Source organism: Falco rusticolus, chromosome 8 (genome assembly GCF_015220075.1).
Source record: "Falco rusticolus isolate bFalRus1 chromosome 8, bFalRus1.pri, whole genome shotgun sequence".
Classification (NCBI taxonomy): Eukaryota; Metazoa; Chordata; class Aves; order Falconiformes; family Falconidae; genus Falco; species Falco rusticolus.
In genome coordinates this window covers 61089762-61216686 of record NC_051194.1, presented here as the reverse complement: position 1 = coordinate 61216686, position 126925 = coordinate 61089762, and the positions used below count along the sequence as shown (strand labels likewise).

The window sequence follows — 126925 nt, the reverse complement described above, 5'->3', positions numbered from 1 at the left end:
TGTCTTTTCACCTACTTTCCATAGCCTCCAAAAGTTATTTTTGAATGATCTGTTTGCTGCAGATATCCCGAAGAAGCCCAACCATCTACTCGTCTTTGAGAAAGCACCTTGCTGCAGCCTGGTCCTACCATTACTTGCAAATGAACCTAAAGCAGGCAGCTTCTCATCTTCAAGTTATTTTGGGGGGTGGGGGGGTGGGGTTTGTTTGTTTTCTTTTTTAACGGACGATGAAAGCAAAATTTGAGCTGCACAGCTCTGTAAAGCTTTTGATCTGCAGCTTTCCCAGTCCAGCGCCATGGTGACAAGCCAGCACAGGGAAGATCTACTGCACGATACTCAAGAAGCGTGCACTTTGCATTTCGGAGAGCGTGCCCTTCACGTGGCAAAGTGGCCGTCCCAAGCTACCAAGCGGGCATCTTGCTGCCTTTTAAGGCGGTCCTGCCACAATGCCTACAAGTCACTCTCCTTAGAAAAGGGGGATTTTATTTTCCCCTACTAAACCCTCTACCTGTTCATCATATGGATGCCCACCACCTGTACCTGCTGAATCCCCGCAGCATACTCCCATCTCCTAAAACCAGGGCTGTCTTGTCAACAGGATCCAGCACAACAGGGTTCTGACCCATGCTTGGGATATCCCGGTGCTACTGACACACTAATAAACCACAGCTTTTCTTCCTCTAATCCCCAGAGATGACTGGTCTTCTAATGTCCTTGCACCAAAGCAAACCCTGCTGAGAGAGCTGGAAGCAAGCCGCATGGCACCGCCAGCTTGGCAGCTGTGACCAGTCTCGCGGCCACCTCCACTGGACCTAGGCTAAGGAGTCCCACCATCTTCATCTTCTTCTACCTGTTTCCTTGAGATGGAGCAGCAAATCTTGTCTTTTTCTGCTATGTGACCCAGGTGATGGTGCCTCGGAGAGCACCCATGGCAGCTGGATGAACTGGAACAACGACTAGCCTTGTGATCACTCAGAAAGCAACTGGTGGCCAACACAGACATGCAAGACCCGGGGTTTAGCCACAAAGAGCCAAAAGCAAAGCCTGCGGCTTGCTTTCCTCTGGGCACGTTTAACATCAGCCGGAAAGGTCACATTCAGGTGTCAAACAAGTAAAATACAGGCAGAACCTCTTCCAAAGAGCTTGCAAAGAAACAAAGCAGAAGAGACATGGTCACCTTTGTGTGGTATGTGGATGGCTGCAAGATTCGCTCCCATCATCGCTGTACAGGCCTTTTCGTTTTCAAAATTAGCTGCCAGCTTCTCAAAGACAGCAGAATATATGATCCTCTTAAGGTGCTGATCCATCTTAAGGTGATGATTACTAGCAGGGCTGAGAGCTGCATCTCTTACCTAACATTCCCTGTAATGAAACCCTGTTTTGAGATGCTTTGATCTTGGTAAACTTTAATTATTTGGATTAAAATTTTCCATGCCGGCTATTTAACTTGGATTGCTTTTTTTTTTTTTTTTTTTTTTTTTAGTCAATACATCTTTGTACCTCTTTTCGTAAGACTTACATCAGCATCCTCACTATAGGAGACATTAAAACTGCTCGCTAGACGCACTACCTGCAGGAGCAGGGGTAAGTAGGTCTGGTGTTACCCACAAGAAACAGAGAGCTAGAGGTGTTACACAGTCAGATGTTTTTGACACCAGATGAAATTTCCATGGGAATGAGCAGAATTGCTTTTCCTACCTTGAGACTTATTTTTAGCATGGCAAGATGTAGCTCGTTAACATACACAAAAGGTATTTTACAATAAATTAGTATCGCTGCTCATTACCAAGTGTGGCATTTTGCACCCATCTGGAAGCAGGACGCGTTTCATTTTCCATGGAAGGGTGTTTCGAGAGTGTTACTGACCCTTCACATGTACTGCTAAAGGGAAGACCAGTGGCAGATCCTACACAGGGGTAGGGAATAAGGCAGGTACTGAATGCCCAAAGGTTGCTGCTAATTGCCTCTCCTTCCATTGCACAGAGAAACAGATCAGGCTCCGGATCCACCACCCCAAGGTGTCAGGAGAGGACCCAGTCAGCCGTGCTTGGCAAGCCCTGCTTGCTCCCCACCGTGTTCAGAGGACCAAGCTTTGGGGTTCCCTGCTGTTCACCACACAGCTAGTGGCCATGATCTAGCTCAGAGATCCCACCGAAAACATCGTGGGCAATTCCAACTTCAAGATTTACAGCTATTTGAGTTCCCTTTCCGTTTTTCCATTGTCTTTTCTCCAGCAGGAACTGGTTAGAGAGAGGATGAATGGACTGTGGGGAAGGAAAAAAAAAAGTGGGAAAAAATATGAAGTCATTAAAAACCTCTCTAATAGTGAGAATTTCAGGTTTGCTGAGGAGCACAACTATTCCTGTGTGCCACGAGCAAAGCCACTAAACTGCGTTATTTTCCCCTCAGCTAAAAGCCAGTTTAATAATATAGATTTCAACCATGTAAGCAATGAAAAATAATTGTTTCCCCTCAATTTTTTTCACGTAACACTGGCAAAAACGGCACATGCTTCTCCTATTACTTGAATTTACTTGTGCCAAAAGTGATTTCTGACCTTTGATACATACTCCAGAAACGGTGACTGAAACAGAAAGTGAGAATTCCCCACTGATTAAAAGCTTTTATAGTTTATGGCCACATAAGACCCCCTGCCTAGTACTTTCCTCCAGTTCCTTCTCGGTCTTTAGTAATTCCTGGCCAACGAGGAACACAACGTCTGGGAATTCCAACCACAGCTTTTCAAGGAAAAGAAATTAAAAGGACGAGGATTGCAACAACTATGGTGGCATAATAAATAAACACGGGGAGAAAAGAAAAAGAAGTTGAAAGGCCAGCCTAGCACTTACCCACAGATCCCAGCAGTAGTTCCAGGCAGGATTTATTCTAGTAATAAAAATATCTAGGGGATACAGGTACCCTAACACTACAGAAGCAGCAGCACTGGTAGAACCGAGTTGTATGGACACCGTGTCGCCTCCTCCCTGCCTGTCTGGATCGCTCTGGGCACGGAGCAGGTTCTGTGGGATCACAAATGGGTAATTTTCTTAGTAGAAGACTTGGGAACAGATGAAAGCTTTGGTCCACCATCCCCCAACATACCTGCCGGAGAAGTTGAGCTGGTACAGGGTGGAGAAATTAACTGTGCTAGATAAAGGAGTGGTATTATAATCTCCGTTTGCCTGGAGCAGTAAAGAAACCAAGAGAAGGGATAGCAACTCTGCAAGGGATACAGCTGCACGCCACTCCTTCTTCTCCTTCTTGGGGGTGAGCTGCGATACTTCGCTCTTACCTGTTGAATTCATGCCCGGGGATTTAGAAGCTGGAGGAAAACCATGGGGGGCGGCGGTGGTGGTGGTGGTATTTATTTATTTTCACCAACCCATTGTGCAGCATTCTTTATCGGTGATTTAATAGCTCTTCTGCCATTCAGAACTTCTGTGATTTCAACCAGAGGGAAAAATGTGATAGGATTTTGTGTGACTCATGGGTCTTGTGAAATACTTTAAAATGGCTCATCTTTCAGGCTTTTTAACCAGATTGAAGCAGAGTAAAAACTTGAATTCTATAAAATAGCCTGGACACTGAGCTTCCATAAAGTATACTTTGTGCTTTTTAAAGGCGATTTTCTTCTGAATTCACAAACTGTTCTGGAAAATTTGGCAAGTATCTACCCAATTAAGCCCACAAAGGTGTGTTTCTACATTCTTGGGTACATTCTTACATACCTGCACAGAGCTTCAGGCTTGCTTTCTTTTATTTTTCTTTAAAATCAAGGCCAAATTTTCAATCGGCAAAGTAGATCTGCGGATCTGGGTTTACTGAGCCAGTGAGAAATGCGACCTGAAGCTTGCATACAGGGTTACTCTGCGCTCAGCTCTGCTGCCACTCTCGGTTTCTGGGGCCAGATTCTCAGCTGGTGTCAATCTGCACAGGGCCACCAGAAATCCGATTGCCAGAAATTGCTCACTTTTATTTTTAGTGAGCAACTGCCATATGGATTTTCATTTCCACTTAGTTCCAATCTGCTTGTGCCCTTTCTCCCGCTCCCTAACCTCATTAGTGCTCAGTGCAGAATGGCGAGTAATTGCCAGGACCTCCTTGAGGAGAGGCAGGCTAAGCACAGCTGCGAGCTCCCTGTGCCTTCCTAGATGCGTTTTTGAGTCTCAGATATTCTACCTGTTGCAACAACGATGCTCTGTGCGTCGCAGGCACCAAGCCTGTCTGCTGTTCACTTCCTAAAACACCAGAGCCCACGACACCCTCTCAAGCCATGCCTCCTCTGCTTTGATCTTCCCATCCATCTCTCTGCTCACAGGAACACGAGTTTTGAGCTTTCAAGTTTTCAAACGCCTGCATTGTTCACTGCATCGCCAACCTCAGCCAAGGGCTCAGCCGCTTGCCCTTGGACAGAGAGGCTTTGTAAGGAGCAGACAGATAAAGAGGCGGCAAGAGAGGGTAGAGGCACATCCCTGGAAATTTGGCCTTCAGAGCAACTTTGAAAAAGAAAACCTGTGACCGACACACAGAGTAATAGGTTACAGGTGCCAAATGGCAGCATCTGAAAGCCTTGACCTTTCTTTCCCATGGTGGGGAGGATTGTTGTGCTGTCTTTCCGAGTAACTCCTCTACAAGGCTTACTAATAACAATTAGTAATAATAATAATGGTTACAGAACAAATTTGGGTTTCTGACTCTCATTCAGTAGGGAATGAAACATATCACAGCTGTCTCTTTTAGAAGTGCTGGGAAAACTTGTCATAGCTAAGAATGAAAGCATTAGGCAGATGTGACATTTAATATCTGAAATTGCATTGATACTCAAGATAATTAAAAAGAAAAAAAAAAAAGAAAAAAAAAGAAAAACGTTCAAGTGAGTACGAGAGGCCAGCTCCATCCCTAGCGCAGCAACGTGAACTGCAGCCCCCCCGACCTGGCAGTGGTCCCCGCACCACAGCATCCCTGCGGCAGGGAACACGAGCAGGCTTCACACAGGGCTCCTGGACAACTGCATCAAATGCTGCAAGTTTCTAGGCCAAACTAGACAGGATGACAAACCAAATGAAAAGAAAGCTTTCCAAACCAAATGATTATTATTTTTTTTAACCCTCCGACAGACTCTCATCTCTGCAATGTCTCACCATGTTTGCTTCAACCTTTCTGCGCCAAAGGGGCTGCAGCACAGCAGCAGCAAGCTGCAGGCGGATGGGCTTAGTTCTGGCAGAGTTGGATGGAGCAGGAAGGAAGTTAACAGGGAAAAAGTTTTATATTTCACTAGAAAGAGACCAGCATTACTCTATAAGACAACAGGATTTGACAGGATTTCTTGCGTTTTAAGCTTTGCATGCCTTTCTTAATAAAAGACTAAGCTCCCTTTCTCCTCCCAACACAGCGCATTGTGCCGCAGATCAAATCCTTGTGAAGAACTGCATGCACGCAGTGTAATCTGACATTATTCCAGTGCTACAGAGAACATCTTGAACATAATTGCACCACATGGAAGTTGACTTGCTATGAGAAAAAACACACAAAAAAGCTTTCACAACAAATCTGTAAACACATTTATGCTCCCAATAGCCATGATAAATCTAATTAAACAGCCAGGATTTGTGCTACAAACTGTCATTAAAGGAGTTAATGCAGTTTCTGTGGCAGGGAATATACCAGCTTTAAGCAAGAAATCCCAGTTCCTAGCTGCCTGAGGCTCACAGTTTTGTAGTCAAGCCTCACTTGAGAGGACAGGCAGCCAATTTAGGCCCAGCTCACTCTTATTCCATCCACGGTGGGACTGCATTGCCTCACCCTCACTCTGCCTAGTCCTGGCATTGCCTTCCCTCCGCCCCAGCTAGCTGCTTCAGGATGCTCTGATGCCTCTTCCAGCAAGGCTGCTAACAGGACCGAGGACATCAGAACCAGGTTTGCCTGGCTTTGTTACAAGCGCTGTTCCGTTGCAGGTATGATGCTGACACCTGCGATAACAAAAAGTACCAAAAGTCTGACAGGGTCCTGCCAAGCCACATGCCGTGCCTCATGCGATACCAGTAAGCCCAGCCGCAGGATGCAACACTACAGAGAGACAGTTGTAACAGCACAAGTCTCAAATGTGAAATAACTCATTTGCCAAGGTGTTGTTTGACTTCTCCATAGCTGTTAAAAAATGCGGTTAGTGCTAATAAGCACACTTCTAAAGCCAATTTAGCAGAAAGCCGTGTTCTAGCATGATGTTCTGCTCCCAATACACCAAAAGCATACAGCTACCACAGAAAGGGAATTAATTCAGCCTGGAACTGAAGATTTTCTTTCCTGCAGATGCCAGCAGAGAACAAAAGAGGAATGCTGCCTTAGCACTGGGAAGAGCATGGTGTATTGCACCATCAGGGAACAAGAAACTGCCTGAAGAACATCTACTTCTGGGAGCATCAATGCACAGCGAGGCTCACGCTGGCTACCTGGTAGCCACACTGCAAACAAATACTACTAAATCAATAAAGCACAGTATTTATAATACCATTGCTCTGCATCAAAATCACCAAACCAATTTAAAACTCATCAGTATTTTTCACAAGGGAGGAAATGCTCTTTATGAGCACTCCGAACAAAAGCAGGAGCGGCCGGTGCGGATGCCTGCTGGCAGCTGGCCCCAGCTGCAGCGCAGCAGTGGAAACCCCGAGCGGTGGGTTGCATCTCAGCGCTCGGCTCCTAACCGCCTGTGAGCCATCTAGCTAAGGCTTCAAAGCTCAACAGTTAATTATCCTTTGAATAAGAGGGAACAGGGTGAACCCAGCTGCGTGCCACCCTTCTGCTAGATGAGGCTGAGGAGCATTGCTCCCGTGCAGTCTCCCCGTTGCTATGTCCCCCAGCTGCTAGTTTCTACGCGTACGATAGGTAACCCCTCCACAACCCTCCGATTTTGGCTGCTACTCTTCAAAGGTTTGGAGCCTTCACTTTCAGGGGACGTAGCAATGGTCTCTCCCAAGGCTGCAGTGCTATGACTCACTGCAAAAGAAACTATTATGACACCCGGCTTGAATGCAAGCTAGGAAGTAAAACCAGCAATGGGAAACCTTTACAGAGGAATATATATATATATCTCTCCTCCATAACACTGGACAATGATTTTCAGCATTGAAAGTTTCAGTCACTTAAGAGATGTTTCAAAATTGTCTAATTCTCAGTAAGCAGCAGTACCCTGTCTTTCTCCAAAATTAACATTCTTCTAAAGGCATCCCATGGCCACACAAGACCAGTTTAGAGAACATGGGGCATTTCTGGCTGGAAGATGCTGTTGCCGATGGCAGGCAGGGTAGCCAGGAAGGGCAGGAGCAGAGTGCAGGATGTTTCTGAGCCTCTCCTGCCCTGATACCAGCGGGCACAGCTTTCCCCCATTCTTTGAACACAACACAGATGTTTTTATTCCTGTCCTTTTTGCATCCAGGTACCTGCAAAAGCTGGGATCTTCTCTCCCTACGTAAGGGCTACAGAGACATAGATACGAACAAAGAAAGAAATGGCCAAGTGTTAGCTGCATGGTTCTGATCTGATTATTACTTTTTTTCCTCCTGCTCTGATGAGGTATTTTGGGCACCCAAGCTGCCAGAGCCACACCTGCCTGGCTCAGGCATTAATTGTTTGCACAGCTGCTGGACACCTTGAGCAACAGTGATGAGGCTCCAGTGCTTTATGAGTATTTCAGGAGTGTCTGAGTTGTTTCTGACCTCCTTAGATGGCAGTCTGCTTGGCTTACGGAGCTGGCAGGATCCCCTGGTGTGTTTGGTACTTGTAACTTCTTTGAAGGCAGGGAATGGTATTTGCCAGCTTACCAGTTCTGCGGTGCGTCTCCACGCCGAGAAAGCTTGCTCAGAGCTAGGAATTGCCAAAGGTCCGAGTCAGCTGGCAACTAACACCTGCCTATGGATGTTTTCCTTTGGAAATACAGTTCTGGGAATTCACACTTGAGCTTTAATGACACAGAAAAGCTGATACTTCCAGAGCATGCTGCTTTTGAGATTAAAAGCTTAAAAAGGTTTTTTTTCAGGAGTTAAAGAAAATGTTCAGGTCAGAAGCTGACACTCTAGTTAATTTTAACCCTCTGACATCAAAACAGACAGACGGATGGATAAAACGTCCCTTTGCTTTATTATCTACATTATACAACTGGAAAGGCCAGAAGAGCGCCATGCAGTTAAAAAAGCTGGCATCTCCTGGAAACAGAATTTCGGCTTTTAACCTGGAGTCACTCTTGGGCCTCCACATCTCACACATTTTCTGCAGTAAACGTATACATAGCCCAGCAGGCCTAATCCTGAGGTAGGACCAGTCCAGCGTCCATGCACCAGTGCCTCAGAGGAGCTTGCTACCAATGCCACAACCTTTAGCAAATTGATAATCAGACCGAACATAGCTCCACACATCGAGGAAACAGGAGTATGATACAAGGCTGGTCATGAAAAGATCGCAGGCAGGACCAACCCAGCATCTACCCTAACTTTCAGAAGGTGTTCTCAATCCACAGGTCACTGTAATAAACAACACAGGACTGCAAAACTGGCTGTCTCCCTGTACAGCACACGTGTCCTTCCCCAATCTCAACTGAAATGACAGCTCTCGCTAAAGGCTTGCCCTGCTAACAGCGTGGACAGGGCTCTCCTGCTCTTTCACGCCCCGGAGACATGCCCTGCAGTCAGGAGCAGCAGGATTTTTGCACAGGCTTGGCAGTAGCCTTGGCATCAGAGGAACCCCACCGACTCTAGCAGGACACCGACAGTGAGGTGCAATGCTGTAAAGCCCCAGGACAAGTCCCATCGTAAGGGCATTTGGCAAGTACCTCTGTTGCATTTGGCACTGGATCAGAAAACTAAACCCTGCTAGTACCTTGAAGGGAATGCCTCTGTCCTCACCGTGCCACCCCTTTTCAGTTATCCTTTCTTATTCTGTCGAAATAGATGCCAGAGCTGGAAACAATTTGCGAGGAGGATGGAGCGGGGAAAAGTATTACTTTATACTTGTTTTGTTCTTTGACTCTCTTGAAGCTTTCTCTGGTCACTGCCAGAAACAGGAGCCTGGGCTTGTTCAACCTTTCATCTGAGTCAGTATAGCAAGTCTTTACCTTCACTTCCCAGCTGGCACAAAACGGGGGAAAAAAAGCATTTGTACTCTGCTGCAGACACCACCACGAAAATCCTGTTGTTGTCAGCGAGAGCCAACACGAATGCTGGGAAAGGCTGGAAGGACTGACTCTTTGTAAAGACCTATTTGAGGCACATCCTGCATTCCTCAAGTGCCTGCAGGAGCAGCCGTGACTAGCAGGGGCAAAATGACTGTACATCCTGGCTCTCCCTACCTAGACATTCACACGTGCACCAAGTATTTCTTGCTTATCGGTATTTAACAAAAGATAGCCCTTTAAGCAAATTTCCTTGCTTTAGGGAAAGACACTGGAAAGCTGCCTGTGGGTAATGCACAATGTAAATACATTAACCAAGCAAAGTCGCTGGCATATCTCTACCTAACCACCTAATAGGACTTAAGTCTCTCCCATGTTTATATTTAGATGGGAAAAACACAGCAGTCAAAAAATTCTTAAGTCTCTCCCATGTCTATATTTAGATAGGAAAAATGCAGCAGTCAAAAAATTCTGAGTTAACGAGGAAAAAAAGATAGTCATTAAGCAGCCTGGTTGGAGATGCATAGAAACTTTATAATGAAGGAGGACTGTGTCTGAAAGCAGGAAAAGCAGAAATTTAAAAATGCCAGGCGTGCTGGGAAGGGAGGGGATGCATTGCCAAGCCAGCATACTTTCCCGGGAACTGCACACCAGTGGACTTCAGTGGCGCAGGGTGAAGGTGTACAGCGGTGAGCAATGGCAGGCTGCAGAAAGAAATGGTCCACAAGGCAGAGCGGACAGGCTCTGAGAGAGCAAGGAGATTAGGTCGTTTGGACGTGCTTGGTGATGGGTATGCTAACAGCTGCCAGCCTGAGCTGGACCTGTCGGAGCACGCACACAGAAGAAAATAAGAAGCAGCAAGACACCCAAAAACTCTACAGGTTGAATGGCAGCAGAGAGCCACGGGCTACCTTTGTGTGGTACCCGAGAGCTGCAAGAGGGACTGACCTTCCCGGCCAGGATGGCTTAGGCTGCTGTCTTTCTCATCATTTACTTGGTTAAAGCCAACAACCACCATTTCAAGCGCAAGTGGGGCTGGCCGTGCTGAGGCTCTCCTGGGCACTGTGCCGGGCAGCGCCCGACTGCGCCCCGCTGGGCGAAGGCAACAGGTCCCTCCAATTCCTGTCCTCCACACCTGTGTCAGGGCAGCTATCCCCTCTCTTTAAAATTTCTGGGGAGAATTTTCTCATGTGAATCTTCACAACAAGGTTTCCATAAAACAACTGAAATTAATAACCAAAATTAACAAATTACTCAAGCTCAGAGCATCAGCATGACAGGCCACGTTTTGAGCCCATTTAATTCTGTTACTGCTTTGTGGACAGGCACGGTTTGGAAGAGGTGCTCAGCCAAACATGTACCTGGCTGAGCAAAAGTCCTCAATTTTCCCCAACCAGCGTAAAGGCACATCAGCAACTGCCACAATGTTCATGCAAAAGCACGATTACAAAGCAATCGGAAGGCATTATCAGAACCTTCTTAATACAAAACAGCCTCCTTTGATCTAAAAGAGCTTGACAGGCTCCTCTGATGATACAAAGATTAACCATGAAGGCAGCTGAGCACATCAGGGCTAAAATTTAATTTGAAGAAGTTAAAATAATTCTTTTCACATTTGTTCAACACTGCTAGCAATTCATTGTTCCAAGAGTGCTTCGTCAAATCCCAGGACAATTACTAGAGGCTACTGTATAAATGTAGTAACAAGCAACAACAGTTAATACGAACCTAAATCTGAAGGTGCAAGACACGCACTTATCTATAAACAAGACATTGCTCCCGTGGCCTCTTTCCGAAACCGTACTACCTCCTGTGGTCTCTCATAGCAGACCCGGGCGGCTGACTTCATCTCTTAGTTCTCCTTCCTTCCCAGGCTCTTAAGGTTTGTTTTTAAATCAAATACGGAATGATGTTTTTAAGTTCATGAGAGTGGGTAAGTCCTCTGTTTCTCCACAGGAGGGATGCAGCAACAAAACTGGTCCTGCGAGGTGATGACCCGCCTGTCTGCAAGCAGCGAGGGCTGCTCAGCTGCCAGTGAAGCCCTGGGTACGTGTCTGAGCCTATCAGCCAGGATGCCAACAGTACTGGTTGGCTTTTCTCATGTGGTTCTTTGCCAGCTAAAGATTGGCAATCCTAGCCCTCTCTATTTACCGCAGACCATCCGTAATCAAAAGAAAGCAGGAGATTTTGGTAACTGCTAAGCTAAACTGCATATAAACTAGCGGCCTAAGAGCCAAAAGTGGTAATTTGTGAGCCAGTGTGTACAACCACACACTGTATTCTAGCATCTCCATCCACCAGCCGAGTTGAACTTTCACGCACCCTTTCAGAGGGACTGTCCTTCCCCACCACGCTGGTGTAGATATGGGCTCACAGCAGTGTCCCCATCTGCCTGTCCTACATCCAGCCTCTCACAGGAAATAAATTTTATTCTACGGTTTTACTAGTAATCAAATAACCAATGTGGTTTTCCTTTTTGTTATCAAAGATGTTATTCCTTTTTGTTATCAAAGATGTTATTAAAGAGTACCATCTCCTTTCACGTTGCTTGCTCTACCATGGAGCCTCCTCACAATGTTGGGACCTTTCCCCATGGATAAAGCCATGTAAGGTATTAGTGCCTGCACAGCACCATAGGGCAATCTCACAGCTGCTGTCCAATGCTCCTTCAGATAAGTAACAAGGTTCCTTATGCATAAAAGTGGGGTTTAAGAGGCCCTTGAGTCTATAACACATTAATCAGAGCAAATTTAAGTTAATAAAGTAAGAGCTCGCAGTCAAAAAAAAATATACTGCCTCTCTCCTGCAGATTCAAAGCAAAGGAGGAATCCAGTCAGATTTATATCACTGCTTCCTTGCTATATAAATAGCAACAATTGGCATGCTAAAAATAAACCAGATAAATATTTAAGGCCCACTGCTACTTAACTTTCTGCTGTGCAAATCAGGAATAACGCCAGTGAGACCAATGAATTTACACCAGAATACTTTGCTGAAGTCAGAGGGAGGGGCTGCGCTCCCAGCAGTTGCAGACAAGTCCTCCTGTGAACACCTCACCATCCCATCCGCTGACTGAGGTTTCCTTCCTCGGGTCCCTTTGACAGGAATGGGAAAATGAGCGTAGGGTTAAATGCCAAGAAAGCTGTGTAGATTGGAAGCCATACAAGAAGGAAAAAGCTGCTTTACTCAGAGGGGTTTATCTAAAAACATTCGGATTGTACCCATCTCAGACACGCCTGACCCCAGCCAGTGACACGCAATGGGAAAATGTGTTATGCCACATAGATTTTTAAAAGCATGGACGGCTAGAGTAAGCACCTTGCATTTAGATTAAATAGCCAAAGGTTTAAGAAAAAAACCCAACAGCATAATGAAATGGTCCTTTGGCTTAATCCATAAGACAGGATACAGTTAACCTTTAAAAAAAACCTAATTTCTCTTGCTAACTTTGAAGCTTAGCCTGGAAAAGCACTGCAAAAGATATCTGCTACCTAGAGCAGTTTAGAAGAATAATCCTAGTAGAGAAGTATCTAGCTCAGTATCTATACATGTAAAATAAAATAGCGATTACCATAAAACCACTGTAAAAATAAGTAGCTATACTTCTCTTTTGTAGATCATTTTTCTCCCCCCAAAATAACTCCGTATTTTGCCCATGAAATACTTCAGACTAATGCACTCCTGAAAAAACAGCTGGAGATGAACAAAATAGTCTCAAATGGCTCTTTGTCTAATTTTAACTCCAATAGGCCATTTTACATCAGATACAAAGACAACATAATGTACCTGATAATAAACAGCATTATTTGTGAGGGCACTTACGGAACATGAATTATTTGTATTACTGGAATAAACATTCAACAGAATCCACCAAAACACGTGAAGCTATTTAAAGAGAGATACAGTGCTTCTCCATCCTGAATAAACCAAGGCAAAAACCCCCAAACCACCAAACCCTAACTGTGCTTAAGCACATATAGGTATTGTGTTACTCCGAGTACACGGGAAAACTAAAGACACAAAGGCTGCCTGTTTTGCTTTTTTTCTTTTTCTTGCTTTTCCAGGAAACCAAATATTAAATACCTGGCTTACAAACCTCCTCCAGCAGTTGATCCCGCTTCCTTTGACGCTTGCATCCTACAAATGACACAATCCAACACCCACGCGCAAGCTCTAAGAAAGCAAAAACACCACAGATTCAACAGACCCCCATCTGCACAGGGCTGGCCAAAGAAAGGTGAAGCACCCTATAACTCTGCAAACAAATCATACCCACTGCTGACGTAGAGCAAAGAGGAAAAAAACCCTGAATTTATCAGAGGAAGGATCCTTAGTCATCTGGAGCAGGTGTTGAGATTTTAATGGCACACCTGGAAATTGAAAGCCTCTATTAGCTCTGGTTAGAAAGTAAACAGTCGGCTGCAAGTGGGTCACAGGAATCACCTTGTGGGGTGGGAACTGGGACCCCGAGTGCCCAGTCCCCGGCTGGGACTCGCAGGTGCCACCAGGGAGAGGGACTGCCTCCAACAGCACTAGGGCCCAAGGCAGACAAGGCTTTGAGGAGCACGGAGGACCTCCCCATCAGTGCCTCACACAGCTGTAGCTTATTTCTGTGCCTGCACAGGCCCAATAAATCATCAGCAGTGAGTAGCTGGGGTCTTTGTGGAAGAAAAAGGATTCAGCAGCACACAGAGGATTTGGTATTACATGTGACATTGCAGTCAGCTTTTTAAGCAGCTAGCCAAGGGCGTTCTGGATGATGCTAAGGAGTGTTTCGGAGGTCAGGGCATACTGGGTTGACACAACCCAGAGCTCCAAAAGCTTGAGAGGAAAGCACATGCTGGGGACATGGCTCTGTGCTGCTCACTGGCCTTTTTCCCAACTACTAAAGTGGCAATTTGTCGAAAGCATGGAGATTGAGGGCCCTGTGTGCCGCATCCCAGGAATGCGGCCCATTCCCAGTACTGGCAGCATTGCTGCCTACCACCTCTTCCCTCAAGGTCTCCCAGCCAAAAGCTGGTCTCACTCAACTCTCCCCAGCTCGTAAGATGCAGAAAGAGCAGAGCTTCCACAAGCTGAGCCACACCTGTAAGCGACCTCCCCCTCTCCACCATTTCAAATTATATCTGCGAGTAAACAATTAAAAGCGCTGCCTTTAAGCTCAGAACCCAAGCCTTGGCCTAGCAATGCCACCATTTAGGAAGCTGAACAAATGGGAAGCAAGGAAAACTGCCGCATAATTACTCAGAGCCACCCTGGAAGGAGGGCTATAGCAAAAGCACCAAGTCTTTTATTAAGGATTTCTTACTGCAGTCGAACGCTGCCTAATAGCTGCTGTATCCTGCTTGAGCGAGTATGTTCTCCTCGGAAATCAAGCAAAGGTTTCTAATCGTTTTTGACAGAGTGAGGTCCCCTAAAGCTACATTTTCTGTCTGATTCATGCTGACTGACTGTAACCCTACGACAGTTATTGAAAGTTAATTAGCAGTGAAGTGCAAAGAGCTCTAGGAATGAAAATACAAGCGAGAACTGAACGTGGAGCGTCTACTTTCCCAGAAAAAATACTGTCAAGAAGGTTAGCATAACCAAAAAAATATTGCAAGTTGGAAATGTGAAAGGGGTTCCTCCAATAACATGGCTATGATTGTCCCTTACCGTTTAGACACACAACCAAGAAGTAACACATTTCTAAGGGTTTATTAGGGAAGCAGGTAAGCACAAAATCTGGCATTTCTTTCTCCATGACATTTGCTAGAGAAAGCAGCTGAAAAGTTATATAAAGACAACACCCAAATTACATAAAGACAAAGATATAAATCAATCGCTGCTTCCTTTGGAGACTGAAGTTTGTCAGATGTTGTACACGCTATCAAATCCCAACTATTTTTGCCCTTATTCTCCACTTCCTCAGTACTTGCAAGGAATAATCCACAGTTACACGCAAGCCCAGCCAGCGCTGAGCGGGTGTAGGAGGTGAGGCGCGGAGAGCCACAGCCCTGCACCACCCACTCCCCGCAGATGTAAGCGCCGAGACAAGGTGCGAGGCAGTGGGCAGCCCCCTTCAGGTGTTAAAAAAGCCCATCCTGGCACCCCCGGGAATTGGATCCAGCCCTAAACAATCAAAAATAAAACCAAAAGCAACCTTCATGCAGAGAAATGGCATCGTTTTAAGAACAAGGAAGGGAACGCATAGTAGCAAAGCAAGTAGGTTGGAAAGGCCAAATGTGGGGCTCGGTATAAAAATAGATGTTGGTGATGCTAGAATGCCTCGGCAGAATTGTGTTTATCAGTTTTCATAGAATAGGATAAGAGCTCTAGCCCTTTCCACCCCTGACTGCTGACGGTGACTCACAAGCAATCTGAAATGACTGCAATGAGCAAGCAGGGACTGAGCCGACTTGGACCTAGCTCGCGTCTTCATGGTGCTGACAGGGAAACGGCGCATACAGCTCCAGGCTTTTCTTGCGGCTGCCTAGGAAATACAGAAAAGCCGTAGACGTTCTCCTCCATCAAAACACCTAACAACACTTCCATGAGGGAATTGCCCTGGGTGGGCAGAGGGTCCGGTTGTCGCACACCGCTGGGCTGCAGGCACACTGCTGACCGGCCACAGCCTTTCCCTCGGGCCGGGTGGGGAAGGGGGACCGAGGAGCCGTGCGTAGTATGGCATAACCCCGGCCGGCAGCCAAGCCCCGCGCAGCCACTCGCTCACTCCCCCACAGCGCGATGGGGGAAAGGGTTGGAGGCGTAAAAGTGAGAAAACTCGTGGGTTGAGATAAAGACAGTGTAATAGGTAAAGCAAAAGCCGCGTGCGCAAGCGAAGGAAAACAAGGAATGCATTCACCGCTTCCCAAGGCAGGCAGGGGTTCAGCCATCCCAGGAGAGCTGGGCTCCAGCGCACAGAATGGTCACTTGGGAAGGCACACACAATAACGCTGAAAGTATCCCCTTCCTTCTTCTTCCCTCAGCTTTATATACTCAGCACGATGTTCTACCAGCTCGGCTCGGCTGTCCTCCCCCTGCCTCCCCGTGCCCCTCCAGCTGGCAGGGCCCAAGGAACTGAAAAGTCCTTGGCTTAATATAAATACTACCCAGGAACAACTAAAGCCATCAGCGTGCTATCAACACTGTTCTCACACCAAACCCAAAACACAGCAGTGCACCAGCTACTAAGAAGAAAATTAACTCTGCTAAGAGGAAAATTAACGCTATCCCAGGCGAGACCAGGGCAGTGGGCATGGAGGCAAGCCACAGCGCCTCGCCTCCGCGGGGCGGCTGCCTGGGCAGAGGCCGGGCAGCACCACAGCCTGTCCGGCAGTTTGGGACCAATTTGTACCCGACCCACGCGGGCAGCGGGCCCGCCGCTCAGCCAGGCAGGGCCACCGCCGCCGGAACGGTTCCGCTGCGCTGCTACATGCGTATTTCTTTTTCTTTCCAGCGCACACGCTGAACTCGGCGGAAGCCCCGAGGCACAGGGCAGAGATGCCACAGGCGGGCTGTAGGGCAGCAGGAGAGCGCCGCGGCAGCCCCCCCAGAGGCCCTGCCCGGAGCCGGGCTCCCGCGCCCCGCGGCCCCGAGCGGTGGGCAGGCTGGGCCGGGCCGGGTCGCACCGCCCCTTCCCTTCCCTTCCCTGCCCCTTCCCCTTGCCGCAGCCCGCCCTCCCGGAGCCGGCGGCCGCCCCATGAGCCCGCCGCGGCCGCCCGGCCGCTGGCAGCGCCCCCGAGCCCCACTGGGGCTGGGGCTGCTCCTCCTGGCGCTGGCCGGGGCGGCACCGCCTGCAGGTACTGGCCTTCCCCTCCCGCCCCCGGCGGTCCCTTTCCCCTGCCCGGAGGGGTCACAGGCGGGGGTCGGGGGGGTCGCTCCTCACACACATACCCCGCGCCCGCGGGGACAGGCGCGGGGGACACGCTGGCTGCCCTGCGTTCCCCTCAGGCGCCACCGCTGCCGGTACCGCGCGGCCCCGGCCTCTGCCGCGGCCCAAAATGGCGCTGCCCTGAGGAGAGGCCGGGGCCGCCGGCTGCCAGCGGCCAGGCGCGCCCCTGAGGCGCTTTGCTCCTTTTCTGTTTGCCGTTTTCTTCGGCTTGTCCCGGCTCCGTTCAGTTCCCGTGAGAATATTCATTCAGGGGCGGGAGAGCGGCGCGGAGCAAGGGGCCCGCTGCCGTCCCCTCGGCAGGGCCGCGGGCATGGGGCGCCGGCTCTCGCCTGTGTGCCTCCCGCGGGCTTCTTCACGGCTTGGCTCAGGAGAAGTGGGTGCGGAATAGGTTTTGTTTGTTTGCTTGTTTTGTTTTGTTTTTTTAACGAGAGCAGGGAAGACCCTGGAGGTTTTTCTCAGTTGGCAGCAGCGATGCATTAACTCAATAAACTGCCCCCAGCCCCCGTGCCTTCCCTTGGCGTTCCCAAGCCTTGGGCATCTGCTGCCTTCCACAGCAGGTGCCGGTTCTCCGCTGCTCCGAATTGAAAACTTGGGAACTGCCCGCTCTGTGTGTCCTCCCAGCAGCCAAAATCATCCTCCATCTCACAGTTCAGAAGCACTTTTCCTTTTGGGACATGTTTCATTCTATGGAGCTGATCTCGTGTTTGAAGGGAATTATTTTTTCTGAAGAAAATACCTTGGGGGTGGCAGGGAAGAAATATTTGCTGGCGTTGGCTATGGAGGACATCACTTCTAACGTGGTGGGATGGGTTATCCGATGGGACAAAATCATAACACACCCTGTGGGGATGCTGTGGGCTCCTCGGCTGCGTTTTGGTTCTGCCAGGGTATTGCTGTTTTCTGTCACCAGATTATCTTGGTCCTAGCCCTGGGTAGTGCCCAGCCTCACCTGCTGGCTGCGTCAGTTGGCAGCACTTCAGAGGCAAAAGAATCCTTTTGCAACTTCATCTGATGGCTTTTATGGAAGTGCCTTGTCAAGAGGTACCGCCAGCCCTTGTCAGAAGGGTTGTGTGCCCTTTTGCCGTGGATGAAAATTAATCAGATGGCTGATTTTTCACAATAAATATGCCCAGGTTCTAAGTTTAAACCAATTTACTTTAGCGGGATCATCTGTGGGCACTTTAATTCTAGAATGACACAATAAACTTACATAAGAACATCCACACAGGTATTTTTCATTGGCTTAATTAAATTGGTTAGAAAATAATTTAGCCTAAGTTCAGATTCCTTGTAGAGAGACAGGGCAGGTTTTTACCTGCAAACAGTATCTCCTTGTCCAGATTAAGACTGTTTTGCACATACTTATTGTGCTGCTCCGAGTGTATGACAGTGTTTTAGCAGTTATTACTGAGCTTGGCTTAGACCTACATTTTCTATTCAGTGAGCCAGATGATTCCCTCTGTTCAGATCTGTAATTATTTCCTTTATTCTTCTCTTTAATTATGCTCCTGGAACGCTGCTGTAATGCACTGTAGGGTATATTTTACACATGTATATAGATCAGGATGTATGTTATTCTTCAAAGTTTGCTCCATAAATCTTTTAGGTGCATTTCTGCTCAAAAGTGCAACCTGATTCTGAAGATCGTAGGGGCTTGCTGACATTTCAGGAGAGTTAGACCAGTTAGCATCCCTAATTAAATGACTTAATGGCAAGCTATCTGTGCATTTGCCTTACTACAGTCATGGCTGGACTATGGCAGGAAAATTTGTTTTTAAAAAGAAAGTTGTGTTCTTTAACATTAGAAATGCTTCCGAGGGAGAGGAGTATGATTTCTGCAATCAGCAGCTGTGTCATGTGCTAAATGACTATTTTAATATGTAAGCCTGTTTACCTGCTCAGACTCCCACATTGTTGCATTCACCACCGGTATAAGCATTGACTCCAGTGGAGTTAACACCCACTCATGCCAGCAGTGAATTTGGCCCAAAGGCTCTATTCCAGTGCCATCAAAATACTGATACCGAAGCCAATCTTCTATGGATTACATTTTTTAAAAAAATATCACCCTAGATAGTTCATTTATTTTTCCAAAGGTGTTTGCAATTTCCTCTGGGCCCTAAATTACTTGATTTGAATTTATCTGATTCAAATGTAATTTTTTTTTTTTTTTAAATTAAGGAAGTAATTTGGATTTTCATCTAAATCATACTGAACACGCTACCCTGCAGCATAGCTTTTACATTTGGTTATCTGCAAGCTGCTTGTGATTCCCTCGGCATATACAACAATGGAAAGGAACAAAATTATACATTTGTATTTGATGCATATGTAAAATTAACTTTTCTGCTCTCTCCCAGGTAGAAATTGTAGCTTTTTGCAGGAAATGGATGTCATCCAGAATCAGGATGAAAACTGCTACTGCTATATGCAAAACAGAACCATTCACTTGCAGTACGTTTGGTCAACTCTTCAGGTAAGAGGCTGTTTGGGGGGATCATTCAGCTATGCAACACATTTCACGTGAACTTTTGCCAGCAAAGTGAATGATCAGTTAGCGAGATCAAAGTGGTGTGTCCGTGTCATTAGTAGTTGGAACGGTGTATAGGTAGGACCATGATAAAAATGCAGCATTGTGATCCTCCACTTTGGATACAGTGGGTTTTGGTCTTTTTATTAGAAGGATGTCAACCAGGCTAACAGTATGATGCCACACAAACATTAGCACAGACTTGCGTATTATTTTGTCACACGCCTTTTCTATTGATAGACCACTGTTAACCTTGTTAACTGCATTATCACCAAACGCCTTTAGAAAGCTTCTAAATTTGAGGATAAAATGCAGTTCTGTGACTCACTCACTGTAGCACACCAGGCCACAGTATAGGAACCCAAGGTGTATTAGATTGTGACTAATGAAAAAACAGCAGCAGCAGTGTGTTTCTGTTTTTCTGAGTAACAGAGTCATCTTGCAAGAAACATGTTTAGAGATTAGCTCGAAACAATATAAAAATCTCTTTATGGTGGAAGCAATAACAGCTAAAGGAAAAACAGACTCTGTGTGGTTCCTTTTTTTTTTTTCCTGGGAAGCATGTCTCCAGACAAAGGAAGGAAACCATTCCACTTCATTTCTGTTGGAGGAATTTGCTCTCAGCTATAAGGCAGAAGAACATCTGTCTGTTCCCAGGACTATTTTCCTCAGGAACATGCTGTGGATGTTTTTATGAACGGTAGCAGACTTCAGGTGGTCAAAGCCTCCAGCAGTCACACACACTTTCCTGGAGTAAATGTTTAATAGCAGGAAGTTCCGATTTTTCCCACAACAAATTGCTTGCTAACATGTTGCCTCTTCTCCCAGTAGAAGCCTGGTTTATTACCTGTTGCATCACTTTTTTGTAGATGGGTCTTTGTTGTCTAGCAGGCCCTGACTGAGAGCTCACAATGAATCACAATCTTTAGGAAGGTGATCCCATCTCAGAAGATGGATGAGATCTTTTACCAGGGTGGTGGCGGAGGGTGCTAGGAACTAGCAAGAAACCCCAAAATACCCAACAGGAACATGCTTGTATTTAAATTTCTGGTTATGATACTCCTCATTTTCCTTATCGCTCTTCTGTCCCTAACATGAAGACTGCATTATTAACCACAAGAAAAGAAAGTCCTATTTCTTACGGTTCAGGGGGGGAATGGGGAAGCGTATGAGCATCCATAAAAGAAACTGTAGTCAAATATTACTGGTAATGTTTACAAATACTGCTGGTGTGTGGGCATGTGTTATGGTAAAACCAAACTCACCAAGCTTTTGGATGGGTTTGAGGCCCTTCCATAGAATGTTGCTGGCATTGAATTCTCTGGATTACCTTGCAAGGCCTAAACAATTAATCTTTGCATAATATAAATAACTAATGTTAAACAATTATGAATTGCACTAGCATTTTATTCTCAAGCTCTCTATACTGATTGATTTTCGTTGTCTCATACATGGCTTATATGCTGCATAGTTCAGAAAACCAAAATAAAGCCGTGAATCTGAGCTGCTTCTCTGTGTATTCTTGTTTGGTTTTAGGTGAAAGTTAACAGCAGAGAAGTGTTCACCTTTGAGCCTATTTCAGAAAAAAGCAACTGTCGTAATTCAGAAACTGTTTTTGAGTTTGCTGCATGTGCTGTTCAAATCTTCTGGAAACCGGAGACATCCACGGAAACTTCCATACGCATAAAACAATATGGAGAGGATATTTGTTTTAAAATACAGCCCTTCAAAACCAAACCGTACACTGTGCGTGTGGAACGAGAAAGTAAGTAGCGAGTCTTTCAGTTCAGATTAGATAGTTCAGTCTGCCAGTGTTACTGAATGTACCATCTCTTCTGTAAGAAGCTTGCGACTTTTCTATTGATATTTTATATAATCAGAATTTCAGGTTTAATTAGTCTAAAGTCCATTTCTGTTTTTCCCCCCTTTTTTTAGTGCTAGATGGAAGGCTCTTGTTTTTGTTTATAGCTGGAATTTTTCTGTTCCATTTTGCAAACAGCCTGAGCAGGTGAGTGCTAGCTGCTGTTTTTTGACCTTCTTTCCCAAAGCCTGTGTGAATCTTTGGTCTGTTTTCTAAGCTAAAGAGGTGGTTCTTTGGGAAACTGAAATAAGGAAACTGAGCATATATTTAAAACCTCTTCATACCATTTGTGTTTGGACAGATTGTGACATACGTTGGAGTGCTGCACTCTTATTAATCACTTAGCTGTGTTAGGGTCCTTGTATCCAAGCTTCCTGCACGGGGCAACACCAAGACAATACTCAGTGTCGATTCAGAAAAACTTTTTCTCTGTTGTGTAAACCAGTGAGTGAGGTTAGCTGAATGCTAAATAATGCTGCGTGTGTGGTCAGTGGTGCCTTCCTGCATGGAGGACTGCTTCAGATGAGGCCACGTGGGGCCTCGTCTGCCTCCACCTTTGTGCCAGCCTTGCCCCATCATTCTTTTGATGCACGTTTTGCATAGCATGTAAGGGAGGGTACTTAATTGTTGTAGCAAAACATGTGGCCCATGACTTCAAAGCAAAGTGAGTCACAAATTAATTGTCAGGAGACACCTTGAAAACAAGCAGAGAGCAGTAGGTTTAATAGAGTTAACTCTGAAAGTCAGACTTCATAAATGCATAAGCTTGGAAAAAAATTTGTGGGTTTGTGGAGGGTTTTTTTGCATTTTAAATTCAAAAAAATAAAACTTTTCTTGCCGTACAGAACTATATCGGTACATGGAAGAAAATGAAATTACTAGAAACTAGAAGGTCAGTGAAATCAGAAATAGTGTGAGCTTTAAAAAACTCAACACTATTTCCTAGCCTGTAACAACTCCAGTGACCTTAAGTATCCGTTGGGAATTTTTTCTTACACAAGTTTAGTATCTGAAGTGGGTCTGTTGACCATGTAACTGCAGTTCTTAACTTACAGCTGCATTAAGTACTTTTTGAAGATCACTGCTGTTTTTACAAATGTTGGCATCTTAACCAATTACAAATCATACTTCTCACTGTATTCTCTCTTTTCTTACAGGAGTACCAAGTTCTTTTACCTTTCTGGAATAATACTGGGTGTTCTTGCTCTGCTAGTCTTTGTCCTGTTGACACTTAAAAGGTTTATTCCAAGGGTAAATCTGCACTTACTAGACAAAATAATAATCAACATCATAATATAGGAAGTTGAGAGTACAGAGCCAGATTCTGACCTTGCTGTGTTTTTGTGGCCAGGTAACTGCACTGAAATGACTGCAGCTTTGCTTGTGTCAAGTAAATATAAATAGGTCAGAATCTAAATTCTAGTTAGCTTGCTCCTGAGTTTAAACCCAACAGGAGATTGCTGATGTACAAGAGGGTTTATTCTGAAAGATATATTATTTTCATGGGACCAGAGCTAAGCTTACTTTTGAAACTATGAATCAATCTAAATCAAAATGTAGTTTTAGTAGCAACTGGGACAGATTCTCTTCTGTTCACCAGAGACGATTAATTGCAAGGCAGATGTGAATTTTTCCTGTACTTTTACAAAGTCTGTGCATTCCCACAATATTGCTGAGATACGTTAATTGGGAATACACTGCAATAAGCTTATACCATGGCATAGGAACACGATACACAAATACAGAGGTACAGTTGCGCCACTTAAAATTGGTATTGCTGAGTTGTAGCATGCAGAGCACTCTGCAGTGGAAGTCTTAACACAAATCGTAAGCCCTGTAGGTCTACCAAATACCACATCCAATTTTGTTTGGGAGTTCCCTTGCCCACAATGGTCCCGATTCTGACTTGAAATTTTTCGATAATTTTAAAGTTTTGTTAAAATGTGGGTTTTTTTAAATTTCCAGCGCAGTACCTTCTGGATCTTAATGGGTGGCTGCTGGATGTTCTCCCTCTATTTTATTTACTGCTTCAAAGAGAATACGCAGTGGTTGTGGTCTGAACACAGAAACTACTTGCTGGGTAAGAAAATTATCAAAAAATGTGCTGCAGATTTTGCCGAAATTTAGTGGCTAGATGGATACTTGCCCATAAAAACCAAAATCAAGTGACTTATTTATGGAGTACTTTTTTCTCCTAAGCCATGGATGTTGGGAGTATTCCAAAGGTTCCTGATCCACTCAAATGAGCATTTACTCACCGTGTATCGTTAAATAAGGAATTTATGATAGAGTGGGCCAGCAGCAGCTTTAAGAGCAGATTTTGGCTGGATTATTTGTTCATCGATTCGCCATTACCTACTTTCCCTGTAACAGCAAAAGGGCAGCTACGCTGGTTTGTATTTTGCTGGATCTGGATGCCTAAATTGCTAAGTGGCTGTGCCTGCAGGGGCTGACAGACCTATCGATCCAGCACCTGCCTCAGCATTCTTGCAATCTTGCATTGGGAGAATTCACGTGCAGCTCACAGCATTAGCTAAAGGCTGTTTGTAGATCACCTTGTGAACTCTCTGCACACTTTTGAAACATAAAGCACATACAACAGTGCAGCTATCTATAAGACAAGACACAGAAGGCTATGCTACTCAGCAGTTGCAAGCTTTGTGAAGCAGACTAATGCAATTTGTATGGGTGGTTTGCATATTTTTCTCCATGTCCTTCTTTTCTGTTTCTACAGGGTATTTTCTGGCTGTTGGAATTACCAGCTTTGCTGCTTGCTATCAGCATGGACCGCTTACCACTGAACTGAGCATCACCTTATTCACGTGGATGCTACAATTAACAGCCTTTGTGTTGATTTATTGTGGTGTCACCATACCTCAAGTTGCATATGCAGTAATAGCAGTCAGCCTCTGTTCAAAAGGCCTGCATTACCCGCTCGGTGCTGCTAGGCACATAGGCAGGTGTGTATGTATTTATGAATGTCCGAGTCCCTGTGTCACAAGGAAATCCTGGGGGCTAATAAGGAGAAAACCCTTACGCTTCAATAACTATTTATGAATTTCTAGTTCTAATTCATATTTTTACTAGATGTAAAGCTGCAATAGAAAAGGTTTAAAGCCCTGAGACACCAGAATGTAAATATTTTCCATTCGGCAGTGTTAAACACAAGTTTTGTTGTATGGAGAACAGAGAAATATGACTGTGCTCTTTAGTACAAATGTAGCACCTTCTAGTCTGCAGCAAATGGTAACCAAAACATTTGTTTGGTTGATTGATTAGACGGTAGCAATGCTGCCTTGGCTGCATGTGCGGTGAGACGATCTGTGGGTTAACTCGTACTGAATCTTACAGGATAAACCAGTGCGCTATCACCGAGAAGCAGATGTTAAAAAGTGATAGCCTGTGTCGGTTAGATAGTGTAGACTTCAGAGATTAAAAATCCGTGTCCAAAAAAATAATGGTTTCCATTGAGTCTAGCTTTCCAAGGTGATTGTCCTAGATGTACATGTCTACCTTTAATTCATGGCAACAGTCTGTTACTGCTGCGGAGACAGTCCCCCGTACTCCGGAGCCCCATTTATATTGTGGCATTTGGAACGGGAACTGCTTGCAATATGTAGACCTTAGTTTGCTAAGTACTTTGCTTAGCAACATGGGAACAACATGTTTGCTCATCCTTGAGTTTGAAGCATGTTTTATCACAAATAAAACTCTCAGATGAAGATTTTAAGAAGTCCTGCCAATTTACATCTGTTTTTTACCTTCAGTGATGGCATCCAGATTAAGAAGTCTTTAGTGCGGAGTCTTCCGTACCTGTGGACTTCTGCTGAACTGCAGAACGCCAGGAAGAGGCAAAGGCTAGAACTGGCATAAGCAAAAGAATAAAAACCAAATAATTTTTTCGTCTTAGCCTTTTAGACATTTATTAGTTTTTAAGAACGTGCCGTTGTGCTCTTGTGCTCTTTTTAGATGTTGAATTGTGGACTGCGTTAAAGCTTTTTTATATTAGGTAGAATTTATCGTATGTTACAGTCTGATTTTTGCCTGCAGCTGATGAGCACCAGCTGTTTCAAAGGCAACATATAGGACCAATACTGACCTGATGTGAGCAGGCTCAGCTCACTCTGAAATCAGTAAGATTTGGCTACGAGTTCACAGAAGTCAGAACATACCTGTTTTACCCTGAAACACTGTTGTTTGTTCTCCATGTGGACCTCCTCCCCACCCCCCCACCATGAACTCATGCTTCTATAAAGCCAAAATACAGGTCTACAAATCTCTCTTGTGGGAATAACAGGGTTGGGTTTTTTTCTGTTTCAAAACACTAAGCAGTAGCACCCAACTGTGAGGCCACGATGCCAGGTACACAGTGGAGAGCATCAGATGTATCAAAATAATTAAGAATCTTGCGTTACTTGTTTTTAAGCTCAGTAGATTCCACTGAGCCAGCAAGACCTTTGCCATTTGAGCTGAACGAGGGCTACAGTTCATTCTTGCTTTGCGGGGAAGTAAGGAGTAAAGTTGAACGCTGCTGGTTGCAGCAGGTGTTTTTATGTAGAGCTGAAAGTTTTATGGGCATCCAGCCCTTGCTTATCTTAACTCATCACAACATTTAAATTGAAAGCAGTCGACAGAAGGGAACAGAACATGGCACACTTTCTAATTGATATCTAATTATATTATACATCGCTATGCAGCAGCTAAAAAAACATCAGATTGTAAACATTTTGGCCTCAGACTACTCAGTTTTGTAATTTAAAGCAAGATTTAAGAGAAGCGATCTAGTAAACAACATGAACAACTCATAACAGACTTGGAGCATTGCTTATCTTTGATGTTACATATGCAGACTGGGTTTTGATTCAGCCCATGTCTGCACAGACACATTTTGCATATTGCACCTAAAAATGGCTGAGCAAGCAGCCATCTATTTAATTCTGTGAGATTTTAGTCCATGCGTACACAACAAGGACGTGATCAAAAGCTCATTAGATACCATTCTGTGGAATTCTACAACTTTGGTGAAGACCTGAGGTAAACAGGCTAGTAAACATTAGATTTCTCCTCCTATAAAATGTTGGTGCAAGAATGTAGCTTGTCTTAAAAGGATAAAGGTGGTTAAAGCATGTTAATAGCAGGTAGTAGAGAAAAGGACAGACAATAATTATGTGCCAGAAGACTTCAGAAATACTAATTGTTTTCATTTCATTTCCAGAAAAATGAAGAATCGCTTTAAATCAAAAAAGTTAGTGTTTAAATGGCTTACTGAAGAGGAGTATCGAGAACAAGGTGAAACAGAAACGATCAGAGCTCTGGAGGAGCTCCGCTCATTCTGCAGGAACCCCGACTTCCCCTCGTGGTTAGCTGTATCCAAACTCCAGTCCCCACAAAGGTAAGAATTTCTGGCTTCTCTAAAACAGGGAACGCACTGCACAGATGCTGCTGCACAGCGGACCCAAATGCTACTTCAGGCACTGTTCCAGGTGCGTTTATCTTGCATGCAGTCAGACATGCCGGGAGCTTTATCTTCTTGAGCAATCCCACTAAAGACCACGGCCACACCTCTCAAGGATATTACTTGCTGGTGGTATTAAACCCCCCGACCATAAATTACTCTGAGAGTTTGCAGATGTTCACGGGTAATTTGTGGTAATGGCAGCTTTCCTTAAACTTACAGGTTTCCTACAGTGCCTCTGTAAGTTCCTACACAGCCACCCAGGTGGCTGTCTAACCAGTGAAATGCTCCTTCCTTCAGTTTGAAGAGCAGTACACTTTTGCATTGTGCAAAATTGGGGCAGGTTGAAGATACATGCTCAAATTTACCTGTATGAAGCTCTCCAACTGCAAACCCGCACAGCCAAGGCATCCTGTTACTTGAAGTATCAACCAATATCTAAGACTAAGAATACAAAGAAACCGATGCCTGCACCTAGGAAGTATAGCAGAAGAGCTACTTCAGATAGAGCTTAAGAGACAAACTTAAGACAAATACGGGTTGGAAAGGCTTAGGTTAAGTACAGCCAGAAAATCTTGCAGAATATAAAATTAATAATAGCAGCGTATTTCCATCAAAACCCAAACTGCAAGATAGCAGAAGCAGAGTTTCACATATTAGCCAGCCACAAAGACTTGGCCTTTGCCACAGAACCAAGTGTCATAATTTCAAAGGGGCCCCAGTCCGCTTGGAATTTAATCAATAAAAAGTTAAAACTAGTTTCAGAACCTTCATCTTCCTTGGACGGGCACACACAGACAGCCTCTCTGCCAGGTTTTATAGATTTCCTGTTGAACCACCTTATTTTCTAAGCTACTTTCATTCTGTAACATGATTGAAAGATATAAAAAGTGAAAACTCACTGCAGTATTGTAGAACAAAATACTGCCAAATGCACAAAACAAACAGCTGAGACACGTATTTTCTAGCCATCACTTAGTTAATACAGTTCTTATAAACTGTTCACTACAAAAATACAATAACGGAAAGGACAACCAAGGGGGGTCTGATTTACAGTCGAGTACCCCTCCAAGCTTCCATTAAGAATCAGAAGACAGTTCAACACAAGGCAAACCTGTAAAACAGCCAGCCCAGTGCTGTTCTCCATTTAGACTAACAGTGCTTCCAAGAAGAACGAGGTGACAACATTCATCTCACAGAAATGTTAAGTCTAAAATGTAAATTATTGATCAGTTTACCAGAACTCCAGAATGTAGCTGCACTTCCTTTTTCCTGCATTTCTCTGATGCTGTCGACACTTACCCAGGTGTCAGAACCGCCGTCTGTTTCCACATGCTTGCCAGAAACCTCCAGCTCCCTTCTCTCTCTTCAACGTAGCCGTCCACTGAAAGTTAAGGTTTGTGGCGGACTGAAATGCAGGGGCAGCGCTCGTTCATGCTTTGTTCTGCCAGACCTCCAGTTTGGCATTGCCTTGGAGCAGCTGCAGAACTCCTGCAGCTCCAGGTTCACCAAAAGCAGGAATTCGTTGGCAAGACTTAAGCTCAGCTTGCCCGGGGCGCGCATGCAGTATGAAAAGCAAGGTGATAGATAGCACAGCAGTGTAGGAATGTGAAGTTCTCACCATGTTTCCTTTCATAGCAAAGTCAACTTACCTGAATTCTTACAGCCTTTGTCTCAGATATGCTGCAACAGCTTTAATTTATTTTCAGAAGCTGAAATACCACCTATCCAACTGTACCAATGCTTACTCTGGATTACCCCACGAGTACTGACAAGATGTGAAAACCAAGTTAGATCTTGCTTAGTCACAAGACCTCGCAGATGGCCTCCAGAAGAGCAAGTTACTTATATAGAAAAGACTGAAGACTGAAAAGATGAGGCAGGAAAACAAACGTTTAGGGTCACTGCCATCTGTTGTGATTTACTCTGCTGTTCAGGACTCCCTAGCTCATGCCGCAGCTTCCCCTCATTCGCACTGCCGGGGGACACGTCCTTACAACATCCCTGCTTAATTGGCAGCATCCCCTGCATTTACAGCGGGTTTTTTTTTTTCGTTTCTCAGCTGATCACTTCTCCCTTTAAAAATCTTAACAGGTTTGCAGGTTTTGTTCTGGGATCTCCCCATATCTCACCTGCAGAGGCAAAGGCCCACGATGAGGAATACGGCATTGGGAGCTTGTTCCTGGAAGAGCAGCTCTTTGAGACAAGGGCAGAATCTCAGCAAGATGATCCAGCCAATTCCATCCATGAAGGAGATGAGGAGGATGAAGATGAAAGGCATCAACAGATTGCATTTCCATATGCTACTGAGGTGCTCTGAGCTTTGGGAAATAACCAAGAAGGGAGGGAAAACACATTCGTCCTGGAAAGGAAGGATGCAGACCAAGAACTCATGCTTGGTGCTTTCTGGTGGTTGCTGGGGGACAAACAAGGATTTTTGAAAAAAACATTTCCCGAATCACACAGAAGGAAACCACAGGGGCTGTTCAAGTGAAGAGGACTCTCACGCTACTGATACTTTAACTGGGGAAGTAAGCCTTGCTTATTTCCAAAGCAAGTACTGGCAGCAGCCTGTCCCACCGGGATGCTTGGGTTTTCCAAGGATATGACCTCCAGAAAATAGAGGATCTGTTTAGGTCCTTTTCATTGTCAGGTCCTCTGTACTGAGCACTAGAGCGAGGAGAAGCCATTATTAATACTCTGTTGAGTACCCTATGTGTCAACAATTTTAGTAATGCTGCTAGCGTGCCGATTAACTACTGTTAGTGAGACGTTCCAGTGCTAAGGATCAATAGAGAGTCAACACAGGTGAACGAGATTTGTTTGCTCCTCTGACTAGGCTTGCTGTCTGTTAGCTTCATTTGCCTCTCCACATTTATTTTAAGCTCCTTTTACTCTTCAGAACCCTGCCTGACTTTTTCACCCTCTACTTGTGTATCGGTTTTGGTCTTTGCTCTAGTTGTACTGCTCTGTGTTCCTTCCGTGTCCTTGTTTCTTCACATACTCACTTTTCTTCCCTGTTCTACGGGTCTGTCTGCTGAACCTTTCTTCAGTCCTCTGCTGCTCCATCTCCGATAGCTGCAGATGACTGAGGAGAGGATTTCCATTCCTAACTGTATTTTTACTAATGCTTTCAGTTTCACTGAAAGTTTCACAAAGTCTCCTTGCCTCGGACGGGTGCTGCTGGCCCTTCTGGCCCTTTCAAGGCCCAGAAAAGACAAAGGCCGAGTGAGGCTGTTTCAGCTGCCTGGAGGAGCTGCTGTCAGCAGGGCCGGAGCGGTGCTGGGCCCACATAACTGGGAATACAGACAACCCCCATACAGCTCCGCTATCCTCGGAGTACTCAGTAGTTTGCTCCTTCAGTAAAATGTGAGTGGAGAGTAATTCTTGGCAAAACAAGGAGGGAGGGATACCTGGCTCCTGCCTCCCTTTCGTCGGCCCTCTGTGGGACCTGCCACAGGAGGTGTGTGTGGAGGAACAGGAAAGAACAGGGAGAGAAATTGAGACAGATGTCTTTTCAGCTTCTGTGTGATACAGTCGTAGTAGTAGGCTGGGGAGGAGATCACGTCCCCTCAGTTCATCCACCTGCAGAGGTAATTTCCTTCTTTAGTTCTTTAAACTCTCCTGATATTCTTCTGTCCTCACCTTGCTGCTTTCCTTTACTGTCTTCCAACTGCAGAAAACAAAAGACCATTAATTCTGTCACCGTCTGATCTTACAAACGCAGCAGGAATTGCCGGTGGTGGGAAGCAGTTAGCTCCCCAGGAGGGCCCATCAGACCGGGAAACATTTGCTTTAAAAAGGGTCTCTTTTCTTTGCAACACGCCTGGAGAAGCAGCATGGCTGCGGTGGTGAGAAACCACGACAGCGCACGTGTTGTCCATCATGGACAAAGGAGAAAAGCTGTTTCCTACCAGCGCTAAGAAGTGCTGCCATACTACATTCCAAGGGTGCCTCTGTATGGAACAGGACTCAGAGCTGGTGCTTCAAAGCCTTACTTACACAGTCCTTCCTCCTTTATATCGCTTCGACTGCTTCATTTGGAAAGGGACTCTTCCGTTTCACAGCGAATTGACGCTTAACACCCTTTTGTGCCATAAATTTGTAAGAACGTATGCAGGATCTATAGCATGTTTAGCAGAGAGAAGCCCTGTCAAGGAGGTGATCCAAAATACACTCCAAACGTTAAGTCCGCAACGTTCCAGAACAGAGCAGGAGAGCTCTGCTCAGGAAAGCCACCACAGCATTCCCACATTCCCAGTTAAATTCCCACCCACACTCTGGAGGACACGCTTGGCTTAGGGGGTCTGTCGCTAGCAAGCAGCTAGAAGCATTAGCTGTTGCGAAAATGGAGGGAAGCCTCATTATCTTTGATGGTTTGGGAGGAGGATGGACACCTCTGCCCCCCCAACGATGATCTTTGTAGATCAGAGATTTATTATACCTTTGTCTATATCACCATCCTGAAAATGAAGTACTTAAAATGATTACGGATTAGTCAAAAAAGGATGCTTGAAGAGATGTCTTTAATACTAAATGGGTTTTGCATGTTCTAAACTAGACGTTTTTTCCAGTGTACTTTGTCGAACACTAAGAACGCTAAGAATTCCCATCATGTGACTTGAGGCCAAGGGGGAGAATCAGGTTTGTCCTAGCTTAAACCCACCGTTTTTCTGGATTTCCTCTCTTTACTGAGGTAGCGGTGATTATTCTTCCGTCAGTACATAATATGTATGTATATGCAATAGCCCAGATAATACATTAAGACAATATTTTACCTGGAAGAGCCCCCCAAAACCAGGCAGTTAGATTTTTCAGACACTGTCCCTTTTTCTAAATTATTTAGAACCCAGCTACAGCTACTCCAGCAAGGGGAAGGGGGAGGAAATTAATAATCAGCCCATGTTTGGAGTTGTGAAGTCCATCGTTTGTCAGGAATGGGTAAGTGCTATCCAAAGTAGAGCAGCACACCACTAAGTACATCCAAGACAGAAGTGCAGCAACATGAGAAAGGTGATGACCACTCCAGCGGGCAGCTGGTGCTGGCCTTAAAAAATCCTCCTAAGTCTGTTCTGACATTGGAAGCATTTCATAAACAAACCCCACCAAACCCAACTGCTGCCATTTGAGCACGCTGCCAACAGCGAGGCCGCTTGCGCAGCGCTGCTGTGGTGCGGGAGATTACACAGGTTTACTGAAACACACACCTTAAGTACTGCCCAGCGTTAAGCCAGAAAACCTGGGCACAGCATCTAGATGTTAAACCGTTGCCTTAACTGTTAGAAACCCTTTCTTCCTTAAGGAAGGATGAGTTACATTGATCTTCTGTTTCACGGTGTTTTTATAAAAAAGTCAGAATTTCATATTTATTTTGTATTCACACTGTACAGCATACTCAATATACTGTCTTGTACTTTACAGATTTTTTTAAAATAAAAGTATTTTTTCAGCTATGTGGTTCTCCCTTATGCATTTACTCTCTTCAGAGCAGCAGGACCTATGACAAGGAGGAGCCAAGGAAATGGTGTGTGTTCACATCCCAAGGTTTTCCCCCTTGTTGCAGATTTAAGAAACGGTAACCGTGCATTAGCTGCGGTTGCTCCAAAACTGGAGTGTCCCCTCCACCCTGATCCATCTCCCTGAAGGAACCTGCTGCTCCCACTCTCCACTCACGACAGATCCAAACCACCACAAAGCCAAATTCCTAAGGGGACAGGTGAGGCCTGGCAGTTACATCCGAACAGCACCACAAAACCCTCTCCCTGTCGTCGCTTTTGTATGCATACAAGTTAAAGGGATCAAACGGTAAAAATGTAGCTGTCCTACACCTAAGAGAACGGTAAATTCCAGACAAACGTGCTGCTGTATAGGGCAGGTGCAGTAGTGCAAACGTATTTTGTTAATCAAATGGATATCGGAAGTATTTCCACAGGAGCCGACGTGGCATGCGCTTGGCAGCCTCCACCTCAGAGCTGCTGGGTGACAAATGTAACCCGGTTTTGGCCTCCGCTCACCACGTCCCGCACACTTGCCTACCGGCCTGTTTATGATGCACGCTGGCCTGCATCCCCCTCACCCCACAGAAAGGAATGTGCGCCTACAGCCACAATGTATCACGAAAGGGATTTTAACGCCGTGCAAGAGTAGCTCCCAGGCTCTAGGTTCACCACCCTCCAGTGAACCTAGCAAAAGGTCATCATCGCGGAATTATTGTCAGTTCAGGTGATTATGTTCACTGCTGGCACTGTTAATACCAGCAAATGTAATAAGAGCTCAGATCGATACTATTAAATACATTACGGATATTTTATATTTCTTACCACAGTTTTTACAGTTTCACAAATATCAAAACCCAGGTGTACACGTCCAATTCGCAACACAGAATGACTATACATTTCCAAAAAGAGCAGGCATCTCAAACACACAACTCTGAAGTGTAAACACAGTGTACAAGCTCTTCACCTCACAATCCAGGCGCTATGCAGCAGCAGCCGAGGTAACGCCGTCCGGCGTGAGCTCCACAGATGGGTGGTTTGCCTCGAGATGGGTTTTAGCCTCCTTCCTTCCCGTCACCTGTTCAGCCTTCGGTTTTCCCCCAAGTTATACAAACATACAATAAATACATCTCTGATTTTAAAGGACACTTAGACGAGTCATGAGGATTTACGTGAGTACAGTACATTTAAGTTCAAGTGCAAAAAAAGTAACTAGTGGCTAGTCATCGATGTTTCTCGTTATTGTCTATGGTGTTGGTCCCAGGCACCACCGGAACATGGGTTGCTCTAAAAGCACAGCTAAAGCACAGCCACCCCTTCAGTCAAGCTAGCTGGATGCCAAAGCGGGTTAACCTGCGCGCCCCCTGTCCTCCTCAGCTGCTGCCACCCCCTCTCCCCCAAGCCCGCGCTCCTCTGGGGCTTGCCCCTGGGTCGCCGTACCGTCCCACCGCGCGCCTTCCCCGCGGAAGGCCCGACGCATCGCACACCTCTGCCTTTGAGGAGGGCCAAGCGATACTCGGTCCCGTAGAAGCTGAGCGCTCCGGATCTCCCAGGAACAAGCTGTTCATGTAAGCAAACGCGCCAAAACGCTGTCCTGACTGAACCCCCCCGAGTCCTCCCTGAGCCCCAGGATTTCCCTCCAGCAGCAATCGTCACTGTGCACCAGCACGCGAGCTGGCTGCAGTTAATATTGAAAAGCGTAACAAAACGTAACACAGGGTCTTCCAGTGTCTTGGCATTGGGCAAAGTAATTTCCTAAACGTGCTGCAATTTAGTTATGTTTGCTTCCTCCTGAGAAACTCTCACTCTGCTTGATTTCTGCATCGACGACTTTGCCCCCATAAACCTAATCACTAAGATTTTTAGGCAATTCCTCCGTACCCCCACCTTCCCTAGGCACTTAAAGCTTACTGTTTTCTTAATAAATAACCACAGTAACTACACTGCATTAAATAAACCATTGTATAGATGACGAAATAATAACAAAAAAAAAAAAAAGCGTGTCCACCGAAACCCTTGATCAGTCTCAGGCTGTGCAACCCTGACCAAAGATTCTCATCTCAGTACAGCATCAAACCTAAATTACCCGAACGCACACAACCTACGCCCAACTGGAGGGCTGCAAGCGCAGAGGTTAACTTCTTCAGAAGCCTTCCTCCCACTTTTCCATTTCACTAAAATGCCAGTTCAAAAATCTTTGCTTGGCAGAAGTAGACCTTTATCTCAAACAAGATAACGTTAGCTTCAAAAACATATTCTTTGAATACGTGTGCAGTTCACTTACTCCATCACCGTAATATGAAGATACGCTTCCTAAAGCTACTCTCTGAGAAATCTTTACAGTTTTCATGCTGTTCCTATGTTTATTGGGTCTGATATTTTCTAACAGACTATGCAGGGAAACTCAGGTTTCTCTCCTAAAAAGTCTTTTCTTTTTGTCTTGGGAACAAATTCAAAGAAAATTACCCAATGAAGCCAGACACTCTGTGCCTCAACAAGCGAGGAGTGAACTCCCTTCTACAGACTGCAGAGGAATCTCATAGCACTTGCCTCAGCTTTAGCAAAGTAGCCAAGAATTCTTCCTACCGCTAGATCTGGCCACATCAATTCCCTCAAGAATCCCGAACTTTTGGCTTCCCTGCTCATGTGGCTCTGTGTAGTCATATGAATACTCTTTATATAGTTAAAAGCTTGCACTGCATCACATTATGATCGTTAAGATGAAGGAAGTCCTACTTTTGAGCTCCTACTCCAGCGTTTCCCAGGTGAGAAGCAGAATTCCATGCACTGGATTTGATAAGATGAGCGCATCTCAGGGCCCTGCAGCAGCAGGCTGAGCATCATGATCTGACACAACGCGGCCACCATCTACTTGGGAATCTGATGTTGCTGTAGGTGTTGGTGCTGAACAATTTCTGGACTGCCCAGAATCTGTCGGATTTTGGGGTTGTCTTGCTGAGCTGGCTGATGAAGCACTGCAATTCTCATTGATTTTCTAAAAAGAGGGGAAAGGATTGCATGCAAAAAGTAAGAACAAACACTCACGACACTGTCCCCAGTGGTACACCCCCAGATGCATTCAGGCACTTCTGGAAATCCACAAAGCACTTACTTTGAATGCCCGCAACATAACAAATCAAACTTAAAGAAGCAAAGCAAAAGTAGTACATGTAAATCCAGATGACACTAATAGCAAGCAGACAGTAGCTTACCTTCCATCTCTTTTCCTAACTGCACTTTCCCAAGAAGCATGCAAAAAACAAACTTTTTGTGTTTCAAGGGAAAAAAAAAACACGATTAACTAGACTTCAAAGTGTTCAGACAAGATCAGTCTTTTGACCAAACAACTCTATAACATTTTTATCATGCTCCTTAAATACAGCTTTCTTCCATAGTTCGTCCCCCGCGCCCCCGTCCCCCCAAAACACTGCTCAGCCTTTCTGAATGACAGAACTTTGGCAGTACTGATGGGTGAGTCCACCAGTCTGCTCACACTAAGGATCACAGGAGCACATGTAAACACCGTTACACTCCCCCTGGTTCAGCCAGCCAGCCTTCACACCGGCACATTTCAGGTCAGGAGGTGGCACACCATCTAGGACTAGCTGGTTCGCACTGAAGAACAGGGACTACGGCAAGTAGGTCCCTTTGCTTGAAGGAGTACAAGCAAGCAGTAGCTAATTCTTAATGAAAGAAGAAGGTGTAATTTTTGTCACTAATTTCATTTTCTGTGCATTGACCCTCCTTCCCAATGATCAGTTTTCCTTTTCAGGAGGCTATTTAACAAATTTAATAAGAGAGCTGGGCAGCCTTTTTCCAATTTCAGTGCTTTAGCATCACCAACATAAAATAAATGACTGAGCACAAAACCTGAGATGTGTTGGAGCAGGTTTGTCCTTTCAGGGCACTGAAACAGGAATGAGAGCTTTTGGAGAATACAGATGATGAAGAAAATACTGCAATGGGGCACATCAAATTTTGGCACATCAACAAGAACTACTTTCAAATCAGCACCTTAGTTTTACTTTTAGTCTTAGGAAGGAAAGAATGATGAAGAGATCACGTGCCACAGAGAACAGGCACAAAAGCCTTTCTGGCCTCTTCACAGTTCTCAGTGAAGCAGCTGGGTGGTGTCCAGCAGTGTCGGACAACCCCCCCCCCCAGACACCCCACAAGTGCAGAACACTTTTCTTGCCATGTTCATTGCGTGCGGCTGCTTTTCTCCGATTTACCGGGGCAGCTTACACTAACCAAGGCCCTGAGGACATCTGCCAACGGGAAACAGAGCGGTTTGTCTGGACAAATTACTTCGATGTCAGAGACCCTGTGATATCCTCAGTGTCACTATAAAAGACATGTGCTTTGACTCGGGGAAGTTCAAAAGCAAACAAAACCCAACCAACCTAAAGACGATATGCCAGTCATATATTTTCAAGAATAAAGACAAGGAAGAAAGGCAGGAGATTGCTGTCCAGGTGAAATTCCTACGCTGCTCTGCTGATTCACACTCATATCCCAAGTCACCCATTTCTAAAGACAGCAGTTGTGGAAAAAGCATTTTTGTGTTTACTCCTGCTGGGTGAATAAGAAGGAACCTCACCCACTCCTCCCAGGCAGGTAAACACAGTGGTTTCAGCACTAAATACGCTGTTCTAACACTTGCATTCACAGCGTTTCCCTGCTTTGCTTAAGCACTGCGCTTCAGCTCCGTTCTGAAAGGCACGTCACGAGACGATAGTTACTAGATCCAAGCCCACCCAACCACCGATGAAGCTATTAGAAGGTATTTTGGGAGGAGGCTGGGCAGAGGGGAAATGGTGTAAAGTAAGCACCAGCAATCAGATATTTTAAATCACAGAATGGTTCCAATCTGGTGTAACTCCAGATTAAAAAAAAAAAAAAAAAAAAGATTGACTTAATTTGAACAGTTGTCTGGAACACCTATTTCTGCAACCATGCAGACACTTGACAGCATCACCCAAGGAAGCAAAACTAAGTAAGTGTCATTTTACACTCTGTTAAGCTGTTGTACATCTTCATGTTCAATTATCACCTTGTAAATTTTGCAAAATGCATAACCTGCGTGTTCCAACTAACATGAAAACAAGTGTAAACTTAAAGAAATTCAGAGGTATCCAAGCCTGTAAAACAGAGTCTCCTTCTATACCTCTCCCTCTCCTCCCATCTTCAGGGAGGTAATACTTGCAAAAATAGTTATTCCTGCTGTACTACACATAGAAGACAACTCTAATTCATGCAGTATTTTCAACTATTGTGTCACAACTCCAAATTTATTACAAGCTGACAGAGAATACCTGCCAGGTACTAACAGATTTAAACAGCTATAAAGGCTTTAAAACATCTAACAAATATATAAGAACTTCCTGTACATTAGAAGATTACCTGCAAAGGCTGATTCTCGGGAGCTGGATTGGTTTTGGATAGTTTAACCATCTCTTTTATCTGGTAGACAGCGTAAGCTAAGGTGACCCAAGGAGACGAGCTGATGCCCCAGGCAGGCTTGTTCACATCCTCTTGCTCTTCTTGGTGTTTAGTTTTCTTTAGAGGGAGTCTGGGCTCAGTCCGAGGCATGATATCTTCTGATTGCTGTTGTACCAGGTCAATAGTTGCTATGGGAACGGGACTGGAAGGCACTGGGATCCTTTCCGCCAGCATTGTCTTTTCTGAAGTTTAAAACAAAGTAATCACTGATAAAGCCAATGAGCTTAAAAAAAAAAATAAATAAGTGAGGCGGACAATGAACACCAAGTGTTTCTTGCTTTTGTCATATGGTTACCAGTGTACTGAGAGCAGAACAGTGGCACCAACAGCCAGGAGCAAGACACGCCGCAACCCAGTTAGGGAAAGGCGACATGGATGCTGCCTTAGAAGCAAGGCTGTTCTGCAGCTGCAGTGAGGCATTTTAGATGGCTGCATAAACAGGAGCAGCTAATGAGTATGAAACCATCCATTGGTTCCCAGCTAGCTCTTACAAATTTGCATTTTCATGTTACACGGAAGAAGTACTTTTCACGTTCTGTGCAAACTGAAAACCTTTTAGACTTGTAGCAAACTCTCTGTACAAAGCCTGCACCTTACAACGCCCTCACACTCGTAACTAAACAAAACAGGAACCATTCGGTGAAGTCCCACGGCCCACATCATCAGGACAGCTGTTTTTCTGACCTTAACATTTCTAAACCTACTGATCTAACTTCAAAAAGCTGTCCTACATCTTCACTTTTTTTACTTAAGAAACAAACCATCCCTCCGTTAGTTACTACGGAGTTACGCAGTTAGTGAGAAAAGAACAAGGTCAGTGACACGCTGGAGGAGACAAAATATCTGTCGCAGGTTTTCAGGTAAAGGAAGAAATCCTCCCAAAGGACCTCTCCATCTAAGGCCTTCCGATTATCTGAAATAGTCTTCACAGCTGTCCTGAAATATCCATAAAATGGCTGTCATGACCCAACACAATGTGCCTCTCACAATCTTCAAGAGCCAGAGTATTTATATATAAAAAGTAATTAAACAGATTGTTAGAAACTATTGGATAATTTAAGTAATGGCTGTACGTTCTCTATGAGCCTGCACCTAAGACATTCTGTAAATTCTGAGAACATATTTTTTTCTGAGTAGAAGTATTTTACCAATTAGAAAAAAAGATCTTTTTTTTCAAAATTATAAAATCGTATTTTGTTTCCAGACTCTTAGCACTGGTTATTTTAAGCTATGGCTGGGTGTTCCCTAGCAGTAAAGAAACGAAGAGACTAATCCTGTGCACACTTGACCACATGCTTAGTTTTTACTCATCCAACCGGCCGGGTTGAAAGCAACCTAATTACTGCCACGCTTAAAATCAAGATACACACTGTTAAGATGGGTAACGTGTATTAAATGAAAAACAAAGACTGAAACAAACCAAATAGATTAAGGCCGCTAACAACAAACTATTATTTTGTAGGTTCACGTGTAATTAACCAAAAGTTGATGACAAACTTAAGCAGCAAATATCCTCTTCAACTTTCCACGTTTTGCCATTATCATTTGAACAGAGGTGAGGAAAATTCTAGCAAAATAAATATTTGAACGCTTCAGTACAGGCAACTTGATAACTAGTCAAGGACATTTCATTGAATATTCCAGGTAAAGAAAACTAACCCTCATTTCATACTCCAAGCTCACACTGGAAAGTAACAGTTGGGTAAAAAGCAGCTCAAAAATTCCTGACTTTTCAGAATTTGACAGAGTTTTATTGTCTTTGTCAGAACTAGGTTCATGCTGAGGTTTTGCACTATTTCATTTCTGGTTAGCCTTTACATTAATAACGGGGGAGATGAAGAAGTTCAAGTTCCACCTGGGGGGAGATTTCTCAGGTGCCAGAACAGAACCGAGGCAGCTGTAAAAGTGTGTGCCCTCTGAAGCCAACTCCACAATTCCTGGCAGAATATGAGAGCATCCAGTGGGTCAAGGTGACCTTAAAGAACTGATGCAACTGAAATGACTCACTGAAGCTGTTAAGGATTCCCAGAACTGAGAGGACATACAGGTAGTAAAGTATGTCACGATTTCCTCTAATCAACATCCAACAACTCGATGCTGCCCTCCTCACAGCAGCAGCATGCCACTCCAGTATCTATCATCGCTCAGAAAAAAACTTCCCACTTGAAAACAAGTGCTTTGCTTTGTCAAAATCTGAGTAAAGACACCAAACACACCATATTAAAGCTGCAGGAAGCAGCTTCAGAGAGATCTTTTTTCACTAGCTCGAGTTTTGTAGCGTCTCAGTGACATGAGTATTTACCTTCTTCTTCACCAGGAACTAACAGCCACTGGATCAGTGCAAATAGAAGAAGAATCACTAAACAAGCCATTCCTATTCCTCTGAATGTGGCAGCAGGACCTGTAATGAGATTTTTTAAATTTTTTAATTGAGAATCTACTTACTTAATGAGTCAGCATTATGCACTCCTTGGGTATGATTGCCCCATGCAGACGCTTATTAGGTTTGTTTCATTACATTTTCCTCCCCCAACGGTTCTTCAATAGGCTTTGCAAAGGATTTTTAACCAAGTAATGAGATTATCGTTCGTTCATCAAAAGGCTGCATAGTATCAACCTATTCTCTCATAATGGATTCATTCATCTTACTTACAGATCAGGCTGAAGATCTGCTCACACAATACTAAAAATATCTAGGCACAACATATTTAATCAATCTGTGATGCTGACAGGACAAAGCCATAAGCAACCTGCTCTGACTTCAGTGCTGATCTTGCTGTGATCAGCAGCCCGGACTGGAGATCTCCCAAGCTCCCTCCCAGCCTCAGCAGTTCTACGATTCCATGACTTATACAAAGTGCACTACTCTTCAGAACGTAACAATACCTTAAGCATAAACAAGTTCAAAGCTGGTAGTTCAATAAAACCAGAACTTCGATAAATGCAACAAAAATCTTCAATACCATTTTTGCTTACCGAAGTAATTGACCAAAACCCCTCCAACCATCGCCCCGCATCCTCTGCCCAGACCCAAGTGGAGACCCTGCAGGATTCCCTGGGCTGACGTTCTCAGCTCCGGAGGCACTGCTGCACTCAGGTACGAAATACAAGCCGCCCATATAGCCGCATGCGTGACACCTAGAGAGAGGAGACATCGTGAGGAGTACAGGGTCCACAGAGCACACAAAGGCAACATCAGAGCAACCGCGCTCGTCAGCTGGAGAAAAACAGCAAAATCCCTTCGCTGACAAACCTCTGTGAGGTACAAACCAGCTTTTGGTAATGGGATAACTGGCAGCCCAGCCACAGGGAGACATGACGACTCCGTCCCCGCAGCGTCCGTCAATGGCTCTTTCTCCCTGTAAGGTGACCTCCCTTCTCTCGAGACGCAGTCCCCAGGAAGCCTGAATAAAGTGCCTTAGAAGTCTCTCTCCCAGATTCCTCATCCCTTCAAGAGCACCCGGGGCCCTTCAAAATGCAGTCCTGATGCCGTAAGCTGGAGCCAGTTCAAGCATCGATGCCTCCCGGCAGTCCCCGTGCTGCCACGCCGGTGGTGCCAAGGTCAGAAATGCAGAGGGTATCAGAGATACCCACGCTATTTCAGAGCCAAGAGTGATTCCCCCCCGGCCCTTCTCCCTCCACGCCAAACCCGCCCCCAAGCAAACTCCTCCTGAACTCCACACCAACACACTGCATTTAGGCTGAATGGTGGGAAGAGCACGTCAGCTCCTCAGGGCAGGCCAGAGCTGCCAGTTTTCACGCCCACCGTGGGAGGCAGAGGCAGCGTGCCCTCTCTCCTGCCATGCCTGCATCCTGCGCATCCCACCCGCCCCGGGGACCACGCGTGGCCGAGGCCCTCGCTGCTGTCACGGCCACCTATCCACCGCAGCCCCAGCTCCCCTGCGGAGCCTTAGGACGGCTCTTCCTGGCATGTGCCTTGTCGATTCAGGGTCACGAGTGGTTTTTCCTGCCGCCCAAGAAGGGTGGCTAGGGGGAGAGGCAGCGGGTGACCACCCGCACGCAGAACCAGCTGCAGGAGGAGCCCTCCGAGCACCTGCCCAGTGGGGTTTTTTTGTGGAGTGGGGAAGAACCGGACAGGAAAAGGCAAGGTTGTGGAGGAGCTGGAAAACAAAACAGTTTTCGTAGCTCAGCGCACATTAAATAAGCCTAAACTATTTTGCCACCCTCGGATTGAGTGGGAATGTATTTTTCTTATTTGAGTGGTATTAAAAATAGTCATCGCAGCTCACCAGTGCCTAAGCTCTACTGCCTCGGTTTTTAAAAAACGTTGGCACAGCTGATGATTCAGTCAACATGTTTCTGTCCTCTGTGCTTGACTTATTAAGGAACAGTTGGACACTCAGTACTTGCTGAGGCATTTAGGCTGAAGACTCATGCAAGCAAGAAAATGCATGATTTTGTAAATACTCACAGAATAACGTGGGTTTTGCTGAAGTGTAAAATGATAAATAGCACTGTATGAAATTGATACAGCTCAGTTACAGACATGTTAGATGTCCACCAGGCTGTACAGTTCCATTTCAGTCCAAATCTAAATAAAAATTTCTCAAGCCTCGGGTTTAAAGGCCAACTTTATACATTATATATATACATATATATATACACACACATATTATATATAAACATACATATACACTATATCCATATAGCTGGTTTTGGTACTAGTATGTCACCTTGTTGAAAAATAGGAATTTTACATTAGGATGGGCATAGTTTCCCTTACCATTTACAGTTTGAGGCTTTAAAACTCACATATTTTTCATACAAAATGCTCAGAATTTTAAAACTCGCTGAATGACTACATTTTCTTTAATGCATACCCATGTATGCATTGAAAATAGCAACCAAGAACTGTCCCAATAGCATACCAAAGCTAATCTGATATAGATGACGTGTTTTTGTTTTACAAAGGATATCAATTAATGTAAAACATTCTGGTTTATAAGCTATTAAATATTAAGTCAAGTTTTAAAGCCAGGCAAATCAAAAACACATCATAAATTATTTGAACCGTGAAGCACAATACCACTGTATTTGTTCAAAAACAAAAGGCCATAACTTAACAAACAGGTTCTTGGATGTTTTCACCTTTACTAAGCAATCCAGCAAGGACACAGTGTTCCCAGCTCCTCTGCAAACAAATCCATACCTTTAAACCAGCTTATTTCACTTGCCATTAAAGGCAGCAGATTTTTTATTTTATTATTTTTTAGTATGTGTACATTACTATATGTGATTTATTATTTATACAACAGTGACTATTTGGAACAGTTTTTATAACATTTATATGTTGTCTGGTCTGGATTACTGCTAACCACAAGTTGCTCACAATATATATATATTGTGACATTATTTGCTAAAACCACTAGCCACCATTTCACCATCTGGACTAGAGTTCCCACAACCGTTAACAACCCTAGTGTTATGCTTAGAATAATAATGTTTAGCAAACTTAGGTTAATTTACATATACACCAAGAGCTGAAGATTTGGGGAGCCAAATTTGATTCAGGAGAGATATATCCTAATCACTGCCTGTTAGACACCCAAGCTTTTTGCTCTCTAGGCATAACTGCGTTGCTGAAGCATCGGCAGGAGTCACTTCTTAGGGCAGTACTTGTTTTGGAGTTTGCTGGACAACTGCCCAGTAAAAATAGCTAATTTTATAGAATATATTATATAATATATAATAAAGGTGATCAGTATTGTTTTGTCATTTGGAAAATTTACGCAAACTGGTGTTTCCAGAGCTGTTAGCTGTTACTAGCTAACACAGCTGCTACCGGAGCATGTAGATCAGCGCATCGGTACGGTAAGTTGCAGCTAACCTACCTACCAAAACTTCATCTGCTAAGTGCAAAATCAACAAGACTGCCTGCGTGTTCGTGGGCTGACGGCATGTACACACACAGTAGATGTGTTTGCCTATGAGAACGCCTTGAAATTTTCAGTTATTAAAGATTCAGCCTAAACTCGTATTTTCATACATTGCATGTGCCAGTCAAGACAGCATATGGATTCAAAACTCTCAATTAAGAGGCGAGTTTAAATCTCCTCATTTACTCCTTTGAGACTGCAGTGCACTTGAAGAGTCCTCCCCATCCCAGTTACAGGCAGCAACTGAAACTCAGCATGGTTCTTATTACAATTAATAGATGCAGTTTGCAGAGTCACCTTCCAGAAATTTCCCCATGCCCTTCAGCACAACACATGGGCATCATCCTTCTTCTACTGCGGAAACATACTAAAAAGAAAAATAAATTCCTTACAAAAGTCAGCTGAAATTGTTGTTAAAACTCCTTCAGCTGACGGAACTGGAATTTAAATAGAATTTGACAGCTTCCTGGGAAAAGAGTAATGTACAATTATAAGCAGGACTTCACCAAGGGATTTAAAAGACCTATCAACCTGATGCAGTTGCGTGACCCACACTGTACCCAGATGTTCTGCACAATCTAACCTTTTTTTTTTTTTGGTTGTTTTCAAATACTTCTAATCCTTACATATGCAAAGCTGCTACAACTCTTTACCTCCCTCTGTCAAGAAACTCACTGAACAAAAATAAGGGCTTCCACCTCACCAGATTTCATTAAGGTGTCACCTCTTATCCCTACCGACAGGTTGGGTAGATACATAAAAAAGAAAGCAGAGCCCAAAGAAACAGGATTTGATAACCGCTGCAAAAGAAGTAATGAATCCAGAAGAGATTAAAACTGGTAAGAGCAAGGAGGGGAAAAGAATAAAAGGGAGGAGAGTCAATACTTCTAAAAAGATAAACTTGATCTCCCATTCAGGCACACTGAATGAGATTGCTGGGATGTAACAAATGTCATGGCAGTAATTAGCCACACGTACAGTGTACCTCTGGACTTCACAGGCACTCATCAACGACGTTCCATGCAGGCTGAAAAGTGCATGTAGGACACAAAGAGGGCAGGGGGGTGGGGGAGTTGTATTTGTTTTGGTTTTAACCTTCTCGTTTGCTGACTATAATAACTGCAAACAGCATGATTAACCGAGGTGTACATGATTCAGCAGTGGCTAGATATAGATAAAGTCTGGTAGATAAATTTAAGGGGAAGTATTAGTTTGAAGGTCCTTAGTTTCTTCTTTAAACCTCAAATACGCAAGATTGTACCACACAAAAAAAACCAGCACAACAGCTCCCTCGCAGTCCTGCTGTAAAGGCAAACCTACGTATTATGCAATTCATACCGAAATTTCAGCAGAATAAAAACCAAGATTCAAAGTAAAAGAAACTTCTTTCTCAGCCGTGACTACAGCACGCTTCCAGGCACAAACTCATGGCTGTATTACTGAGACACACGTTTGGGCTTTCCCCGGCATTTTGAACCGGGGTATCTTTAAAACAGGATTACCTACAAGGCAACACCCAAAGCTCTGTATTCATCGTTTGTCCCCCCCCGACATTTAAGCAGGCAGGACACTTACACGTTCTCCAGGTTCTTTGTAACATTTTCATGTTTTAACACTTGGTATGAATGATGAAGTATCAGTTCAATAGTTGTGGTTCAGGGTTTTTTTAATAACAAATTCAGAAGCATGCTGTTGTGGCAGCTTTAATACAATAAACTTCTTTTGTCAGCAGGCAGGCAAGGGGCCAGGACACAAACAGATCCCTTTCTACACGTATGTGGAGATCAACACAGTGATCTCCAATGCCATTTTGTAACTCAAGTTAAAATCTACCTTACAAAGATTTCTGTAAGTATAGTAGAAAAAGTTAATGCAAATTCAAATTATGCTGCACATGGAAGAATAAAATGCATAAGTACAATCTGTGGAAAGTTTTCTACATAGTATTGTATAAATCCAAAATACTGGCTTTAACTAAGATGGCACAACTATTTTTAAAGGCAGGAAAACATTTTTGACATTTAAATTAACCTTTCTCTTGCATGCTTAAAAACCCAAATACTTCAGTATTCTTCAAATACTGAAGAAACAGAAAGTAAAACAGTTGAGATTTTTCGTGGTTTTGAGAAGTGGTACCCACTACAAAGACATAAGAAAAATGTAAAATTTAAATTAGAATAATTTAACATTGCAATGAAGGTCTTACAGACTTCGACAACAGGACTCAAAACAGGGCTCAAATTACTTTTCCAGACCACCTCTGTCCTTCTAATTAAATTAAAGGAGCTTTATTAGTGCAAAGCCACTGAAAGAAATTCTTCTCTAGCTGTTATGAAAAAATAGTTCTGTAGTCTAAAAGTATTGATTGAAGAATACCACTGTGAAACTACAAAATACTTTAACAGCAACAGAATGACCCGGACTATGGGTTTTGGTGGGGTTTTTTTGTTGTTGTTGTTGTTGGGGTTTTGGTTTTGGGGTTTTTTTTTGTTGTTGGGTTTTTTTGGTTTTGTTTTGTTTTGTTTTTTTATGGCATCCTTTCAAGAACTACAACCTTTTGCATTCAATGAAGTTCAGGTTTACCACCAAACAGGATTTGCAGCAGGTGTGTACCCAGCTCATGCTTCTGTTTCTTTGTTTAGTTAAAGGGTGTGTTGGTCTCACACAGTTCTGTTTGAGTAAACACAGAACTGTGCACAACCAAATGCAAACCCACCCTTTTAACATCAAATATTTCCCAAGATCAAGAGTTATGCTTTATTAACTGGGGATATTTGTGGTCAAAAAAAAAATAGAGAAATACCAGATTTTTATTTAATCATCATTCACTTGAAAACAAGACAAATGTGAGCACCCGAACCTACACTGAAAGGCGTTACTGCGCTGTCTTACCTTGAAGTACCTCCATTGGAAGAACAGTCCAGGCGTTTTCCAGATACGAGATATAAATGTACCGAGCTGTATTACAGGCAAGACCAATATAAAGCACTCTAGAGGAAGCAAGGAAAAGAGAAGTCAGAGTAGTTTGCACTCTCCTTTTTTTGCTATGTTTTAATATAGCTGTACTGCTTCAGGAATCATTTGCACGTGTACAGTTTGCCAGTCTAAAGCATCTGCTCAACACAAAACACATTCTTTAAGGCCTACACCCAAGCATAAACTCTCCTCTTGGCCACTCTAAACACATATTCAAATTGAGGCTGAAGTTAGGACAGTCTTCAAAATCCTTACGGAAAAAAATTTCAAACAGACAGCAGATTCACTGAGCTTTTAGGCAAGCTCTGCAGTTCCATGCCACACTCCACACAGGACTGTACATCAGAGAGAGCATTTCTAAGCACATCCAACACCCCTTCCAAACAATCTTCTTTTCTGGCCATTCAGAGATTCATTCTGCCATTTTAATGTAAGCCTGCTGCGGGATTGTATTAGACAAATCAATTTTACCCCAATTAATATACATTTATAGTCCCAGTATCTGCAAACTGCTCAGGACTACTGTAAAAACACATCCCACAGAAGCAATACGGTTTATAAAAATATGCCTCAGGATAAAAACTTAACCATCCTGTTGAAAAGCAACAGATGCTGCATCTCAGAACGAAGGGGGAAAAAAAGCTCTTTTAACAGTTTTTAAACAATGAAGCACAAAGACTAATTGTGCAGTGCATTTCCCATTGCATGTTTACCCTGATGACTTTTCCCTTCCAGTTTTCATTTCAGCTGAGCTTACCTCTGGGATGCTTATTCATCCAGCTATCTTTCTCTTATTTTTAGATGGATCTTAGGAAACAAAGACTTAATTCAAAAGATGTTTTTAGCTTGAGAAGATATACTATTGCAAATTTAAAGATTTTTTTAGGGGCAAGGATAATTTCTTGTCCAAACATGGCTTCTCGGTTGACCCCTGGTTTAGCACAAATGAAATAAATTCCATTGATAATTAAGGTGTAAGCATAAACACTGTGAAATGGCTCGTTATTCTTTGTGCTGCTTTTTTAGTTAGTTGAATAAATACAAAAGCAGCCCAGGATTTAATAAATGGTACATAGCCATTCTGGAAAAATCTAGAGTGAGATGCAATCATAAAAATGAGGCATCTTGTTAACACGCAAGGTCTCCAAATATACGTGTTGACAGCTAAAAAGCCAGAACCATAATTTTCATCATGTCAGTGGTATTAAAAAACCCTCAAAAATATAAAGACAGGTCTGTGCATTTCACAACAACATGTATTTACAGAAGACAATATATTTCACTTTGAACAAGTCGGGTAAGCTTGCAGGAAGTCCCCCCTGCCCCCCCAGTCACACATCAGACCAAGCTGCGCTGCTTCCAGATACATGTGAGGTCCACGAGTAGCTGGTTTAAGCTGCCTTAGGCAACACAAGCCCACTGAAGAAAACATGGGAAGCCACGACATGTTCATTATTATAAAATAAAGAGAACAAACTTGTTCTTTGTGCCATGGCTCATAAATTTCATCTCTCCCTTTAATTAATGCCTTCTGTTCCAAACAAGTAACTTCATTCCTTTCACAGGCACAACTTAATGTAATTCTTGTGCCCTCAAACGCTTCAGAAATGTGATTTTCAGTAATGTGATATGAAAATACGTATTTGCCACAAAAGGCTGCAAAGGTCTGCAGCATCCTTTCTTCATTCCCCTACCAGTAAGGCTCAGGGTGACACACGCTCCTGGGGATACAAAGCAATCACCTCACTAGATACTTGGGTTTTCCCCATCAGCAATGCAGATGCGCCCAGCTCTGTTCAGGACCAGTGCTTGCCAGCTTAATTTCACTTCTGTCTAGCAAAAACTCAGCCTGTGCAGCCACAATTTCCATCCCACCCCAGCTGTTCCCTGTGATGGCCAGACCAGAGATGGGAAGGGGTGTCCTCCTGCTTCGTAGTTTTTCCATCATCACTAACAGACTCAGCTACCTGTGCTTTTCCACTGTGTTACACTTGCACAAAGTTTTGGATTCAGAGTTTAAGAGCAGCAACTTAGTCAGGTTCTACCTTTAAATTTCTTAGAATACGTACAGAGTTTTAGGTAAATTACAGTTTGTGAAGATTTCTGAAATTATGGTTTTAGAGGGTTACATCACACAAGAACTCTTGTGTATTTAGAGAATATTCTCAAAAAAGTATTTATAATAATCACTTAGGCTCTTTATCAGACCTAAATGGAAAATGTAAACAGATGTTCCTATATGCAGTATGCACAGAGACACCATATTCAACTTACAGGTTGAACATTTAAAGTACTGAATATATATTTACTTTAAGGAGACTAAGCTGTTTACAGCTGTGACTACCAGTCTCTGCTTCCTATAAAAACTCACATGCTGGAATTGTGGTCAGACAACACACTCAAGCTTAACCTCAAGTGGGAGGTTATTTTCAGAGAGTAACATCATCTTCCTAAACTCGCGGGCAGTTATGAGCGCTTCTACACGGGATACCATTCAACAATGGTGTCTAAACATTTGAGGGCCAGTGTTGCACGCTTCTCCGTTGCAGTAACCTCTCAAAGAACTTGTGGCCTTCACCACGCTTTCCGATGACTTTGTTTTTTTACCTCTTTATTTCACTTTTAAATGAAAATCTGCTCTGTCATCTCTCAGGAGGCGGCTGGAGGAGGCAAGGCAAAAAATACCCCTCTAACATCTGCAGTACTCCCTCCCCTCCCAAAGCTGTACAATCACAGAGCAGCTTTCTAGCGGAACAGATTGCTGCCATTGCACCAGATTAATCCAGTGACCTGGTAATATACAGCGTTAGAAACGCTAGCAGCATGTATAACACACGCACACGTGCAGTGCCTGTCTGTATGAACACTATAGCTAACGAAGTCAGAAATCACACATTTTAATCAGCACGTTAGGTATGATCATGCTTAAAATGCTTGGGCAATAATTTGAGTATTACTCAAAAAAACCCCAACCCAAACTACCAAAACCATGAAAACAGAATAGGTTTCAGAATGTTGTTAAGAGTCCTATATGTCAACACATATGGGGGTAAAAACAGAAAGCTTTACAAGACTAGAAGAGTTAAACTGAACTTCTATCGAACAAGGGTGTAAAGCCTATTTTCTTGTAGTTCTACAAAGGACAGTCAATAGCATTTTCTCCTGCTGTGACAGTGCATGCAACTCTGGTACTCATTACTGTCTTCAAAGAATTAGGACAGGAAGGAAAGATTGAATGATAACATTCAAATAAATACTGCAGAAAGACTGTCTACATCTAAGAGTCCAACAACCCAGAAGAAAGGAATTTCGAGCTATTAAAAAAATATATATATCTATCTATATATAAACCACTGATGCCAAATGCTTCTGGCTCAGATGGTTCCAAGAAGAATATATAGTTGGAGGCCTCTGGTTCTTATCAATGGGAGAATGAGTATTTGGAATATAAGGCAGCAGACACATACAGAACTATTAAAGAATATGAGCTATGAACTCCTACACATTCCTCTTAAAAAAAAAAAAAAGTTTGCCTCCTCTTGCACAAACCATGCATTATAAAAAGTTCAAAAACTCCTAGAAGAAAGGCAACCAGACGGAGCCATCTCAAACTGTGATAACTAAATACAACTCAGCATTAGATAATATTAACATATGACTAATGTGCATTTCCCAGGTATAGGTATAAAGAATGTTGTTTCATCACAAACAGGAGCTAGTGTTTATAAACAACTTAATCCTTATCCAGTCTTGGCTTCATAGGCTTCAGTGCAAAGAAGAAAAAAAAAAAAAAAGATAAAGAGTTAATCCTGTACATCATCTTTCTTTTTACTGGCCAGTGCTCTTCTATTTCACCTTACTCACAAACGTACCATTCTTTTGGGTTTTTTTCTTTCTCTACTTGAAATCTCAGCCTGAATTTTGTACCATAACAATATACATTGAAAAAGTATACCCAAGCTATCTTTAGCTACCAAGATTGTGATCTCTTCTCACACTCCTCCGTCATCATATCCTTCCTCCGATCTTCACATGCGAGGTGTCATATTTTCTCAATCTAATTATTGTCAAATTCAGAGATTAAAAATCTGACTCAAAGCAAAGAGACCTTCCTCAGGCCAAAGAAAGAAAACCCACATCTTTTAAGTAATGCCTCAAATTACCACACTAAGCACCTCAAACATTTTTGTTAGAGGTCAAATGAATCAAAAAATTAATCCCAATAAAACCAAAACAAATAAAACAGAGAACAGAACTACAGAAGAGAATACATGAAAAGAAGAGTGCAGACAGCTTAAAAAACACATCTCAATGACACTACAACTATAAACATGGCATTTGGAAAGGACTTAATGGTAACAGCACACAGAGTTGTTGCACAGAGTACCTGAGTAAATAGAAAAAAAAATAATCCCACCTTTATGACTTCATTAACTCAGATTTCCCCCTACCTTTCCTCCCTGAGCTTTTTTTAAAGAGTAGTGAAGGGATCTGGAATATATGGAAATTAAGTCAATTGTGAATTTCGTGGAAAACAATGTTCACTGACATGCTGGATGTTGTCACTTTCACTTACCCAAGGCAAAAACTACGGGAGATGCCCTGCACAGCCATCTCACTTCAGTACCTAACACAGGCAGTCGCAACGAAAGGAAGAGAGCAAGGAACTGAACCGGTAAGCGACACTACAGGGCTGCAACCCCATTCTGCCAACACCCAGAGCCTGATGACAAGGGCATGTGCACAGGAGGTGCTCACCTCACTGCTTCATCTCATCCTCCACCCCTCTCCGCATGCAAGTGACACCCTTCCAGGCTACTGTGGGGGCAAAAAACTGCCCCACAAGGAGAAGCGGGCTAAAGCAGGAGGTTTCCAGCACACTGCTACTCACAGGGGAAAAAAAAAAAAAAAAAAAAAAAAAAAAGTAAAATTAATGGAATTTTATGTTGAAACAATCCTTGACTGGGTGGCGATTTGTAAAGATCCCCAACAGAGCTCTGCATCAGTGAACTAGGATGTCTTCTGGAACTGTCTGCAAAAGGTCACAGTGCCAGGCATAATGCACGCACTAACATGCAACTCAAATACAAAGGAAGCATTTCAGAGCACTTTCAACTCCTAAATTTGTAATAAAAAAACCTCCATCAGGCAAGCTACATAACCGAGCAGGACTTGGACTTTTAAAACGAAAGGGATTAGCTTGAATTTCGCTTTGTAAAAACACAAGGCCAAGCCTGAAATTCAACACCTTTTGTGTAGCGCTCTGCTGATCGCTAACACCTTACCTGATATGGCCAACCAGTTCAATCAGTTTGTGGCTGAAGAAGTAGGCAGTCAGCTCTGACACGTGACTGAGCACAGAACAAACTCCAAAGAGAGTGGTGGTGCCATTCAGGTCTTCCAAGTGCCAGTAAAGAAAGGTGAACACAAAGCCATATCCAAAGCCCATGAACCACGCCACAAAGAGCACCGAGCCGTACTGGATGCTACACAGCAGTTTTATTAGGTCCCAAAAACTGAAAGACTGGCTCATGCTGGTAGGAGTGTTATCAGAGGATTCATTGGAGGCGCTTCTGTCCACCTGTGAGATTTCTACTTCTTTTCTCTTATTTTCGTCTTGCTTGAAGTGCGCATAATGAAATCGAAACTGCGTGGCCACAATTAACGCCATTGTCATCAGAACACCAAAAACAATGAAGACTATCCTGTAGTTCTTGTACTCGGGAGCTTTACATCCTTGACCTTCAATGCCAACTTCTGTATGGGTATAGTCAATGCCAATTCCCACGGAGAGCATGGCCAGCCCCCAGCCCAGAGACCCCCACATACGCTGCAATCCATACCGGTCCCGGTGCTTGCCAAGGTACTGCAGGGTGACGGTGTCCACAATAGTAACAGAAGAAGCACTGAAAAATTCTCCTATTATGACGACCAGCAGAATGAGTAGAAAGATGGCTTCTACTTCTTGTTGATCATAAACGAGCACAGCTTGGTCAGAAGGCGTTGGCTTTGTGGTGATGGCAGCTGGGGTGGTACTCGGAGTCACGTTCCCTGGTGAGACTGGGCTAGTGGTGGTGTTTTTCAAAATAAAATGGGTGCTGTTTTCCAAAACAAACCCTACATCATTGCTCTGCGTAGGTAACAGGACCGTTATATCAGGATTAGCTGTCCCCGTCGCTTCCAAAGTGACTGGACTGGAAGTGAGCAGGCCCCTCTTCCCACGAAGTTTCGGGGACGCAGTGCTCACTGCGGTCAGCGGAGAAGACATCGAGGCGTTTTGCGTAACTGTTGTTAAAAGGCTGCTTGCATTGGTGGGATGTGCTGGGGGAAGGCCCTTTGGTACGCATCTTAAGGTGGCTGGTCTAACAAATCCGATCCCCAGGTTAAATAAAACCCAGCATAAAAGCGAAAACAGGAGGACAATCTTCCCTTTCTTAAAGCGGTCTGCCACCACTCCCCAGAAGGGAGCACTGCAAAACTCAATAAAGTACCTGATGCCCACCAGAAGTCCACTCTGACTGGGTGACATACCCAGCTGCTTGTAATACACAGGCAGCAAGGGGTAAAGCGAGCCATACGCAGAGTAGAAGAAAAAATAAAAAACCTTTGAGATCAGAAGATCATTGTTTATTTTGACGCAGTGCTTTTCTAACCAGTCCAGCTCTTCATCTGGGACAGTGGTCGTCTCCGTTGAAGGGGATTCATTATGGGGTGGCAAGTCTTGATCCTTGGAAATGCCATTGAAAGGATCAGCAAGAACGTACTTTCTCTTCTGTTCTTCTTCATCATCGGTTAAAATGGCAACCTTATCATCAGCTGCCATGGTTTACCACAAGCATCCAGTATCTGGTGCACTCTCAAGGAAGTAGGGCTACCCTGCAAACAAATAAAACGTAACACGGTTAAGGCACCACATGGGAACAGACCTGCAATGCCAGTTATCAAGGACAAAGACGGCTTTTTCGTAAGTGACATGCCTGAGCAATAAATGCAGGATCAGGGTGGGGAAGGCCGTTTGTCTAGACTAGTGGTACATGGCAGCATCAATAAAAATGTGTTTTATGACCAATTCTGTGAAGTTCTCCCAACAGCAGCTTTAATACTGTGCAATAAAACATCTCTCATGTTTAGGATAGAGAATAATTTATATATTCAAAGTTACTAAGGCAATTAAGTACTAGCATTTGCAAAACTCTTCTTTCAAGTTGTCTTTTCTCCCCCAAGGCTAACTGCTTTATTTCCAGTATTCCTTACGATACACCAAAGGATAGCCACGGTTTCATAATTAAATAATGCAGCCACATATATATCCGGGTTTTTTTAATTATCAAAACAAATTACTATCCGAAGCCTCCTCATGGCCTTCAAAAGGTTCATCAACCTCCTCTCAAAACGCATTTTTCTAAGCACTCCACAACCACAGCAGAAACTGGTGGGAGACATGACCTTCTAAGCTGGATGGAAAGGGAGGTGGGAATGAGGATGGGGCTTTAAGATTCAAACAAGGGACCCTCGAAATTAGGACAACAACCTCAAAGGCATCACAGACCTGGGAGCAAAGAAACACAGGGACAAGAAACAGGTACAGGCCCTAAAATGATCTCCTGAAGTCAAATTCTGAAACTGAAGAAAGGTGGATTGGGAGATAACTGTACTGCAGCTGCCCACACTTGGCTTTTCTAGAAGTAAAAAGACTGCAAAACTGACAAGCAACACTTAAAAATAAACTCACTGCTACTTGGACTTCGATTTGGCCAACCAGCTTTCATGTTTGAAAACAACAAAACCATTCTAATAAGCTAGGCTTGCTAACAGCAGCTTTCATTTCAAGGGATGGAAAAAAGCTCTGCCAGCAAGTTGTCAGCTCAAATCATTATACTGGGCAACTATTTTTACTATATTAATACCTGTAGATTTAACCTAGGAATATTAGCTCACGTTCATTATGAGAAAGTTGAACATTTAGTATCTTTTGGTTTTGTCATCCCTTTGCTGTTCGGATTAGCGTTACTATCGCACAGGAACCTTTTTAAGGACCAATGTTTGCAAAGACCATTTTATTCCAGAAGAACCTGAAATTTCTCCAAGAGCACTCAATGTATCATCAGGAATATCTCTTCTAAGAATTTTAAGTATTTTTTTGCAGGTCTACACTTTATTCCCACTAGAAGAGCTCCAGTGAAATCACAGTCCTTCAAAACTCAACTGAATGCACAACACTGTCCCCTTAAAATCAGTCATGCGTTGATCTATCCAGTGCCTTTAAATTAATTAATTATCATTCAGAATTTATTTAAATACTGACGACGGATTTGCAAACTGATGCAAGGCAAATAACAGAAAAGAGACTCTAACATTCACAAGTATGTTAAATTAATTGTTTCTTACTGATCCAACGTACAAGTAACAGCTGACAGAGCAAGCCATGGATACTTCTAAAAACCAGTCCATTAAAATAATCTAAACCTTACACAGTTCAGCAATAGACACATCTAAAAATACTGTCATTAAAACCCCAAACATTCATGAGGTCTGTGTGTGCTTTTCGATTTTAAATGTCATTTCTATGGGATACTATCTATGAGGATCTCTGGTTTCGCTTCGGGAGAAGCTGTTGCATAAAAATCTTGGAACCTCAAATATTCATGTATTCAAGGTCAGAAGTTAATCAAAATGATGCCAGCACATACACACAGACTTCTTTTTTCTCCAGTTTCTTCAACACAATCCAGTCCTTAAAAAAAGAGGAAAAAAAGTATTTAAAGTGTCAAAAGATTATAAAATGTCCTAATGAAGTTGTGAGAACAGTCAAATGTGAAAACACATTTGCTTGCTCTTACCTGCTAGCATCAAAAGCCACGTGAACCAAAACCCAACAGCTGCCGAGTTAGCTCCTGCAATTTTCTGTTCAGCCAGCCACTTCCACCTGAGTTAGAAGGGCTGTGGGTTTTTTCTCATACAGTTGCTCATTTTTGGCTTCTATAGCCGTAAAACAAGTTCTTCTAATAAGTAAATCAGATCAGTCACCATCTATGCTTCTGCTTTCGTTAAGCCTCGCCTTCTTTGACAACAAAGACTCCAGAGCTTGTGCAGGGCCCCGCTTATGGCCAGGGGATGTAACTGAGGTTTCAGTGTTGTTGCCATGTCCTACCCAAACTGGTACATGCTCACCTATTTACAGCAACTTGCTTACTTGCTGTATCAGAGCTTCACAGCATTTAGTTTTGAAGAATAAATTTCCTCCCCTGACCCCATGATGTGACAAAGCAGAACTCACATTTTAACCCTGTGGACATTAGGACAACTCCTTTGCAAGGATGAACTGAAATTACCCTGATTTAAACAACACGGCCATACCCTCTACCCCTATATATAGACTCTGAACCATGTGATTTCATACAAATTATACCAAAGGCTTTTGCAGCAATTACTGTTGGATCTTTTTAAATTCAGTTTCTCTTTTCTGTGGGAAACTACGGAACAGGACTTTCTATGGAAAGGGACTTCAGTTTTGTATGTTGTATGAATAGTGGGTATATTAAAAATCGTTACACTGCTAATCTTTCAGCACTTCAGTTGCTGCATCTTCTTCCTCCCTCCGTAACAAGTATCTGCCTCAGCATCCATCTTCTTTCTAACCCACTGTGTGCAAGGATTAATCCAAATGACCCACTCCTGGTATTTTTGACTAGAGTATCTTGGATTAGAACGCTATGAAAAGTGTATTTCACAATAATTTCAGTAAACATTTTCCCATCCTGAGAGTGCTTCACTGAATTTCATTAATAACGCAGAATATACCCTTGAGAAATACAACGGCATCAAGAATGGTAGGAGCCATATGGCATTTTTTAATGTTTTGATCAGTAGTTTGTTTAGCATCAGGATTTTGAAAGTGATTTTATTTAGAGATTTTTAAAATTCTAAAAATAAATGACTGAAAATGAAAAAACTAAGTGGCATTGTTTCTGAAAAATCTACAAAAAACTACTTAATCTACAGGGCTTTCCTCTTATTGACAAAAAACCCCCATGCCAGTCAGGGATTGAACGCACAGCAAATCAAACAGATGGAAAACCAACATACTTTTAAGTGAGAAGGGGCTAATTATCTACTGGTTATTTTAACCACAGCCTTCAAATACTACATCTTCACTTTGGAAAAACACTTTTGTTCATCCCCAAGACAGTAGGAGGATAGAAGACAGAGCTACTGGCAAGTTTAAAATTAACAACAGAGAATAGCAGCAAGGAAGAAAGGTTCAGAGAGTAAACAGAACGGATTTCCCTGCCCATGGCAAGGAGGAGTTGGAACCAGATGAGCTTTAAGGTCCTTTCCAACCCAAACCACGCTATGGTTCTATGATTTCAGCTTGAATAGAAAAGCTAACTCATTTGACACAGAGCAGAGCACGAGGTTTTGGTAGAGGTCTGCTGAATGTCATCAGTTCAGCCAGGACAAGCGAGGTCAGCGGTGCTGCAGAGTGGTAACCCCTCTGAAAAGCAGGACCAACGGTTTTGAAGGTTTCTTCCCCAGACTTCGGTAAATACACAGACCTATGACAAAGCCCTAACAAGCAAACTGGAAGATGCTTCCGCAGAGACCCTGAGAAAGCCCCGCAAGGGAAGAGGCACAGCGAGCGGAGCGCGCAGCCCATGTACGTCACAAGAAAGCACCTTGGTCCTCCGGCCGAGAAACAAGCTTCTGCCTTCCCACACGTTTATGTTTCCAAACCGCTACAGAACTTAGAACAGGGAACCCAGCCTTTGTTCCCTCACCACCCCATTACCCCTGACATGGCTACAACGGAAAAAGACCATTAAAATCTGAAGCGCTGGCATCCCCGCCAGCCCAGCGCCCCGTCCCAGGCGCAGAGCCCCCGGCTCACAGCTGCGCAGGAAGCCTGCGGCTGGCTGGCGCTCGCAGGCTGCGGATCATTCTGCAACATCACTCGTGCTCCCAGCCCGCTTCTGCACAAGTGCATGCGCTTCCTTTCAGACACAAAGAGTGTACTTGTTAACCACAGGACTATCCTTCCTTCAAGCTTTGCACAGATCAGGCTGAACAGCCTGGAGAAGAGAAGACTCCAGAAAGACCTTATTGCAGCCTTTCAATACTTAATAAACTGAAAGAGGGTAGACGTAGATTAGATACGAGGAAGAAATTATTTTCTGTGAGGATAGTGAGGCACTGGAACTGGTTGCCCAGAGCAGCCCTGGCTGCCTCGTCCCTGGAAGGGTTCAAGGTGGGACGGGGCTGGAAGCAACCTGCTCTGGTGGAAAGGGGCCCTGCCCAGGGCAGGCAGGTGGAACTAGCTGATCTCTAAGGTCCCTTGCAACCCAAACTGTGCTATGGTTCTGTGATTATTTTTTTTTTAAAGAAAGTACTGGAGTCTATTACTTTTTCTAAGTTCCCTGCTACAATTGCTACTGCCTCGTTTATATCTATCCCTCCAGCAAGCCAAAACCCACTTCCAAACCCTCACACCTCCAACACGTCTTTCATCCAGGCATCTTCTGCAAACAGCTACAGCAACTTTCCTGCAGACTTGCACTTTTGAAGAAACACCTGAGGAACAGAGGAAAAAACATTTGTCCCAAGGAATTTAGTGATGACAACACAATGGTCTTTTTAATGACTGTAACAAGGCTCTTTGGCAGGTAGGTGGAAAGAGGCAAATATGGGTACTTGACATTTACTTAAGTATCTTCTTGGCATTCTTGCCTTTTTTATTTCTTAAATCGATCCTCATTTACTCTGGCTCTCCTAATAATTGAGAGGATTTCAAGATCAGAAAGGATAAAAAGCTAATCTATTCAAGACTGCCTGGCATTACAGGAAGTTTCCTGTAAAACAAAGGAAAATGGTAATAAGAAAAGTAATAACATAGTATATACTAAAAACTCAGCTCTCCCCTTAAGAGTCACTCTTCCCAAAACCTTGGTGAAACCCTCCAAAATACCTTGAAACACCTGCTTTGCCCTTAGCTCAGTCCAGGGGAAAAAAAAAGCCAATCAACAGATCAGACTAGGGTAGCAAATCCCTAAACCTCTCAGGAAAAAAAAAACAGCACAAGGCACTAAAACTTTGTTTGCAGACCAACGTAAAGTTAGATTTGGGGTGAAGGATACTGCTGTTGATACTGCTGTTTTTAAATAAAGTTTAATTCAGCAGAAGTATTGCATTCACTAGGCTTTGAGAATTAAAGTATAATTAAGACAAGCAAAGCCTCAGAATTAGGGTTTGAACATGTACTCAATGTAAACAAAACCAAACCCAGGACAGTTCATCAGAAGACTGTGTGAATGATCAAGAGTAGCTTAACCCATTAAATACCTAGCAACATCCCTGTAGAAGATCTGTTTTTACACAGCCTCAGAAAACACACTAAGAGCAGAATCTCAAAATAGGAATCATTAGTCTCTCAAGCAACACGCAGCTCTAAGAACAGAGCAGACTAGCTTGCTGTTGCGTTCTGTGGGTAAATCAAAGCCAGCCAACGTGGCATCCCATCTTATTACCCCTTTCAGACTTCCACTGACTGGCAAACTGACTTTGTAGCAAACGTGAAATTCCACACAAAGTTTTCATGTGAACATTTTTAAATCCACTGATAGAAAACACGCTTCTCGAATAAACCTTTTTTTTTTTTTTTAAAAAAGAAGTCACTAATTGTTGTTTGATTCAGAACAGGCCTATGCTAGAGAAGTCGACTTTATTAAAAACTATCCATCTTCCAAAGAAAGCTGCCCCCGCTCATCCCCCAGCTGGTGAAACTGCTACACGGAGCGCATCCATCATATTGCTCACGCAAGCCATCTCCTCCTCAGCCCCCCTTGTCTCATTGATCTAAACTGCAAAACCTTAGGATCAAAGGCTTTCTGCTACAGTGTCTGTGCAGCGTCTCTCAGAATTAAGCCCTGCATCCAGCAGGCCTACATGGCACTGCTGTAATAAACATGAATAATAGACCATGTTTTCCATTTCCAAGCAAGCTTCACCCCTAAGGAACAGCCTGGTGCTGTCGCCTGCTCCGTGCCCGAAAGGAGGGGAATGTTATGCAAACAACCTACATCATGACAGAGCAGCACATGGATTCCACGCATCACCTTCCCAACCCACCCCCCCAAGACAGGCCACCCCCAGGCAGAGCCCTTGGGGGGCTGCGTCTCCTGCCAAGCCCCACAGACCAACCCGCGCAGGCTGACCCCCTGCCCCACACCACCGTCCCCTGCTCTCCAAAGGTAAGCGGTCCTCCTGTGAGGCCCCAGCGTGGCCACCAGACTCAGAATTTGTAAAATCAGAGGGAAAAACTTCCTACATTTAGCGAATTAACTTGGTGCTGGGAAATATATTTGTTCCAAGTCTGAAGCGAGACATTACTGCTGTAGTATTAACCACCATAATTGGGGTTTCCATGAAGTGAAACCACCTTAAGTAAAATTGCTTTATTTTGTGTTGCTGACACTCACTTTGTTAATGTGTCGGTCTATGGGTTTTCCTACTTCGTTCAATATGCGTACAAAACCCCATATACTTTGACATGTTTAGTCGATTAGATTGAGAGAAGGCGGCATGTCTGAATTTATGTCAAGATCAGGTTTATAATAGGTTTAATGCATTTTATGATAGGTCTGAAGTTGCTAAGTTGATACAGTAGTGCTAGTATTAACATTAAAGAAGACAAGAATGCTATCAGACCCTCATCTGTTAAGAAAAACCATCAAACTCAACATCTTAGGACTCCAGCTTTCCAATTATGTTTTCCGCTTAATATCTGAAGATGTCCTAGCAGACTCTTTTAATTGATTTATTTTTAGGCAGTAATCAGACTTGCAGTTTTGTCATATTTTTTTAATTTACCAACTACCCATCTGCCCCGCCGAGGTTTACACTTCATTAACGAGGGTAAATACCAGGCGTGCCTTCCAGTGCAGACGGGGCAGCGTTCCCTTTCCATACAGAGGGCTGCAATGGCCAGCCTCGGGGACCCACCGCCACCGCACCCTGTCACCGGCTCCTGCTCGCCCACATAAACTCAGGCCCATCGTGCCGTAGCTGAGGATTAAGATGAATGTTAGGTTGCCTTGAAGTTGTGCCATAGCACTGGATACTTTAGGGAGCAACTGCAGCTTCCCCACATCATCAGCTTTTGCCCTCGTATTCTCACGCTGCCTGTTTCGAGTATTTTTTTGTAAATCTGCTTAGGTTTTCTACTGGGTTTATGGCTGCTCTCACAAACACCATCCTTAGAAAGAGGACTGTTTGCTCTTCCCCCGTTCCCCAGCGGGTCTTTGGAGCACACAAACAATACAATAAACGTCGCCTTTGTCCACTATTTATGTCCAGGGAAAACAAACACAACCAATAACCAGGCTAGAAAGCCAGCATTTCACAGTCGTTTCCCTTGGATGTTACTAAAAGACAGCGGGCAACTAGACCCTATATATCTTAGCAATGCAATAACATTTTGGGCCAGTTTTTACTGAAATTCTTCAGCGTTACGTTCACACTGCTGCGCTCCTCTCCCCTCAGGTTCAGCACTCGCTCAGCACGGCATCCTTCATCAGCACGACATGTAAAAAGACCCTGATGCAAAAACCTGAGCTGCTGACCAAGGGCGGGTTTTAACCTCCACCCAAGCTCGGCCCTAACCGGCACCCTGACACCTCGGACGCTCTCCAGCCCGCACCTGTTCCCGCACCGGTTTCAGCCACCGGAGGGACACCGACCCCCCCGCCCGAGCCCACCGTGCTGCAGGGCTCAAAGCGGGGCCGCGCTGACACCCCGCCTGGCCGCTGTGCAGCAGCTCCGGCGGGACGCGGGGGGCTCCGGGGGTCCCGCGGGGGGAGGCTGGGGCACTCGGCCCTGGGGTGGCGGTTACCCCTCAACCACAAGGCCGAGCTGCAGGAGAGGAGCGCCGGCATCCTAACGAGGCCACCGCCTGGCCGCGGTGAACGCCAGGGGAGCGCGGCAACGGCGGAGCGACCACTGGCGGCCCCAGCAGCGAGCCCCCCCAGGGGGAAGGCGGGACGGGGCAGCCGCTGAGGGGGGGAGGAAAGGCGGGGGCGACGGCCCAGCGGCGGCTCCTCGGGGGCTGCGGGGACCAGGCCCGGCGCGCCGGGTGGGGAGGCAGCGCGCCGGGCCAGAGGGACCGGGGAGCGCGGGGGAAACGGCCTCGCCGGCCCGCAGCGGCGGGTGCGCCACAGCCGGGCCCGGCGGCCGCCTCCGCCCGGCGGCACCCCCGCGGCACCCCCGGCTCGGCCCCGGCGCCCCGCGGAGCGCGGGCAGGGGGAGGCGGCGGCGCCCAGCCGGGCGGCCTGCCGCGGGCCTGGCTGCCGGCCCGGCCCCCCGCGCACCGCGGGGCCGCGCTGACTCACCTCGCCCGGGGGCGGCTCCGGGGGGGCGCTCAGCCGGGAGCATCGCAGCCCCCTCCCGCCGCCGCCTCCTGCCGCCGCGGCTGCTGCGGGCGGCGGCTCCGCGCACCCTCCCCCCCCCCCCCGCCCCGGCCGTGCCGCGCCGCGCCGGGCCGCGGCGCTGCGGGGAGGGACGGAGCCGCCCCCCGCCGCGGGGGGAGGGGGCGCGCACCCTCCCGGCGCCGCCTCCGCGCCCCTCGGGGTCTGCGGGCCGGCCTGGCGCGGCGGGGGTGCCGTGTCACTTACGGGAGGCTGCGGCGGGTAGCGCGGGGCCGGCCGGACCGCTCCGCTGATACGCCGTGCCCGGGGAGCGCTGGGCGACCCCCGCACAGGCCAGGGAGCTCCGCGATCCCGGCGCTGCCTGCTCCCCACAAGTTCCAAACGCCTATTACAGCGTAAGGAATTAATTACCTGTAGTGCCTCCCGCAGCCGCTGGCATCATCCCTTCGGTAACACTGTTTCTAGAATTATATACAAATAAAATTACGTAAATGCTTAAAACAACAACAACAACGTAAATTTCTCCCCCCTGCAGGAATGAGGCAGAAGACGGCAGGGAGGGGAAGCGCCCCAGCGGCAGCTGGGCTGTGCCGGCTGCCAAAGGGCTAAGCTACAGGAGGGCCGCGGTGGGGACAGCGAGCGGAAGGCCGGCCTGAGGCTTGGGGTGCCCAGCAGCCCCGGGCCGAGCCGCAGGTGGGGGAGGGGTGTCCCAGGATTAAGCTCAGGCGATGGGGTTCAGCGCCTGGGCTGGGCCAGTGCGAGCAGAGGCGATGGAGCCAGTAAACCACCACAGGCCAGCCCTCCCACCATACGGCCCGGGTGGTGTCTGCCCGGGAAAGCATCCCTCTTCCAGGAAAAAAAAAAATGCAGTATTTTGCCCAAGGGAAGAAAATGAGATAAAACTAGCGGTTTGCACGAGTGAGGCTGACGGAGAGGAACTGGGGCGCCGTGGGTGCTGGGCCCTCCCCGCAGTGATGACAGGACAGCAGCCCCCAGGGGAGGCAGTGCTTGCTCCAGGTCCTTCCCCAGCCGGGCTGCCACCCTTGTCCGGGGATATGAAGGCCATTGAGGACGCCACCCCACTAAAAACTTGCCTACCCCAGCAGGAAAGCAAGCCAGGAAGGAGGCAGGAGCCAAAAGCTGAATTTTGTAGGGGAGATGACCTGGGGCAGGAGAAGGCTTGTCCATCATCTGTCTCTGGAAGGATATTCAACACTCTTCATCTGTGAGAGGCTCCCCCGTGGCTAATTAAGCACAGAGAGAAACCACATCTGAGGCGGCCAGGAGTGCAGGCCTCCTTGTAATCTTGCCGAATTCAGAGACGGGCAACTATTGGCTCATATGGTGGGAGGTTTGTTACAAAATATTACTGTAATAAACCAGATGTCAGCTCCAACCAAAATTATTTAATCTTGATGGAGACTTTTTGGCAAATTGCTACACATGCTTTTAGGGAGAACATGCATTTCACTTCATTTCCAATCATTGTTTGTGAACTGAAAGGCAAAGGCTGGTCTTTGTATTTGCAGACTACATTTACCGGAGCCATAAAAGCACAGTCCTTCCCTAAACTCTGATAACTCAACATAGCCCACTGCACGCCAAGCATGCCCTGCAGCTTTGCCTGTACTACCTTGGCGCTGTGTTTTTGAGGATTCACACTCTGATCACTCCCCTTCTTTCTGCTTGCTTCTGAGGTGCCACAAGGACATTTCCTAAAAAACAATGCTCTCTGAATAGAGGAATTAAGACAAAATGTGTAACGCTTCTTTGCAGGCTGTTGCATAACCTGGTACGTGAACAAGAAGTTACAGTGGAGGACCAGAGTATAGAATATGACTAATATAGAGTCATTTACAACATTTTCTTTATGTATTTTTTAAAAATACATATATATTTTATACAGATATATTCTTTTATATATATATATATATATATATATATATGGTTTCTTACTGGTTTAAAAACCCAACCCAGTACCAACTGAGTGTGGTCACACAGCTCAGACTGGGGCCTGCTGCCTCCGCTCGGTAAGCACCGTGAGGCGAGCATCGCAAGAAGCCTTAGCCTCGTGTAGTAGTACTGCAACCTGACAAGCTGCTCCAGCACGGGCAGAACTGAACATAATAGGTCTCTGCGTGGTGGTTTCTTTCAGTGAGGCTCCGTGTAAAGATCTGGATTACAGCCTGTTAGAAATTATTACACTTGCTCAGAGAGTTGTTTCTCTGTTCTTTCAGCTATGAAAATGAGGATTAGCAAAAATGGAGAAACTGCTGCACTGCATACAAACTGTCCTCATGTACTTTTATCACAAAAGGCTATATATTTCTAGCCAAAACAGTGTTCAGAGAAAAGGAAGTGTAGTTGTAAGCTACTTAAAAGTACAAAGTTTTCTATTAAAAAAGTTGCTACTGTAAAACATTACAGAAAATAAAAAGCGGAGTCAGGTGTAAACTCCATCTAAATTAATGGAAAGATCTGTTTTTTCCAAGACCTCTGGTTCAAGCTCTGAATCACTGTAAAATGTGATATGCAAAGGTGATATACCAAACAACAATCTTCTTCTCTTAGATAATAGATAATGTAACACTAATAAATACGTACCTGACTACTGGATAGTAGAATATTCAGAAATAAGACTTGATAATATAAATATACTTCATACACATACATGGCATATAATAAACTGTAATATAAACCCGCACCTGGGTTAAACTTATCCATTAAATGGAAAGAATGCCTGTGGATTTCTGTGGGCTTTTGGTTCAATGCATATGGTACTTTATAAAGATTTTAATTGTGTCCCCTACACCACTTAACCACATATCGTGGTGAGAATACTTGCCAAAAATAGTTACAAATGCCTCAGTGCTTAAAAAAAAAAAAAAGGTCTAAATTGAAAAATAAAACCAAAGCAGTTTTATCTTTTAAAAGTAAAATAAACAAAATTACACGCAAATACCTGCTGCAACTGTACATTGATAACCGTAGTAGATTTTGCTTGAAAAGGACTCAGTAGTGTCAGTTGACTCGGTGACTTGTTCCTTAGCTTAGAGGAAAAATAAAGCAAATATAGCATAACACACAAAACTTTAACGGAAAAGATCTGGTAGATGATATATATGGTATATGCATCTTGTGCTTATGATATTTTCCAGGAATGGCAAAGGGAAAGTACCTGAGCCTCATCTTATGGAAATGGTTTCTATGAGCTTAAATTTTAATGTATAGAAAAACATCTTGGTTTCTTTCATAAGCTAGAGCTGTGCAAGCTGTACTTTGAAATCAAGATTTTCTGGTTGACACAAAGTATTCTGCTGTCCTTCGGTGGCTCTTAACACTGAGCCAAAAAAAAAAAAAAAAAAAAAAAAGAGAGTGAGAAAATCATTTACATTAGATTACAAAGATTAAGTTGAAAGTGAAATTTGTGCTGCTAAGACTTGCTCTAGAGTACAACGAAGACAACAGAAAAGCTTTCATTTCTATCAGACCTTTAATATATTGTGCATAACATGAACAAAACTACTTTTCCAGTCAGTTCTTTGCTAGGAGTGACACTGCATCAAGGCAACTATAGCGTTAGTTTGTTCCTCTTTAGGAAGCTCTTCATAACACAACAGTTCATATATATTCCAGTGTAAATATGGAAAGAAGTTAAATCATTACAAAGAACAAAGTGGCTTTTCCCTATTGTTTCAAAGACTAAAAGCAACTATAATAGCAGTAAGAGAAAAAATCCCTACAGAGGAACTGAGCAATAGTCACCCAGTGAATCAGCAAATCATACACAGCTGCAAGCAATGCTGATGGTAACTGAGGACAACATATTCACAGCCGGTAGGACAAGGAGCTCCCATTGCAGTGGTCTGTCTGGTTTGGCAGGGAAGTAGGGGATTCTCTTCCTCTGACTTTTAATCTAACGCTTTTAGAAGTATTGTATGCATTAGCAAAGAGAAGACAAAGCAATGCACAAACCCAAATACTAGTTACAGAAACTGTATTTACTGCCTGTGTATATATATGTACTTTTTCCTACTGGATAGCCACCCCCCCCAAGGATATTTGTGGTTTATGGTATCAGCTTATACAGTAATCAACCTTCCCTCACCCCAAGAACCTTTGAACCCACTGGCAGGTATCAAATGTGATGTGTGGTGACAGTCTCACAAATATTAAATTTCTGCAAGGTTGTGTGAATGTCAGTGGCTGGCAAAGAAAAGAAAGGCAAGACAGCGTCCCCCGGGGGAGGAAAGCCCATGGCACGAACTCCACAGCAGGCTCCCATTTGTCCAGTGAATCACTGTTCATGCCCCTGCAGCAGTGAAGTTACCCTGTGAAGAACTGGGGGTCAGGAAAGGGAATGGAGGAGGGAACTGGAAGGAAAGGAGAAGGGACAGCTGAGGCTTTTCAAGTGGTGGAAACAAGGCAGCAGATTGTAAAAGTGTAATACACAAAGCCACACGAAATCAAGCTTCGTTAGTTTTGCTGTCTGCAGGGCAAATTGGTTACGTTGGGCTGCTGCTAACGTTGATGCCATTGCATATGTGCAAAAACACGATGACCTTGACCCCGTCATAAACTCCACTGCTACAGACTGGAGAGTGTGCAAAGCCCCGCTGACTCTGTAGTGCGGGCAGGAATTAGAAGTAATTTATACAATTTAGCCACTGAACCTGCAATGAATTCTGCATCGGCCTGTCGTCACAGAGGGAGGGAAGCTTAACGGGCTGGAGCTTTGAGATGGATCTGCTTAGACCTTCTCTTATAGTGGGGTCCGCCAAAAAGACCAAACTTCTAACACTTAAACAAACAGCCCCCACATGCACACACATTTTATTCTAAATAAACCCTGGAAATGTTAAAATAAAAATACAAAATGAGTAGGACAAGTAGAATAGTTAAAAATATAACATATACACCTACCACCCCTGCCCACTATGTCCTGGCAGGATGGGTCCTTGCTTCCATGCTTGGCTTCAATAACACAAACGTATGCCTTCTGCACTGTATTCTGAGTATACTAAATAACTATTGAACCTAACATGTTTTTAATAACTGCAGGTATATGACTGAGGGACGGGAAACTGAGCAGTTCCTCTCTGATCCCTAGGAAGCTCCTATCTCTTCTGAAAGCAAGGGCTGAGCAAATCCTGGCATTCAAGCAAGACATTATTTTCTATCATTGTCCTTTACATCCACCAAAAAAACCTGCAAACAGGGTCAGATATCCCTGTTTCCCTAATTACAGGTCAATGACTTAAGTCAATAGGAATTTGAGTTCTCAGCTTTTGACTAAGTTAAGTTTCTGAGAATAGCTTTTAAAGGACATACAATACTACTACACAGCAAAATATTCCCTAACCAAACACATTTTAACTGAGGTTCATTATTGTACATATTGAAAGATTATTGAAGAAAATTACTTCTGATTTTACACAACATGATATATTCTTCTTTAATCCGAGGACTAGCTCTCACCATTTATATGGCTAAAAAATTTGGTGATAGCTCAAAGCAGTTTTTAACTCGTTTTTTTTTAATCAGATATAAGCACAGTCATATCAGCCTATCTCCCTGATTTAATTCAGGTCATCTACAATGTAGCTTTGTAAACCTAAACCAAGACTAAGACAGGCATTTTATTTAGTACATGCAAATGTGGTTTTTGATGAAAACTACCTGACAGAAGCAGTGAAATAATCGTTTGTACTGAGGGACACATTGCACCACATTCAGACTAAGGCTAGCTGCTGACTTCAGAGGCCTGACGTCTAACTCTCTCTACCGCTGAATTTGCCTCATTATAAATAGGAGCAGTAAATGTCACTTTTCATACAGAAGGGAGTCACAGTGCCTAGCCAAGCTATCTAACCTCTTTCCCCAGAAAGCAGACTGATCTTTTTTATTTTGTATTTCATTTCAGGACCTCCAGCATAACTGATGTGTTAATCTGTTTTAACTTCTTGGTGAATATGAAAACATCCAAGTGATACTGGTAGCTGAATTCAGTATCAAGCTGGATTTCGCACAGTCCTCCCCTCCCCCAGGTGTGAAAACAATGAGCAATTTACTGATACCCTTCTCAGATTCTCGAGGTGATACTCCTCACTGTAAAGAACAAAGGACCTTAGTACTTAAGTGTCAGTAGGAGGGCTGCTATAGACTTCAGTTACATCGAGATTCAAAGTAGTATCTCTGATCAAAAACGATGATGAATTAAATAGAAACTTTCTAGACAGAAGCACTCATCTATTTCAAATGTGTTTAAGATGGGTAAAGTATGTTGTTGGTCATGCCATGGAATAGTAATAGCAGCTTTAATGTTCTCTCATAATAATAGATAATAAATTAATGTTTCCATTTTTGTATTAAAATTTCTGGCTGCAAATAAAAATCCTTAGTACCGTATATGAAGTGTTTTAGATGTTTTCTTTTCAGGGCTATTAGTACAACATGAAAGAAAGACCTCATGTAATGGCACCGATTGTTTCAGAAATATTGTACACAGCTATTCACCTGTTTCCTACAATATCCCGACAATCACAATGTATTTAAGATGGGACTTAACGTACTGTAGTATTCTCATTTGAAGGCTTCAGAACCTCTGTTTATTTCAGAGACTGAAACTGAAGATAAAAATAAGACAAACAAAATCTCAGAAGCTATTAATAGTTCCATACTTACCGAGATCATTAAAAAATTCATTGGATTCCTCCCCAACAATGTTTCTCTTCCAAACCTGGAAACTAAATTGTTGACAGTGAACAAAAACAACATATGTTTAGTTTTCAACAGAATGTTAATTTAGGTTTGAAGAACCTGATTTCTGCAGTGTGTATTGGTCTAAACTTCTATTAAAACCAATGACAGTCAGAGATTCATTTCAAGCAAAGACCAGGTCCTACATTAGCGGTATGACATTGTAATTGGCAAAGACTGAGAATTTATAACTTGTGTCAAGCTAGTTGTCGTGATACAGCTACTGTTTCAGGAAGCAGCTTCTCTTCAGAACAGAAACACAAAGAAAGTTTGTCCTTTCTGTTTAATGTCTTATTTTACCTACAGTCACCAAATCATCTTTTTCACAGTCTAACACAGGGGCCCTCAAACTTTTTAACCAGGGGGCCGGCGCGGCTGCAGTGGCAGGCAGTCATCTGCGGCTGCTTGGTTTCCCCCCCCCAACCCCCGGGGGGTGTGTGTCTGTAAATACTGGGGGCTGGATTGAGGACCCTGGGGGGCCGTATCCGGCCCGCGGGCCGTAGTTTGAGGACCCCTGGTCTAACAGATAGTTGGAAGATGAGAAAATGGACCTCAGCTGTATGTATATGGCTGGAGGAGTAATAACACCCCTAGGTATCAGGTTTCCATGCAGGACAACTGCTTCCAACGTCTGTTTGGAAGCATCAGCAGGATCTAAATGACCTTACAAAGGGAGTACTCAAACGGAAAGAAAGGGATATTAGACTGTTTCCCAGTTTTAATTTTTTTCACCGCCTTGTTGGACAAGGACAAGGTTTCAACCATATGCTGACACTTTGCTAAAGTTAAGGCGTTCTGGAGGCGAAGTGGGAAAAGGGAGCAAACTTGATGAATGCTACCAATTCAGAGTACACGAGTACTGCCAGAAGAATTACAGTGTAGAAGGTGCACATTCTAATTTAGTGGCTCTACAGTGTCTAAAAAGAGTAATTGCCTCTTGTGTTTCAGCTTCACAGTAAGGAACAGCAAGGTGCCGCCTTCTCACGTCACTGAACTGTGAGCTCCCAGAGACGGGGCTGGACGTCATTCTGTGCTTGGCACTGTGACCGAAAGCACCACCTGATTCCACCTGGCTGTTCCTCACTGCTGCACAAGGAGCACAGGTTCCTCTGCTGTGGTTAATAAAGCATTTCACACTGAGTACTTGCACTGTCGGAGACAGCTGAAATCTCAATCCACATCTACGTTTTTCAGCTAACCTTTTACAGTATTTCCATTCTCTTTGTCTCTTACAGATTGTGATCTATTTATAACAGCTCAGCTATTTCTAAACCTCAAGCAGACAGAAAATTGATGTGTCATTGTAAGGATATGCCTTTGAAATGGTTGGATGGGAAAAGAAAAAAAAAAACAACACAGGAAGGTGACAAAAAGTCTTTGTCTATGTAACAGTATTAACATTTCTTACCTTTTTTCTATGCCACTTCTCACAACTTCCTAAATCAGCACATCAACTGTGAATTCTAACTACCTATGCTTTTTGAAGTAATTTACTAATTCCTTTTCTTCTTTCTCCTCTCTTCTGCCTGTTCTATTAATGGTTGAGAAAAGGTCTGCTGCCTGCAGGGTTGGACAGTTCTATCTGCTTTTAGGATGTACAACCTAGCTCCCTGAGGATTTCTTATATTGCTACAGTGTGTTGTTAACTGTTTATTACCAGAAGGTTCAAAACTGTCAAAGTACTTACGGGGGGGTGGGGTGGGGAAGAAAGATTGTAAGTGCAAAACCAATTGCAAAGTAAGAAAGAATTCTATTTTAGCATAATATATGGATTTTTTTTTTTCACACAGAGACATTCAGACATAGATCCCATATGAATTATAGGAAAAAAATCAATATGGTCTCCTCATTTTGAAAAGAATATATTAGAGTTGGAAAAGGTTCAGAGAAGGATGCTCAAAAGTTTGGAATGACTTCTCTGCCTGGAACAGCTGAGTAGCCTAGTATTCACCAGTCAGGAAAAGAGGCAACTTAGCAGGGATAGAGCAGATTTAGTAAGTCATGAATTGGAGAAAGAAGTTTGATTTACCCTTTCTTCTCCTGCATGGATTAAGGAACATCAAACGAAGCTAGTAGGAGACATGTCCAAAGCTTGCAAAGATATTGCAGATGCTAAAAGTTTGTCAGGTTCCAGGGGAGGCTGGACAAATGCATGGAAGAGAAATCCCCAGGTTCCTAGACAGAAAAAAAAAAAAAAAAAAGCAGCAATCCAACTCAGGAGCCCCCTGAGCTGAAAACAGAGTGTGAGCCATGTTTGCCTCGTTCATCCTGTTCTTACTTTTCCCCATGCAGCCCTTCAAGGCCATTTTTGGGAGATGGTATCCTGGGCTAGACAGTCCTTCAGTGTGACTCAGCATGGTTGCTTTTATGTCTTTTTGTTTCTAAGAGCTGTGATCTTCTGGGAAACAATTAAAAGAGATTAGAGCAACAATAAATCAATAGTCCTCACACATTTTGTACCACTGTTTGTTTTCCCTTCAGTTATTAAAAATATCATGCTTTCTTATAATTAAATGTTTCAAGCACTAGATCTGTTTTTGCAGATCACCTCTGGGCCACTGATGGTTTCATGGACCCTTGAGTTCCCTAGGCCACCATGTAATCAATTCTACTAACCCTCATGCTTCATCTTAGAGCTTATAGATATCCTGAGTTAGGAGGGCATTTTTCTTATTCTGCACAGCCATTCTAATGTACTTAAAACAGCAGCATTTCCTCTTCATGCAGGTCCATCAGTATGCAAGTGTGACAGAAGGAGAAGCCAGAGCAAGCTATCAGCAGCTGGGGGCACCTTCTTGACATCAGTCATATCTAAGTCAGAAAAGCGGCAGTCAGATGTTCCTTGTGTCTTCCATAACCTTGGCCACTGACAGCAGCAACAGCGGGAAATGTTAAGCAAAGCCTCAGGTCTCAGTTTTTTCTTTCTTTGTAGCACGCGTGCTGAATAATACCACTATGAAGTGTGCAAATACCATCAGCTCTGAACTGTAAGATTTTTTGTTATTCAGGTTGTAATGGAATAAAAAAGTTAAATACCCTGAACACTATGGAGGACAATTGCGAATCAGCCCTCCTGATGCCTATAAACCCTTCGGACAGCACCCTCAGAATTAAGACTTCTAATCTTGAAAATTCTCTGGTAAAGTGGGTTATTTATAATCTCCACTGGCAAAAATTAAAACGTATATGGACATAAGTGTACATGACACACTGGTCGCCTGTCTACCTTGTGTATCTCTATATTTAAGTCAATGCAGTGTCACTAAAACAGAAACCAGTAATTGGTTTACAAAACCTGTCTTGAGAGTACCCACCTTCACCTTTATTAGCTAGACAAAATGGGTAAACCTTTGGACTGAGCTGGGTGGGGGTGATCTGGCAAGAGCAGTGGCTGAACAAATATATGTGGTTTATACACAAAAGGCTCAAAAGGAGGAAATGGATATGGGAAGGGTGGCTACTAATTAACTCAGGCCTATCTGGGAAACGGAGACAGAAAGTGAACTGAACTACCATTTCAACCCTGTGGGGCTGAACTCTCATTTAGCTATTTACTGAGCTGAACCACTTTAAAAATATGACTGAGCTCTGTTTTTTTTTATGACATAGCTAAATACTGCCCACATTCTACATGTCAGATAGGTGTGAAAGAATAACACGGATCTACAAACAGTTCCCCTTCCTGGACAAGAAAGCTGAAGGTTACACAGTGTGGGTCACTGAAATCTTTGGCAAAAAGTTTCCAAGTATTTAAGACAAAGTGATGTCTTCCAGGGTGGATGTTTTCCTTCACCACCTAGAAATAACTACACATATTCCTGAGAGGTCTGCCTCTGGTTGTGACTATGCAGTGACAAAGTCACAATTCGTTGTTGCAGTCATTTTGTAGTGACTAATTATATTACCTACAAGCATTATGACTGTTTGAGTAACTAATAGAAGCAGATGAACAACTGTGAAACAGGGAGTTGACTGCTTGTACAAATACCCTACAACCTCCTGAAACTGCGTACTGGATGACCTGACAGAATATTGGGCTTTTTCCTTCTGTAAATACTAGGGATTTTTTTACTTAAAAAGTGGAGAAGGTGGGAAATTCTTAGACAGGTGGGTAATTTCCTCAGAAGAAAAGACAATTGAAATATTCCTGAGGAAAGAAGTGTGGCTAAGTGAGCGCATTTTAATATGGCATGGATTTGTTTGTCCTGTGCTAAAAAAAAATATAAATCCTCGCTTCCTTCTGTAGAGCTGGGTAACAGCTGATCAATGGCAGCATTACAGGCTTGCGTGTGAAGCAGTGGTTAGATTATTTGTTTAGAAAGAAAAAGCATGCATCCCTTCTAACATATGTAGAAGATATCCTGATTGGATATCTATTTATAACAGTTTACAGAACAGCTTTTCTTTTCTTTCCTAAAGAAGTGGAAAATATATTCCGTGTGTTGATTTCTAAAGCAACACAGAAATTCCAGTCACGTGGTATCTGAATCCTCTTCCTCTGGATCCCATAATCCTGGGTCATTGTGCTATGTGTATTTTCTAGTATGTGCACTGCAAACATACATATAAACTACACTTACACTTTAGCTCAATAATAGGATCTATCTTCTATGCAATGACAAGATGCTATTTGTTATCAACAGCGTATAGCATCTTACTATTTCATCTCTAAAGTTAATGTTGGTATTACAACAAGATGGTAAAAGTTAGTTACTTTACAGTAACTTTAAAGAACTAAAGCAGAACAGTGAAAAAGCTACAAACTTATTTCTCAAGGTCTGCCTCTTCTGACTACTTGGACTACGTTGAAAACCGTATGTTGCTATTGTAATTAAGATGTCAGCCAGCTGTACCTGCAAAATTCAGCTCTTACTAGGAAGTAACTAGTCGATGGTGAATTTTCCAAAAGGCTTAAAAATCTACAGGGATGCAAGTGGTGGTACAGCAAAAGGAATGCACAGGCCAAATGTGTTTCATGATTCTCCTACTCAGTCATGGGGAAAAAAAAGGTTTCCACTAACACTTCAGATTGAAAATGATTTTTTTTTTTAACATAACGTCTCTGCTTTCTTACAAAATTTGTAAACTATTATAAACCAAACAAAAGATGTTTCTACTTGGTGCTGTCCAGAACTTTCTCATCTTTAATTTTTTTTAGGCTACAAATGTCAATAAAATCACTTTTCAAAGTATTTTAAATTTATGAAACAACGTCCCAGGCTAATTCTACATGGTGCTATGTCTCCTAGGCAGAAGCACACCCTTTAATTCAAGCAACAGATTTGTGTGCTTTAATATCTTGGCAGGTCCCAGATTGAAACCCTGCTGTTAAGCCCTGCAGCTAACCATACAATAAAGCACCTTCTCACTCCTAGAGCCTGAAGAAGTGCTCTTAGCAACAGTTCTACAAGGTAGTGCCTGCATTTTTCTTGGCAGACAGAGGTGTGTCAAAGTATGACTAAATCACACTGAGTTGCATGTTATTTCTGAAATAATTATATATTCCCATATACTATGCTTAGCTGCATGAACCTCTGTGCCAGCTTGTTCTCGCAGAAACAGAGAGTGAGCAAGAGAGGAGGGACTGTCCAGCTCCAGACAGGAGAACCAGTGGCACCATGAAATCCACAGGGCAGACAGATGACTGAGGTTACAGAGAGGAAGTAAAGATACTAGAGACCATGTATTTCCTTGAGATCAACTAAGATCTTTATTGTGCCCTGCCACAGCTGCCACTGCCTTACTTCGCTGAGTACTATGTCCCTGGGAACGGATATCCACTGAATGAGGGCTCTAGGAACCAAGTACTTTGACCCTGTCACTTCCATTGAATGTTTGTTTATGAACCAGGATGATCACATTTCTCAAAAAAACCCCAACAAACCAAACAAATGCTTTCCCTTCTGACTTGCTACACATCTTTTCCACTAGGTTAATCATTATACACAGAGCTGGTAAATTGAGTTGTATTGAAGCTAGCATTTGCTCATAATTGCCCTATATTGGAGGCTGGTAATTTACACTTAGAGAATATATCTGCAGCAATGAGTGATATATGCCTATTTTTTAATGGCTTAAAGGCCTCTATTTATTCTGCTGACCTAATTTTTCCCCTCATTTTTAAATTCTCTAATCTGCTTTGCTGTCCTTTGCATCATTTCTGGCATTAAATGAGATATCTTTCCCCAGGCAATGTTCTTCAAAGGCATTATTTTATGAACAGTTTCAGTTGTACGCCAGAATTAAATACAATAGAAAGAAATTGTGAAAAATATTCTTAATATTGACTTTTAAAATCAAATGCAGACCTTTTCAAGCGAAAATTAATAGCTGTGGGAGGTGTCAGATGAGTAATGTGGAAAGGTTTGAATACACACACATCCATTTAATAAGATACTGACTGTCACGCTGTCAGCCAAACTGCCCTGCTGAAGAGCCTCACTTTAATTTAGAGCAACAAATTCTTAAAATAAACAGCTGAGGTGTTCTCTGCACTCATCAAATCCCTGGACTGTCAGAAAGCTACTAATTACCATCAAATGCTTTTGTGCTTAATTCACTGTGATTTTGACTGGAACAAAATGAGGTAACAAGGCATTCACTATGACCCCTGAGAAGGAAAGATTTGGTACCAGATGGTTTGAGTCAAAGCATGTGACATTCCAGCTGAACTACAGAAAAAACAGGGAAGCCAACAGGAATCTTACATACAAGACTGAGCTCCTAAAGTAGATTTTTAATGATTCTAAATGTTTGGGGGTTTTTTGGTTTTTTGTTTTGTTTTGTTTTTTGTTGTTTTTTTTTTTTTTTAAAAAACTGCTTCTTGAAAAGTATCATTCCACCACAATAGAACATACAGGGAAAATTTCAGGCTAACAGTAGTTGGCAAGGTAAGCATATAATCTGCATTTAAAACCTGATGTACATTCATTGATATAAAAGGTAAGAAAAGCACTACCTTTAAAGTTAACTGAACCAATGCTAAATGCGAGACAGAATTACAAGCGGGCCAATAGCGCTTCAAAACGCTACTGACAAAGGAGTTCCTGCAATGTTTTACAGTAAATCAGTCAAGTGACATGAACTTACTATTTGGAATATTGTTCCTCCTCAAGGTGGGTATGTAATTCCAGTAGATGATAATTATGAGTTACATACAATTCAGTGGAAGTTTATAAGGATATATTTAAAGTATTAAGCAACATTCAGAAATAAGACTTTTAAAACATCTGGATAATTAGTTTCATTAAGGTTACATCTCCATTGATACTGCTTTAGCTTTCGCTAACATAAGTCCATCAGCTGATCTTTCTGTGTCACATGCAAATGTGTTAATTAGCCTTATTCATAACTTCCTTTGTTTCTGAGCTGATCAGTGTAAGGAATTATGCCTACATTTTTCATTCCAACGCTAGGGTAAAATCTGCAGAGCTACTGGAGACAGGCTTGCGCAGGGGAAGGGAGGCACTGAAGTCAGTAAGCCTAGTTCCCTACTGCACTGTATCTGTGCAGTGCTGGTCTGTGAAATGGGTCCAGCAAACTGCTATTTCTGGGCTGGAAGGTAAGTTGCCTTGTGACAGGATTTCGCACTCCAGCGTGCACTCCTTTTCCATGAAGAAAGTTACTTCACAGGGCTAAAATCATTCAAATAACAGGTTGAAGGTTTCTGCTCACTAGGAGAAAATTACATGCCCCATGCAGTATTTTTAAAAAACCTCCTATACCTTAAGAGTCATGTTTCATTAATTGGCTGTTATTGCATCTCTTTGAATCATTACAGACCACATCCTGGTACAAGATTCTGCATCAGTAATGTATGTATACACGGGAAGTCTGGTGTTGGTGAAAAATGTAGTCAAAATAAATTTATGGGTAGTAAAATTGTTTTGGATGAGAAGAATGCATGCAACTAACTCAAAGTTAAGCCAGGTTTGATTAGTACTACATATTGTAAAACCTGTATTCCAGATAGCTAAGTCAAACCAAGTCAGAACCTGAAAGCTGTTCTGCACCCTTGGTTCTTGGAGTCTACCAGAGAGATTTCTTAAGAAACAGCAGTACCACTTTGTGCTCTATACCACTAGTCTTACAAGTTCTATTTTCCTGTACTTTTTGACTGCTATTTTCATGTAATACAAGCAAAGCACCTCAAATAACATCCTGTTAACATAAATAAACTTGAATTTAATTTCTTATAGAAGCACAAATTTAGAGTAAATCTTGAATTAACTGATATTCTGGGACAGTGCTATTTCAAGAGGTCCAATAGGAATGGTATTTTGAAATACAGACCCACACTGTGTGAAAACCACATGCCTTTTTCTCTTCCTACATACAAGCAGCTCTGACTCTCACAGAATCAAGCACATACACTGTGCACAGAACAAGAGACATGATGACACAACGGGATGCAATACAAGCATCATTTGCTAAGCAGACTCCTGAAGTCTTGCAGGCAAGCTTCCGAGTGAGCGCTGGCTGCCACTGTACCATCACTTGCACTACCAGGGAAAAAGAAACTCAGTTTCATTCTTTCCAGACCTGGGAAACTCAACCTTAGAGAACTAATTAGACACCCAAAGACACCCTCAGCAGTTAGATAACCTTGGGGGATTTTTCTGGTCCACCAGAAGTTAACCATCTTACCAACAGAAAATTCACTTTCCTGGCCCCATTCCCACACACACTCCCTACAGCTATTTCCACCCACGCTACAGCTCTTTTTAACTGTGTTTAAAAAGCTGAGAGAGAAATGTGCTGCTGCTGCTGCTAGTGCTCCTCCTCCTCAGGTGGGCGGGTTGGTAGCTGGTCAGTTTTCTGCAGCATTTCTCATTGCTGGATGCGTGGGAGGCTGAGAGCAGGAAGAGAAGGAAGCGGTCCTCTTAGGAAGGGAGGCATATTAAAGCAAGTGGGAAGCAAATAGCCCCTTCCCACCTGCACATGTGCAATTATATGCAAATTAAAACCTAACACAATAGATCTGCAAGCCGAGCTTTCCAAGCTGTGGTCCTAAAAGGTATCGAACAGCTTGGGTCTCAAAGCCCAATTCAGGGGTGACCTGATCTCTAGGAAGACAGCATTTTTCACCCACAAAGAACAGACCCGTGGGGAGGGAAGAGGGCGTTCCTTACAGTTACCGTTTTATATGTAGGTGGAGGGTGGTTTGAGGGGAGGAGTGACAGATTGCTTGTGGCAGCAGGGAAGAAAAATGTAGGAGGGTGTTTGCCCAGGGTCCTGTCTAACCTAGGGGGTACTGGCAGGGCGGATGCAGTGCAGGTGGTATGTCTAAGCCAGGGTGGTGGGAGGGGGGGAACCCACTGGTGGATGAACCTCGCTTGGAGCCGCTCTCCCAGCCCCATCGACACGACAGTGTCTGCAGCAGCACCCTGCCACCCCCACACTTTCCCTGGTGCCCTGTGAGGCCAAAAGAAAATGGAAACTACTTCACTCGCACAGTTTCATGATTTGCTTTCATTCTTTTCCAAACACTTACAGCTCCCCACTGATAAAGATGCAAATTAACTGGTAAAAAGAAAAAAAGGGAAAGAGGAAAAAAGGTTGGGTTCCCCCTCCCGCCCCTTTCTTGTTACAGGAGAAATTCACTACTGCTTGCCATTAGTTGTGCCCTCATCCCAAATCTATGACTTCAGATGTTATATGGATGCATTATCTGAAAAATCTCTGACCAAAAGCCCTGAGGAAGGCAGTCTGTTCTCCTAGGATGACTCATGTTACAGATAAAAGTGAAAATTTGCTTCTCTGTATTGCATATGTGTTTCCTGTGTTTCAGAACTTCCCTGGGCTGGCCTATCATTAAAAAGCGGAGAAACAGATAATTTCCTCTTAGTCTACTTCTACTCTCACTGACGTCAATGGAAGACACTCCAGATCTGAGTCTTTAGTACTAGGTGTCCATGCTGGTGCAAGGAAATTTGGACCCGTGTCATCTGTGGAGGTGTTTTAGTGTTTTCAACTGAGACTGGACTGAGAAAAAACAATTTGAGGATTCCTTGTCAGTACAGTAATAACCAGTTAGCAGGGATGAACTGGAAATTTTCCCATTCTGTTCTTCAGGCCTTCACAGACTCATTTTTCCTTAGCCTCATACGCTGTAAGGGATGCACTTACTACCCACACGTAGAGAAATCAGATGCCAGCTGTTAGATCGGCAGAGGAAAAGATTAAATTTACAGCAAGCCTGGATGCAGCAGCACAGGACACGATGAAGTACTTGTACCATTTATTATCTGGTCTTGATGAACTACACTGGGAGCTCTCAGAGGCAAGTAAGTGAAAGACAAATTAATGATTAATTAGGGGTATATAGGTGGCATACGGAACATAGCTGAGCTGTTCTTGGAATCCTTCTTGGGAGAAAGAGCTCCCACATCCTGAAGTTATATGTTTTTCTGGAAAAGAAACCAAAAAAACCCAGGAACAAAACCCGAAAACATCTGCTCAACTCTAAAGTCCTCCTACAGTCTGCAATTTGTTTTCTCTTTCCAAACCTGCTGAACACACTGCCAGGAAATTTCTCCAAGGGGAGGAATTACAACCTGCCTATCCTTCTCGCTATTGCACTTGCAGTCCCTGAGTTCCTGGCCTGGTTACTAGGAGTGCTGCTCACCCCTAGTATACCCAGTCTCCTGCAGCCCTCTTTCCTAATAGTAGTATCATCCATAAACTCCCAGGTTAAAGGTCATCCCATTCCTGCTTATTCTCATGTGACTCTATTATTTTCACTCTTTTTCCTATTTCTGATTGTTTATTTACTGCCTTTTATTTACTTATTAGAAAACATTTTCATTTTGATATTCCACTCTGCAAAAAGAAAAAAAAAAAAATGGTGTGCTGGAGAACTACTAAACCCCAGGATGAGATCTGAGTTACTTTTTGGACTGGCCTGCAGTCAGTGAATGGCTGGCTGTGAGCAAATTGCAGTTCTCTAACACCTACCACTCCCCTACCCCAAAAACCCCTATAGGTAAATTCAAGTAATCACCAGCATGTTTCAAAAGTAAGAAGAACATTAGGCTCAAGGAAGATGGCTCTTCTTCTTGAAACCAATTTTGAAAAAAAGGGAAAGAATTTAAAGAAAACATGAGGCATAAATTCAGTGTCAATACCATGGAAAGAAATCAGTAGCTGTCGCAAGACAATGCTTGCTGTTACTTCATTGCTTACTAAAGAGTAGGTTCCACCCTTGTTCTAAATCAGACATACAGCTGGAAGACAACAAAAAAGGGGTCTACACCATTATTTACACTGAATCTAGGGGTGGAACAGATTAACAGCAGCATAAGATGAATCAGATCACTGACTTCTATTTTGGACTCCAGAAACCGACATCCTATGTAATCATGTCCTGATCACAGCCTTGCCCATGTGAAGGTAGAATTTATTAAGAGATTTCCAGGGGTTTCAACCAGCCTCCACCTGTTCTAACCCAAGGTTAGCTTCCACACGCTGATTTCTTCATTTCCACAATGACACTGACAAAAAGATTATCCTATAGAAAGGCTCTGTTCTTGTTTGTCTGTGAAATGTGCAGACTTTCAGACATAGGATATGAAGTACAGAAATGTTACCTGCTTATCAAACTACCCGTAATTTGCTTATGCCTAGATGAGAGATGCAGAGTTATCTCATCCTCAAAAATAATTTTTTAAATATAAACCTGAGTAAAGGTTCAGATTTGGCAACGGTGATAGTTTGGTGTCGTCTAGACTTGTTTAGATCTAATTGCATGGTACTTGCTGTAAAACAGCATATAGGGCTGTATTTATTCAAGATGACACCAACAGGCTGCATCTTTGATGATCACATAATCTGTAGGTAAAAGCTGCAATAGTCTGGATTGCCTAATGAATTCTGCAATTAATTCGCAGTAGGCAGTCTCCTGCCTGCAAGAGCACCTCATGTCCTGTTTTTTTGTTCACGGTCTACAGAACTGAAAACTGAGGCTGCATAATACAGAAATGTTCTGTGTCTTTCTTTGTGCCTATTTAGTTTGATTAAATTTTTGACAACCAAATTTAATATATTACTGTAACGGAAATGCCAATACAGATGACACTGCTTTAAGCAGGGGCTGAATCATTTCTTGAAATGAAGAGCAAGGTTGCCCTCTGGGGACTACTAGAGAAGTGCTTCTGAGAGCTGGGATTTTGTTTTTGGGTGGGTTTTTTTGTTTGTTTTTGGATTTTTTTTTTTGTTCCAGCAAAATAATTTTGCTACAGTGTTTTAAGATTATTATTTTTTTTAATATGAATGTGAATTGGCATAACCAGTGCTACGAATCTGCTGCATTGAGAGAGGATGAAGCTGTATTTCTACCTGATGTGCTGTATTGTTGTTTACCTCGTGGTTCACCATGCTTTTCAGTCTCAGTCTCATGCAGGTGTGTGTCAGCCTAAAAAAATCCGTGGAATGGTCTTAGTAACTGAAATAAAAGTGAATTTAGTACTATCAACTCCTAGCGCGATGACCATAAATTCTCAAACACCTTGATCTTCTAGTTAAAAAAAAAAAAAAAAAAGGGGGGGGGGCTGTTTTCCCCACTGTAATTTCTGAGCCTGTTTATGCTGAGCACACGCTGCGTTTGAGCTCACAGCTGCCTGTCACTACTGCCAGGGCAGGAACCATACTAGCTGCTTAATCCCTGTTATTTATCTTCTGGGATAACCAGTTTTTGGTGGGATGTTACACTCGGCCAGCCCGCCGAGCATGTGTCAGCAGCCGAGGGCAGCGCAGGTGCGGCTGCAAGTGTAAAGGCTCAGGAGGAGAAACCGCGGGGGGGGGGGGGAGAGAAATTAAAAAACTGGTTTTGCTGCTGAAAACAGTCCGTCAAAACGCAGTTTCAGCCCACAAAGTTCAGCCCCGAAGGCAACGTGGCAAGGCCTGCTCTCCCCGCCTCGGCAGCCGCCCCCGCGGGCGTTACCGCTGCGGTGAGGGCAGCTCCCCTCAGCCTGCCGGCCCAGCCGCGGGCGGGGAGCGGCCCGGGGCAAGGGGAGCCCTTCGCGCAGCCACCCGGCAAGGGGGCCGCAGCCCTGCGTACGCACCCCGTGCCCGCCCGGCTGACCTTCTGCCTCAGTCGCTACGTTGACTGGAAACGGGCTGCTCGGGGGACGGAGGGCGGCCGCCCCTCAGGGAGAGCGGGAGGCGGTGGCAACCCCTCGATCCGCCCATGCAGCCGGGTCAGGGTGAAGGAAGCGGAGCCCAGCCCGCCGGCCGCTCCCCTGCGCATGCGCTTTATGCCACCCCCGGCGGTCGTACCGGTTACCCGATGACGGCGATCGACCGCGCCGGCTGCCGCCATGGCAGCCCGGGTGCTGAGGCCGCTGCCCAGGTAACGGGGAAGCGGTGGGGGCCGCCCTGAGGAGCGGCCGGGCCTCCCCCGCGGTCCCCGCCGCTGAGAGGATTTCGGTGGCGCCGGCCGCGGCGGGCGGCGGGGAAGCGATCCTCGGGAAAGGCCGGTGGTGCTGGGGATCGGAACCCACTGAGCTGGTGTAAAAATGTCATTTAGGCCTAGATTTGCCAGGCCCAGATTAACTTTCCCGTTCTAAAACGAGCGTGTACTTAAAAATTAGTTCAGGACGCCAGGACGTTAGCATGTGACATGTTACTTGGCTGTGTTTTGTGCTCTTAGGTAGCCGAAAGGTAAAGTTGCTCGTTAATTCTGATGCAAGCCAGGCAGCTGAAGCCCAGCAAATGCCCTTGTCTTCCTCAATAGAGTACAGTGACAAATAATTAATAACAGCCTCATTACTTAAATTGAGTAACATGTTCCCAAAGTGACCCGGCATCGTTGTCTCCTGTCAGCATTGGAAGCCTGAGCCTTGTCCAAGCTTCTGCATAAACCCTGCGTGAACGTATAAGAAGCTTTGGAAATTTACAAGATTTTGACAAGACCTTTTTTTTTTTTAAAAAAAAAAATGCTAGTGTTTAAATGGGAAAACATCTTTAAAAGACATACTGCTAAGCATCAACAATTCCCCAAATGCTTTGTCTTATTATTTCCAGGTTCTCCTAACCTGGAATTGAACACATCGAAACATTAGTATCTGTTATCCATTTCCTAGTAAGCACAGAAGTTTCCAACTGTTTTGATACTCCAATTGTACTCTAATTTATTGTTTTTAAAAACAAGAATGTAAAACAATTGTGTTTAGAATTTTTTCTGATAAAGCTTTGCTTTACTCAGCAGCCATATGTTTGGGGATTGTGTAGCTGGTGTATGCAATCTTTTTAATATTTCTTTTTCAGACTGAAGCCATTCAACAGACTACAACTAATATTGCAACATTTGGTAAGAACAGCATCTTACTTGACTGAGTTGGAAACTTCTAGGACTCTGAACTCCCCTGAGATGGACAAGCACATGCAACTTCTAATGTGCCTGCTCATGTGGTTCTGAATGCCATCATTTATTGCTCAGGCATAACGTTGCCCACATCTTTAAGCACTTTATTACAAGTTTCTATTATACTGTAAATTAAAGCTTAATTATTTTGGCCTTACCTGCTTTTATAGTTATTTTCTATATTAGCTTCCACATATTTCTTAAATAGCATTCAACTGTGAAGTTGAAATCAATTGTGAAAATAGTTTAAGGATTTGTTTTCTACTGTTAAAAGTTACAGACAAAGCCATGTGTAAATTTGTATTTGGAGCGTCAAAGGCCTGTAGGAACACATGGAATTGTCATTGTTACAATTGTTGCAAGTATTTTCAGAATGTCAGTTTCAAGGAGCCATGGTTTTGTGTATTACTGGTTGGGTTTGGTTTTTTTCTTTGTTTGTTTGTTTTTTTTTTAACAAAAAATATTGTTAAAGAGTGTGTGGCTCAGAAACTTGTCTGAGGATTATTACTCTGAAGGACTCAAACATAAATTGGTTTCAAAAGAACTGTTTGTTAGGGAAATGAAAGTATAACTTTAAGTTCCCACTTGAAGTGGGAAAGCCTTAGCATGCAATTCAAGAGGCATGTTTTATGATCTTAAGTGGTGTGGTTTGAGAATGTATTTCCATAAACAGTCTTGTATGTTACTCCAAGTATCTAACTGATGACATTTGCTTTATGTATTTGTTTTTGCATGTACAGAAAATGTCTAATCAAATGGATTCGACAGCTGAAGTCTTGTTGGAAAAGAGAGGAGGTGCAGGAATAATAACTTTGAACAGACCCAAGGCTCTCAATGCAGTAAATCTTTCTATGATCCGACAAATTTACCCACAAATAAAGGTTAGTAGCTCTGCTTCAACCCCTCCACTATAGAAACATTATCCAAAACAGATTTTAAAATTCAGTCTGACACTTCCTAGTGTACTGATTTAAAGAATGAAAGTCTGTGCGAGTGCATTGGCCAATGAGCTCAGATTGATAGGATGGGGAAGAACAGACAGTTTCAAGCAAGTTAGAAAGAGGAGAAACAAGCTGTCAGGCGAAGTTAAATATAGCATCTGGGTAGATAGACACCCATCTTAAAACCAGAAGTGAATTAAATGCAGGCAGTGCTCAGCATTTATATGTTCCTTTTGGCAACACCCAGCCAGTCAGTCAGCATGCATGAATTCCAGGGTATTCGATGGTGTTGCCTCTTGGTTGGGTACATGTTTTGTGGGGAGGCTGCGTGGCTGAAATAAAAGATATGAGCCATTAGGAAGAAAGATGCTGTCAGCATCATTCCTTAAAGAAAAGCTTCATGGATTTACAGGCACTGTTTCTATAAGCTAGTGAAGTACTGTGACATTTTAAGCATGCAAGTAATCTTTTTTAATTTAAAGATATTATCACATGCACAAAGTCAAACATATTAGACACCGGTTTGTGTTGAATAGTTGCCTGCCTTTTGGTATTTTGGTAGATGGTTGTGTTGCAAATTTATGCATTCTTTGAAGAACACTTAAAAGAAAGAAATACCTAACCTGTCGTGCTGAGTACTAGGCTTTATTTGAAGCACAACCTTAAAAGGTGGCATGACTTTGAGCACAGTTGCTGGTATACAGAAATATCACGTTTCTCTTTTCATCTTGATACACTTACTTGGATAAGGGGTATATAAGCATAGTTGAAGGCAGGGAAAAAGCCTATAAAAAGCATCTTTTTCTCAATACCACTGCTGAAGTCTTGTGCCAGTGTATTTAATTCAGGAAAAACCAACAACCCCCCACTGTAGTCTTTGTACCTAGCAAAACATCTGTGCACAAATTGATTTGATCCAGTCCTTGACTAGCATTGATTGCAGTCATTTTGACAAAACCAAACAACAATTTAAACGTCATTTTCCTTACCACACATCTTAGATTTACACAACTTTTATGATTTGGCCTGAAACATCGTTACTGTATAGTCAAGAATATTCCCAGCTTTCTGCCCCAGCACTGTATTCCCACTAGGATTTATGTCAAGTGCTGTTTCAGGGAGTGCTACCTTTCTTCAGAGACTGGGAGCTCTGCTCAGGTGTTTTTCTGAAGTATGTGCGGCAATTTTGCTGATCTCCGATGTCAAGGTTTAGTAGGATGCAGGAGTGGCAGAAAGATATTTAACTCTCAAACTTCAGTTTAAGACAAACTATTTTAAGTATGGTTTGATTTGCTTTTTGAAAAAGTAAAATAAGAATTACAGGCAATATACAGAGAAAGCATTTTTTGCACAGAATTTCATCTTACATGGAAACATTTACTTATTTTTAGACTTGGGAGCAAGATCCTGAAACTTTTCTAATAATTATAAAGGGAACTGGAGGCAAAGCTTTTTGTGCTGGGGGTGACATCAGAGGTAAGGACTATAATCATTTAAACATTTGACATCTTGATTTTCTTTATTTGCTGCAACTCGGGTAAACAGAGGCTTGCTACACAGCAGTAAGAGAGATTAGTTGTGCTGGCTTCTTACGACACCTTGATGTGCAGATGCTATTTATTTGTCAGGAGACAGCTGTCAGAACATGGTATAAAAGAGTAAAAATTGGGGTTTTAAGAATAACTGGTCATAGCAGCAAGTCATTCCTAGGGAGAGAGGGATCTTGTCTCTACCTTCACAGATTTTCATTACTAACAACTTCTTTAGAAGAAATTTGAAGGGTCCTAAAAGCTAGATTTGTTGCTATTGGACAATTTGTGTCTGCTCTTTGAGATGGCTAGATACAGAGCTGACAGTGGTGATCAATGTATCTGTGATTATTTTGTAACTATGAACTGTAGGAAGTCTTCACACTAAAAATTAGCAGTTGTTTTAAATTTCAAGTAAACAAGCAGCACAGGTTATTGTTAAATTATGTCCTGCTCAAATTGGCTTCTTAGTTTTAGTATTCACAGTCTCCAGCATAATAAATTGATTCAAATTTGAAACTTTGCATTCATATATAAGTTTGAGCAAGTTTTCTCAAATAAAATAAAGCAGGATTAAGTTGCTGTTTGATTGCCGTAGGAAAAAAAGTTATGTGATATTATTTTTTTTTTACTTGTATTTTCTGTTTATACTTACAGTTAACTTCAGAATTCTTATTTCTTTTAAGCCATCACAGATGCAGGAAAAGTTGGAGGCAGACTGGCACAAGATTTCTTCAGAGAAGAATATATGCTGAACAATGCCATTGGTATGTTTAATAGCAAATTCTGAAACAGTGCAATTCTCATAATAGTGGCTTTGAATGTAAATTCACTTTCTTTCTTTGCTAATCTATAAAGGACTGTGATAACGTAATAGAATTAGTATTATTTTTTTTCACCAAGTTCAATACCAGTAGTGTAACATACCTAATTTTTATACCTTGCATGCAGGATTTCTTTTGTTTACACTATTATGATAGCTACTTTATCGCATCCCATTGTTCTGGGTAGTTATATTTCTGCTACAGATGAATTCAGTCTTAGATGCAGACAGTGCAGTTCTGCACTAAGTATCATTGATCTGCTTCAAAGAAGACCTGAGATAAAAACAGATCTACAGAAAATCATTAATATTCAGTTAGAAAGCAGAAGACCAAATTATATTAAAGCTTTCCATTTAAATAAACTGCATAAATGAAAGCTCAAGCTAGGAGTTAACAGCCTTAGTTTATTGCAAAGAACCTAGGAGTATGTGGTCTTAGAATAACTAACAGCAAAGACACTAGGTAAAGTTTACTGGGGTAAAAGACATTAAGAAAGGGTATGAATTCTTTAGGGTGAAAATCAAGAGTTGAATGTTTTGGTGAGAAGAAACTTCTCCAAACATACTTTAATTGAATACAGTTTAAGTTTTTAAACATTGTATCCAGTGTCAGTCACTACAGGAAGAGGTGAACATGCTGGGTATCGACTTAGATTACTCTCACTCCAATAACTCTATGCTTTTCTGTTAATTTCTGGAAAGTTATTTTTACTTTGTTTGACACAGGTTCCAGTTTTAGTATGTTTGTTACATACCTTTCTTGCCTTCATCAAGAAATATAGTTTGTTCCATGTACTTGGGAAAAATTAGTATTACCATGGCAATTGAACTAGATGATTGTTGGAGGTCCGTTCCAACTGAAATATTCTAGTCTATTCAAATATTTCAAGGGCACATACTTTAAGTCTGGGGTTGTTTTCTTTTTTAAATGATTAGGGTGTTCTATGCCTATAATGCATGTAATTACGAAACCTAGATTTTTGATAACTTTGGTGTGTTTGTGTTCCTTTAAAATTGAGATTTCTGTTAAAAAGATTTATTTACACCTTGCATTTTACGACTTAAAATACACAGGGGTGCTGCTTTCACAGCATTTGCTATTGGAGAGGCATGCTTCTATAGAAATTCAGTTCAAAGACTAGCATCTAGAGCCCATGCATTAGCTTCTATGCTCGTGTAAGAACAAAGATAAAAATGCAATGCTGTGATATTTTCTACCTACTAATGTGAAGGACTGAATTGCCTTTTGAAATAGTAGTTTTAAATAGGGATCTACGGTTGCTGTGGGGAAGCTAGTAACATGATTGCAGCAAAAACCCCGTATCAGCAATCTGAACTTTAAGTCTGACCTGAAAGCACTGAATACAGGGCAGCAGTTTCATTCACAGTGAACTTCTCTTTCCATGAAATGGCAATTGAAAGCACCAGGTCTTTAGTTTTATGCCTTCTAAAGGCACCAGGAGTTAAAGTTGATAGATAAAAGTATGGTACTTTAGGGTGTTATCATCTCAACCTGCCTGCACCACATTCAGGGTTTTAACATGCAACAGAGTTTGCAAGACAGAACACATTTATGTTGCAGTAGTTCATAGTCACATTTTGGCTGAAACCTACCAACATATCTGGCTTCGTAGTAAAGTACACACACTGTGCTGGTAATCCAGGCTGTGAGGTGGGGGGGAAATGGCAACTGTTGTGTCCCAGTGTCCTACAAAGCCATTTATAATAGCCAGATGTGGCTAGATTGTCAGATACTCACGTACGAAACAATCTGACATTTGATGGTTGCATAATGTTCTCTTACAGCACTCAGATGCAGTAAGTAACTGATGCTTCATTTCATTGCTTAAGAATTACATGAAGTACCTTCATTGTATATTGATATTTTACAGCTTAATTTACCATTTATTTTCTGTTGCTCTTGCTGAAGTAAGGCATGGGAAAGTGTCATGTATACCTTGAGTCCACTTTTTTTGGGGAGAAAAAAAAAGGACTTTTTTTTTTTACAGGCACTTGCAAGAAACCATATGTGGCACTCATCGATGGCATTACAATGGGAGGGGTAAGTTCTTTGGCATGGTATCTGATATGATTTGTTTTAAAGTAACGTAATACTCTAGTTGAATGAAGCATGCACATGGCATTTCAAACAATTCAAGAACAAGCATTGTAATCTGAACCTTTGTCTCTTGCTTCTCAGGGTAGACTGCTGCTCTTCTAGTGCTTCTGCTATTCTTTGATAGCTAGTGCAAGTGCTTTCTCTGAAGATCCAGTGACTGTGTCAAGAAAAAGAGCAGTTGTGTCACTGTAGGAAACACCTCTCATGTTTTCAGAATACTGAAGTGTCAGTTTGTACATCATACAAGAACTGAAAAGAATTTTCCATTCAAAGTGTATTAAGAAATAGAACTATATAAAAATACAATTAAAGGAGAGTTTTTTGAAAAATTGGAAAAATATCATTCTAAGCTATATTTTTAACAGACATTCATTAGTTCTGTATTTTTCCAATAAATAATCTCAAAATGGATCTACTTTCTCACCTCTGCAGTGCTTCTAAAACATGAGTTGTACGGTCCTGGTTCCCTCCACCCTGCCAAGGCTACACCTTACTACTAAAGCAACACGGAGAAGACTCCATAACACTGCTAGTTAGACTCAATGCTAATAATTGTTGCAGCAATTGTTGGGTCTAAACACCATGAGTAGGTAGTTAAGAGGGCAATACCATGCTTTTCTACATGCTAAAATACTGTTCTCTTCAGTTTGACATGTTGGCTATATTTGCACCATAGCATGGAGTAGAAGACAATAATCTTCAGATATTTTGAACAATGAGTTTGACAGTGAAGTCTGTCTGCTGTATTGTCACTTCAGTTTATATTGTTTTCTTGCACATCAGTATGATATGGGTGTACAGTCTATTTAAATTAACTTTGTCAAAGACAGCATGCAAGAAGTGGAACACTACATGACTCTTGCCTTTCCATCTTTCCTTACACATTTAATTTTGTCTGTTTTCATTGTGATCTAAACATGTAATAGCTCTCTTCTTTGCTTCTCTGCTACCAAGCCCCAAAGATCTCACCTAGATAGCCATTGTTTCCCCCCTGTCTAGTATACATAAATCTTTCCAGCATAAAGGGGAGTAGTTTTGTACTCTTCTTGTTGAAAAAGGTTTTATTGAACAGAGACCTGAAGATTTGTGAGTAAGAGATAGGGAGTCCATTGCTTTTACAGGGTTTTGAATAATAGCAGGGATAGCTGTGAAAAAGCAACACTGCCCAGCAGCTGATGCCTTTTTTAGAGCTCCTATAGATTGCTCATTACATGATTGTGGCCTAAGCATGAATAGAATTTTGCCTTTGAAAGGAACTATTTTTTTTGGACTGAAAAGAGCATAACAGAGTCAGATGATCCTGCATCACTAGGATTCTGTATTACTTTTCTTTCTTTTAAAGGGCTTTTAGAAGACAGCAGTTAGGCTGAAACTTTAATTGGATACCCACATTTTAATATAGGATACCCAAATTTCAGTGGGACCTTGATAGAGTTGAACTGTCATTTGAGTTTGAATAACAATTTACCTGCTTATCCTGTTTGATGATTCTGGTAGCAGTTATCTTCATTTGAGGGTAGGGGGCCTAGATTTTGACTGAGCAAGTACACAGCCTAAATTAGGGGAACAAGCAGGTTGGCTTCAAGTTCCAGACTACTTTTAAAAGTGGGGGTTTTGTTTGTTTTTTAACCTTGAGTGCTATTTAATTTGCACTTGTTAATACAGCTTCAGTTTATTCTGAGATAATGTCCTTCCTTCCCCCCTCCTCCCATTGGCAGTACATGGAAGTATCTGCTGATAATTAACAAAGGTCAGCAGTAATACTTCTCAATGATGATAATTTTTTGTGTGTTTTATGTTAGTTTGGAGTTGTCTTTTACACTTTTCCTTGCAATGACCTCCCTGTCTGTAAGATCTGTTTTGATTCCTCTAAATGGACCAGTGCTTACATAGGGAAAGTGCATTAGCTGCCATCTTTCCCCCACCCTCTTCTCTCACCATTTTCAGCATTGGGAGTCTCATCACAACTGACCTTAACAAAACTTAAGGCTCGCAGCACTGTTGCCTGTTGTTGTACAGCTAGGTTCACTGCAGGTGGATTTTATAGATTAAATCCTCTAGAACTGCCCTTGAGTTTGTTATGGTCATACTGTTACCTTGTTCTGCTTGCTGTATGGAAGCACTCTGTCCTACTGTAATTATTCACTAGAACTGCATTCATACAAAGGAGTTATTCTGTTCATGGTATAGTGAGATGCCTTTGTTTTAAGTCACTCAGATGCTAGGTTCTATGTTTATAACACAGTCAGGTCATATTTCATCTATTTCATATGCTCGAGATCTGAGCATATGAGCTCATAACCCTATGAGTTAGTGGGAGCTAGAAACACTTGTCAATTACAAACTACAGAAAATGCCTTTTAAAAAAAAATTACATTCAAGCCCTTGACTTTAGAAGCAAGTGGTTTTAGCTTGGGCTTAAAAAAAAATCACAGGATATCTCTTAAATGCTGCAATTTCACTATAGACCATTTATCTATGAATGAAAATGCAAGCAAGTCAATTTCAACCTTGCTCAAAAAAGCCGCACTACGCACATCAAGTGCTTTGTTGTTCTAATTTAACATAAAATTCGTACAAGTGTATTAGAAACTCAGTTGTTATGTGCTCAGATAGTAAGAATTGCTACTGCTGCACAGATACCATAGATTTGTGATTTGGGGAAAAAAAAAAAAAAAAAAGAACTGGTTCCACTTCAGCATTGCTGGCTAAAGGCTGGTAGGTGGCTTACTGGAGAGCTTAATTAGCCAACAGATGGGGCTGTGGAGCTTGTTTTCTGCACCTTCTCGTCTATACTCCCGTGGTTCGTCAAAAATTGATATTCAATATAAGTCATAGAAAATACATCTTTAATTTTTTTTGTACTTATTCAGAACAGTAATTTCAAGTGATAAGGATGTTTGATGAAGGAAAGATGACTGCGTTTTACTAAAAAAATAGTGAAACAAGTTATAAACACCACATCTACTGGTAAAGGGCATATACTGTTGAAGGGATCACTGAGCATGTATTCTCATGTTGCTGGACACTATTATTCAGATTATTTTAGTTCTATCTATCTATCCATAGATTTTTATTTCCTTGAAATGAAATACCTGAATAGTAGACAAGAAATGCAGAGTATTTAAACATACTTTTTTTTAAAAAAATAATATTATGTTCTGTAAATGAGGTCCTAAGTTTGGGCTTTTGGTTCTAGAAAAGTCTCAATCTTTTCCTGAGTTCTTTGGAGATGAATAGAAGCATGCTTTATAAGCTCAGTCTAAATCTATGGTTTTAAATAGGGTTTTGGCACAAAATGTGCATCAGATGCTCTAATAGACTAAAAGGATTAATAAAAATGTATTTCAAACTTGCTTCAGACCAAATAAAGTACCCTAGGCAGATCTGAGTGGTGGCTTTTGGATGATTGGGTTAAAATTCAAGGCAAATATTTGACAGAAAAAAACATAAATACAGAGCATATATTTTGGAAGTTAATGAACATGTTCCAGGTCACTGGACTAACTTCACGTAAAGCATACTTAAAACTTTAGTAGCATATTGCCAAAGCAGAAGTACATAATTTTCAGGAGCAAAGACCATTGCTTCTAGTTTAGGAGGAATCTGTGACAGCATATACAAAGTACCTTCTTCCTTAGTATCACATCCTAGAGCATGCATGATTTAGAAACTTCCTGAGCCAGGCTTTATTTCAGAACCAAAATGTTAAATAACCATAAGTAATCACACTCACCCCTGTATTCATCTAGTATTTTTTGATATTAAGTAGGCTTGGTCTTCAGAAACACCTGTGGCGATCAGTTTCACTGTTGCATTTTATGCTTTGTGAGAAGAAATTTGCTGCTGTTTCAGGCCTGTTGTCTAGTATTATTGAATGCTTATGTGTTTAAGTATTAATGAGGACAAAATAGACCCCAAAATAGTTACTCTTTTACATACGAGTAAAGACTGGTTCTCAAATATAGGAATTCTTGGCTTTGGACAATTACTCAGGGTAATTCTTTTGCACTGGAAGTAGGGTTAAACATAGCTAGATGATTGCTTAGCAGGTTTTCACTGAATGCATTCAGAACTCTCCAACAGCAGAAATTATGTTTTTTCTAGATATTCCATCTGAGTGTTTAGTTATTGTTTCCAGTTAAGAATCCCTAGCGTTGAATTTAAGTCTTTAGCAGGCATAATCAATATATTCATGTCTTAGTCACGGCTCTCTGAGAACATTTTGAGGCACTTGCATTCCTTGCTCCTAGCTATCTCTCTTTAATAGGGATAAGGGTAGTTATTCAGCCTTTACTATAGATTAAGTCTCTTGGTCTTCTTGCAGTTCTCTGGAATCTCTCCAATTTGTGTACTTTACAATTTGTTACCAGAGATTAGACAACATTTCAGCTGGAGGATTCATCAGCACCAAGTAGAGCAGAATAATTATCCTCCATATATTACAGAGATACTCTCACAAACAGCCCATGTAAGTTGCAGGTTCTCAAAGCATCCAATGCTGGCAGGCCACTGCTTCTAATTATTCTTAAAACTTATTAGTCTTACCTCTCTCCTCCTTGCGTAACATAAACTTTCATCACAGTACATTTCTTTATCGCTTACCTTTTACCAATTTTTAAATCTTCTTCCTTGAACAGAACTTGTTTGTCAAAGAGTCAGTCTCTTGGAGCTACCCTTTTCCCCAAAGACTACAAGGAAAAGAAAAAACAGTACTCATTTTCTCCTTCAAGAAACTGAAGTGCCTTTTATAGCTCCACCGCATCAGGCTGATTAGGCTTCCCAGGTGTATTGGATCCAGGCTGACTGGGTACACGTCAGCCCTTTGGTGCCTGCTGGTAGAGACTCTGCTGTAGCATGATACCTAAAGTAGTTCTCTTGGCAGCAGCATTGCGTTATTATTTGGTGTAAGTTCGCAGTCACTAGAGACCTCTGAAAAATGTCTAGGCATTTGTTCCATAGAAAACATACCTGTAGTCTCTGCATTTGATTTTGCTTTCTTAAGCGTAGTTCTTTTTCATGTCATTAGTTTCTACCTGATTTCCAAAGTGAGATGGTTTTGAATTCTGATCTTGCCCTTCAGAGTGTTTGCCATCCAAAGAAGTAATCTGTAAATTAGAGAAATCCTTGTTATTTCATCATCCAAGCAGATAATGAAAATACCAAATAAAACTTCATTAACAATTGACTTCTGGATGACCTCAGCTAGGGTGCCTGCTCAGTTTGATTGCAGACTGATGGTCTTTCAGATGATTGTGCCCTCCATTTCATAGTGATATCATCCAGGCTGTTTCCCTAGTTTTATTTATGACACGAAACTATGCTGTGTATGGGGAAGCAACAGAAACTTTGCAGTTCAAAAGATGAAGCTTTTTCAGAATGCTGCTCGCTGAATGACAATGTCATTTTAACCAGGGGGTTTTGTAGGGGTTCCAGAGAAACAGATACAGCCAAGTTCCTGAACCTGCTCTGTGGTTTGGAAATACTCCTTCTGTTGTGCATCTAACCGAGCTTCCCTTCTGGATGCAGATTCAGAATTACTGCATCTTTTTATGTAGAGAAGTGAACTAGAGTACCTAGTATTTCGGTTTAATTCTTTTTTATGTTAGTGCCACTTTCAGCAAAAAATTACAGAGGCTAACTTTGTTAGAGGAATCTGACTTCCCTTGTAAATTAGCTCTCAGGACTTGATATGTAGGTCTTTAAGGCAGAAATTTGCTTAGTTGAAGTTTGCATCTTTCCTCTGTAATTCTCTGTTGCATCATGTACAGTCCGTTTGTCTTAGTAGGGGTTTAAGGAGAATGTGACTTTTGGAGAAGGATGATATTTTAACTCTTTTCAGGAAAAAGTAGAATGCTTCTCTGTTTTAAGCTTTTATTCTGCTTTAATCAATGAAGACATCAACATTTTATTTAATAGTTTTCTGGAGGGAGTTTGCAGTGTTTTATTTCAATATTAGTCTGGCATATTTGTGAAATTTTACCTGACAACATTCTGAAAAAGTTTTATAGTTATAAAAGTTTGTTCAGTAATGTTTGCTCTATTTTCGGTGTTAACTATAATAATGTTCTGAGACCTATGGAGACAGAGTTGATACATCAGATGTGTAAATTTTCTTGGTAGCAAAGTTCCTCAGTAGGTGAAAGTAAATGCCTGACATACCAAATATTAGATTAACTACAAGTGCTGGTGAAATCAATCAGCAGTTTTTGAAAATAGTTTTAAAAAAATAATTAGTCCTCTGTGCTCTTGTGTGTGTTTAGGGATATTTGCTGCCAAAAAATACATGTTGTCATGTCACAATAGGAATTGGCCTACTTATGGTTGCCCCATATGGAAAAAAACCATATTCGCTAATTTCTTAGCAGTTTGAGGTTTTTACATGGAATAAATAGCTGAAAGCTGCTGGGGAATATGAAGTTGGTTTTTTTCAGGAATCAGTGTTTATAATATAAATGATTCTCAATCACAGCAATAAGAATTATGTGAAAAGAAGGCCGGTTCTTGAAATGAAGGAATTTCTTACAAGGAGAGGTAAAGTAAATTTTCAGGAGTCTTTTTAGGGGTATTTTTACACTTAGCGCTGCTTGCATGTAATTTAAACTGTAACATTTTTTTCTAATGCTTGTTTTAATGGAAAAAAACATATTAAAAGTTTTCCAATTCAATATTCAAAATATCAGCTGAATCTTGCATTTTTCTAAACTACTTAAATTGAAATGTTATTGAGGTGAAGGTGTTCATCAGTATTTTGCTTACTTAATGTATTGATGATTTAATACAATGTCTGTATGTTACCTTATGTAACATATTGCCTGTATGAGAGTGCTCTGACAGATCTGGACCACATTCATCAAAGAAAATGAGGGCTTAGATAAACAAACAGTACAAGTTTAAGAGAGTTTACTGAGACTAGAAATGTAATTTATAGCAAACACTTTCCAACAGCTGAATTAGTATGTTTTCTTGAACAATGTTGTCAGAGGCTTGGTACAATAACCATGTGGATTCAACCAATATAGTTGCAGACGTCTAAACTTACACTTTAGCAGGATTTGGTCAGTAGTTCTTATTACATTAATATTTCTTATCAAGTAAATTGGTAGTGATGTCATGAGCAGCTTGTATGTTATACATTGTAGTCAATAGAATCGATAGAGTTCCAGTACACAACGGAGCTGGAGTTGAGCAATAGCTCTTTATCCTGCCCCATTTTTATCCAGATGGTGTGGCTGTAACTCTTTAGGAATGCTCCTTTCACTACCAACATACATATAAAATTTCTGGCATACGTTTGCAAATAAAATTTTTTCCTTATTTCTTCCAAAATATGTTTTTAAAAAGTGCACATCAATACTGATTTTTAAATTAAATATTTGTAAAATGGAATTATTTGGTTTTTTGATTGCCTGATGTTCTGTAGCCAGGACCTAAGCAGCATAAGGAAAAACATACCCTTTCTGGATGCTGCAGATTAAAAATACAAATAAAATTCTTTATTCCCGGGCTTCATGAGTTAGCCTCTGAGTTACAGCTAGTTGGACTGCTGCAGTAGGTAGGAGGAGGAAAAGGAGGGAACATCTCAAAGAGTCAGTGCTCCACAGCCTGAATCTGCCCACTACTAAAACCAGTTCCCAGTGATGTAAAAGTAGGAAAGAAGGGTCTGCGCTCGCTCTCTGCCGTTTGTGGGTATGGGCATGTACGCAGGCAGAGTCTTTCCTTCTGGACAAGTTTCCTGGCATTGCTGTCTATCTTTGCTTGCAGACTAGTGAAACAATTTCATTGTGAACGTAACATTGGATGTTCACCTGTCTTTTTCCATAAAAAAAGCATTTAAATAAAAGTTGTGTGTCTATATCTAAACCCAAAGTTAAAATCTTGTGAACCACTGAATATTGGCATTTCAGTATGTTTAGCTGAAGTAACTGAAGACCAAAAGAGAAAGGTGGGAAGTGTAAAGACAGCTGATGGCTTTACTTCATCATGAACTCACTTGAACTATGAGCTGTTAATAGAGAATCTGCAGAAAAAGAAGGCAGACAGATATGATAGGCTGCAATAATTGCAGCTGCTGTGTAAATGCTTAACTTTGTTAGGTGTCTTCTGCTATTCCTCAAGCATATAAAATATAATGGTGCAGAAGCTCCCTGTTTTCCTCCATGATGTTATATGTCTTTCCATCTGTTTTATTTATTTGATTTTAGGATGTATTCATGTAAGTTGTGTGCATATATGTTTTGTACAGAGGTGTAGATAGCAGCATTGAGATTATCATTCAAAAACTAGGAAACGTGAGAATTAACTGTATCTGTAAATACCACTTTTTAAACACTATATCTGTAAAAACACTATTTTTTTTAATTAGAGGAGTGTGCATTCATGAAGTGCATGGGTGGACATCGCTCACAGAACAAACAGCTATTCATTTGTTGTTTGGTGTGTGGTGTGAATTTTATGGCAAATCAAGGAAATTCTGCTTATTATTAATGTATGTATATACTCACAATGTACTTTGGGTGGCTAACTGCAGCATATAAAAGTTCATGAAAAATTACTAATTTACATATCATGTGGACATTATTACCACTTTAACCATCTTTTACAGCTAGCAAACTGGAACTTAAAAATGTCAGTGCTTTTTCAGACTTCTGATTCTTCTTTTTCTTCCTTCCTATAAATATGTCATGTCTCTTGTCAGTCATCATGCTCTGAAACTTGAACATCTTCGGTTTTGCTTTAATTTATGCTCTAAAATCTGCCCTGAAGTAAAAGTAATTGTCATACTAAACCTAGATAAGCTGCTTTCCGATTCTCTCTTCTTCGCCCCCTCCCTCTGGAAACTCATGCATGTGTACCACATAGGAGTTAGCGGCCTGTTTTGTTGCCAATGCTTCAAAGCTGAAGTCAGTTTTTACTATAAAATAAAATACAGATTTTGCAAGTAGTTATTTGTTGTACTTTGAAACAAACGTTTGTAAGGCTGACTTGTGTACCACTTAGCTTTTGTAATATAGGATATTGAAAACAATGCTGAGGCAATACTAAGAAAGGATTCACTCTTTGCTGATATTACAGTATATTTACCATCTGGCACGTTAGTCTCTCTGCTAAGCTCCTGCGTGTGGTTCTAGGGACAAATGGTGCACTTCATTTTGTAGCTAATCGGACTATAATATCAGCAGCTCTTGACATCAACAAAAAATAACTACTGAATGTTCTCCGATTTGCATGTGATGCTAGTCCCCAAAGGGCTTATCATAAAGCACTGTCTTGAAAACAAGCATTTTAAATTGTAAGTCAGTACTGGTGCACTAAGTAAAACGCCTCTCCCAACTCTGCAATGGCTGAGTTGTTTAATGCACACTACGAAAAGAAATAGATGCCACTGTTTTACACTCAGAAAAGGCAGGCAGACTTCCTGAATATACGTTGTACAGATTATAATCGGCATTATACAATCATACTGTACTTAGTATGTTAGAATTACAGAATAACTGTTCGCATTCTTGTGCAACGACATCACAGAGCGAACATCACTTGTCTACTCTGAAACTAAAGGTGAAATTCTAAGCTATGCTTTCTAGATTATCACTTTTTCCTGAAACCTGCGTATGCTTGAAGGAGGTTTTATTCGTGCCTTCATGGAAGGCTTTCCTACCTACCCATGTGCTGTTGACTGTCATTGCAGAGATTTTTGCAGGCTTCTGCACTGATTTGTTCTTTCCATTTAACACCAGACTCTTTCTTGCTAACAGTTCCGCTGTGTTTCTCTAATTCTAGGCCTTCATGTAGATGCCTAGTCTTACACTGAGCATTATCTCATTTTTACCCTCTCCTTCCTTTTATTATAGATCAAGGAGAAAAAGTTCTGAAAAGAATTATCTTTGGCTGCCTCTCCATCCTTTCATATTTCTGCTATTTTTTATCATTTCCGGAAGAATGTGAATGCTCATTTTCTCCTTGAGTTAGTTTTGATCTGTTTTATACTTTATAAGCACTTTTTCCTGAGAAATGGAACATCATTACAAAATCCCCTTGATTCACTCCTGTCATCGCAAATCACTGTGCCCCTGTTTAAATAAAGTTCTATTGCATGTGTCTGTCTTTAAGAACAAGAAGCATTTCTTCATGTTTGAGGTAAAACCTAAGAGTTTAGTTATGCATTGTTACAAGTTGCCAGAGTGGGTTCCCTCCCACTTGCCTACCCTCCCTGCAGACGTTAAGATGCGGGGAGTTGTACATACAGATTTCTTGTGGTAGCTGCATTTTTAGGTGACAGAGGGACAAAGGGACAGAGCTTGTCTTCCAAAATTTTAGAAATAGTAAAAAACCCCACACTTTCTGTCTTTTTCTGAACATACCTGATTGGTGATGTATAGGGAAACACTGAGGAGCAACACTGGGGAAAAAAGAATGCTTTCGAATTTAACACTAGAAAAAGTTTCGCTTGCTAGTAATTTATTACTTTTGCTATAGGCTTTTCAGATCTAAGTCTTCTTACATCTTCTCTTTTCTTTCTGTTGCAGCAGAAGTCTTGTGTCCATAAAAACCTCTGCTTCCTCTAACATGAAGGAGAATTTAACAGCCATAGCTGACTGTTGGTGCCAGGAAGTTTTTGTAGGCTTACTAAATGTGAGTCTTAGAAAGTAATACACAGCAGTGAAAAAGAAACAAGGAAAACATTCTTAATTGTGGAACTGAGTTGTTTCAGAAAATTGTGAGTAATCAGGAATTTTTGGTAGAGGTTTTTGCATCATGGTTGTCAAGCCACAGTGTCTGTGGGCCAGACTGGACCATGAGACCAAAATGTCCAACCTGCTGCTTTTTGCCTTGGAGGGGCCAGCGTAATGGGAAGGGAGGACATGAACCTGCAGGCACTCAGTCCCTGCGGCGAAGGCACGTGTTTAACTGCCACCGTGGCTTCTGTATGGTCTGCCTGCTGGGACTGCAACACTAGTATGGGTGCTCACTGTCAGAAGACTGGATTAGTCCCTCTGGATTACACAGGGGAAATACACAGCTCTTGCACATACTGACCCTAATAAAAATGGTTTGAGATCATTGATAAGTTTTGGCTGGTAGCAGAAGAATCAAAACAAGGCTTTTAAAAAATCAGTCTAAATTCATTTGACAAAGGGCACTCATTGTAGAAGCATTGCTGCACAGAATGGCCTATGGAGTTTTTTTCCCCGGGTTTCACTGTAAGAAAAACCTAACGTAAATTATTACTCTTAATGTAGTTGGATAAATTTGTGTAAACAATTTGGGCTCAGGAGAAGACTAAAGTTTCAGGTATTATTACAGATAATCTACCTCCAGTCCGCCTATTGTGCTGCTGTACATCTGTAAGAATTTGGGCTGAGAATCTCTAATACATAATCAGTTTGTGGAAATTAATATTTTATATTTATATTACATTAATATTTTATATTTATATTACATTAATATTTTATGTTTTAAAATACCACACTAAATTATTTAAAAGTTCAAAAAAAGCACTGTTTTTTAATGATATTTTTTAAAATACTGGTATAGACTTGATTTATACGTCATCAACCAAAGAAAGTGATATTCTTAGTCCAGGTTGATCTCTTATGCTGCATTGCTCTGGTTCACTACGTCATCTTGTCTGTTAGCATCTACAGATAAAAATGGATTATACTCTTTGGAATGGTCCATAACATTAATGATGACCAAAGATTCATTTTGATTCAGTTTAAGATTTGCTGTGTCTGGATGCAGGGGGTAATACTCTTACATCAGTGATTTTTGATCTAACATAGCTATAAAGCTCCTGCTACTTCCTGAATCAATTCCACTCACTTACTTTGGCAGCTAATGCTTTTGGAAACATTTTTGCTGTACCTCAGCTATTTTTACACATCAGTGTTCAGATATATTGTTGTGTTATGCTCAGTTTGTTTGTCAATTGCCACATTTCTTTTGTGGTTCTAGCCTTACCAGGAACTGCATTCTTATGCAGTTAAAAATGAGTCTAATTACTGGATATGAACTGTTACCACAGGACTTTCACTGTAGACAGTATTAATGTCGGTATTATCATAAAGCTGTTTGCTTGAACAGCTGAAAATTCTTTATCAGCCTAGTGAAGATGATACAAGCAATGTTCCTGAAGGCCTTTTCTGTTTGTATGTCTTTTACTCTGCTGCTTGTGCTTTCCTAGGCAGCGATTCCTTTACAATCTGAGTTAGGTTATTTAGTAAATAGACAAGTGTGATTTATGATTTCGCTGTGACACAGATCTGCTTTTCTGTATGTGAACAGATGTTTACGCATGTCATTCAGAAAGGGCATCTTTATTTTGTTCTGTATGATTCTCTGTTGTGGTGGCCCTCAATTTGTTAATAGCTTCCCTAGATGTGATGAGTTACTGATATGGGTCATTCTCAATTTAAGACAATACGGCCTTCTGGCTACAACTTCACTTTTAAGATTTATAGTAGCTGTGTTCTATTTCTCTATCTATGAGTAATTTGCATTTTATTTTTCATTAGAAAAATACTTTTAATAGGGTTCTGTATTCATCATGAGAAAAAAATGGAAATGAATGATAAATTTTCTATACACAGTCACCTAATGGCTTTTGAAATATGGGACTGAGTAGAAAATCATGTGTATGGGATGTAAAATTCAGATACTTTACTGGCTTTTGCAGAAGCTTGTTGAGAAATTCAGACTGAGCTGCCTGTAATATTTTCTGCTTCCTTGAGGTGCACTGAGTCTAATGGTCTAGCTGTTACACACTGTTTTAAAGATTAATATCTTAATATCCATGTAGTAATAAATCTTTTTAACCAAACACCTTCATAGCCAATCTATCTCCAGTAAAACACTGTCAGACCACCATTTGTGCTCTTATCTATGTTTTTGATTAATTTATAAATAAACCCTACAGAAAGATTGTTCATATTATTGCTTGTTAATTTCTTAACTTTTAACTTCTAGTCTCATTCTTTAAGTATCCTTTACAAAATTCAAACATTCAGCTGTCAGTGGGAAAAAAAGAATTTCATGCCAGTATGAGGATAAAGTATATAGATTAAAAAACAAGCCTGATTCACAGTAAGAATCTATTATCTTGGAAAAGTCTGAAGGAAGACGTTAACTTTAGCATGTAATTTTAAGATCATGAAATGTAGGACTCTGACAGTGCAGGATGTAGTGTGTTTTAATAAAGACATTATAGCATCAAGAATTGTATGTGTAAATGCTGGGATTATTGAGTGAACTACAGCACAACTGGAGATATTTTAATAGTGTGAAGAGCCTCCTAGGTGGGACTCTAGCTGTGTAAGTTTTCAGTTAGATTTAAAAAAACATAAAGTACAAAATCCAGAAATGGAGGAGGAATCTATTTAGGCTTCTGACTGGAAGAGTTTTTTCTTTACACAGGACACTATTAAACTAATAAACATCTGTCCTCTTCTGTATTAGATGGAGAAGATTAAACGCACAGTGTATGTGTTAAAATGACCAGCCGGGAAGCTGCAAATAAACATACAAAAGCATATAATGGCCAGTTTAATAAATTACTGGGGTTTGTACCCTCAAAGCATTAAGTAATTTGTCTTTCCTGATTTTATCTTAATGTTGGATTATTTAGAAATGCTCTTCAAAGAAGCAAGGACGTACTTGTGCAATTTTCTTTACAATGGCAAGAAACGAAGTATAGTTTTAGTCTTTTAAGTACACATCTGAAATTAAGCTGTTATCTAGACTATAAAACTTAAAGACTATCTAGAAAACAAATCCAATTATGGCTTAAGCACTTGAGAAAGTGAAATCTGATTTAATTACTTCTTTCAAAAGAAAATTACGTCTTTCAACTTTTTATTATTAAAACTCTACAGTTATTTTTATCACTGTGAAAAAGAACAAGCTTAGAAGAGAAGCTCTCTTCATGGAGTTTGCACTTTAGTCTTTGTTACTTAAGCTGAAAATCTGAGTCCTTATACAAACTTCTGCTTGTCTAGAAAATAAGCTAGAAAACATGCTTTATGATATAGTATTTGTATTCTTAGATATGGGATTAAAAAATTGATTTAAGCATTATAAAGAGCAAAACGGGCATGATTTTTTAGTATTTTTTATCTTTATAAAAAGCTTGTCATTTTTGCTGAACGTGCATAAAGATAACAGCAGGCTTTACCAAATGCAGTGAAAATATGCTGTTATGATACAGAAAAAGCATTGGAAGTGATGAAGTCACATTTCCATTTCATTTAAGACTTCTAGAAGCTGGTTTAGGAATGATTGTAGCTTTACATGTATGTAAAGCAAAGCAATGAAGTTAATCTCTGTATGACTCATCAATTTTTTAAAGCACAGACTGCTATTTCAGCTAAATCATAAAGCTAATATGGTGCTTTATTAGTGTTTGAACCGTAAAAGGTGTTTTAATGTTTTCATAGAATCATAGAGTCATTTAGATTGGAAAAGACATTTAAGATCATTGAGTCCAGCTGTTAACCTAATACTAAACCCTGGGCACCATGTGTACACTTCTTTGAAGTACCTCCAGGGACAGTAACTCAACCACTTCCCTGGGTAAGCGTATAGCAAATTGCAGAGAAAGACAAGAATCTGACAAAAACACCTTCCCCCTCCATGAAATGAGCGTGTCACTAGAACTAAGAAGGATGAGAAAAGGGAAAAAACCCCAAACATGTAGAAGTATGTGAGGACTCTTGAATTCCACAGCTACTTCATGCCCGATTCTGTAAGATGTGGTAAATCTAATAATTTTTAATTGTAGAGCAAAGCAAGAGCTGTGTTACATAGGATTATGGTTACAATTATTTTTAACAGTAATTTTATAACTGCATTCTTTGTTTGTGCTCCATGCATAGGGAGTTGGCCTCTCAGTCCATGGATGTTTCCGAGTTGCTACAGAAAAGACACTTTTTGCAATGCCAGAAACAGCAATAGGTAAGTATTTTAACAGATTATCATGTGTTAATGTGTTTAAGGTTTCACTGTTTGTGTAATCGGGATGAAATGTCTTTGACTGAAAGCAGTGATGAAATAATTTTAAAAAGGAATTGGAGGTGACCGTATATGGAAAGTATTTTCTATTTCTATTTTTAATTTCTATTTCTATTATTAATACAAACTTAATCTGTATTCTGGGAGGTTGATCAGTTAGGTTCTTAACCTGGGTTTTACTTCTAGAATGACACAAAGACTGTCAGGATACAGTTTTTTAAAAACGGAAGTAGATCTGGGGAACTAAGTCTTTACTACAGATGTAGGCAGATAAAGACTGAAGATCCCAGTGCAATTATGTCAGCTTTACATTTGGAACTCAGTGTGAGTTGGACTGGCTGTACTGCAAGCTGAGCTGCAATGTTAATGAGACAGATTTTGAAATTCCAGTTTTTCTTGTAGATTATTAATGTAGACCCGTTACAGTTGTGTACAGATTGTGTCCAGGTGAGATCACAGTGTTGTCTTTTTTCTTTTTCTTTTTTTTTTAAATAGCAATATGTAGCTTGTGTTTTCTAATGTTTGATCCTAAAGCTTCTGAGATGTACTGTCAGCTCTGAGATGTACCCAAGAAAATGTCGTTTCTCAGAGCTATATGAAGATGATGATAGGACTCCAGAAAAGTCAGTCAGATTAAAGTGAACCTTCTTGTGAAATCATTTATGTTTCCCTTCAAGACAATCCTGGCACCAACAGGGTATCCACGTTGAACCTAGTATTGTCTGGCATTAATGCTTTCATCAGTGCCCACATTCCTTCTCCCCGCTTATCAACATTTATGAAGAGTGCTCAAAACCTGTTACGTATCCTGCATTTCTGTCCTGCAAAATTTCTAGTTTGTACATCTTTCCAAGGCAAGGCAGCTGAAGGATGACTGCGGTTGTTCTTATCTACATGTCCTCAAGCAGAAGAATGAGGCTAGTCTGTAATATGTGGCCCTGTTGAACACATTTACTCAGAATAGAGAACCTCATCTGGCAGTTAAACAGCTTAGGTTCAATCCCAGTGTCACCTCAAAGGTTTAGTTGTAAGGAGTAACAACCGTTATTTTCTTAAAAGAATTTCCAGTTACACAATGTTAAAACTAAGAAATAGTGTAAAATCAGGACTCAGTTCTGAAAAGAGAATAAATTTTATTGAGAATATTTTAAGTACAATAATGTCATTACAACTAAAATGCAAATGCACGCTTAGCTAATGATTGGATTTTTGTAGTTCCCTGTTAGTAACACTTGAAAGGTCTAGCATTTTTCATATTTTTAAAGGGTATCTTACATGTATTATCTATTGTTTATTGCTATCCAGCCAGTATGAAGTGTTTCACAAGACTTATTCTGAAATTCTTAAAATTAAATGAGCTGTGAGTATCAAGTCACTCATAATAAACCCCCCAAATATAAGCAAGCTTATTATCATTCTAACTGCTGAAAAAAATACTAGAGCAATTCCTGCTAGCTGAGAAATGTCATGTAACTTTGCTGAATTTGGGATGAGAAAAACAAAAACCATTGCAGCCTCCAAATATTACTTTCTGCTGAAAAAAAAACTTAGTTAACTACATAGCTCAAGCATTAATACAACATGAATTTGCTAAACTCCTGAAGTTCATGATCAGTTGTTGCACAAGAAAACCATTTGAAGGAAACAATTTGGGGTTTGGGCTTTTTGTTTGTTTTTTTAAAAAACTAAACAGAGGTTCTTTGGCATATAAAATTATTGTAATAATAAAGATACCTTCTTTGCTTTCTTCTTCAAAGGTAAAGATATGAGTAGACTTATATTAACAAAAATTATGTACTTACATACATTTCTTGTGTTGACAAGGACCTATTTAAGCAAAACCAGACTGTGAAGACATGTAAACGAAAAGCTTAGAACTTGCTTAGGAAAGAAAGTAATTAAAACCCTTTTAGGATCAATTAGAAGTAAACCCACTGAAATCTGTTTGGGTTTAAGGGCTTAACTGTTTTGATCTCTGTGGTGTATGTTTAAAATGTCTAGCTGTCTAGATATTGTATTAATTGATTTTTTCATATGCTCACTTATTTTAGTAGGCATTACACTTTTTGAAATGAAAACAAAGCATTGATTTCAGACGCTATGTTTTCACACACAATTATGCTGCATTTACACACCACCATAAATAAAAGGTTATAGATAGATAACCCGCTTTGCAAATTGAAATAAAAGGCAGTTCTAGACTGTTTGAACCTGACATAGTAAGATAAAGCGCTGAAAAGCAGCTTAGATGTAGGAGGGTGTGGAAAAAACACTGGTGGGAAGAACAAAAGATGAAGGAATATTGTAAGAGGTGGGCTTTAAGGCGATGTTATAATAATAGTGGGTGTTTTCTTGTCTATCCCTCTAATTTTTCAGCTTTCTGTAAGTCTTTTACTAATAAGTCTTCAACCACCTCCGCAAGATAAGGTGGGAATGTAGTAGCAGTACCTTTATCTTACCCTTGGCAACTGCAGAGTTTCACAGCTGGGACGGCAGTGAAGTTTGTTGCATCTGTCTCAGAGCATAGACTGCACGTCAGCATTACATGCATAGGCTTTTAGCCCAGCAGACATTCAGCCCAGCAGACATTCAGTTTTTCTCTTATTTAAGTAGGGCTTTGAGAAATAACTGGTAAATGCTAACAAAAGGGGTGGCGGGGGCAGAAATCAAGTATATGGAATATGCTAAGAGAAGCCCAGTAGCAAGCAGAAACATATGGGAAGCATTATTGAGAGAATTAAGAGGAATATGTAGTACAGGAACAAGAAGAGTAAAATTACAAGGAGGGAACGAAGACTGAGTCCTTGAAAAGGATACAGTAGAGCTATAGCAGATTACGTATATGCAACCAAGTAAGTTTAAAGTGGATTAGTTACACCTTGACTAATCCTGTTTGTAAATTCCTTAATAATTAAAGAAACCTTAATTCAGTTTAGTTTTATTTGCCTCTAAAGCAATGTAAGCTAATCAACTTCACAGTTTATTTAGCACTAATTTCCCTGCGTATGGCCATGTGGAAGGGCCCTGTAGATCCCAATAGGAAGATGGCTTTTCCTCTGGAAACTTAATGGAGCATCAGGAGAATAGTACTTCAGCATTGGTATTTTAATTACAGCAAAGAGGAGGAGGCTGTTGCTCTTGCAGCAGGTGGATGGGGAGAGTAACATAATTGCCTTTTTGCTTTGGAGGGCATTTGTAAGGGAAGTGAAAGGAAGGATTTTTTTGCAGTGGTAAGATATCCAAGGGGAGGCAGATGAATAGAAATGTAAAACTAAATGACAGTCTTGGCATCAACGTTATCGATACGATGGCTCAAACTGAGAAGGTAAAATGCAGAGCAGGCTATTCAGAATGTGAGTACAGATGAAAAAGAAGGTAATGATGAACAGAGTTTGATACAGCTTAGGGCTTTTAAAGGGTGTCAACAAGACATTCAGCATCTTAGGAGAAGAGCTGTCTGTCTCTGTAGCCTGTGTGATGAGGAATAAATCAGTTAACGGCAACACACACATCAGTGGGAACAGAAATAGAACACTACAGCTATAACTGGTGGGAGGTGGCTCCTAAAAACAATGTGATGTATTAGAGGCAGTAGAACTAAGGGAGGACCAAGAGAAGCTGAGAGATGGATCAGAGCATAAGGCAGTGATGAGCTTTAATGATTACTGAGAAGAGCAAAACACTGAAGAGAAGCTGTCCGAAAGAAACCTCCTCTCGATTCTGTCCAAGGGGGAAGAATATTCAGGGACCACTAATTTACCGCATCTTAAAATACTTGTAACGGAGTCTTTCTATATTACATACATTGACTCTTCTGTGACTAAAAGCAGTTACTTGCAAGTGAAAAAATTACCACATTCTGTCAGAACCCTATTTAGACTCCTTATGTACATCTTAATCTTGCCAGTTAATATCTCTGCTTTGGCAAGTGTTTTCTGAGTTTCTAATTGCTCATTTGAATTCATTTTCACTTATTTTCCTGTTCCATTTCTTCTCTCAAAGTGAAAAAAACACCACCACACCTTTAATTTCTTCAAAAGACTTTCCGTTTCATGAATGCACCATTGGCGATTATTTGGAAGTAGTAACTGGACGCTGCTTCTCTGCACTTCAATTTCTGAGACTGATACAGCTAAAGTTTAAGTTTTATTAAGCTTAAGTATGTTACAAAAAATTACAAAAAGTGTTTGAATTTATTTTGTAGGTGATTAATGTATGTAACAGAGTAAGGCAGATATTGACAAATTGATGATTTTAAATATTTACACTTTGATAAAAATAGTTATATATTTTCCAATTGCAACTTCTAAAAGTCTTTTAAGTTTTATTCAAAGCTTTGGATTTTTAAAAATTACCCTAATCTGTAGATTTTTTAAAAAATATAAATAAATATAAGACAGTCAGTAAACCTGAAAGTTTTGTAATTTTTGTAAATTGCAGCTTAGTCATAGTCCTGTCAAAGGGCCAGATACTAGGGCAGCATCTGATGCCTCCACCTTCAGGAAGACCCTGGCAATATCGTTGATCTATCAAGGAATTCTCAGCCCCAAAATTTGTTCAAACTTGGGCATGCAAGAGGCACTTCATCATTGTTTGACATTTTTGTCATAATAAAAGATTTCAGAGAAAAAGCAGCATCCAGTTTGAGTTTGCACAAATTATTTCACATTTCTTTGTGTCACTTCTATTTTTTGCTGAGGGCAGGTGTCTGAATGAAGAATCATTCATGCGTCTAAAAAGTCTCAAGTTGTTGGCAAATAGAATGAACACGATTGGCAGGTACATGTTTGTGAATTACGTGCCATGGAAAGGATGCAGTTTGTGTTCAAGAGTTTGCTTTTAGGGAGGGTTTTGATGACAGAGAAATGTCAAATCAAGTCAAGAAGAAACTTGGGCGAGAGAGTGGTGCCTAATTCAGGGAGATGAAAGTGAGATGCTAAGAATAGCTACTAAGTTACACGCATGATTAGGGCAAGTTCTCTCTTCACTTTTTTGTTTTATTACAGGCCTTTTTCCTGATGTAGGTGGAGGATATTTCTTGCCAAGGCTATCAGGAAAGCTTGGCTATTACCTCGCACTAACAGGATTTAGGCTGAAAGGAAGAGATGTACTAAAAGCTGGCATTGCTACACATTTTGTAGAATCCGAAAAGGTAAGCTCCGAGCTGTGCTAGCAAGGGCACAGCCTGCAGCCACAACAAGTCTGAGCTGTGCAGCACACCGATATACTTTTACCGACTTGAGTGTGTGCAGAGGCGGAATTATATTAGTTGGCCATGCGCTGTGACCAGGGATCATGAGATACTCTCAAGCTGTCATTACAACACTTGCCAGCTAGTGACAGCTTTGCTTGGAAGAGGGAGCAAATGTTGCCATCTTCATGATTCTACTGTGGAAGGGCAGGATTTACTGAGCAGCATGGAAGTTGCTTGAAAAATTGTACAATTTAGACAACAGTGTCTGAAATTAGGGATTATACAACTGCAAAGATTTTAATCTAGGTAACACCCCATTAATGTGTTCTTTATCAGTCTCCTTGACAGATACCCTGTTTGTTTCCTACAGTGGCTGTAAGAAAGTGTGAAAATTAGTATATTGGATAAATTCAGTCATAACTTTTCAGTAACTTGCATGGATATAAGTGAAGGAGAAACAATTATTTCCTTTCCTTCTCTGTGTGAAGACCCGTGACTGTCGTTGTGGAGCTGGTTAGATGCTATTTTGAGCATAGCGTGGTTGCCAGGCTCCTGCTCTTCCCTCTCACACCGTTGCAGGCTGGCTTTACCTGCTGCAGCTGTAGCACTGCGCTGGGGGTCTGCTTGGGAAGCAGAGTCCTTTCCTGATCACTGCAGCCATAATTAAATCCAGATGGTTCAACACTGAAAAGTGAACTCTGGCTCCTTCTATTGTTTACTTGGTACCTCTTTAAGGCCTGTCTGAAAGTTGGGGTGGGGCGTTTATATACATATATGCTATGGAGTACTGTTGCCATAGCACTAATAATCCAAGTAGTACATTTTGGTTTACTTACTTTTAATTAAATCTTATTTTTAATAGCTACCTGCCTTAGAGAAAGATCTGGTAGCACTGAAATCTCCGTCAACAGAAAATATTGCAGACTTACTGAACTCTTACCACATGAAGGTAATCTGATCAATTACTGAAATCAAGCAGAATTGTTAAATATATGTAAATGCGAATTCTTTTTTATCCGTGCTACTGACCGTTTGTTTTATGGTTAAAAAACATCGGGTTTCCAAACTCTTTGCACTCTATAAAACACTAATTCATAGCACTAATGCCTACAGTGGTCAAAATCAAAAGTCTTTCTTCACTTTTTATTCATTTTGGATACCCTCAAATTCCTATTGTGATCAGCTTGCTCTCTGACTACGCATGCATCTAAGTTTCCAGCCAGTAGCACAATGATGCAGAAAATGTATTGCTCCTTAATTTGTCCTCTTTTATTCTTGGATTTCTAGCCTGCTTTGCAGAAGACAAAACAGATAGCCACTAGCAGAATGGGAGTTGTACACAATGGCAAGTGCAGTCTGGGGAGTTAGCCTGAAATTCAGGGATTCTGGCGAACACAAATGACAAGTTATAGTGCAGTTATTAAATGCTACGCTGCTCACTTGGAAGCAGATGTTTTATTTCCATCCCAAAAGCTTTAGTGACCTGAAGAAATATTTTGCTAGCTTGATGCATTTGATGTAAATTTTAGCATTATTTTGATGCAGACCATCTGCAGTCCAGATTTGAAGCCTGAACTTAAAGGCTTGAGTTCTTCCTTTAATTTCTCAAATATTTTATATGTTTGTAACCTTGAGATAGTTGAAAGACTGTGAATAAGCACAGCAGTTATCAATAAGGTAAGTATTAGCAGAATGCAGATAAGTTGTAGGGAAATCATCTGATATCTTAAAGTAAAAAATTCAGGGGGAGAAAGGTGCTGTTCTCCCAGTGGACAAACCCATAGTTCTCTGTTGTAATTTTGGAGGTGAATGTAACTCTATTGATAATACATAATTAGTATTAGCCCCATGTAACAATGAGCATGAAAATAAAAGGTTTTGGCTTTACTGTCAGTTTATTTAGTGGCTATTTTATCTTTTGATGTGCATTATAATTTTATTTCAAAAGAAAGGGAACTTCTGGAGTCAAGTCAGGATTCAATGTATTCAATTTGAGTATTATTCCCCAGTTGTTTGGCTTTAAAATGAGCAGTGTCTACTCTTGTTATTTCTGTTTTGGAATTACAAAGTTTATATATGAAGATTAATTAGAAAAATAAATAGGATAGGCTGATATACATAGTAGTACTGATTATTTTCACAAAATGGAAAGCTATGAAATAAGAGTGATTATATGTTGCAGTATAGTTCTTTCCAAGATGACATTGAATGGAAAAGGAAGCTATGTATTTTTAGTTATCAGAGCTGAAATGACAGGGAACCTCTCAGCTTCAGCTGCTGTTGCTGAAGCATCTGCTTATGTCCTAAACCCCTTAATGCCAAAGATATGAGACATTTGACAGCCTTTCCACATAAGGCCAAGAGTTTCACACTCTTCAGTTGTCTAAATCAAATTTTGTAAAGTGCGGAGAAAGAATAAGGAAGATAAATGCCTTTTTTTTAATACATATATAGATGCCTATATGTTTTTTTGAGAATTTTTTTTTTTTTAAAAAAAAAACATTCTCAAGTTTCTTAGTAGATTTATCTACACTGGCTTTCCTAGTGGATTTGGTAGAAATGTATTGATAGAATAATCACGATTACTTGCGTACAAGAGAACCACCCAGTCAAATATGCATACATAGTAGCTCAGAGCAAGCACTGCATTATGAGCTGACAGCTTTAACATTCAGAAGATAAAGCAACAAGTTCATTTACACACACTGCAAAACTGTAATTGATTAAAAATGTCAGTGTCTTATGACATTTATGGTATTATGAAATTTCTCTAACAATTCATTGACATTTTTCAGCACGGATAAACTTTTCAGTCTAAAATAACCAAGTAAAATATGTATTTGTTTTTTAAATAGAGCAAAGTTGATCAAGAAAAGGGGTTTGTACTCGATGAACACATGGAGAAGATTAACAGGTATTCAGCAATCTTTCTTTGTTTTTCTTTTAGCTAAAGAACATGAAGTTAAATCTAGTAACAGTATCAACTGGTCCACAGACAAGGTGATAGAAATGACATTCAAATTACTCAAACTTTTTTGTCTTTAGGGAGCTTTATCTGAAGCTCATTAAATACTTCACTCATAAGTATATTAAATACTTGAGCGTATTTGCCTGATTCATACACCTTTGTATTAAGCAATTAACCTATGGCACATTACAATGAACATTTTCTATGGAAATTGGATGGGGATTTGTGAGAGTAATTGTTCAGTTGGACAGGAAAAGTTACATAGCACATTTATAGTCATTGGTATAAGGCCTTTTTGTGATTGTTTGGAACTTCTGTGTGTCAGAAAGGGAAAGAGATAAGTGAGAGTGATAACAAGCAGCTGAAACTCTTGAAGAAAGACAGCAGTAACTAAGTTTAGAGACAAAAGGTGCTGACACCAAACCAGCAGAATGGAGCTGACAGCTAAAGATGTAACGTGTTATAAAAACACAGATAAGAGTGATGGTAGCAATTAAACTTTCTGGATAAATATCAGAGTTTGAGAGTGAAGTTTGTTGAAATGCTAGAGATTTGTGAAGGAAGAGGATGTGCCTGTCAACTGAGTCACTTAGAACTGAATAACGGAACACATTGCTAAGAAAAGGCAAATCTGCTCTGTTCTTAATTTCTGTGTTCCTAGCACTTCATAGGTAAGAGGAAGGCAGAAGCAGTTCATTCATTTACTAACATTTTTTCTTTTAGTCTTTTTTCAGCAAATACTATGGAAGAAATTGTTAAAAAATTAAAGCAAGATGGTTCTCCTTTTGCCATTAAGCAGCTAGAGGTAATGTCTTCTGTGTTATTTTTGTTAGAGATTTTAAGTCTGATTTGGTACTTTCTTATCGGGGGCAGACTTTAGCCACCTTATTAATGTAACTAATACTACGTAACACCAGTAGGACATTGGACTGAGATCCTCAGGTTCTCACATACAGTCTCTGTGGGATTGTCAGTAGTTCTACTGAGACAAGAATTTTCCTTTGTAAAACCACACAATGTGAATGCCATCATATGTTGCATAAAATTGTAATCTAGTAATAAACCCAATAAAATTAAACTCCCTTTCCCTTCCCCCCTCCCCACAATCAGGGGGCTGTTGGCAACAAAGGTTCCTTTTATAGCTTCTCATTTTATTGCCAAGGGTTGGAATAAAACGGTGCTAGAACAACATTGTTCTTTTTCTTCCCTTCCAGATCTCTTACTTGGGTAAACAGCAAGCAATTTATCATCACAACGTATTTTTTGATCTTTTTAATGCATTTCTGAGTGTTGGATGTAGTCGCTACTCAAAAAAAATATACAGTAATACTATGCACTTAATACACACTTCAGCCTCAAAAGCAAGAAACAACTTACAATAATTTATAAGTAATGTGTGTATTTGGTTTTTTCTCCTTTGAAGTATATGTATTCAGGTGTCTTGGAGCTATTCAAATATTATAATTGGATAGAACACAAGCATTTTTCCAACAAAAGCTTTGTTTTAACTTCAATTATAGCTCACAAAAGTCCTGCTTTTGTAATAAAATAACCATTTTCAAAATTTCAGTTGAACAGGAGGGATATAATTTTCTAATGTAGTATCATTAATGTTAAGCATCCTGTCCCACATACACAGATACATTTTTGGGTTTAGTTTTTAATTAAAGATTTAACGTTTTATCACTGGAAAACAGTTTTGAGAAAGGAAGTTTTAAGTAAATTATCTTTTTGCCAACCAGTGTGCCTAGTACGTTGCAAGAACATAGATTCACATAGAAACACATATTATAAAAGCGAAATTGTGCGAAAGGGAAAGCTAATTTTTTCCCCACTGGTATTCGAGTTTCATTGAATCAAGTAGTCAAAGGAGCTAGTGCCTGAATAGTCCTTTTATGTGTTTGTAGACCTGAATTCTGCTATAGGCTACCATCATGGCTTTCCCCCAAGGTATATAGGCTGTATCGTTCAGTTCTTCACTTTTTTCCTGTGTTATAGATAGCAAGGAAAGCACTCCTGTTAAGGGCTGTTGAGACAGTTTGATGGCGTGTTAATAGCAGTCACTTTCAGTGGTTCTTATTTCTTTATAGAATTGAGTTACAAGGCAGTATTTTATTTGTAAATTTATAGTTCTGCAAGGATATTATATTTTTTAGTTTCTGGGGAGGTTGAAAACAACCAAGAATTATTTGTGTATAGCTTTTCCTAAGTTAGTTTCATACAATTTTATGGCACTTTAAAACATAATCAGACCTAGTGGAACTTTTTAAAATAGCTTATAGCCTTTAAAGGGTGCTTTGTTCAAAATACTTTTCTACTACAAAAGATGCAAGGAGTCTGGAAACACATTGTTACCTGAAATATTAACCACATAGTTTGTTCTGCCATGTTTGCTCATTACCCAAACCTGCTCGACATGTTCCTTCATCTGCAGCCTTATAACTCAGACCTCCCCTATTAAAAAAAGTTATTCTTGTTCATTGTTGTTTTAGGGTGTACTTTTGTTTCATATTTTTGATTTAGAAATTAAACCTATGTCATCTACTTCAAAGTTATGATTTTGTGGAACTGGTATTTTTATTTTTATTTTTTTACTTCCTGAACAACAAATCCCCCCAGCACTTTTGTTGCTGCTCGGGTTTTTTTATTTCATGTCTTTAATAGGACTTTATAGCAGCTCTTTTCTTCTATGATTTGTAAATGAATGACTGTCCTTGGAGCTGACTGAAGTTCCTGAATAATTGTTCTGTTCAGGAGATGAGACTGTGTTAATGTGAGTTTCTTCTGTTCATACATAAATTTATGGGATGAAAAAAACCAACACCCAAACCCCACCACTGGCCTGCTGTCACAGCATTTGGAGGAGAAGAGTTCAAAGAACTCGTTAGAGCAGGGAACAGACAGCAAAACCATGACAGTGAGATTATCAGACGTTATCCTTGATAGCAGTTTACCAATTTGTGTGAAGCAAGTAATTTTCCTCATCAGTAGCATCATAGTACCAAAAGTATATGCATAGATAGTTTCCTATCACTTTGTGAAACCAATGTTTCGCTTCCATGCCAGGTACAGGAACAACAGCGTATTCAAATGATAAATTTAGAGACTATAAAGGATTCAGTAACAGCAATTTATATGTTTATTTTCTTTGGTTCCCTGTATATTTGTTATGAAACGTATTAGTAAACTTACGGAATAAGCCCTAACTGCAAGTCTAATACAAACGCCCTAATGTGGACGTACACCTTGGTACATTCACACTGGATGTACAGATAGCTTTTAGTGTTAAAAATGGAATTACTAGTTCCACTGTAATCCAAGTATGCTGTGAGCTGTACTATCCCAAGTAGCCTGTTCTATTTGATCTACAGTACTTCTGCTTTTTACTTTCAAAATGTGCCTGCTTGGCAGGCTTTCACATATCTGATGCTAAAGCGGTTTGCATGAATAAGAATAATGTCAGGTTTTTAAAAATTGAGGTACGATACATGAGAATGGCTTTAAATCACATGTTGAACCCAGGTACAAATAGGTAGAAAGCTAGGATACTAACACACTTTTTGAACTCATAGTAAAATATTTTTTAAGACCTTTTACTTTCTAGCATGACTTTGTGTTCAGGATTTACAGGAGCCAAAAATCTTTAATCTGGGTGACAGAAGTACCACTTCTAATTGGATGAAGTAAGCATGTGGGATTGAAACCTGAAAAACATCAGATGTTTGACTTGGTTTTCACATGATGCTTTCTTAGAGCTTTTTTTGGCAGAACGGCATACCTTCTGAGCACTGATTCTTCATTATTTAATAGCCTTCATTGTTTCTGAGTAAATTCCAGTGTAGTGTACAGGACACTGCAGAGACCAATAATTACCTGACACCTTGCCTGGATCTACTGGGCGGGCTGGGATGCAGACACTAGCTCCTGAAACTTTGAATGGGTATGCAACAGGTGGGTGAGATCACAGGAACGAAGCTGAGTCATAACTTGGTAGTGTTGAATTCTAGCAAAGCAGCACTGTGAAACTCTGTTAACAGACCAGGAAGAGTGATAGATCTGTCCTTAAGCAGCTTTCCTGTGATGCTTTGGCTAGCTATTCATATTTTTTCAAAGCTTCATCCAGACCCATTGTTCCCTGTGGACAAACAAATGCTTTGGTATCTCAGAAAGTAAGTGATGCACATCCTTCATCTATTGCAAGTGAAGTGATACGCTGGACCTCTAGGAGGTTGGGGTTTTTTTGTTTGCTTTTAAGTTAAAGAAAGCCTTCCTTAAGAACCCTCAGCAGCTCAGGTCAGAAGCTTTTATGGGCCTTGGAGACAAAAGATGCAGCCACTGTTCCAGCTGTTATTCTTGTAAAGGACTCCACGGAGTCAGTGCCACTGAATTCAGTCACCTTCTGATAGTATCTTATTGGGATATGGGTCTATTGCAAATTCAGCTTGTAGCTTTCAGGATTGTTATATGTTGAAATCAAGATGGTCTCAAGGATACCGGAATAGATGTCAAATACTTCTGTGAAGACTTGTTTGCACTTTAGTACTCCCCAGTTCAGCCTATCCTGTCTTTTCTCAGGCTTGTTCCCTAGCACCAATCCCCTCCTCTTTATACAGAGAATTTATTTATAGATCCACTGGTGACTCATTTTTCTGCAATTACACCTACCCATTTTCTTTCCTTGTTCCTCTTCAGCCTGATTTATGGCAGTGCCTCCTCCAGCTTCAGCCTCACTTGTATGCCGAGATAAGGCAGCTGCTGGATGTACTAGACTGACTAGTCAAGCGCTGTTTTCAGATCTTCTCCATTTCGAATTCTTTGACCTGGAAGAACTCACCATTACCATTTCCCCTATGGAACTATCTGGTTGCCCTGTGCGTACCATTTAACCTTGTCTGAGCAAAGAGTTTCAAATTTAGATGACAGAATGTGAAACTCAAAGGAAAAAAGGTCCAGTTCAAAGGTAAAGCCAGCAAGCGTATATTATGGGAAATAAGGGGTCCAGTTCAGAGCTGCTATTTAAGACCTACACAGTGATGCGATTAGAGATACAGCTGGTTTCTTCATCTGCTGAAAGGCAGCTCATTTTTAGAGAGCTTCACCAGAACTCAGAAAATGCTGGCAGTTTGAGCCAGCATCGGTTCTTTCTAAGCCAGCTTCTCTCTGAATCAAAGTGGTCAACACGCAAGTAACAGAAGGACAGAACCAGTGCTTTTAAGGTGCAAGCGTACAGCCTCCTGCTTGTATAGCAACTGCATGTTTTCCAGCTTAACCAGGCAAAATGGGTCACTGCTGTATCAGCTGGTGTCTGGAGAGGGATGAAGAGTAACTGGGAGCCAGAAAATATGTTAATGGTGATGACTGGAAACCTGCCATTTCAGTCTGTAAGGAGTCTAATGTCTGCAGTGAAAATAATGTAAAGAGGCAAATCTTACCATCTGCCATTTTTCGGTCGTGGTGAAAGTGTCCTAATTAACAAGAAGTGTCTATCGTACTGTGACTAATACAGAGCTTTTAGTTGTGTTTACAGGGGAAGAGCAGCCTTGTTTAGAGTGAGAAAACAAAGATCAGCAACAATAAGATGTAGCTCCTTTCCCCCACAACCCTGAAAGCTTTAAAGCTCAGTTCTGTTTTAACTCCGTTTTTGCCTTTCTCCCCACCTCCCCCTAGTGTTTACCAGCATGCTTTTAATTGAAGGATAGTCATGAGAGACAGATTTACAGCATTTGTTTGTGTGCCTTAAACAGATCCTGTCTGTTGTGTAATATTTATAGCCTGTGGCTCTGTCAAAAGGCGGCAGGCAAGACCTCCAGACTTCCTATCAGCAGAGCAAAAACTGCTGAATTACTGCAGTATCTGTTGATCCCTGACAAAAAGCCCAGACAAATACGCGTTTATGTTTGATTTCTTTTAATATTTTTCTTCCACAATTTTCTTCTTCATATATTGTCTAGTCTTTGCAGATGATCTTAAAGCAACTGCTTAAAGTTTGTTGTTAATCTTACTAATATTACCTTACTGCTCTGGCTATTGTACCAAATAAAACCTGAATGCTGTACAATACTACTATCAGCTACAATATCAGTAACATCTAAGAGCAATTCAGACTATATATATATGAATGATATTAAAAAATTGAGTACAATTGCTTGTAATGCTTACCTTTGCTTCTCAAAAGAATCTGTTTGGAAATGGCTTTCAAGCTGCATTAGATTCTCTGGCTAGTAGTAATTTGATCAGAAATAATGTGACCTTAGGAATTCTAGGCTTTCCGCAATGGATGGCATACATCCCAGAAGTCTTGCTGATAAAAGTTTGCGCAAGTAAGTTCTTTTAGTGTGGCAGCATGGCAGGAGGGAGCAGGAGTAGCTATCACATAAGTGAGCTCAGGGAGAGGAGTGCCATCCTTTGCTTTGAAGTTTACAATGGAGGAAAAAACCCAACCAAAACCAAACCGACTTGCAAATGTGTCTAAATTGAAGAGAATAAAAATAATTGTTCATGTCTTCCTCAGACTATTAGTAAGATGTCACCTACATCCTTAAAGATGACTCTCAGACAGCTCAGAGAAGGAGCTTCCATGAACTTGCAAGACGTACTGACGATGGAATACAGACTGAGCCAAGCATGCATGGTAAGCAAGCAGCTGAGCCCTTTGTCTCTTTCCATCCACAAAGGGGTAGCAAGTTTATCAGAGAATAAAATTTATATAGATTACATCAAGGGCTCACAATTTATAGATCTTAATTTTCAATCTCTTGTGTGTTTGTTAGGCCGTCACTTTTTTCCAGTTCTATGTCTTTACATGCAATTTGAGGGAGACTACATTAATGATGGTCAGATGGGACGATAGAGGGCTTTTGTTAAGAAAACTATGGTAATGTTACAATATAGACGGTTTTTTATTTGGACCATAATTTTAAAAATCTTATGTTCTTTATCAGATTTCCCGTTTAAGTTACTTAGTCCTCAGTGCCTCAGTTCCCATTCACAGAATGGGAGTAGCTGCATATCACTGCCCCTCAGGAGTACTGTCATAAATTTATGAAAGCAAACAAGAGATTTTACTACTATTTGTAGTAAAAGCTGAGTACTTGGATAACATATGAGGAAGCGATCCTTTCAAGTACAACAGAGTTGCTAATGGAATTACGTCAACAAATTCCTCATAAAGCTTTCCCGTGGCATCCTTATTACTAATTTTGTCACATTTTAAATTAAGACTTTTGTATATCTGATAAAATGATTTGTGGTAGTTAAGGTTTTTGGGGTTGTTTTGGTTTTTTTTGATAAAGCATTTACTTTATCTGATACATTGTAGTGCCCGGCAGTGCCCTTGCCCTATCTTTCCTGAAACTAACATTGTTTGTCCATTGCTAGTGAAGCATGCCTAGGGTTTTAAACGTTACATTTACTTTTATAAACAAAAACCTGGACGTTTCCAGGATTCCATGTAACTGCAAAGTGTTTCAAGTGTGGAAAACACATCACAGTTCCTGAAGAATTTCTGATCCAACACACCTTAGTCCCCATCATGCAAGACTCTTCAGAAAAATGTATGAGACAACACAGAAAGAGGGCTTGCACTGCGTGAAAGTCGGCTGATCAACTACAGTTCAACAAACTGATTTTAAGAGCTGTGGCTACCTTTAAGCAAGAGGATATAGAGCTCTCTAATAAGTAAAGAGAAAGTAGCAGATGAGAACAGTACAACTGGGATTTAACTGAATCTTGAGAATTTGCATTTCAAGCAGAAGTGGGATAAGGAAAGATGAGATAAATACAATTTGTCATATTACAGTTTGGGGTTTTTTTTCTTTTCTTTAACCTTTCAGAGAGGCCATGACTTCTATGAAGGTGTTCGGGCAGGTAAGCATGCACAGCAGAAGCATTTCTCAAACCTAATAATATGCAAACTCACTGTTGTATTGCTTCTCTGGAGGTTATGTAAAGTGCATGCAGCAGGGGCCCAGAGAACATTTCCCAGCTTGCTACAGTTTTTGCTTATTTGTTCAAAAGTGTAACAGCAGTGTTGTTTCCTTTGTGTAATCTCATTCCCAATTTATCCACCTGGTAATGCAGCACCCTGAAAGGGTGTTCACCAGCTCATTGGGAAAGTTTGATATATATGTAGTGCTGACAGTAGTGAGTAGCTAATAGCATTTGTGTGTCCAGATTTAGTGTTGCCACATAGCTGGTCCAGCCAGCTATAAGTTGGTTTAAGACTCAAAGTCAAGAACAACTATTCACATAGAAAAGCATTAGAACAGAGACTACTTTCACCCACATCCAAAATATCTCCCTACAAAGGTGTCTTACTATTAAGTTTACATATATAGCTTTTTAATGTTAAATAATTCAGCATTTTAAGGCATTGGTCAAATAGGTAGTGGTAGAAGTAGAGCAGTGGCTCAGCAAGTTCATCTAGGGGACAGATTTAGATTCCGTCCTCGATTCTACTGCTGATTCACTATGCAGATTGTCAAACCCAATGTCACATCTGTTAGAAACCGTAGTAGTTATTTATGTACTATACAGCACAAGATGAAACAAAGCACAGGCATTGCCTTTTCCAAGCAGCTGACAGTACAAGACATTTGGATGAATAACACTTCGGGGTTGAGGGAACCTGGCTTTTAATTCATACAGTTATATACTTGAGGATGTATTATCACCTCCTCCTCATTTTTTATAGTTGTGTATAAAGTGGCTTAAAATCCACTTGAGTAATGGATGTTTGAGTGTTTACTATTAGTAATACTGTATTAAAGATAGCCTGGAGTGAGATATGTAAAGTTTGTTTTTACAGCATGGAAAAACTTCCCGATTAATTAATTACTCTTTAGTACTTATGGGCAGAGACTCCTTTGAAGAATTTACCACACATGTTGAGAAGTACATGGTTTTCATGGTGTTGGTAATGGGGACCAGGATATCTTAGAAAGATTATTCCTAGGATATATTCTAAATTGCCATATATGCTGGTGAAACGTAGTTACTTGGGAAGTGACAAACTCGAAGTCCGAGAGTCAGATGAACACTAAACCAAGTTCTCACTTGTAGTGCACAAGGTCATTAAACCATCTGGGGATGCAGTAGAGGACAAAAGCAAATCACTTGTCAGTTTGTGCAGTTTACTGTGCAGGCCATACTGTAAAGAAAGAAGCTGCAAGAACAGCAGGATGGGAACTTCTCTTTTACATAGGGCGATACAGCAAAGGCCTAGCTATATCAGGGGAACAAGAAACCAACCACCAGAGATCCAGCTGCACTGCAGGGATTGCTAAGAATAATACTGTGTTATTGAAGGGCTTTTACTTTCTGATTACTGCATATATCTTGTTCTCAGATTTGCCATCTTAAAATAGTGTTTAGGAGTGGTGCAAAATCTGACTCACAATAATTTTTGTAGTTGGGTCTGATCTCATTAAAATCATTATCCAACAATGTGCTGAGCACCCTTTTTAATAGGAAGCAAGATTATGAAGTACTTCACAGGATCAACCGTAGTGAATAAAAGTGATAAAAGTGTAAAGTATTAGCTTTTTCTTTATTAAAGCATTACATTCCAAGCATTTAAGAGGCAGCTGTTGACCCTGTCTACCACAACAAAGTTAAGATATCATAATAATCAGATTTTAGTTTTTGAAGATTGTTTTTCAGCAGCAATGGCCATAGGTCAGGTTTTAATAACAGCTTTTATCTGCTTCAAATCATAATTTTAATAGGCATGCTAGGGAAGCAGTTTGTTTAAAAGCTTTTTAAACCTGCTTTGACCTGAGGTCAGAATTTCATTTTTCTTTTAGCCAGCTTTCTTTCAACTAGACTGAAAGATCTGCTGGCAGTTTCCCCCCATTTATGATTCTTGTGATTTGAGCTACTTAAAAAAATCCCAAAACCCTTAAAGCACAAAATACACAGATCATATTTCATCATACTTCATCAACATTTTCCCATATAATGGTAACTGTGGTTTTTGAACAATTTAGGTATTCATTTTTCACCTTGATTTATAGAAGAATACATAAACTTGGAAATTACCCAGAGCCATGCATTTCTAAGAACTTTGTTTTTTAATTCTTACCGCGTAAGAAAAGCGGTCATTTTTGGCATCAGTAATCAAACACATCCAGGTAGACTATAATCTCTGCAGCGTGAGGGGACAAAAATCTGTTAAATTAGCCTCCTAACACTCTGTGCAGGCATGTACGCTTCAAATGCAGTTGTAAAGGCATTCTGTGCCTTGCGGATCCTGCAGAGACCTTATTTCTGTGTGGCTTCTGCCCTCTCTCCTGCGGCGCTGGCAGGTGGCAGATGTGAGCCTGACCCTGGGCACACAACCCCCCGCAGGCAGGCAGGAGGCAGGGAGATTTCATTGCAGCTTACAGAATTGCAAGTGCTTAGAAATACCAGCGTTTTGACCATGCTGAATGAATCTAAGCAATAAAACACTAATTGAAGGCCAGCAAAGTCACTGCTACTGAACAGAGGGGGATTGGATTTTTTTTTTTTTTTAAAGTAAAACAAAAGAACAAACCTTTAACACAGTGTCTATGTTCAGTTACTTTTATCCTAATGAACTTCCCTTAGCCTACCTTAGAAGTCCTCAGAATTTTTGTTCCATTCTCATAGTAATCAGTATCTCAAGCTGGAGAAACACAAAACATACACAAGTTAGTGCAGAAAGGGAATATTTTCATGATACTATTAAAAAACAAATAAGATTAAAGATTTCACTGGAAAGGCCATTATAAGCATTCAGTTTATCCACCAGAGTAAAACCGGCCACAGATCCAAACAAAAAGATTAACTTGATTACACAGTAGTGCCATGGAGTGGAGAAATAATCAGCAATTACTACTAAGTTGAAGCTGTAGTAGTATACGCATGGACTCACCCCACCCCACCTCATATGTAAAGCATCTCCAGGCAGCTTTGGCTCCTGTGGGTAGTGGTCAAGATTACTTCGGTCAGACTGTGAACTTAAACTAAAGTTGAAGAAAATCATTAGGTAAGTACTACTCCAATGGAATAAATACAGTCAAATTGGGACAATTATGTCTTTTAACCTAATCAATGGCTTCACATCATGACAATTTAAATTAACTGACAGGATCATAAATTTTAAGTAAGTTAGCCAGTTGTATGACCTAGTTAAAAAAAATGCTTTTACAGCACATTTCTTTTAAAGAATTGCCCATGTGGATTCTACCGTCTATGGAATTGCAGCTTTTATCTACATAATGAGTTTCTTTTCAAAATTAGCGTTTATTTGCTTCCGAGGAGCCCCTAGTCCTCTCTTTGCAGGAAAATGGTTGCAGGGCTCTGATTCTCCTTTCTCTTTGGAGATGCAAGCTAAAGAGTTGTGATACCTGTGTGTCTTCAGCTACAAAAATATTAATTAGTGCAGTTGTCATTTGAATGGTATTTATTTTCTAGGCACTTTCCAAATATCGTCTGTAGGGGAAAAAGTTAAAAAGAAGTTTTCAAGTCACACTTTTTACCACAGACTGCCATAACACTCACCTTTTGATAGAACACAAACTTTAAGGTGGTCATTCTTTCCACTAAAAATCCAGCTCCTTTGCACATTTCTCATCCTGGATGGTTCTAGTTTAGTCACCAAGAACAAAGTCTATATAGAAAGACACAACTTACCAAAAAGCCAGCCGGTACTCTTCCAGATACCTAGCCTCTGTGAGCATCTCCTGCCCACATGCCTTTAGAACCATCCTACTTTGAACTTTTTGTCAGAAAGGAAAAACAAAAAAACAAATTCAGATCTTAGCAGAGGAACTGAAAAGGTGCTTCTTGCCTGTCCTCCCTTATATGCTGGGGGCTGTGGCAGTGAGAAGGTCTCCCAGGACAGGTGCATCTCCACATCAGTTGCTGATACCACACAGCTGAAGGGAATGTGCGTTGAGGAGGGATGTTGTGTAGCTGGTGCATCCTAGAGGGCCATGGTTACTATAGCTGTTCTACTTTAAATTATAACAATTTCACATTTTGATTAGCACCTTTATGGGTTTTCTTAGAGCCAGAAAGGTGCTCGGAAGGACGCTCTGGAATTCCATTCATATTGGTTGTTTTTACACACAAATAAACTCTCTCTTGTCTTCCTATTGTTTGCTAGTGTGGCTGTTCTTGCTGACATGCCTTCACCATTCCTGTGAGATAAGGAATGCTTTTTGAGAATTGGTATTTTTTTTTGTTATACTCTTACATGTGATTCACTCACTGATGATTTTATCTTCAGTGATATATTTCCCAGGATACAGTGTAAAGTATACATACTAAGATTATACAAATCCTCACAGTTAAATCTACATAGGTCTACAGTATCTGTCACATTAGTTATTTCATTATCAGTTTATATGATGTGTTTCAATTAGCTTTAGGCATTTAACACCTACTTTGAATCATCTCCTATATCAGGGGTCCTCAAACTATGGCCCACGGGCCAGATACAGCCCCCCCCAGGGTCCTTAATCTGGCCCCCGCTATTTACAGACCTCCCCCGTCCCCCTCCCCCACTGGGGGTTGGGGGGGAAACCAAGCAGCCGCAGATGACTGCCTGCCACTGCATCCACGTGCCGGCCCCCTGGTTAAAAAGTTTGAGGACCCCTGTCCTATATGCTACAAAAAGCCAGATTTTGCACAGAGATGTGAAAGCCCTTGTCCACAAGGAGCATCGTGCATACTGTTCCCAGTTTCACACTGAAAACCAGAAGTCAGGCAAGAGTAGTAGGTCAAACAGAAAACACTAATTTCAGGTCTTTTCCTTCAAGGCTTGGGCTACTTCTGAAGTGATCTACTGTTCCTTGTGTCATCAGGCAAGTCCCAGATATGTCTCTAGACAGGTCAAAACTCAAGAATTTTTATGAGAGTAGAAATATATGTGTTACAAAACCTCTTGTCACCTTCAGAGCACATTGATTCCCCACCCCCCGCCATGTACTCACTGTAGTTGTCTGTCTTGATGCAATCTGAAGTCATCCTAATTAGAGGAAGCTTACAAGAAACTTTTGTGTTTTTATACTCCACCTGACAGTGCTGATTGACAAAGACCAATCCCCCAGATGGAAGCCAGCTGCTCTAGAAGAAGTCAGTGATGAATTTGTGGACGATTGCTTTAAGCCATTGGGAAACAATGATCTCAAGTTGTAAAGATCGAGTCTATTGACATCGTATTCGCCTGCTTAATTCTATGATTATAAAAATTAATATAGTGTGATAAAGTTTGACAAGACTTTTTTAGCTAGCCTGAGATTTGTAAGTCTATTTTATTTTTTTATTTTTTTTTTTTTCATTCAGGAACATTCTCTTTTGTGTTGCTGCCATCATAGCAAAATAATTATATCTCTGGTTAATAAGGGGGAAAATCACTTTAAGGCAAATTGTTATTTTTACTGCTTTACACAATGATTAACATTTAATTTGTTGCATCAGCTCTTCATTTAGGAGGAGCCTTTGGGGGATGACCTAGTAAGCAAGAAGTCAGGAGACCTTTGTATTCTTGGCTCTGTCACTGGTCTGTTAAATTGGGATTGTGCCTCAGATTCTTCTCTTTACAATAAAAATAAAGTATACTTCAAGCTTCAAAGTAGTCAGAGCAACAAAGGAAAATACAAGACATGCTAAATGCATGGTGTTAAGTAGTCTTTTAAATAAAAGGTCAGACTGACACATTATTAGTCTGATAGCAAGAAATTGTTCTATTGATTTAACATTTGGTCGGTATTCAGATTTGCTGTGCGATGTACACATTGTTTCAAATGTCATAATACTGCCAGAGCCTCGAGCAGACTTCTGTTTCCTTGTAAAACCATTTTTTAAAAAAATGCCATTAAGTTTGATTGACCTGCGTAACTAGTTTTTCATGATTTCAAACATTGCTAGTTTTTCCTGGTCTTAAACTGTCTCAGACCTTCCTCTGAACCCTAAGCAGTGATGTTTCCCGTTGATGATGGTGACTGACTGATGATTTTAGTGGTAGAGGTCAGCCTGGCACTAATGCTGCGCATGGCTGGAGTTTATCTGTACCAACTAGTCTGGGATCCCATTTGCTTGTGCCCATGAACATCCCGTCTGCTGGGTGGAAAATCTGTCAAAAGCAGGGGCTGAGAAAAAGATTCTGAAAACACCAATATGTACTGAAGATAATGAATAAGGGAAAACACGAAATATCTGCTGCGACGTAGATCGTACAGATTTTTAACCCAGCATGTCCTAACAAATGTATTTGTTGGGATCAAAATTTAAATATACATCAAAACCCCCTTGTATGTGCATTAAAGCTTGCTGGGTTCTGATACTAATAATACTTGAAGTTATATGGCATAACCAGAACCCCTTGATAAAAGTATAATTTTTAGAGGGAGTGAAATCAATTTTTCTATTGTGTGTGCAACACAGAGCTACTAAGCTTTCTTCGACATTAAGGCTGCGTGCTTCTTTATGCTTAATGAAATCATGTATCAGTATCTCTTCCTGTTTGTTTCTGCAGTTATAGGCAGGTCACAAATACAAATTTTGGCTTCGCTGAAGATGATCCACTGAGACTAAAAGAAGACGACTTTTGGTCAAATAACAGTCAGTAGTCAGCACTGGGGAATCACAGTCAGAGCTACAGCAGAACCTTTACGGGGTTTTCTACGCGGGGCAGTTTTCATTAGGACAGCAGCAGTCTCTGCTGGCTTAAAGCTCCTTCCTTCCTTCCTGGAAGCTGTTGCCTGGAAACTAAGTCCCGGAAAGTCAGGCATTGAGGTGAACTACCAAGGTGCCTCTCAGAGAATTAGAGGCGAGCAAAAGGGAGAGCAAAATCAAGAAAAAATGGCACCTTGCTTTGTCACTAGAATTTGTCTGACAAAATTGTTAAAATTTCTGCTGTGAGTTGACGTTACCGTGTTCATATTTGTCATGAGACAGTCCATGAGCTTCTTTTCAAAAGTAGTTGAGAGATTTAGTTCTGAAAACATGACTTGAATTTCTACCTCATGCTAGTTCTCTCAGAAATGTAAACCTCCCTTCTTATTTTTTAAAATTTTTGTATATTTTAG

The 126925-nt window shown here is 41.5% G+C and overlaps 3 protein-coding genes across 14 annotated transcripts; 2 read left to right on the top strand and 1 right to left on the bottom strand.

Moving 5' to 3' along the window:
* Positions 1-16831: 16831 nt before the first annotated feature.
* NEMP2 (nuclear envelope integral membrane protein 2) lies at positions 16832-32334 on the top strand. The gene is made up of 9 exons (XM_037396890.1): positions 16832-16944; positions 19397-19512; positions 21103-21331; positions 21502-21574; positions 22585-22678; positions 23393-23507; positions 24162-24387; positions 26643-26819; positions 28977-32334. Exons 1-9 carry the CDS (start codon positions 16845-16847, stop codon positions 29200-29202), a joined length of 1356 nt encoding a protein of 451 aa, XP_037252787.1. The 5' UTR covers positions 16832-16844; the 3' UTR covers positions 29203-32334.
* Positions 32335-33174: 840 nt separating this feature from the next.
* MFSD6 (major facilitator superfamily domain containing 6) lies at positions 33175-82120 on the bottom strand. Of its 11 annotated transcripts, XM_037396883.1 has the most exons (10): positions 82009-82118; positions 81264-81339; positions 70957-71102; positions 68853-68914; positions 52038-53628; positions 46669-46766; positions 40856-41017; positions 40182-40280; positions 37781-38061; positions 33175-35372 (listed from the first exon to the last, which is right to left on the bottom strand). In XM_037396883.1, the coding sequence occupies exons 5-10, from the start codon at positions 53573-53575 to the stop codon at positions 35190-35192; spliced, it is 2361 nt and encodes a 786-aa protein (XP_037252780.1). In that variant the 5' UTR covers positions 53576-53628; positions 68853-68914; positions 70957-71102; positions 81264-81339; positions 82009-82118; the 3' UTR covers positions 33175-35189. The 11 variants fall into 11 exon arrangements, with proteins under 11 accessions (XP_037252780.1, XP_037252782.1, XP_037252779.1 ...); XM_037396885.1 differs by lacking the exon at positions 70957-71102 and having other exon boundaries at positions 81288-81339; XM_037396882.1 differs by lacking the exons at positions 68853-68914; positions 70957-71102; positions 81264-81339; positions 82009-82118 and adding exons at positions 61239-61313; positions 62580-62629; positions 65131-65148.
* A 27-nt stretch (positions 82121-82147) lies between these two features.
* On the top strand, positions 82148-125724 carry HIBCH (3-hydroxyisobutyryl-CoA hydrolase). Of its 2 annotated transcripts, XM_037396892.1 has the most exons (15): positions 82167-82275; positions 83193-83235; positions 84030-84170; positions 85622-85706; positions 86446-86526; positions 88592-88644; positions 103572-103650; positions 108714-108859; positions 109764-109850; positions 111757-111815; positions 112593-112674; positions 118381-118500; positions 119702-119735; positions 124655-124699; positions 124918-125025. In XM_037396892.1, exons 1-14 carry the CDS (start codon positions 82244-82246, stop codon positions 124669-124671), a joined length of 1059 nt encoding a protein of 352 aa, XP_037252789.1. In that variant the 5' UTR covers positions 82167-82243; the 3' UTR covers positions 124672-124699; positions 124918-125025. The 2 variants fall into 2 exon arrangements, with proteins under 2 accessions (XP_037252788.1, XP_037252789.1); XM_037396891.1 differs by lacking the exon at positions 124655-124699 and having other exon boundaries at positions 82148-82275; positions 124918-125724.
* Positions 125725-126925: the final 1201 nt, after the last annotated feature.

What these genes read in the sequence shown, in the direction of transcription:
- MFSD6 (XM_037396886.1), bottom strand. Translation starts at nt 53,575, where the DNA reads ATGGCAGCTGATGATAAGGTTGCCATTTTAACCGATGATGAAGAAGAA. An exon ending in GAACTGGTTGGCCATATCAG is followed by an intron (nt 46,767 to 52,037) that starts GTAAGGTGTTAG and finishes TGCTTCCTCTAG; the next exon opens with AGTGCTTTATATTGGTCTTG. An exon ending in TCCAATGGAGGTACTTCAAG is followed by an intron (nt 41,018 to 46,668) that starts GTAAGACAGCGC and finishes TCCTCTCTCTAG; the next exon opens with GTGTCACGCATGCGGCTATA.
- NEMP2 (XM_037396890.1), top strand. Translation starts at nt 16,845, where the DNA reads ATGAGCCCGCCGCGGCCGCCCGGCCGCTGGCAGCGCCCCCGAGCCCCA. An exon ending in CGGGGCGGCACCGCCTGCAG is followed by an intron (nt 16,945 to 19,396) that starts GTACTGGCCTTC and finishes GCTCTCTCCCAG; the next exon opens with GTAGAAATTGTAGCTTTTTG. An exon ending in ACGTTTGGTCAACTCTTCAG is followed by an intron (nt 19,513 to 21,102) that starts GTAAGAGGCTGT and finishes GTTTGGTTTTAG; the next exon opens with GTGAAAGTTAACAGCAGAGA.
- HIBCH (XM_037396891.1), top strand. Translation starts at nt 82,244, where the DNA reads ATGGCAGCCCGGGTGCTGAGGCCGCTGCCCAG. An exon ending in TATGCTGAACAATGCCATTG is followed by an intron (nt 86,527 to 88,591) that starts GTATGTTTAATA and finishes TTTTTTTTACAG; the next exon opens with GCACTTGCAAGAAACCATAT. An exon ending in ATTTTGTAGAATCCGAAAAG is followed by an intron (nt 108,860 to 109,763) that starts GTAAGCTCCGAG and finishes TATTTTTAATAG; the next exon opens with CTACCTGCCTTAGAGAAAGA.